We start from the raw sequence: 144,179 nt of genomic DNA, 5'->3' as shown, positions 1-144,179 counted from the left end.
GTTCTGAGTCACAGAGCTCCAAACAACCAGTTGGGCCTCGCTGCAGATGTGGACCACGAATGTGTTGAAAAGGGATTCGTACACTACTGCCACGGGGACCACTAGAATGGTGGGGAAGGGGTTACCAAGAAGCCACTCTGGAGTGTAAGGGCTGCAGAGGTGTTATCAAAATTAGGAGAAAGGCAGCCTCCATTCTCCTGACAGCTTTAGCTTTAAGTTCTGGCCTTGGTATCTAAGAAACTTGGAAATACAAATATCTTGTTAAAAGAGAAACTATGTCAAAGTGCCTGGTTACTAAAGCTGTTTGACAAATATATATTTTCCCACCAGTTTTTTGTTTTTGTCAGTTTTTCTACAGATGTTTTGGGGTTTTCATTCGAAAACATTTTTTCCAGTTTTTGGCCAAAAAAAAAAAAAAATGGCCTGTCTCTAATCTTACTGAAAGGTTTTTGCCCACCAGCTGAAATGTTTCAGGTTTTGGTGCCCCAAAATTGATTTTTTAAAAAAAATATTTGGTTTTTGATTCCTGGAAACCAAAAAAATGGTGAGCCTTTCTCTCTATATATATCTCTCTCTCTCTGTCTTTAAGTTTTCAATTGCCAAATCCTGATTTTCTAAAAACTGGGTTTTTTTTAATTTTAAAAATCTGAATTTTGGGATGTTTTTCTTTGCTGACAAAAATGGAGGCATGTTAATGAAAAACTTAAAAAATGTATTGCCCCCCCCCAAAAGCCATTTTTCTTCAAAAGGAATGTTTAGAGTTAAAAAAAAATCTATCTACGAACCATGTGCCATTAACCGGAAAAGCCAAGCATTTCAGACTACCATCTCTTCCTTCAGGTTGTAAAAAATCCCCTGGAAAGTGGAAAACTTCAGTACCATTAGAAATGCAGATTGTAAGTACTTTGGTATAGGGACAATTTTATTCCATTCCGTTTGTAAGTGCCTAGCATAATGTGGTCCTGATCTACGACTGGGGCTCCTAGGCACGAGCAATACAATTGCCAGACGATTGGAAAAAGGCAAATATAGTGCCCATCTTTTAAAAAGGACAGAAGGAGAATCCAGGGAACTACAGACCGGTCAGCCTCACCTCAGTCCCTGGAAAAATCATGGAGCAGGAGCTCAAGGAATCAATTCTGAAGCACTTGGAGGAGAGGAAGGTGATCAGGAACAGTCAACATGGATTCACCAAGGGCAAGTCATGCCTGACTAACCTGATTGCCTTCTATGATGAGATAATTGGCTCTGTGGGTATGGGGAAAGGGTGCATGTGATATACCTTGATTTTAGCAAAGCTTTTGATACAGTCTCCCACAGTATTCTTGCCAGCAAGTTAAAAAAGTATGGATTGGATGAATGGACTATAAGGTGGATAGAAAGCTGGCTAGATCGTCAGGCTCAACAGCCCAATGTCTAGTTGGCAGCTGGTATCAAGTGGAGTGCCCAGGGGTCGGTCCTGGGGCTGGTTTTGTTCAACATCTTCATTAATGAACTGGATGATGGGATGGATTGCATCCTCAGCACATTCGTGGTTGACACTAAGCTGGGGGGAGAGGTAGATACACTGGAGGGTATAGATATGGTCCAGAGTGACCTAGACAAATTGGAGGATCGGACTAAAAGAAATCTGATGAGGTTCAGCAAGGACAAGGGTAGAGTCCTGCACTTAGGATGGAAGAATCCCATGCACTGATATAGGCTGGGGACCGACTGTCTAAGCAGTAGTTCGGCAGAAAAGGACCTGGAGATTACAGTGGACGAGAAGCTGGATATGAGTCAACAGTGTGCCCTTGTTGCCAAGGCTAACGGCATAATGGGCTGCATTAGTAGGAGCATTGCCAGCAGATTGAGGGAAGTGATTATTCCCCTCTATTCGGCACTGGTCAGGCCAAATCTGGAGTATGGCATCCAGTTTGGGCCCCCCACTACAGAAAGGATGCGAACAAATTGGAGAGAGTCCAGCATAGGGCAATGAAAATGATTAGGGGACTGGAACACATGACTTATGAGGAGAGGCTGAGGGAACTGGGCTTATTTAGTCTGCAGAAAAGAAGAGTGAGGGAGGATTTGATAGCAGCCTTCAATCACCTGAAGGGGGGTTCCAAAGAGAATGGAGCTTGGCTGTTTTCAATGGTGGCAGATGACAGAACAAGGAGCAATGGTCTCATATTGCAGTGCGGGAGGTCTGGGTTGGATATTAGGAACAATTATTTCACTAGGAGGGTGGTGAAGTACTGGAATGGGTTACCTAGGGATGTGGTGGAATCTCCATCCTTAGAGGTTTTTTAAGGCCCATCTTGACAAAGCCCTGATTGGGATGATTTAGTTGAGGTTGGTCCTGCTTTGAGCAGGGGGTTGGACTAGATGACCTCCTGAGGTCTCTTCCAACCCTAATCTTCTATGATTCTATGAAATAATAATTGCTGACTGCTGATTTGTTTTGAACTTCAATGATGCTATTCCAGTGGTTGTTGTCAGTTAATTTCACTTTCATCTTTCTATACAAGGCCAACCTTTCTGGCTTTATTCATATCAGTAGTCCTTTTGTCTTCTATGTGACCTATAATCTTAACCAGTTCTGCTTTCTCCAGTTCCCTCTGAAAGGCTTCTCTTTGTCAGAAAATAACCTCAGTTTCATTTTTCTTTACTAGCATGATTCAGATTAGCATACAAGTACATCAAAATGGCAAAACCACTATTGTGTATGTAGCTTTATTCTCGTTTCTTTATTTCATTTGTCACACTCTTAACATTTGTCTATAGATCTGGAGTAAGTACCGAGGGCCAGATCCTTGGTTGGTGTAAATTGGCAAAGCTGTATTGGCTATCTGATGTATGCCAACTCAAGCACGTAGATGGCTTTCAGCATAGACACATTTGACAGGTTTATTGTTTTCTGCTATTCCTGAATGTTCATTCACAACATTCTATATATTTGTCTTCTCTAGTCTTAGTACACAACAGTGAAGGAGATAGCTCTCTCTTCCCTCTGTACTCCTCTGCCTATTTTAGATGCATTTTCTCCTTCTGTGCTAGCTTTGCTATAGACATACCCCAGAGAACTACCTGTCCTTTTTTGCTCATCCGCCAGCTGAAAATTCCCCAACAGCTATGTCTGCCATCTCAGCTACTACACGGGCACCCCTTCTTTCTCGGTGTAGCTCTTAAATACAAGATTCAGCTCTCTGCACCAACTCTTCACACGGGTATTCAGGTGCCTACTCCATACCTGTTTGCCAAGCATGGTGCCATTTATTTCAGATTGCTCCCCTATGTGGTCCTCTTTATGAAATTTTCACCTGAGAATATTCTTGCAGGGAACAGGGGCCTGACCCACATAATGGGTGCTGGGTTTGGCACCCATACCTATAGATCCAAAGAGATCGAGAAGGATCATGGTGAATATGCAGGAGGCAAGACCTATCTGTAAGCAGACTCTTTGCTTCTGCTCTCCCCTCTCTACTCCCAGCATTCTATTCTATTCCTTATACGGCCCTCTTCACCTAAGCCCCTTCCAGAAAAGCCTTAAGCAATATGACTATCATGTAATCCATTTGGTTCTTCTGGCTTTGGCAGAGCCCAAATGGGCATTCTACAGAATGGAAGAACTCAGGCTTTACCGCAGAGTATCTACTGGTGTCTAGGGCGAGGACAGCAAGAGAGAGAGATGTGAATAGTGCACCTGCCTCCCCCCCACCTAGCCTGCCCTCTTGTCTCTCTTCCCACATATGGATCCATGACAGGCTCTTCACTGGGTCAGGGAACAGTGGAGGATGGATCTGTGGAGACAACACTTCCCTACCCCCAAACAGGCAGTCAGGGGCAAATGACAGGTGGAGGAATGCCCTCCACACACCTAGGGGAATAATCTGCTGCCAGATTACATATTGTATTATTTAGCTAGCTCCCAGTTATTGAACCCATTCTCTAGGACCTCCATTCTAGTTTGCCACACAACACTAGCTTCAACTTGAGACAAAATATTTCCTACCCTGGTACTTAGAAGACAATTAGTTGTTCGGAATTATGGTCATCATGATTGTGGATGATGCTATTTGCATATTTACACATAAGTGAGCATGATGCTATTTACTAATTCTGAAAATGTGTTACTTTATCAGGTAATGAAACAAATCAGGGAGCATATCAGATACTGCTCAAGCTATCTGATTAGATGTCCTGCTATATTCTACATCTATCAGATCTTTCTCTCTTTAATTTTGCCACCTCAAAGTTCACTGCCAGCCAGAAATAGATCTAAAGTGCATCTTAGAAGTGCTCATTCATATTATTTCAAGTTCTGGTCTGCTTCCATTTCTCATGTACAATACTGTACCCAGTCTCCATTCATTTCACACAGTAATCTCTTCCCATTCACATTGCACTGCACCTAGTAGTAACTATTCATATGCTGTCTTAGCCGGTTCCCTAGTCATTGCCATATATCATAGCTCAACAAGTTCCCATTCAAATAATTAAGCAATTATTAAGCTGACATTTCACATCCTTTTTCATTTTTTCCTTTTGATTCATAATTGAATCAAATTTTAAACCCATCTAGGAAATTACCTCAATATTGAAGTAATGTCTTGTAGCAGCTTTGAATATTTAAATGTATGTGTGGGTTTTTTCTCCTCTCTTCTTCTACAGGGCTCTGGTAAACAGTCCCCCCCCACCACCATTTAAAAGTATTAGAGATGACATCACAGCTGACTAAAATGTTCATGTTGCTTTAACCTGCAATGCATTTTTAATGGCTGACTCAAATTTCACCCAAGCTGGCTCCTTTTCAGAGCCTGACACGATGGATCATGGAGCCAGATTTCATGTCTTGCGTTTACCAGGTGTAAAAGCCAAAGGAGTTAAGTGCACAATGCTATGATTTTTTTTAACTTGGGTAATGTTGTGCATTATCAGCCAGGCGCGCTGTCCATCTCTAGGAATTTATATGGGCACCATTACTGTGGCACCTCATACTCTTCACCTCATACTCTGACAACGCTAGTTGACCTGTAACACTCCTATGAGTGAGAGAAGTGCTCATCCCCATTTCACAGATGAGGGAACTGAGGCCCAGCGAGAGACTAAAACGGTGTCCACACTTATGGCAGCGGGTAGAATACAGGCACTACACACCACTATGAAAGGCAGGCTCTGGCCACACTTGTCACTGCTGCATGGCAAGGAAAGGCTCTGGCAGGGGGAGGCAGCAGGACATTACACTGCTAAAAACAGCATTGTAAACACAGGAGGCACTGCTTGGGCATGTAGGGAGCCTGGGTAGGATATATATACCCTGGAGGTTCAGGCATGAGCCCTGGAGGTTCACCTAAGCCATCCCCCACCATCTTCACTGCTGTGTATACCCAGGTCAGCTGGACATACTATGTCTGCACTCTACATGCCACCATGAGCGTCGACAGACCTTCAGTGTCTTGCCTGAGATCACCAAGAAAGTCTGTAGCAGAGCAAAGAACTGAACCCCAATCTCCCGAGTCCCCTAGCTCCCTAACCATGGAATCGTCCTTCCTCTGCTACAAAGTGATAACAGTCTAGGGCCCCAATCCTACAAAAAGCTCCATGCAGACCTCCAACAGTCAATAAGACTCCACTCAAGGTCAGGGCTCCACCTACACAGAAATCTTTGCAGGTTGGGGGTGTAGGTATTATATATCACTAGTATAAAGGCTTCCGATGTATCACCAAAGTAGAAATGGCTCTCTAAAAGACTTAGACCAGTTGCAAGCTGGAAATTATTTCACAAGCACCATGGTCCTTGCTAACAGAAGCTTCACGTTGTTGTTACTGGTGTTATATTTTGAGCACGAACAATATGCTCCCTGCTGTGTAAAACAAGGAAGAAAATGCAGCTGTGAAGGTATCTAAGGTGCTTCGTTAGAGGTAGGCAGGACAGCCTAAAGAGACCTGGGCATAAGTAAAATGTGCAAGAGACAAAGATTGTAAAGTCAAATCATCATATCACCAGTGATTTCTTTTAGTGTGGTTTCTAATATTCATTGCTGCAGAAGCTAAGGCTAATGAATATTGCATTTGGTGAAGTCCATCACTTTGCGGTGGAGGGCTTATGTTTCAGATGACAAGAGATGTGCCATTGTGGTGGTCTACAGCCTGATCCAACTCCCACTCTAGTCATATGAAAAATCTCCATTGACTTCAATGTGCTTTGAATCTAGTGAAAATTACTCCAGCTGGTTTTGGTTTTGTACAGTGATTTTAGTTCTTGTGAAAGGCAATAGAATAACAGTGCTTAAGAATGAAGGGCCAGATCCTCGGACCATGTAAATCAACATAGCTCCCTTGAAGTCAATGCTGATTTACAGTAGCTGGGGATCTGACCCTAGATCTGTGGAAACAAGATGAACTCCCCATGACTTTCATCTTATGGCACAGGCGTTTGCACCTTTGCCAAGTGGGTTTAAGACACTATTGTGCTGCTCTGGTACTCCCACTTTAGTCAGATGCAAATGGGACTATTGTGTGCCAGGCCATGGAGAATCAAACCCTCTGTCATAAGAACTTAAGGTGGGGAATGATACCAAAATGTATTAGAGTCGAGCCAGAGAAATTTAAATATGTGCAAACACTTTCTAGCTAATGCAAGGGTGGGTGGACAGGGTTGTTAAAGGCCCACAAATCAGATGGGAGCTTTACCTTTCTACCCATTATGAATAGCAGCAGGCTTTTCTAATTACCCTCTGAAATGCCCTCTTCATTCACATATACTTCTAGGAATAATGATGCATTTTCTAGGAGAGATTTCATCTAGCTATTTGGTTCCTTCTTCCCAGCCACCCCCATCCCACAGCTGAGATCATATTTTGAGGCCAGCAGTAGATAGGTACAGCTGAATCATACTTACCAGCTGGCGGTAGTGCTCTCTAGTCCAAAGAAGCTCTAAAGGTGGGGTTTGTTGTGATAATGTAGGTAGATTTACCACCTGTTCCTATTGTAGTTAAAGCCATCCCGGTGTTTCACTTCAAGTGAATATCACACAGCTATCGTGAGATGCTGTTTGAGAATGTCAAGCCATTGATCAGCTATGTTAGTTATAAATATGGGGACTGGGGGGAGGAGAAGAAGAGGGGAATTATATACTTTAAAATTAAAATAATGTGGAAAAGATGTGATGGTGTGGTGTTGGTGAAATCAGTTAGCTCAATTCCCCACCCCCACCCCGCGGCCAAGGCCTGGGTTGCGAGAAAGAGAAGTCGTCATTCTTGTGGCATATTCTTGACAATTCCTTTTAACCCAATCCCATTGAACTCCTTGTATCACTGAGAAAAGTAAAGCAAACACAAAGTCTACCAAATGAACTTTTAATTCGAGAAGGAGCTGAAAAAAGGCACAACTTAAAAAGAACAGCAGGCATCAAAAGCAAGGACTATGACATGTCTGAACATTAGAGCTTCCCCCTCCTATTCAACGCACCTCATCTTCTGAAATATGCTGTTGCTGTCATCCACAACAACAAAGACTTGGGAACTAATCAAATGTCCACAAAAGTCTGTGAGAGCCTTCCCATTGATTTCAATGCATACTGACTCAGGCTGACAGTGGTGGGGTGTTGGTTTGTTTGTTTGTTTGGGTTTTGCTTCTCAGGTAAAACTTTTTCCACTTCCCTGTTCAGGGAGAAGTAGTTGGAAGTTTTAGGGATCTTGACTTGTTTGCGTGAGTTGACAGCCCAAGAGTATTCACCAAAAGTTGGGAAAGTGCCAAGTTTTCATTAAACCTCTTGTAAACTCAAAACTGCAGTCCCACGAGGCTACATCTGGCAAGGAAGCCATCTGCGATTCGTATAGTCTTGCTCCAACAAAACGACAACAGTGTGAAAAACTCTTTTCTCTGGTCGGCAGTGAACTGTAAAAGTAACATTAGTAATAGCTTCTGCAGGCTCAGTAATGACATAATTGACATTGGCTTAAAACGCAACCCCCCAGCTGCGAACTCTTGCCAAAGATCTGGATTGATTCATATCATCCTTTAAAAATGTAGGTCATAGTCAATAGTCCTCTTAGACACTGGTCTCCAGTTTAGCTTTGGCACAGATCTGTTTCTGAAGGATTCTGTTGCAAAGTACCAAAATCTTCAAAAAAGCCTCATAACCTCACCTCCTAAAATGCAGCTGTGCCTGACTGAAGCCATTTGCATTATCCATAAACAGGATCTATATTTCCAGTTGTTTAAAAACCTGCAGTTTCATAGAGGGGTGCACACTGCACCTAGTAATCTGTTATAGCTGTAGCAACATGACCTGCTGCATTTTATTTAATGCAGAGCCCTAGCTAGGAGATTGGGCTATAAGCCATGTGCACATATGTTTCTTGGATATTTTCATCTTGCTTCAGATGATCTGAACTGTTGGGGGCTTCCATTTATAGCATCCGGGATTTTTTCCAGAATATGTTGTGATTACCCCCACCCCAACCCCCTTTACTCCCGCCCCATCAAAAAAAATACAGATCCCAGCAGATGTCCAATAAAAAAAAAAGGAGAGGCCAAGAAAACAGTGATCTGCTCAGATCTCATGAAAAAGGAAACCATTCCCTAGTTTCTTTGTGTTTAAAAGCTCGGGGCCCCTGTTTTACCGAAATCCTAGCAATGCTATTTAAAGATCTCTATGGGACCATACAGTATTAAGAGACTGCTTGCTTACTAATGGGGAATGTTTAGAAAAACAACACCTCAAGCCACCAAGACTTCCATTTTCACTTCTCCCGTTCTACACTTATTTTAGATAGCTCGAGCTGAAATGCAGGAGCATTTATTGTCTTATTTAGACAAGTAAGTGGCAAAATCTAATGGACCGAATCCTGAGTCCCTTACTCAGTCGTTTCAGGTGGCAGTGAGAATTTAATCCAAGGAAGGGAAGAGTAAAAAAAAAAAAAAGAATATGGGCCATAAGATCACTGGAACAACAGGCACTGGATTTGGGCCGTGTTTAGAAATGTGAAGGGATCAATACTTACAAAGCTCAGAGACTGCTCTTCACATAGAGTGACCGCTGTTCAGACAACAGAACCGGGGAATTGAGGGTGGATGGAGTGGGTGAGGGAAGCGGAATCATCTGCATACATTTTTTTAGAAATATTCCAGCTCTAGCGAAGAGTCAGTGGGCCAAATTCAGAGCTGTTGTAAGCAGGTGCAACTCTGTTGTATCCAATCAGCTGCTTACATCAGATCTGACTCAATAAAGGGCAAAAAATGTCAAAGGCCAAACAGTGAATAAACTGAAAGCTGATTGGTCAGATCCTTGGTCCTGCTAAGGAGCTGGAGTTGTACTGGGAGACAAGGCAGGGCTGGCTGGGCATGGGAGGAGGCATTCTGGGCGTAGGAGGAGAAGGGCCCAAAGTGTGTTTCATTTCTCTGATTGTTGAATGGTGGAACAATCCCTAGAACATTGTCCTAGCTCTCCACTGCTGTAATTTACCCTGGAGGCTGGTTTGGCCCCAGCTGGCCCAAAATCAGATTGGAATAAAGATGACTTAGAGCTACCTTTGGTTCCTCCCTTCGGCTGCACCATGCATGACCTCATCACAGCAGAGGACTGTGCCCGAGGCCCTAGTATTTATGTTGTGTACGTCGTTCTTTTACAAACACGTAAGCTGTGCTCTTACACCCGCTCCCCTCTTGTCGCCTCACTCACTGAGACTCAGCAGTCCAAGAGCCAGAGGCACAAGCCGCACAAGCTGCCAGAAAGACATGTCAGAAATAGTGAAAGGTGCCACAAGGACTCCTTGTTGGTGTTGCTGATACAGACTAACATGGCTACCACTCTGAAACATGTCGGAAATAAACATTCAAGACGAAAGTCACGATGCCAGGATCCTGCTCTAAACATTCCCATCCATTGGCTCCCATGCTTGGCACAGTTTGAATCTCCCACAAGCTCAGTTAACTAACTTGTGGTTTTTTGGTTTTTTTTCCCTTTTTTTCTTTTTTTCAGGCCTGCTCTTTGAGTCTATAGGGTGCATTCACAGACAGCTTATTGGGTGGGAGACAGACAGCTCATAAGCTTTAAGGGGCTTGATCACCAGAGCTCTCAACTCTGACCATTTGATGCAGCTCCACAAAGAAAGGGGTTTGTTCTCTATTCAGTGCACACTCTTCGCAGGAGTTAGGCAGGCACATCAGAAGGAGGAGAGTAGCCCCCAGCATGGGTAAGACAAAGTGCAGACAAGCATTTTCTAACATTGTTTAGACAAGCACTATAGAACTCTGAATGAACCCTTACAAACATCAGCTGGTCTTGCCTCACTGTTGTATGAAAGGTGCTAGTCCTTAAAAAAGTCAAAACCCATCTACCCGGCATTTATATCACACGTTGACTCCTGCAGCCCTTCCTGCCTCCAGACATAGGATTAGAACACGTAACAGAAAAGGCTGGTGATGACTATTGATTGACTTTAATACACTGTTTTTAAAAAAAGGAAAAATATTCCACATGTTGGATCATATTAAAGAAGTTCTGTATTAAAATCACAAATGAGTTTGATTCCCCATAGTTTAAATTCCAGGGTATTACTAATTAAGAGGTCTCTTGGTTTTTGGTACTGTTTCTCTCCCTCTCTGTGTGAAACTTGCAAGCTGCTAATTGCGTTAGTACATTCTAAGACAGACTCTGTTCTCAAAGCAATTCACACAGAGAGAGACTCAAAGCAATACTCTGTAACAACAGAAACAGCACCCAGAGACTCCCCACCCTTTTGTTGTATTCATCTCGCTTTGTTAACAATTGTGATTAAAATAGAGATAGAGGATGTATATGGATGGATGCTTGGTGTGGATAATAACTGAATGATCAGGGAGGTGCCAGCCTAAGAATCCAGTGTCCATCGGCTGAAGAAGGCGTCAAGTGGAAATAACCAGGGGACCCCCCCCCCCCCCCGGAGGGCAGACTGGAATCCACCCAACAGCCTGAAGAATGGAAGAATCAAAGAACAAGATAACAACTGGCAGCACGGAGCCATCAGGAATGTGCCATCTGCTGAGTGATTCAGCAACAGCATGATGAAGCAATTCCCATAGACTGGCATAGGAAGAAATTGCTATAAAAATGGACTCTAGAAAGTGAGAACTTTGGGATCTGATTCTGCAAACCAACTTCTAGGAGCATCAGATGAGCATCTGATAAGGCCCTGCTTCCTCCTCATGTCCTGGCCAGTGGCTTGGCATGAGCAACTCTAAGGCTGGTAACTATGATAACAACCTTGCAGAACCTGTGAGTGTGTGTGTGTGTGTGTGTATGAATGAAGGTGTGAATAAATATGAAATTGAATGGAATGTTATAGCTATAACTAACTGCTTACTATGATTCTTTCTACATTCACAATAAATGTGGTATTTTGCTTTTTCCCTTTAATAAGATCCTGCTGGTTTTTATTTTATTGGTATAACACACACCCAGGTAGGACTTCAGAGCAGTCACTATGCTACACACCAAGGCTAGGCAAAACGGCAGCTGAATTAACTCTGGTCCTCCTACAAAAGCATTAACCCCTACCACTTGAGCTAAATGTGACCCTCCTTTAAGTGTTAGTGGTAGAGGGTCTGTGACGTGGTTGTGCAGTTCTTATTTCACTCAACAGCATAGATACATATACTAGCTAGTTCGTCACAATACACAAAATAAGCTTTCTATTATTGATGACACCACAAAAAAAAAGAATGCCCTATAAACCTTAGGGCCAAATTATAGCTTGGGATACACAAAACCCAAGTCAGAATTTTTCCACATAGCCATAGTGTCAAACATTAATTATTTCCTAATGTTCCCTCTTTTAAATTCCATGTTTGAATTGTAGTTCATTATTCCTCTTTTTTTTTTTCTTTTTTTTTTTCTTTTTTTTTTTACAGATTGGAGTGACTAGTGGGCTATAAGATCAGACGTATGTTTCACTATTCATGGGTAAACAGGGCAAATGAAGATGATTGTAATAAAGAAAAATATATAATGTAGGCTTGGAGAGAAGTGGGAAAACAAGCAAAATGAGCAGAGGGTGGCCACTTTCTCCATTTGTAGATTAATACAGGAAGACCATTACTAAAATACTCAGTCACTGTCATTTACATCCAGCTAGACTACCAAAGGATTTATAGCACAACCCCCATACCAGGGTGTTGCGGAAATTGTGGTGCTATCAGATCCTTTCTGCATTTCAGGTTGAGTTTCCCAGGAATTTCTTTTATCCCGTTATCCTTAATAAGTGCCCAGTGACTTTGGGACTCGGTTTCATTGCTAGGCATGAAGAGGGAGGAAGTGTGCCATAAAAACAAATATCATTTTCCGGCTGCTGCATCAAGGCTCTTTAGGAAAGGGTTTGTCTTTTTATTATGTGTGGTCTGCATCTAGGATCATATTAGCAGCTAGCTGCTGAAAAACATGACACTTAGGGGCAAAGATCCCCTCTGTATTCAGCTGTAAGATTGTTAGAGTGCAAATGGCCAAGTGGTCAGGATTGGTTCCCCGCCATCCTGGAGGGTTAATGGAGGATGGCGGTCTGAAGGCTCCTGAATCCCCCATGATGCTGCCATGATACCATGGCTCCATCACTTACCCAACATTTAATTCATTGTTTGAGCCGTCAGAAGCCAGACACCAGAAGTGTACCTCGGACAATGTGATTCTGATCCCCTGTTGGGGCCTCTGGGTTTTCATCAATAAAAATGCTAGAAGACAATCAAATATAACAATATACAGTGTAACAGTGAAATAAATAAATAAATTAAATAACATTTGCAGAAGCCTGACTCCTCAAATGGGATTGAGTCTTTTAACCAAATATGGAGACATTTTATGGATGAAAAAACTAACCCATATAAGAAGCCACAAGAAGGAGAAGAATCTAGAATGCTGGATTCCTTTCTTTGGACTAAATTCTGAGGTTCTTAATTAAGTCTTTAGTCTCAATATTTAATGATTTAAAATTAATATGCTGGACTATTTTAGAAAAAATACTTTATTTTGGAGTGTAGGCTCAGATGGTTTGGTCATATAAAGCACTATGTGGGCATGTCGAACAGATCAAGACTGAAGTAAAAAGACAGAGAGGCTGACCCAAGAAGAAGTAGTGGGATGTCATAAGGAATGATCTGTTCACATGTGGTATGATCGAGGATATGGCACTGAACGGAGCACTTTGGAGGGAGAGGACTTACAGACCAGACCCCATTTGATGGTCTTAACACAAGGAAGAAGATGACTATCTTAGAAAATGGCAGACAATTAAGTTGTGGTTTACTCACACTGATAGTGCTGATCCAATCCAACTGGAGTTTACATTGAACTAAATATTGTGTCTCTCTACTCAATCCTCACAGCCTGAAATCAGTTTGTATGTGTTTTGGAACGATATGAAATCAGTAAGATCTCCTTGAAAAAGCGCAATGTTGCAATGCAAATGTTGAAAACCCATTCCCTTGTCCGATTTTTCAATAGGGTTTACAGATTTGCTAAACAGCTATAAATGAAAGCAGAAATATGTTAAACTGCAGACGAGTACATTATCTGTTTATGCACTCTCCTTCTGGTAGCTGTTGGGATCAGAATACCAAGTAACATATAGCCTCATGTTTTTGTTACTAACGTTGCATCTTGTTACTGATCTGACAACACTAGCAACAGGGCAGCTCATCAGCTTCCTATTTGAGTTGTGACATTTCCAGTAGAAGAGTAATGCGCTGCACAACAGCTAACCAGGTAGTAATGTCAAAGGTGGGGACATTTCACAGACGATTGATCAGTAATATATAAAAGCAATTGATAAAATGCCAGGTTATTGACATTTGATACTAATTAATAAGATGGCAGGTTGGTATGAAGCAATGCTATTTGTTCTATTTTGCTCGTACAAATCATTTGAGAAATCTACCTCTCCTCGTCTTTTGCATTACTGTGGACCAGATCCTGGTCCTTGCTTTGTGCCAATGCAGGTAAAGAGCCCCCCTATTTCCCTGAATTTCCTACCTGTACTGAGGCTAGCGGTGTGTGGAAAGAGCAGATGTTTCCAGGCCACTGCCCTTCCCAAGCAGGTGGGCAGGCAGGAATGGGAAGGGACGTGAGCTTTAGCTCCATCTCCCCGATGCTCCAGTCAGCAGAGCTGAGCCAATGTGGAAGCAAAGTGAGCTGTGCCAGGAAACATGCTGGTGCAGCTTTCTTTCACCATGAAGGAAGGAGGATTCAGGGATCAGATGGCAACTCTGTGAAAGGGAAGGTAGAGATGATCTACACTGCATAGCTACATGCTACCCCTACTTGGAGCAGATGGTGAAAGATTACAATCAAGCCCTCAACACTTATAAGATGAAGAGAGATGATAGGCTAACCTGGAATAAAAACTTACTGCTTAAATGCTCCCAGTCATGCTGGTGCAGAGTGCTGATCATTCTTGGTGCTACAAATGAGCCCAAACAAGAACTCTGAATCCACACATCCCTGGACTTTGGGCATTCTGGATCCAAACTTAGTTCCATGGACCAATCTCTAACTGGTCTGTCTTCATGTTCGGTTGGACTGTGTGATGCAGAAGTATTCTCTGGGTCCTTCTGTCTGCTGGCAAGCCTTGTTTGCCTGACTGTCAGACAGTGTGGAAAGAGAAGGACAATGGGAAAAGGGTCAGATAGTTGGAATCAAAACGGTGGAACAAAAATCAGACACAAATAAGAAGCATGTTGAGCTCACTCCATCCCTTGTGAGAGACACACTGCCATAGGATCTGGGGCTTTATTCTCACTTAGAGGAGTTAATTTCCCCTTTACAGCCTTTTTCCTTGCCACAAAGGGCCTTGGCTGAAATGTGAATCTTGTCTTTGGGCTCCTACTGCTACATTAAACCATAGCATGCAAAAGCAGAGACTTGGCTTTCTTAAAGCCATTTCCCCCATTTGCTGGTTTAGTGATGGCTACCCATTCATAGCTTTCCCAACCCCCCGTGAAGATCTTTCCTTCCAACATTTCTCATTCCACTCACAGGACATTTTGCCATTTCTGCACTTAATAAGGATTTAATCAGAAAACAGTGATGCAATGACTGGTCGCCAGCTGAGAATTTTATAGCCACAATGAGTCAGCGGCCAAATCGAAGTCCATCTCTGCCAGAGCTTTCTCGTTCTGATAATGTTACAATCTAGCCAGATTTTTAGTTTGGGGAGTCATTACCAACCACCTCCTAGGCATTGCTTGTGTACTCTGCCAACTGATTGCTTGAACTAGTGAATTAAAACTGCTGCAAGACTCATTCTCTCATCTGTACTGTTTGCTGCCCGCTTTCAGTGTTGTGCTACAAAATTCTTAACCACCTTAAAGCCATAGCTGTGGCAGATGTTTTAGTTTAAGAAACAAAAATTCAATTACAAGGCATGACTAATAAAAGGTAGAGGCAGGAAAAAAACAAAATGGCACCATCTGCTTTTACTCCTCCAGCAGCCAGCAGAATAATTAACCACAGCACATGTTCCGTAAGAACTTCACAAATCTTTGTCGATTTGTAACTGCTGCTATCCTGGCTGTTGAGCAATGAGTGGGAGATATTCACCAAGAAAGGCTGCTTATTAGAGCTCGACAATGCAGTTCAGGTACAATAAAAGCCTCTTTCAACCTTTTGTCCAAAAATGTGAATCATCATGAACAAATCCCGAACCAATTTTGAACATCAAAAATGTTAGCCCATTCTACATTATTTTTGTGAGTGGGTCCAAGCCACCAAGTTTGGTTCTTCTGGACTTTGCTTCAAACTCCCCTAAAGTCTGGGGGTCGTTCAGATTGTGAAATTTTGGTTTGACACCACCTTTATAAATTCTCTCTAGTGCCATTTCTTTGGACTTCCAATGGCCTTAAGCATTTGCATTCTTAATGGTGGCATTTCTTCTGAAAACTGTTACCGTTACAGTAGTCCTTTTTGTTTGCATTACAGAGACTTGATCTACAGTACCAACTTCTGTTGGTATAACTATGTCATTCATTGGTGTGGGAAATCCAGACTTAAACCAACCTAACCCCTCCGTGTAGACAGTGCTATGTTGATGGGAAGGTTTCTCCTGTCAACATAGCTAGTGCCTCTTGGGGAGGTAGAGCACAATACCGATGGGAGAAACTCTCCCACCAGCGTAGGTAGCTGCACTCATGTAGCTGTGGCCACCGCAGACCTAAGTGTAGGCAAACCTTTATAACCAACATCTGAAGTCATCTTCTTAGTGTGCAGCGGGCCCAGATCTAATGTGCTAATACCATGTGCCCTAACTGTCTAGGAAGGACTTTTTGTTTGCTAGACTGCCACAGACAGAGACTGTGAGGTAATACAACAAAGTCACAATGTAAGCATGAAAATATCACAGTAAAACTTCAGAAGACCACGAGGAATTTCAGATTCGTAGCCCTGCAGCAGTGAGAGATCACACAGGGCTGTTCCCTTCCATTACATGTTGGTGTCATTTTAGAAAGTCTTTCTTCCACTACCAACTCAACCCCTTTCCCCCACCTCACCCTGTACACACACATGCACACACCTCCTCCCAAGGCAGTTTTTTTCTCTCCTATGGTACTATCACAAGCCAACAGCAGCAACAAAAGAACACACAAATGTCCACAGTTAAATCCCCCCAGATTAAAAAAAAATGCCTTTATGTTGTGGGATACCAAACTTGCTGTGGCGTATTAGGAATGAAGTCATCTATTGAATCCTGTAAGAAACACAGTAATCAACTGTACGAGTGACCAGAGTGCAAATGAAATCCCCAAGGGAGTTCTGACTTTCAGGCTTTCATTTTGGATCAATGTGCTGGTTATTTATTTGTTTGTTTGTTTGTTGGAAAATAAGGATGTTGCTTATGTTCAAAAGCAGAAGAAGCTACTTTATGTGAAGAAAACCCAGCCGCTTTCCATTTTTAGTGCATTCTACATTCTTCAGAAAGTATATGAACAATTGTTGAACAAAATAAAGGTGGTTTTGTTTTCACTTGATTTGAAAAATGAAATGCAGGATTTGTGACGATTTTGTAGACAAAGCAGTGTGACAAGAATAAGTTTCATTAATAGCTACAGCTTTCATGTAAGTGTTTTAGTGGGCAAAACTAGTGGGCTCTAAAGAAACCTGTAGCTGACTTGATGAGCTTGTATCCAAGTATTTGTACACTGTCAAATCTGATGAACGCAAACTGGCCAAATATCTGGTGATGAAGGATGGAGAAGAGCTAACCTATAAAGTGTCCTGTATTCTAACAGCCTGTTTCTCCATTAAGCTTTTTTTTTAAAGACACCAACAGAACATATAGTACTGTATTGTATGTTACATGTCTGTGTGCTGTAAAAAACATTAGCTTTGTCAACGGAATGCTTAACTCCTGAAGGTATTTGCAACAGCTGGTGCTGAGTTGAAGATATTGCACCCTCTTTATTTTTGATTGAAAAGTTACATTTGGTTTTATGTGGTCACATGATCACCAGGTTTCACCCAAAATACAATTGAAATTTAATTATTATCACTACTGTATTTGTGGTGTGGAAACACCTAAGATGCTGGCCCAGACCACCAGTGTTCTTGGCTCTGTACACACAGATGGTCCTTGTCCCAAAGAGCTTCCAATCTTAAATCCAGTTGGACAAATTCTACAGGGTGGTTGCTCCAGGATAATGGAGGCAAAATACATTTTTAGATCATTATCATTATGTGTACTTACACAGCCACTTTCACCTGGAAACCCAAAGCATTATGGGCTTAATTCTGAAACAAAGGGGAGGAATAAAAGGTCAGTTTTCAAAAGAGAGAGAGGTAAATAGTGGTGTCCCCCAGGGGTCTGTCAGAAATGCCGAAATGTCGCCGATGACCCGGAGCGAGAGAAGGCCTGTGCCGCCGAAGACCCGGAGCGCTGCCGGGTGAGTAAAAATTTTAAAAGGCGCCTATAAATTAAAAAGGCACCACTTGTGCTCAGAGCAGGAGCGGCCGCTCCTCCCCGGCTATGCTACTGGTCTGTCTTGGAACTAGTACTGTTCAACATATTCATAAATGATCTGGAACAGGGGGTAAACAGTGAGGTGGCAAAATTTGCAGACACAAAACTACTCAAGATAGTTAAGTCCAAAGCTGACTGCGAAGAGTTACAAAGGGATCGCACAAAACTGGGTGACTGGGCAACAAAATGGCAGATGAAATTCAATGTTGATAAATGCCAAGTGATGCACATTGGAAAACATAATCCCAACTATACATATAAAATGATGGGATCAAATTAGCTGTCACCACTCAAGAAAGAGATCTTGGAGTCATTGTGGATAGTTCTCTGAAAATGTCCAGCGGCAGTCAAAAAAGCGAACAGAATGTTGGAAATCATTAAGAAAGGGATAGATAATAGGACAGAAAATATCATATAGCCTCTATATAAACCCATGGTATGCCCACACCTTGAATACTGCATGCAGATGTCGTTACCCCATCTCAAAAAAGATATATCGGAAATGGAAAAAGGTACAGAAAAGGGCAATAAAATTATTAGGGGCATTGAGCAGCTTCCATATGAGGAGAGAGTAATAAGACGGCGACTTTTCAGCTTGGAAAAGAGACAACTAATGTATACACGTATAAAATCACAATAGAAATGTATAAAATCATGTCTGGTGTTTGGCCATTCTTACGTTCTTATGACTTCAGCAGCCAGAGGCTTACTCGTGAGTGGGTCTGTAGTTAATCAAGGGTAGCTGAAGATTCTCATGAGCAACACTCAGAAGTGGGAATTACTATATCTTTAAAAATATGTGTTGCCCACTTTGCCCATTGCTGGCATTTGTACAAGGCCCATGACCTTCACCCTCGCTAGGATTTCATATCACTCCCACCACCGCTATATTCTGTGTACTTGTGTACTTCATGTTGGATCCATGCAACAACCTTCATGCCCTCTTTGAACTAGAACACACTGATGGCTATGCAAGTCTGGTCAGCCCCCACCACACAATGCACTCAGCTTTCTGGTTGCCTCCTGCAGGTGTGAACTGGAGTTAGCCACAACTCAGTCCTAACTATGTAAGCTTCACAGTACTTATGCTTTGTTACACCTATTGTTAAACTGAGGATTGTTGAGGTTAAGTGACCTGAACAAGATCTTATGGTAAATCACTGGGAAGACGGAATAGAACGCAGGAGTCCTGGCTCCCTGCCTCTTGCTTTAACTACTAGATCAATTACTTATCTACAAAACTATTGTATTCCACCCTTGAATTATCATTAAAGGCCCTTTCCAAATATGCCAGCAATGCTAATACGTATTTAATCTTTTAACCATTATATATGCAGCAAGAGCCCTGGGATCCAATGCATTTCATACCTGGAAATAACATAAATGGCTCCATCACAGATATTAGGCAAATGATACAACTCAGAAAACAGGTAATCATAGCTAGAGCACAGTGCTGCAAATGTTGGCATTTTAGCATTGAGGGGTTTAACATTTGGTAACAAGAGTTCCTAGTGCCATTACAGTCATCAGTGTTACATCTCCCATCCCCATTATTATCAGTGTACTTTGTTTAGAATCTTGGAGAGCTCTCCGTTTGTCTGGGAAGCATTTCAACATAACGTTTAATGGGTCATCCTCTATATTTGTACTGTATATGGGAGTTCACATCCTCTGCCTCTTCCGCCTCACCAATGGCTCCCTGGAAGAGAAAAAGCACACGCAAGGAACAGCACAACAAATAGTTCAAAGGGATGGGGGAGAGGGGGAAGAGAGAACAAAGAATCTTCAACCTTGTAAAAAGTTTATAGTGGAAAAAGCAGTAAAGCCCAGGTCAATACCGGTAAGAGTATTTAAAAAGTATCAGGAAAGTAGAACAAAAGCAAAGATAATTAGGCTTAGATGTACTTCTTCTTGTGCATTTCTTAGACATCGTCTGTACATGATTTTCCATATATATTTCCAGATGGGAAATATGAACCCTATTTATGAAAATTACACCCTTTCTTGGGTATTTAACCTCTAGCCTTTAAACAGTGTCTTAAGTCAGAGAATAGTTTTGAATGGACAAGATGTTCTTGTGATCCAGTATGGATCCGTAGGTAGTATACCACTCAGAATCTACTCTTCCCTACCCTCCCTGACACCCATCTTTGTCCTCACGTGTCCATTGAAAACAATGTTGTTATGATCATCTTTTGGGCCTGTTGTTCTGACGGTTTCACACACAGACTCCACCCCACACGTTTTGGGTCCATCCACAGTCTCCTCTTTCCCTACCATATACAATGACATGTTCTTTACCTCACGTTTATGAGTTTTGTTTCTTCATATTTATCTGCTTTTGTAGCTTATTGCAGCCTCTAGTCCCCTCTACTCCATCACTGAGGCCAATCTGCATTATCCATTTGACCATTTCTTCTACAAACACCTGTGTGCTTTCTTCCATACAACCCCTTCAGTGTAAAATTCCCTCACTGAGCTAGTCCATAAAGCCCCTACCAGTCCTCTTTCTAGTCACTCCCCAAGACTAACATGGAACCTATGATAAATGACCATCTGATAATAGCTAAACAGGTAGAGATAGTGACATCTACTGTATTTCATTTTCCTTGAATATTTCTTATAATGTAAAACAAACAAATGTTTAATTAGTGGAGACCATCTAATTGTTTGTTTTAACCTCTTTTTGTTGTAACCCACTGGTCAGTGTATGTTACATGTCCCCTTCTGAGCACAGTCCACATAGGATGTGAGTCCAGTACAGCTCTCAGCTAAACAGGCTGGCTTTTCAGCTCAAGCTGTGAAGGCTCATGCTCTGAGCCGCAGAGAGCTGTAGTTCAATCTCTGAAGTTGGTTAAAATGGCAGCTATCACATTGTGTCCTGTCTTTATGACCCTGAAAATAAACACAGAAGAAGCTTTACTTACAGGAATGCTCTCATTGAAATAAAGGGGACCGTTCGTGTGAGTAAAGTTACTCCTTTGTGTTACTCCTTTACTAGACTGAGCTCATGGACTGGTTCCAGCTGGGCAAATAGTAAGAAAAGTGGTCTGTGACCATTTCAGCAATTTCTAAAGAAAATCTTGCTTCAGTTCCGTTTGCACCCCTTCTTATTCACACGGGGTTCTGTACAGATGTTCATGCAAAGTTTTGTTTTTCTGCATAATCACAGAATCTTCAAGTCACGGACTGTTTCTCACGACTGTATATGTTTGTACAATGCTTAACAAGATGGAGCGCTAGCCCTACCTGAGGCCTCTGGGTCTTACTGTAATAATACAGGTTTCAGAGTAGCAGCTGTGTTAGTCTGTATTCGCAAAAAGAAAAGGAGAACTTGTGGCGCCTTAGAGACTAACCAATTTATTTGAGCATAAGCTTTCATGAGCTACAGCTCACTTCCACTTCACTTTCCACTGAATGCATCCGATGAAGTGAGCTGTAGCTCACGAAAGCTTATGCTCAAATAAATTGGTTAGTCTCTAAGGTGCCACAAGTACTCCTTTTCTTTTTGTAATAATACAGTGAATGACAAAATGACCATTGATTTACATTGGACCAGGATTTGGAGTTTTATAAATAAAAAGGAACGCAGAGGAATTCCATTTCGAAACAGTTGTATTTAACGCTCTATGGAGTTCTGAATTTTAAAGTAGCCCTGTGACTCAGAGTAAGCCTGTCTCAGTTGAGCAAGCAGGGACTGGAAGCTCTAATCTTAGGCTGTAAGTGCAAATTGCACTTTATCAGCTTAGTGATCATACACAACATCAGATGACAGAAAAGTGAAGACATGTAAATGGTTGGAGACATCAACAAAAGGTATTTAAAATATCTAATGAAGGATTTAAAAAGCTCTGGTTTTCCTAAATTCTAGCTGCAAGTGCTATTGCCAATTTCATGCCAGGAATAATCAGTCTAGGAAACACTTGGGAGTTCATCAATGTAAGTGCTTTGCCTGGTTCTGCTGGCCTTAACCATACAGAGCACCCATCAAAGTCAGTGGGAGTTCTATGTGGAGGACGACCATGGGATCAGACCCATGGAAGTTTCTGCTTCATATCTTGGTTTGTCTTCTGGTTTTACTACGGACTGCTGGGCAGTCCCATGGGCAGACTGGTTCCAGCTGGGCAAATAGTAAGAAAAGTGGTCTGTGACCATTTCAGCAATTTCTAAAGAAAATCTTGCTTCAGTTCCGTTTGCACCCCTTCTTATTCACACGGGGTTCTGTACAGATGTTCATGCAAAGTTTTGTTTTTCTGCATAATCACAGAAGATGAATTTCAGTCCTGGAGCTGATTCAGTAAACAAGACAATGAAAAAATTGTTTGGGGCAGGAACTCTAAATATGCCATGGAGGATGTGAGACCTTTCAAACAAACACTCGGAGAGTCTCAGTCCTGCAGTCCATGCCCACCCAAATTTCCACTGGTTTCACAGAGACTTTGGGGTCCATGTGTAGTGTAGTTACAGAACCTGGGACTGTGTAATTATGGAAATAGATGCAACTCATGCATTCACCTGAAGGTGTGATCCAACTTTTCTATTGTTTTCAGTTTCATTTAAAGAAAATCTTCCTCCTCATCCTAAAGAGATTACATGCAAAAATCTGTTATTCATGAACTTATTGTAAAGATTGAGCTTTTAAACACATAAGAGTATGGAATTGTAAAGTTATCATTCCCATTAAATCTGCCTCATTGTACATCCTAAGGCAAAATAAACTAACACCATAAACAATGACTCAGTCAATCCCTGGACATAGAAGCTTGTTGTTTTGGTAACTATGGGGCTGGATCATTATAAACAAGGGGCAAAAATCCACTAAAATAAATGGAATTACACTGCGGTAAACTGGCTTAAATGAGACCACACTCAGGCCCCAATAGCATTGATTTTTGCAGTCCTTACTCAGACAAAACACTCATTGATATCAATTGGAGGTTTGTCTGTGCAGAGATTGCGAGATCACAGCCCTAAGGCTTTTAAAACTAAATTAGATGATTGCATGAACTCAGATTTTTTTTTTGCATTGAATCTTTTGTTTCAGCTTAAGCGATTTACTGAATTGTTCCACTGAAACTTGTAAATAACATTATTTCTCAATTATTACCCTAATAATTCTCTTGAGATTAAAAAACGTGTTTATTTTGACTCAGACTGCAAAACCACAGAAATAAAACAAGTGTAGGCTGCCAATGCTTTATTTAATTTCTCCTCCTATCGCTGAAGCTCTGAGAATAGCTGCTGTTTCCTGCTGAAGAAGGAAACAGTGTTTTCCTTGACTTATATAAATATTACTTCCTCACTTGTACATTTTCCCAGTGTTGGAATCATATAGGATTCTTCCCAGACATGAATATTGCAGCCCTTTTTAAAAAATTGACCTACACCCAGTTTACCTTGGACTGACTTGGAATGTTTACAATTTCCCTTAAGGAAGTGGTGTGGCTGCATTAATCCTTATGTTCATGGTTAGGGTCACTTGGAGCAAAGAGAAGGTGCACCTCAGCACTGTGCCTGCCAGCTCTCTTGGAAACAGTCTGACTCCTGATCAGAGAGTGCTGACTACATTTTGACCTCAACGGAATGCTTCTCTGTGTTCATTTTTCTGTGATTTAAGTCTATAGGCTGTAACATATAATCAAGACTTCCCTTACTAAAAGAAACTCAAGCTAGAACCAAGAGAGTAAAATATAGGCTAGACAAATAATGCAAGCATGTGAATGTGGATGGGAAATGCAAAAGAGAGGATCTGAAGGAAGACCTCCAGTAGAAAAGTAACACTGACATCGAGAATTATTTATATGGCATGTATGTAATCATATGCTACTATACTACTGGGAAGATGCGGTGGTGAACGTCAAACAAAGGATACAACAGATGCCCAGAATTCCTCTGGATATTTATTACAGCAACATAATAGCATAGCAAAACAAAACAAAGACAAAGGCCTACATTTAGAGTGAAAGTAGAGTGGGCTTATTACCACTGTGTATAGCATTAGTGAGAACATGACTGTTAACCTTACATGCAAGAAATATCACTGCAAGCCCTATTGCTAGAGTTGTCCCTATCCAAGTTTTCCTCGGATAATCCCTTTTGGAGGTAGCTGTCCTGGGAAATCAGTAAGGGTGTTCCAAACACACTGCCAGCTGTCCAGTTTTATGGGCTCAGCATCATCCCAGGTCTCCTGGTTTTTTTGCACCCAAAGGTGGCAACTCTACATACAGTACATACGTTCCTGTCAGGGTTTATGATCTGACCGGGAAAAACTACACTGCTGCTGGTAACCAGACAAATGTGGTGTTGAGGTCATCTGCTTGACTAACTAAAACAATGTTTGCTACAATAAGAGAGTCGGGCAAAGAGGGTGATATAGGGACCAGTGACCTTCCCAAGGGAACTGGTTAGGAAATAACGTGCTCAGTCATGTAGCTAGGTTCTTTCTTATATTGTCTTGGCTGTATAAAAATGGGTGCTTCCCAGAAGCTCAGAAAGCATCTCTATTAAATAGTGCAGGATCCTGCTTGGTTTGCTCATTTAGAGACCAAGCCTGACTCACGCCAAACACACTCAGGTTTTACTCAGGATAATGGGATCAATGCCCCTCATTTCTAATTATTCTACCCTGTATTGTAAAGTTCTGTCTAAACCTGGGGTATAGAGCTAACATCCCTTTCTCCTTCTCTCTCACATCTGTCCACATACTCACCCCTCTACTTCTTTCTGCTATTGTCTTTATTATTTCTCACATTTCCTTTTTGTATTGAGACTTAGTAAGCTAGAACCCTAACAGTGGCTGAGATATATTACCACAACTGTGCTGAGTGGAAGGGGACACTTTATGACACCTTTTGTTCCACCCCCTCCTCCAAATCCTGTGGTTGGCTAGGCCCTGGTATAAGTTAGAGCAGCCTTAGGGCTGCTCTTAATTACATATCCATTCTCCCAAGAAGTGTGTTCAGGCATTTGAAGGTCATTGAGTCATAGGGATTCCCTGGCCATTCTCTTTCTCCTGGGAAATTCCCAGAGGCTAGGAGGAAGGGTGGCATAGAGCAACTACATTGGCTCTACATCCCCTGGGATTCCCTCACTGAAAGAAAATCCATCAGGAGCCTGTTAAGATGGATACAGCTGCTTTGTACTGCTGGAGCAAAACTGAGAATTGGGTGCAGTAACCACTGTGTTGTGAACGGCCATATAGCGTCTCCTTGGTATACAGCCCACAGTTTCAAATAGCTAAATCCAGGAATACAAACAACTTAGAATAGTTATCTCTGTCCTGATTTTTTTTCCTCTGGATGATAAATCACCAATTAAAAGAAAATGACCATCTTCCTGAAATTTCTGCATCTTCTGCCATCTCCACCTCTGCCCTTATCTCTTTCCTGGAAGTGTGTTGGGAATCTGGTTGCTGAAGGTCATGTCCCCATTATTCTGCTTTTGTCATCTTCTAATCTACAGTTTCTCTCACTCCTTTTTCCCCCTTCCTTCCTTTATTGTCATTATGGCCAAATGTTACCATCCACCTGCGCCCTTCCAAAAAAAAAAAAGGATTTTCTCATAACCTTTATATGCAAGATCCTTCACTTTTGAAACACACAAAAACACCCAAGTTGTCATCTCTCGTGTAACTTTCCAAGTCCCCTCTATCGGTACTTTCCGTGGAGAAGGGGGTCCCAGTTCAGTGCTGACTGAGTTCTCCAGCTCTTAGAAGATTCCAAGCAAATAAGTGACACATGTTTCACATTACATGCAAAATTCTTTGCAGAACACCAGTGACAGTACATTTTACAAAACAGTGTCTTATAGAAAGAGGCCAACCTAGGGGGTCTCCATCCTCAAAGGTGAAGACTCACAAAAGATTGCATCCTTGTTAGAATTGGCCCCTAATAAGTGGAGAAAGAGGGAAATTGATAGAAAAGTGAGAGCTTTAAAACACTCTTGAAACTAGCTTCCAACCTTTGTGCTAGTGGCCAAAAAAAAAAAACAAAAACAAAAACAAAAAAGAGAAAGTTTCCCCAACCAGGACAGGCTTAGGGACGTAATGTCCACAGTATTTATTCTGATCCATGTTATATCATTCTAGGTTGCTCCAAGGAAAGGTCTTGTTTACATTACCTCACTTAACTGAAGAATTCTTTTCAGTGCCGCTCTCACACTCTGACAGGCTATTCCCTCACTACACTTGGAAGTTTTCCCTTACTTCCAGCCTCGTGTTGTAATCCCATTTGTTTTTCACTGTAAAACCAAACCAGCCTACTACGTGGCTTTTCCCTGCTCTGCTGTTTCTGTGTGCAATTTTGTGCTTGCTTATTATACGCAATGATCAAAACAATATAAATATAAGTATAACTCTCATGGCCAAGCTGTACCGCTGCTAAACATATTTGTACTTTTGATGGTAGAGCAATCTAAAATGTCCTAATGCTGTCCAGGTTATTCATAACCTCATCTTACTAGTTTTTATTTGAATAAGCTCCCATATGAATGGCATGTTTATCAGATATTCCATTACAGTCACAGAGAGTTATAGTGAGTATTTACTATATGGGAAGAACATGGATTCAGCCATTAAATTCTATGAGCAGCGGTTAAATGCCAGACTAAGCTGACTGGGTTTGCCCAGACCATTTTGTAAAAGCTTCATCAAGTGTCTTCAGTCACCAGATAAAAACAACGAGGAGTCCTTGTGGCACCTTAGAGACTTATATCCCATGAAAGCTTATGCCCAAATAAATGCGTTAGTCTCTAAAGTGCCACAAGGACTCCTCGTTGTTTTTACTGATACAGACCAACACGGCTACCCCTCTGAAACCAGTCACCAGTTAGCCTCTGAAGGGTTTAACCGAAAATATTAACATTAAAAAACATTCACAGGCTCAAATTTTGTGGCCAGGCAGAGGGAATTTTGATAATTTAACCCTCGAGGCAAATGGGTAGATTATTCAAGAGTAATAAAACATGTTTACTCATTAGATGCAATTTTATATCTAGAAAGTCTTAAAATGGATAAGGTTTTCAGAGCTGCTTTATCTCCTTGGAATTTGAGGAGTGTTTATGGTGCCACTCGACTGACAGGACTGTATCTGTGGATGTTATCAGCTAAGTCTTGAGTCACTCACCTTTTCAATGCAGCTCAGGCTGTTGATAATAACCTTTTCCCTAGCTTGGAATGTTGCTTGTTTTTGTATGGACCTGACATTCTACCAGTATTCTAGAAGGGTGTTAGCTAAGCTGCTTTTACTTTATCTCTCACAAGCCTTTAGGAATCTCATTCCTTTTCCATTTTATATCTCTATGTGAAACTCTAAAGTATCTGCTAATCTTATTTGATGTCCACAACTTGGTCCTACACATTCCTTGCACTGGAGCTGGGAGGGAATTAGGTGCTCAGTTCCCGATGAAACTCCCTTATGCAACTTTGAATATCCCAGTCTGAGTCTTCCCCCTTACCCCTCAATTGATTATTCAGGAGGTTAACTTAATTTCCAAAATTAACTTGAGAACTGTCTTCTCTGCCAGCTTTACTATAGCTCAAACATTTGCTGTGGTGAAATGTTGACAGTTACACCCTCTTAAACCTATTGCATAATCAGAAAAGTGGCACTTACCATTCTCCCATCACTGATCCATTTATCATGATCGTTAGCACCTAAATACCTGATCTGTGCATTCAGGGCAATGGGTATCACCTGATGTCTGATTCAGTTTCCTTTTAGTCCATGTGATCTGTGTAAAGCAGGAGGCCACACAAAACTTTGTAGATTTCAGGTTCAAAATGAGCAGTGAAACCCAGTGAGTTTCATGCAAACTTTAGTTGAACACATAAACCTTTCATTGAAACGTAGGTCAAATTCAACTAGTTACTGGTGTAAAGAGTGACATCAGGACTTATTTTTGCCCCTAAAAGTAAAAAAGGGGTTTTGACACTGAGTTTCCTGGTTTCGTTTTGATTTTGTGACACTACTGCCAACTGTTTGTTACACAGTAAGGCTATGTCTACACTAGCACTTTTGTGGGTATAATTTTTTGTCGGTATAATTTATGTCACTCAAGGGTATAAAAAAAAAAACCCCTTTGAGCAACATAAGTTACACCAACAGAAGCGCCGGTGTGGACAGCGCTGTGTTGGTGGGAGACACATTCCTGCCGACACAGCTACCGCTGCTCATTGGGGGTGGTTTGATTATGTGCACAGGAGAGCTCTCTCCTGTTGGCACAGAGTGGCTAAAAGAGCAATCTTACAGGAGCACAGCTGCACCAGTACAGCTGTGTGCTCACTCGTGCAGACATGGCCTAAGTCTTCTCTGTTGAACAAACCATTTTTTCCTGAATTCTTATAAAACCTTGTTAAGCACAGAGCTTAATGAAACTCACTAGTAATTCTCCCTTCACTATGTTGGGATCAAAGAAACCTGAAACAATCCCGGAGGAGTAAAACTGAATTGTCTGAAACTGAGTTAACAGATGGTTTGAACAAAAACTGGCAAAATTTACGCTGTCCTACTCCTGAGGACTTTAGAATGCAAATATATTATACTTGCTCTTAATCCTCAAGCTATTTATTTGTAGGAAATGTACCTGTTCCACCTGTGTACATGTGTGGGGAGTGGGGACAAAAGGTCTAGATAATATCTACGTAAAAGTTCCTGTAGTTGATTTATATAATTAATAAAGCATATGCAGACTGCCAAAATTGTGGGACATGACTTTTTCCATCTTTTCGATATCAAATACCCTCTGGCACCAAAATGTGAATCACAAAACCCAAGTGACCCTTGCAAGTTGGTTTGTTTCTGCACAAAAGATTATCCAGTCACAGGCAAGAACCCAACACATTGCAAAACCCAAAGTACAAATGACTTCACACATTATAAACCATCCCTGCTCAAATATTAGGAGAACCGTTCAAAAATTTGTTTTCTTTTAACTGCACTAAGGGTTGTTATTCCCCCTCAAGATGCAGTGTTTCTTGTCAAAAAACTAGTTGATGTTTTTCCTGGAGCTGACTCTTGGAATGGAGTTGAACTCTGATTAATTATGAAGCAGTTTGAAATGAAGGTCTTTAGCAGGATAATGTAATATTTACTTCTTTCTTAAGAGGACACAGCCAAGTATATGTGTGTGTTTGTGTGTGAGTGTGAGAGAGAGAGAGGGAGCTTTTTTTTACTCTTTTGTTTGTAACCCGCATTTAGCAGCTGAAAATCAACTTTTCCTTACCTATATTTGTCCTTTTCTTTTTATTAGAAATGAGAAATACTAGAAAGGGACCTGGAGAGAGTTAAATTGTGGGCAGAAAAACTCCCAGGTGAGAGTGTGGCTAACCCTATGCCAGGGGTTCTCAAACAGGGGGTAGCGAGGTTATTTCATGGGGCTGGGGTTGCGAGCTGTCAGCCTCCACCCCAAACCCCGCTTTGCATCCAGCATTTATAATGGGGTTAAATATATAAAAAAGTGTTTTTAATGTATAAGGGGGGGTTGCACTCAGAGGCTTGCTGTGTGAAAGGGATCACCAGTACAGAAGTTTGAGAACTACTGCTCTATGCGATCTATTTAGAAGCAGCAGTGTGGTCCAGTTGATGTGGCACAGGACTTGAAATCAGGAAAACTAGGTTTGCTTCCTAGCCCTGCTGCGTGACCTTAGACACACAAGTTGGGTTACCATATTTCAGGTTCCCCAAAAGAGAACATTGCTGGGGCACTGGAGGGGGCTGGAGGATTGGGAGGCTGGGGGGTTTAGTTGGGGGTGCTGGAAGAGGTACCTGCAGCGGGGGTACTCACTGGACGGGGGGGGCAATGTCACTCCCTGTTACAGCGGCAGGGCAGCTGGTGCACGTCCAGGACGCAGCAACAGCCAACAGTCAGCGCCTTTCTGTGGGACTCCCTCCCAGCAGTGGCAGATTAGCCACTGGACCAATGGGGACCATGCCCAGGGGCCCTGGCCAACTGGGGGGCCCCGGGAAAAATGGGCACCCCCATGCCCTGACCTGCCCATCCAGCACTCCTGCCCCCAGCAGAAGCATCAGGTGGGCAAAGCGTGGCAAGCCCTCATGCCCCGACCCAGCCGGGGGGATGGGGGATGGAACTGCAAGCAGAACTTGCTCTGGCCCAGGGCCCCACAGACCCCTAATCCACCGCTGCCTCCCAGAGCGGAGAGCTGGGGCTTGCGTGAGTGGGATCCAGCAGCTGTGCTTTCAGGGGAATGAACCAATCAGCTGCAGATGCAGGGGAGGGACCAATCAAGAAGCAGTTTGAGGCTCTTTCTGGGGCTTTTTGGGGCACTTAATTGGGGCTCTTTCTGACCTGCAGCTTTTCTGCGCTACAAAAACCAGGGTCATTGCCTATTACTTTTAAAATCCTCCCCGGACAGAAAAAGGACACTCAAAAAAGAGGCTTTGTCCAGACATTGAGTAACCCTGCACTCAAGTAATTTAACTTCCCTGATCCTTATTTTCCCCAGCTGTGAAATGGAAATAATGATACTTACCCACTTGTGTGAAGTGTTCTTCAATCTAGGGATGAAAAGTCAAGTATAATTACAATTATTATCTAATACAAAACAAAGAGTCTGGTGACCTCAGAAGTTAGTCTTTGGATTTCTGATTGTTTTAGATCTAAATGGAGATGAAGTAGCATTTAAACATTCAAATAAATTCTTAAACAATCCAGTACTGGGGGACATTAAACTTTCTAACTGTTGTTAATCCATGTTTCAGCACACTACAACATTTTACTCTTTGATACTATTTTGAACTCCAGTATTTTGACATCCTGCTGATGGTTTAATTTGGGAGGCAGAGCAAACTTGTTGTAGTTAAATTCCGGTTTGAGCAATGGGACTAATTAATACCTCTTCTTAACCCAAAAATACCATCAGTCTCATAGTGTGGCACAGATGGTTAGATGTTCAGTCTTACATCACATCTGTCAGCACATTGTTTCCTTGCAGAATCCTGGGACATGAATCTACAGTATCTATAGGCCTCCAATTATTGTGGTGTCTAGGCATAATTGTGCCTGGACCCAGAGGGAGTCATGCTTTACTTTTCATGAATTTGAAGGATTTTATTTATTAAATTTATCTGTTTTAAAAATAAAAACATTAGAAGGGCTATAAAGCCTCATGCTTCAGAGCAGAAACCAAACCCCAACCAATAGGGAAGATAACTTGCCCATAGGGGAGACATTCCATAACTGACCACTTCAGGGCTCCTTGCACCTTTCCCTGAAGCATATAATACTGACCCCTGTCAGAGACAGGCTACTGGATTAGATGGACCCACTGGTCTGATCGAGTATGGGAGTTAGGGCAGGTCTACATTACAGTGGGGATCAATGCTCTGAGATCAATCCACCGGTGGTCGATTTAGCAGGTCTAGTAAAGGCTTGCCAAATCAACTGCAGATCGCTCTCCAGTCGACCCCTTTTCTCTACCCCTGACAAGAAGAGTAAGATAAGTCAACGGGAGATTTTCTCCCGTCGACCCCCCGCAGTGTAGACCCCGCAGTAAGTCAACCTAAGGTATGTCGACTCCAGCTATGTTATTCACGTAGCTGGAGTTGCGTAGCGTAGGTTGACTTACCGCAGTAGTGTAGACTTAGCCTTAGTATGGTCTTATTTCCTACTGGTGAGCAATTTCATCTATTATCAGTGTTCTCAGCAGCTTCCCACATCTGAGATCAAAGATCTATACTTATTTGTAGATGCCCATAATTTCCTACCTTACCTTTATCAGGTCTTAAATACAGGACTGGGAGCCACTATGCATAACCATCCTCTTATGCCTGACATTTCCTCTGCACTTAACACACTGTCAGAATAGACATGCTTCTTGCCCTCATTTACTTTGTTCAGATTTCTGGCATGTAATTCATTGGAGCATGTTTCCTTGTAACCTCTGAATACTCATGTTTGTTACCTATCTTGCTTGGACAGAAGCTATTAAAAGCTTTTTAACATTTCTTCCCCTCCCAGGAAAACGTCTCCAATCTCTAGGATGTGATGTTCAACTTTTTTTGTGAATGTGGCAGTAAATAATCCATTCATCTTCCTAGTAATATCAGCATCATCTGTCATTAAGTTCCAGCCCATGTCTCCTAGTCGCCTTACTGACTCCTTGCTGGTTTCCTCCTAAGATATTTAAAGACCATCTTAGCATTTCTCTTTATTTCCTTTGCTATTTGTGTTCCATATCCTTGGCCTTTCTTATCGTCCTTTTCATTCCTTTGGCTGTATTTAATCAAGAAGTTCACATTCAAGGTTACAGATAAAAAAAGGAAACCCATAGAACAGGTCCATGATGGCAGGTCTTGAAGAGTCAGCTCTTAAATACAGATTACAAGGCCTGATACAAATAACTTATATAGGATTCAGGTTTCCTATTAGTTTAGTCCACAACCTTTTCCGGTGCACCAACCTTTTCTTGGTGAAGCATAAGTTCTATGATGTAAACTATTGTTCCAGTGAGAACTAAGCTCAGACCAAGTTTCTTTTCCTTTAGGGCCACAGGCTATTCTTGCCTTGAGTTACAAGGGGACAGACCTGATGATTTATCCACTAAGTCATACAGGCCCCTCAAACAGTTTCTTAATATAAAACATATGTCACCAGGCCCAGGCAGTTAGTTCTCACTTTGACTTAGACAGGGTTTGTTCAAACATTGAACATCACTAGACAACAGATATTTTCAGTAAGGAAAGCAACATTTCTGTATTTGTCCTTAAATGAAGTTTCCAATCAGTCTGCTGGCAATTATTTTGACTTGGATTTAGTTATTTACATAATGCAACAAAGGATGATTCATTTGCCTGCCCTCTAATTATGATTTGCTTTTGCAGCTCTAAGTATTGTGTGTTATGGTGTGTAGGACATGCACAGTATATCAGTGTGAGTGCAGTGGGCCCCATTTATTGCCAGGACTTACGCTCTTGTGAACAACGTGTAAGTGGGTTGTTGCAATATGTGAAAATGTGCATATCGCCTTTATGGAGGTTTCTGAGTTTATGAGGGAGGTATCAAGGCTAACTTACACTGAGAATCAATTGGTGATTATCCAAGAATGGCTATACGACGTGTGGGAATGAAAGAAAAGAACCAAGTAAACGCTATGTACAATGAACCCTGAGAGGCATGGCATATGGACCCGTTCTTATTGAAGTTAGTAGCAAAACTCCAGTCAACATCCATTTCTGAACGCCCATTCTGAGTAAATATATTGGACCACTTCCTCAGCTGATGAAAATGTACATAGCCCTATAGGTTTAGTCTACACTGCAATTAAACACCCACAGCTAACCCATGTCAGCTGACTCATGCTCATGAGGCTTGGGCTAGGGGGCTGTTTAACTGAGGTATGGATGTTTGGGCTCGTACTGGAGCCTGGTCCACTCCCCTCTCATAAAGTCCCAGAGCCTGGGCTCCAGCCCAAGCCCGAACTTCAACACCACAGTTAAACAGCCCCTTAGTCCAAATCCCACAAGCCCCAATCAGCCGCAGCTGTTGATTGCAGTGTACATATACCCATAGACTTCCATGGAGTAATGTCCATTTACACCAGCTGAAGATTTGGCCATCGATGAGTCTTGCCACTTAGCATAGCTAAGAAATCCCTTCTATTGTTTTGGAGTGTATTGAGGTACTTGCTAGAGTAAATAAAACAACATCAAATAGAAACAACCACCAGATGATAAATTTATCAGAGCAAGGACAGCCTTTCTGTTATGTGTATGCTGCCTAATACTGAGGGGCTCTGAACTATAACTGGGGTCCAGAGGCACAGCTGCAATACCAATAATAACAACACAGAGAGCTGGTAAGGAATTTTCTGTCAATAGTTCTTTGATGGAAAACTCCTTTCTGCAAAATCTTTCCCTGGCCTCTACCACCCTCACAGGGAAAGTATGATTCTTCTGTGGAACCAGTGTGCTGCATCATGGGAGTTTAATAGCCAAAGTGCATCATGGGAGAGGTAGTCTGGCCCAGCCACCCAGCCCATAGGGGAAAAAATGGGGCATGAGGCACCCAAAGGCACTGCAGCAACTCAGATAGATGCAGTTCAGTGTCAGACTGACTCCAAATAACACATTTTGATTCAGGAATGTCAAAGCATTTCATTTTGATCAAAAACACCTACACAAAACATTTTGATATTTCCAAAGGGAAATTTTTCAGAACTTTCCATTCAATGAAAAATGTTGGTATTTAGATTTTTTTATCCTGATTCAGAATGAAAAAAAACAAACATCAAAATATCAGAATTTCTCATGGGTTGGAAATTCCAATGTTTGACCAGCTCTAGTAATTACAGAAATGTGTAGGAGAAACTCTAAACATATTTGGCCTAAGTAAATACATACATCTAGCATATCTGCTGCTTTCAAATAACTCCAATACATTACACAAGACTACACAATTACTTTGGAATTATAGTGTATTATGGTTGACCAAAAATGATATCTGGAATCAGATTGTCACTCATTCTTAAAGGAAATAAATGAATGTCTTATTCTCTCATTCATCATTATGAGACTCAATTCAAGGTTTTTGCATAATTCATAGATTCCAATGCCAGAAGGGACCATTGTGATTATCTAGTCTGGCCTCCTGTCTAAAACATGCCACAGAACTTCCCCAAAATAATTCCTAAAGCCGATCTTTTAGAAAAAAACATCCAATCTTGATTTTAAAATGGTCAGTGATGGAGAATCCACCACAACGCTTGGTGAATTGCTAAATGGCTAAATACTCTTAACGTTGAACATTACCCCTTATTACCAAAAAATCATACATAAAGATAAGATAACATAGTAATATAGTTTAAAATAAGCAGATTTTGTGAAAGCATCCTATAAAAGAGAAATGTATCCAGGAATCCATTTACAAGATTCCTCCACTTCCCAAGAGAGGAAGAAGGAGGGTCTTGTGGTGAAGGCACTGGACTGTAACCCTGGTTTGGGTTGAACTCTTGGCACTGTCACAGACTTTGTGTGATCTTAGGGAAATCACTGTATCTGTCTATACCCCAGTTTTCCATTGTAAATTAATAATAATGCTTCCTTTTTCCAGCCCCTTTTCAGACTATAAATAGATTATGAGCTCTTCAGAGAAAGGAATGTCTTACTATGTGTTTGTACAGCACTTAACACAATGGGATCCTGATGTCGGTTGGGACTTCTAAATGCTATTGTAACATAAATAATAAAGCTCCAGAAGACAAGGACAGAGACATGGCTTCTGTGCTCCACAACACCTGTTGGAAGAAAGACCTTCAGTAGAATGACGGACAGGCCAGAATTGAGGCCAGTCTTCCTTTTATAAGACTGAGATTTGCAGGAGCAGGGTCAGTATGTGTGGTTCGTGGGCTCACTGCAGATCAAAGGTCCACCTGTAGCACTAGTTTGGCGGTCCTACCATGCTGTGCTGCTTTTGGCTAGTCTCCACCCCTACCAGCCAGGCGCTGCTGCACACCTCTTGGGCTCTTCAAAGTAGACTGAATTCCATTACGAGTTACTCTTGTCTTGAGGGAAGTGCCGCATAGAAGTCCCTTGAGGACACTTCTCTTCTGGCGACTTACAACTGCCCTGAATTCTTGCATAGCCCCCAAAGCAAAGTATGAATGGCTTTCCACTGGCTGGGAAGGGGAAAGAATGCAGTGTAGTAATACTAACCTTCATGTGGAGCCTTTGCCCCATTTCCAATCATATTTGCTTCCCCTTCATGCTGTTTATTAAATCTCTTGTCTGTATAACTTGATTCCACCCCACACACACAAGCATGGCAGCCAATATATGAACATGGGCCTGTTTCTTCCTTATCCTGTGTTGATCCCTATGTGCTGGGGAGGCCTGGGGGCAAAGGGACAGTGTAGAGGCTGGCAGAGAAAAAGATGGAAGTGGGTTGGGGAAATCTATTCAGTTTTTCCCACCAGGTAACCAAAAATGGTTTCTTAACCAAGTATTACTGGGCAAGCAAACTCAAAGTATAGTAAGTGTCTTGCACTGGAAATATTTATATTTGGTTCTAATAAAGTATACAGGGTAAGCTGATAGCTTAGTTATGCACAATACTCAATATATTATATGTCACTGTTGTAGTTTATGCATGTTTGACCCTCCAGCCTGATTAGAGATGCTAAATTGTCCAAGTGTCACACCAATACGTACAAACAGTTGTTCCCTGATAAATCAGAAAAGGACTATATTTTGATGGGTCAATTTGCTCCCTGGGTATTCCTTTTTCTAATTATTGTCCCTAGAGACATGTGCGCCTTACAATACCATTATTTGTATGGGGAGCTGCTCTGCAGGATACTGCTTTGCACAAGCATTTCCTTGGAAGAGTTAATCCGCATGTTAAATTTATAGCCAGGCCCATTCGCCACCTGCTTTTGGGAGCTACTGTATGTATTGAATGACAGTGCATGCATGGATTAACACCCTGCGTGACTTTGCCTTCCATATCCAAATCCCAATGCAGGAGCCTGAAAATACAATTACATACCTATTGCAAATGCTGTTTTCAGGGGAGCAGAAGGCATTCAAGATCTTTTAATATCTTGTCCTTAACAAATACAACTGAAAAAGCAACCTTCCACTGACTCGCTCCCTGTAGATTAGTAGGTCAGGGAGCAGCCACTGGGGGAGAAAAGCCTGATGAATTATTTTAAGATTCCATGAGCCAGCGTCTATGCAGTTATCCATTATTGACGCAATGTACAGTTGTTTGTTCGGATCAAGGCCAAGGCTACATTTGCCTGTTGTGTCTTTGCAGGCAAACAGTTGCATTTCAAGAACTTGTGTGGATTTCCTACCATTTCTTTGTAACAATGTGTCTGCATTGCCCTAGAAAGCTGAAATTTTTACACACAGTTAATACTTCTACTGCATGAATATTTAAGGTGCTCATCAGCAGCGGACAAAGTCTGCTCCCAATGAGCTTAACTCTCCTACTTCACCTCCTCACTTCCCCTGAGAGGAATTAGGCTCCAAAGACCTAAATCTAGTGTTGTACTGGTTTTCCACCTTGGTCACTCAATTGACTTGATAGGAATCACCCTTTATGTATACCAGTGTAAGTTAGAGGATAATCAGACCTGAGGTAGAGTTTGGAGGGTGCGGCCCATCTGCCACAGGACACTCCCTCAGCTACCCAGTGTGCCACACTGCCTAGCCCGTTTGGGTGGTCTCTTATTCACAACACACACACACAGCCTATTTCTTTTCCCCACGTGTACCTTTAATCTTTAGATACCAAGCACTGCAGAACATAACACAGCCATGTGTCAGGAGGAGTCTTCCACCCAGCTTTCTCCACACACCCTGCTCACTCTCTGAGCTCTCCCTTTACTTACTTTTCCTGCCAATTATACCTCTTCCCCTTATTGAGCTAATTACCTCATTAATCTAACCATTGCACCCAAGTGTCAACAATTCCCACCATAACAGGTTAATTGATTCCAATTAAGCCTGTAATCTTCTCTGTTATGCAATTACCTAAGTAACCAGGGTGCTACAGATAGCACTCTGTCACATACCTTTCCCCTTCTTATGTCATTTGAGACCTTTTATTGCCTCCTGGAAGGGAGGAGGCTCTTCCTCCCCATTGGAGCCCTACTCACTCTGCAGGGCTGGGGTTCTACCAGATCATCATGTGCCCTTTTACACTAGCTGTCCATGGGGCACCCGTGGAAGACAAGGAACCCCTACCCACAGAAAGTAAACTCAGAGACGAGAGGTTTGTTCCATATTGCCACCTTGACCTATCAGTTACCACACCACTCGTGTCCCGTTGACGTTTCCTCCAGCTTTCTTTGCCCCTGGGTTGTATCTATATAGAGATTTCTCTCTTCCCTCAACTTGCCGTGCCCCAGGCTATCTGCCTAAGATCCCCCTCTTCTCCCCCCAGAGCCTCATTATTAGGGACCTTCTCTCCCTCATTAGTATATTTTCCATCTCGGGCTTTGCCTATGACTTGCTCCGCCTGGGAGCTGGCTGAGACTCTGCCCTGCTTGTCCACCAGATCCATCACTCCCAGATATAGTGCCCCCTGCCAGTACTTCTCTCCCTCCCTCCCCCCTCAAGTCCATGAGCATTTGGATTCTCTCTGAGCTTGTTGGCCTGTGTCTAGCATTATTTAACACTAGTCCTGAAGGGTTGCCTGGAGGGTGTATGACAGAGAGTTCTTTACACAAGCCCCACCACAGAGGTTGCCTCCTCCGTCCTCCTGCTTTTTTTTCTACCAGAAATGGAGACCAGTCTATTCCAATCATTCCTGCATAGGGCAACGACTTCAGAACTCCCACTCTCTGCCACTGAAACTTCCCTTCTACCTCTATTGGAAAAACAGCCACTGGCTAAGTGTTCCTTTCCCTGTGGGCACAATTCGTTGTAATCAGCACCCCTTTCTGTCACCACTGCAGCCTGGCCAAGGTGCTCCGCACCAGGGAACATGCAGCTGCAGAATCCATAATTGTGGTTGTCCAGTTCACTTTGACTGGAATTGTCCTTATGCCCAGACTGGCCTTTACCTCCACCCGCCGCAGAACTCAGAATCCCATGATCTACGCATGGCAGTCTTTCTTTATCTGTCCTTTGACCCCCTCGCTGATAACACACTACTGGGTGGGCACTAGAAGCACCTTTCTTCACCTCTGACATCATCCCCTTTCCAGGCTTTGGTGACAGCGGCTCCTCAAACTTTTTCTCCCACTACCTAACCTTTCAGAATCTCATGGAAGCTCTGTGTGAACCGTTCTAGGGTAATTGAGTCCAGTACGTTCCCTGTGTCCTGTCTTTCTGGCCTCAGCCACCAATTGGCCCTGTCCAATAGCTTTTGTATGAATGCCTGGGGATGTACCCCATCATTCCATCCTGCTGCCCTAAATTTTTGGGGGTATTTCTCCACTGACATGCCCACCCTATCCAAAATAGCAGCCTTCAATGTGTCATAGTCCTTGGCTTGATGCTCCGTTAGCGCTATTTCAGCCACCTCGTCCGCACCGATGAGTTAAGGGTCAAGCTGCAGCCCCATGCCCCTTTGTCCCATCTGGCACTCATAGCCAAATGCTCAAACATTATCAAAAAGGCATCAGGGTCATCCTTCAAAGCCATCTTACATAGTCCCAGGACTACTGTCCAATGTCCTGTTCCCGCATTGGCATTCACCAGCCTCTGCAGGAGATGCTGCTATACCTGGGATTGTTTCTTGATGAACTCCTGTAAGGCCTGTTGCTGTTTCATCTGCCAACCCAGGAATGCTTGTCTCTCTCCTTGCTGGGTCCTTCTGCATCTCTTTTTGTTGTTCAGTTAGCCAGTACAGCATCTCATCCATCCACTGCATCCAGATCCTTTGCCCTAGCACAGCCAAGATCCCCTGTACTGAGCTAATTACCTCATTAGCCCAACCATTGTCCCCAAATGGCAACACTCCCCACCCTAATAGGTTAATTGATTCCAATTAAGCCTGTTACCTTTTTGGTTATGCAATCACCTAAGTGACCAGGGTGCTACAGATAGCACTCTGTCACACCATCCATTAGGTCTTCATGAAGAGATGGGTCTTGTACCATGCCACAGAAGTGGCAAGTCTTGGTGGAGTATAATCTCTGTTGGAAGCCAGTTCTAAAGTGATGAACCAACCAACCATCCACTTGAAAAGTTGTTGTCCCCTCTGATATGCACTCTGGGCTCCATTAGATGGAGATGTGGGGTTAAATATAGCACCAGTAGAGTGGGAAAAGGTTACAAAATTGTCATTCTCCAGGGGACTGGAAGGTTCAGGGCCTTAAAATGGAACACAAAGACTTTTTTTTTTAATGGGACACTCGGAGAAATCTGATTTCTGACTAAAAGTTACTCTTGTCTTGTGGCTGTTTGGTGGCTTATATGATATGAGTTGATGGTCACAGTGTGGTGCTAAGTGGCCTTATCACCACCGAAACATTCGACAACACTGATGTGACCATGTCACAGAGGACAAAAGACAGACTGAGTGTAGAACACAACCATCTTAATTTTAGAAGAATTAGTGATGAGCAACCACAGCATGGATGCTTATCTGAGAGGCTGGGTCTAAAAAATTGGGGCAAAGATCTAATATGAGCAAACAATTTTGAAATTTTCCCAACACTCCCACTTCCAATTTTATTTGTAGCACAGAAGCAAACAGACAGCTGGAAATGAAAAATAAGGAAAGAATTAGCAGTGCATTTTTAACAGTGAGTGTCATTGATCATTGGAACAGATTGCCAAGGGATGTGATAAATTCTCCATCACTTGGAATCTTTAAATCAAGATTAGATGCCTTTCTAAAAGATATGCTTTATCTCTGCAGCAACTTGTTAAGCTAGATGAAGAATCAGTAGGTGAAATCTAGCCTGTGTTATGCATGAGGTCAGACAACATGATCATAATGGATCCCTTTGGCTAATTTGGACAAAGTTGTTGCATGAATCTCAAATATGGTTCTAGTTGGTCTTGATTCAGTTTTGGGGTGACATTCAGGAGTGGGGAGCTGTTGTGTTAACCACATGGATTAGCAATGCCTTACAGGTCTTACTAATGCCCCTGCTGTACCTGTTCTGTGGAAAGGAGGATGACTTAGGCCTTGTACGCAAAAAGAAAGTTGCACAGGTTTAACTTAAATCAGTATTTAAAATCTATTTAGTTAAACCAGTGCAAACCTCTGTGTGCTCATAACAGCAAGTTGGAAAATTAGCTTTATTTATTTAGCAGAAAATCCAACTTTTCAGTGAAAAATCAAACACCAAAATATTTTGGCTGAAAACCAAAATAGTTTGATTAGGAAATGCTGTCTTGTGGGAGTTGCAGCTTTCTTTTAAAGACAGATTGGACTACATCTCCCATGATGAACCATGGTCTCCTCTCATGGAGAGGGGAGGTGGTTGCACCATGGGAGACCCTGGCCATGGTGCAGAGTGGAAGCTGTAGTGAGGTTGGGAAGCCTGGCCCAGAAAGGAGAATGGGGACATGAGGTAACCAAACTACAACTCACAGGAGGAACAAACATGGGACATCTGAATCACAATATTTTGGGGTTTGGCTCAAATATTTCAGTTTTTGGGTATGTCATTTTTTTTCCAACAAAAACTGAAATTTTCCAGAGGGGGAAAAAGTCACTTAATTAAAACCCAGTTTCCTGTATTTTTTTTTAAACAGTTTCAATGGAAAACTTCCCACCAGTTCCTATTTTGTTTTCAGCTGTATTATTTCTGTTTAACTCAATCCTGTTCCTAAACAACTTAAACTAAACAGCAAAAAGTTTGGTGAAAAATGACAGAAAAGCATCCACACTGTCTTTGGCATTGGCTTAACTAAATTGGTTTAAATTCACATCTTAAGTCAAACTGGTGCAACTTTATTGTATACACAAGCCCTTTAAACTCTGGAAATGTTATTCGTGTACCTTCCACCAGTATTCAAATTTTCCTGAAAGAAGAAGTGTTCATTCTCCAGCATAAATTGATGAGAACACAATATTTGTCCATTAGTTTGCATTACCACAGGGAGCCAGAGCCTTCCAAAGTCAATGGGGCTAACCTGGCCCTCACTTTATCTTGAGAAGAGTTTATTTCTGAGACCTTAATTAAAACAGCATAGTTACTTTTGGTGTCTCTTTTGGGAAAAAGTTAGCATAGTGTAATGTGTGTGCTATCTTGTTTAATTTATACCTCAGCATGAGCTCACCCAACACTACAGAACTGAAACCACACACACACAAATAAATATAGAAAAATCTTGGATGGAAAAGCCAAGCTATTTGTACCAGTTCCTGTAGAAACGAAGTGAATGTTTGTTAGTTTGGGGTAGAGAGAGAAATTACACCTTTAATATTTTGAACTTTTGCCCAATTTGAATTACTTCAAAGATTCCCATCAGAAGTGGTCTGAATTCATTTCTGCACAAGAGGTCATAGTGACAGAGTTGGGATAAGAATATATATATTTAAACATTTCTGCTGACGTGGCAACGCTAAAAGGTGTTTTTTAAAATAACAGCTCGTTGTTCCCTCTGGTTATGAACTTTTAATATAAAGTGAGATCAAAAACTGTAAACTTCAGGCCATTACAGGTTGCATATGCTGATATTTTAGCTACTACCAGTGAGTTCACTAACAGACTTGTATTGTGAGGTGTCCCAAAACATGACATTGAAAGTTATCTGGTTACAGAGAGATCAAGTTTATTTCTAGATTAAATAAAAAGATACATTATTACTTGAGGCAGCTCCAATACCGTGATCACAAGGAAGGTACACAACTACTTAGTGCCTTGCTGACATTAGTAGTAGTGGTATTACCATAACACCTCAACGTGTATTCTATTGTTTAGTCCACAAGTAGAGAATAAGCTTTGTAGACATAGACTTTTCTAAGAAAAACAAATGATATGTGTGGATAAGAGAATTGATCTCTCTTGTGACTTCCCTGCAAGTGTTGGGTGAACAAGAAATTCAGGATCATTTCCCTTATCAGCTATGGATAGGATGAAAACAAGGGATTGGGCAATTAGTCATTGCTGACAGTTTGATCAGTACTATACCAACACATGAGGAGACAGTCTGTGCCCTGAGGAATTTACAATCTAGACATAACACAGTTCAGACACACATAATGCATCTGGAACCAATATGAGCTTGGGGGGTAGAGTGCAAAGATCACTGCTGAAAGACTTTTCGGGAGATGTGTGTCTTAGAAGGTGATGTTTAGCTGATCCTACCTGTTACCCCCAAACTTTCCCTAATTTCTGCTTAATTCAATAGAGATGTCAACCTCCATTCACAAGTATCCATTAAACACTGGAGATATTTGGCAGGATGTATAAACAAGTCTATAAAAGGTGGTGATAAGGGGAAGATCAATCAGTTCATTGGGAATGGGGAATAAGGAGAAGAGTGTGTCAAGGGGAAGAGGTGGTCACAGGTATGGTGGCGAGAGAGAGATCATGGAGTCAGAGGCGGGAGCTAATGGCTTTGGAAGTTCTCAAATTTTTCTTGGATCCAGGTTACATATAGTCTTAGAGTTGGGTCTGGCCCAAAACCCCAGCTCCCAATGTTAGGAGTGATTGTTAATTGAATCTGGATCCAAATTTTGTTCTTGGTTTTATCTTTATAAAGAGAAAAGAAAAACCCTATATCCAAACATTGGAATATTAAAAATCTAAAGTAAAGATCTTTAGTATTAAATTGCCTCTGCTTGTGGAACATGCTCTAACCTTCCTCCTAGTATGGAAAACTACACACATCAAAATGACTGAACAGTACCAGAATACCTTTACGGTTTGAAAATTGGTTAGACCTCTTTCTGGGGATGGCAATTTACTGTCACAGAAAGTTTCAAATCTTACCTTGGAGCCAAAGTCTCTACTCCATGAACTTCAGGTGCTTGCATGCAGCCCCAGGTACAAATATGTTAAAAATGTTTTCAGGCAAAACTATAGGGTTTTTGGTAGGTATTCCCCCACAGCTCTGAAACTTTTACAGAAAGGCCAAAAGATCAACGGCTGAAAGCGATTTTTCATGCTCTCTAGGGGCTGGCCAAGAATGGCATCCAATTTTTATTTTTGGCAGTACTAAGAGCCATATCAGAAATTTACCTGGGGATTGAGCAATGTTCCTAATTTGCAGAGAGATGTGCTTAATTTTTTAATCCAACCATCCAGGGACTCATAGCTTTCCCAGTGTAACTGAAATTGCTGGTTGACTGAGTTCAACAATAAAATTCCATATCTGCTCTACTTCACCTAGTGAAGGAAGTAGCCATGGGGACAAGATCTACCTCCTACAGATGAAAGCAGGCTGCATTAGGCCGTCCTTTAGACAGCTCCAATTTACAGCTGTAAATTGAAGACCATCTGCTGCAGAGAGATTCTAACCATTGGCCACTTCTAAAAGGCTTGACTTACCTCACTGGACTTCAGTCTGCTGCCTTGGTTTCCTTGTCTGGTTCTCCATTTCATTGGCTTCTCATTCACTTCCCTCCTGCCAGCTACACATTGATCATGACCTATCTGTTTTTCTCCAGATGAATCTTTTATTGTCTGCAGTGTCTGCTGCCCTTTCTGGAATCTAGACCTTTTTAGTTAAGCCTACTCCACTCACTGCCTGCACAAACAAGGTATTCTAGAACCATGCTGACCTCTACTCACACTATTCAGTCTTCCCTCTTTTTCTCCTACCTGACAGGTGCTGCTACTTTGGACCCAATCAACTCCGACCTTTACTAGGCCCTCTGCAGTTAACCCTGTTCCTATAACCTGCCATCTGGTCTTTAGCTTGCATCCCCTGAGATTCTCCTGTTCTCTTTTCTGACTCCATTCTTCATCTATCCTGTTCTCTGTTTTGTTTTTGTTCTGCTCAAGCAAATGTTACTTCCTTGGCTTGCCTGTCAGCATCTCTTGTCTGTCTTCTCTGGTGTGATTAGTTTTTTTTAAAAACTTTTGTTTAATTTTCATTATCTCTTCCCCACTATTTTAATCCAGCTATGCTGTATCACCAACACATATATGATGTTTAATAGAATTTTTTAATGCTTGCTAGTGGTACAATGGTTGCAAGCTAAATTACACACCTCTGCGGATACTGAAGACCTCTGATCTTCTTCATTCTGCAACCTCATTTCTCTGTAAAAGTCAGGAAACTACTCAAGTGGTGCCAGAAACTGCCACAAACCTCCATGGCTCCTTTCCATAATACACTTTAAATCCCATGATTTGTTAATTTTCTTCAATTTATTCTCCTCTTATATGCCTGTCTTCCATAAACCTACTCTCTACTAGCTTTAATAGGCTCTTCACTAATGCACCCTACCCATATCCTAGCCATCTATATCTTTCCTCCCCATTTGCTAAATCTTCCTCTATTAAAGTTAGGGTGACCAGAAAGCAAGAGTGAAAAATCGGGACAGGGGTTGGGGGGTAATAGGAGCCCATATTAAAAAAAGCCCCAAATATCGTGACTGTCCTTATAAACAAAAGACATTTCAAAAGACAATGAGACAAAAGAGATTTCTTTGAAAATGCTGAAAGAGAGGCGGAGTGTGGAAAGTGGAAGGGCTGCAGACTGTGGGTCTTTGTCCTGTACACAACAGACAGCGCGAAGCTGTTGTGCTCCAGTGCAAACGTGAGCAGACGTAACACATGGACACATGTACGGTTAAATGCCTGGCAGTCCTTGACGTTAATTGGAAGCACTGTGGTCTAGCGGATAGGGCGCAGGATTGGAAAGCTGGTTCTCGCCCTGCCACTGATCTTCTGCATGACAGTGGACAAGTCACTTGTCTTCTAGGCTTCTATTTCCCTGTTCAGTGTTCTCTATTTAGACTATAAGCCCTCCAGAGCAAGGACTGTGTCTCCCATTTGCATCGTGCCCAGCAGAGAGGGGCCTACCTTAACATAAATAAGTAGAAGTAAATTTCAAGCTCCTTGAGCACCACTCCTTCATACACAAGAGCACTGGGTAAGAAAGAGGTGTGGCCAGAGGAGAGCTCATCCTTACTATGTAAATAAGGCGTTTAGCTATGGGCTTCCATCTCAGTTACTTCTGCCTTGTGACAGAAATAAGCCAAAGTCCTGGTCTACACTTAAAATTTAGACAGGCATAGCTGCATCGCTCAGGGGTATGAAAAATTCACGCCTTGAGTGCCGCAGTCAAACTGACCTAAACCCTGGGGCAGACGCAGCTAGGCCAACAGAAGAATTCTTGCATCGCCCTAGCTACTGCCACTCGGAGACATGGATTATCTACATCGACCAAAAAAACCTTTCCGTCGATGTAGGAAGCATCTACACTACGGCCTTGCAGTGGTGCTTCTGTAATGCCCACAGTGTGGGCATGTCCTTGGTGACCCCCACATCAGAGCTCTCATTTAAAATGGGATCAGGTTCAGGGCTTTTTTGAGCCTGGAACAGATATATGCAACATTTACCCAGTGCAGTGTAAAGCCTCACATATACCACCCGAGTGCATTTTATTCAGATTAATCTAAGAACAACACAAATGCAGAACATGGTTAAAATAGGATATTTAGTTATGTTATGAGCTTTTATTTAAAAAGCACATTTATACAGCAATAATTTCGCAGATACAAACTTCAATTTTGTATTCTACAAAAGTCTTTGAATATTCTTCTCTTTACAAAATGAAACATTACAAAAATACAGACAATTTAATATGATTTTTTTATACAATTGTCTCTAGTTGTAGTTATTTTCATTAAAATATTACTACCACAGACCTACAATATTTTAGTTGACTACAAAAAAAAATTAATTCAATGCTTTTTTAAGCAGCAAAATGTAAATAACACAGGTCAAGACACAGTTTATAATCATAGTGGATATATCTAAAAAATTGTTTCAGAAATAATATTTTACATAGTTAATTTTTAATGTTTTATACATTATTTATATAATATTTATATATAAAAAATCATAGCTTGCTATAGCTGAAATGATAGGACGGATTGTGTAATATAGATGTGCAAATGGCCATTCCACGTGGTTTGCATGATCCCTTTTCCATTTAGCGTTTTTTCAAAGTTTTGAGATAGATCTTCAATATTTGTCTTTAACTTCCAACAGAAAGCCAAAAAGCTAGGAGAAGTAGGCAAGATTCTGCTCTCTTTTACACACTCTTGATGCACTTCCGATGTAACGGAGATCAGAATTTGGCCTAATGTCTATTGAATGGCTTATAACAAGACCCTAAACAGAGAAGATGAGGGAATGCTCAAAACTGTTTGAAATCCAGGCTAGGACGTTCCACCCAGCAGCCCGTCCTAAAACTGCAGAATCAATGTTCCCTGGGACTCAATCCCAAATTCATAGTGCTAACATATCTTCAACAAGATCAACCACTAACAACTGACATGACGTGAACTCCCAAAGGTGGCAGCAATAACACAGAAAATCCTTCTGCAATTTATCAGGGCCAGAAGTAGTGAAGGGAGCCTTTTTAAAAATTAGGCCATTTGTCAATTTTGTGTAGGCTTGATGCCTCGTACAGTACTAATGTCACCAGGTACGTAGTGTAAATGAAAAGATTTGGCTTCTAAGTGGATAACAGATTCACTCATGCTCAGTTTGTTGTGGAAACACCTTAGATTGTTGGGGGGGGGGGGTTAAGTTTGTGTAATATGACCAGGCACCCTTCTGACATTTCTGACTGGGCAAGCTTCTTCTGAACCAACATCACAGTATGGAACGGAGTGAAACAAAGCAATATTACAAAGAGGAGGGGAGGAGAAAAGAGCAGTGACACTTAGAAACCAGTCCCAAATCTTGAATCAGTGCTGTTTCTTGTATACAGTGCTATATAATTTAGTTTTGAGTTTTTCTTACCGGCATTGGAAATCTTCATAGTAAAAGCTAAGATGGCCGGCTTTACATAATCGTTTAGTGTTCATTATGCTATGAACAATTTGGGTTCACTACAACATGAACACTCAACCAATTGCACATCCAGAATTCCGGCATCGCTGTTTGTTTGTTTTTCTCATTGTTGCTTTTGACTTAGTTGAACAACACCCATTTCATGCAAATGTTGCAAGTGAAAAGGCCAGAGAGTAAGACCTTATTAGTCGGGCAAGAAAGTCTCTCCCTACATTCTACTGTCTGATGAGATTTGAGAGCAGCAGGTAGTTGCTGTCAGCAGTCATTTTTGCAAAAAAAAAAAAAAAAAGGGGAGGGGGGAAGGATTGTGGAGGGAGGAGGGTTGCAAAGGTCTACACCATATTGTGGTGATTATTCCGTTCAATGATGTCCACAGGTGAAAGGATATCTTTCCGGATTGGAGGAGGAGGCAGGGAGGTCTTCATCTTGGGTTTGAAGAGGTCTGACACATAAAACACCTGTAAACATAATTTAGAAATCAATGTCGCGACATTTACTCACACACTATTTGATAGGTTATCAGTGAGAGAGTATTCATGTTCTATTTTACTGCAATCAAATTCTTTGTGTTAGCAAATGACTGACCACAGGACTGGGACCTAGGAATTCCCAGCTTTGACACCACCTCACCGTGTGTCTTTAGACGCAGGGTCTGGTCTCAGAAGGTACTGAGCATCCTCAGCTCCCACTGGGGCAATAGGAGTACTTAGCACTTTGTAAGATTGGGCCCTTAGCCTACGTAGGGCTGTTTTCCTAGCTGTGGCATAGGCATGTACAATTCTTGACTACAAGCCACATAGGGTGTTGGGAGGTTAACGGATAATGGCTCAATATGAACTGTTGTGGGCATTAATAAATGATTGCATTTATACGCTATAAATAGATTGATAAACACACAACTCCACAGCTTAGGCTTGAAAGCTCAGAAATAAAGAGAGTTCCTTGGGGCAGGGACCATCTTTTTGTTCTGTGTTTGTACAGCACCTAGCACAACAGGGTCCTGGTCCAGACATAGGCCTCCTAGGCATTACAGTAATACAAATAAATAATAATAATAATGATAAATATTCTAGACTCAAAGAACCCCCCCTCCCAAAGTTTAAATCCTGCTTGCCTGACTCACACAAATAGCCCCACTGACTTAAAACGGTCTCTGATGGGCAATTAAAAGCCCTAAAGTTAAAACTACTCTACAAATGATGCTATCTGTAATGAATCGGGGCTGCTTGATATTCTCTGCTTTCCCCTTTTCTCATGACACATGAGCTACAAAATTAACGTTTAGTCCGGATGACTGTCTAGCAGTCAGAGTCCAACGGAAGGAGGAGATATTCCTGAATACCCAATGAAGTAACCACGCTGCCGGATGTGAAAAGGCCAGTGTTTGACAATTTAGGGAGGCAGAAACACAATAAGAAACAAAGTACTGGGAGGAAACCTTCATTTCCTCCTTGGCAGCCATGGCCTAACCCTTATCAGTCCAGCGTGACTGCTGCACTTTCTCCCTTACTAAACTTAAACCTGAAGCCAGAAGGGGAAACAGTCAGACCGTGTAACTCTCTGTAAACAGCAAAATACAGAGAGGACTCATCTTTGTTATTTACACCAGAAGTTTGATAACAAAACAAAAAAACAAAAACAAACATCAGTGACTGGTGAACACACATGCCAACAAGCACCCAGGCTACTTCACTGCCCCACTTTTGATAAGTCTGTGAGTCAGAATTTACCAGCTGAGCTGAAACTTATTTTGACACTGAAATTTGACAGCTGTCCATAGATAACGCATGGCGTTTTACTATAGCCAAAGTGATAGGGCAAATGATACTTGGTATTTTAATGTTTGCAGAATCATAGCAATGCAGGGCTGGAAAGGACCTCAAGAGGTCATCAAGTCCAGCCCCCTATGCTGAGGCAGAACCAAGTATGCCTAGACCATCCCTGAGAGGTGTTTGTTCAACTTGTTCTTAAAAACCTCCAGTGATGGGGATTCCACAAGCTTCCATAGAAGCTTATTAGTTCCAAGCATAAACCAAACATTGGCTGTGTGGGGTTAAGCTTCCCTTAAGGAAAGGTTATCCTTTTTTAATGGTCCATTATGGGGTTTCTAAAGCATTTGGTGCAGACAGGATACTGGATTGGATGGACTAGTGAGCTGATCTGGTATAGCAAGTCCTACATTCCTAAATTCCAATCAAGCTGATAGGATGGCAGCCTTCAAATTATAAATGTGTTTGTATCTCTTCCTACTGCAGTGTTTGATTTAACACACTCAAATGGAAAAGGGATAAAATGCTTACATGAATGAGACTAGACTACACAATGATATTAGCTAGTCCAAGTACAAGGGTTATTGAGCCGCATGTTTCAGGGTGGTTTATTGGTGAAGACAGGAAGGCATTTTCCTTTCACTCCCTTCCCCATCATACAGCTGTCCAGATGCACTATTCAGCAGGAATATTCCTTTTCCACCTCCACCTCTTTTCTAAGCTACTATTGGAGACAGGAAACCAGGTTATATGAACAACTGGCATGATCTGAAATGACAATTTATTGCTACATCTAAAACTGAGAATCTGGGGGTCTGAATCCTTCACTTTTCAAGTTTTATGACTTATCCATAAATATTTGTCTTCAGCAGAAAAGCATAAGAGGCCCAACATTTAAAAAAAGTATTTTTTCCTTGAGTGAAAATGCTGACATTCAGATGTCTAGCTAACTACCTGTGCCCACATATCTGCCGATTAGACAAATAAATGCTAGCATTTGTGCTACAGTAAACTGAGGGGGTAAAATTGCACCCACAAAAACAGAGATTTGGATGAGTCCTTTCTAAAACAAACAAAAACCACGCTCAGAATATCCCGATGAGAGAATGCATTGCTGTAAAATATTTTTCTTTTTTTGGTTGTTAGTACTCAAAAAATAAAATAAAATAAAATAAAATAAACCAGCTGTTTTGGAGTAATTTTGTTGCCATTTCTTTCACATGCCTGCCACCTATCATTGGATTCAATCAGAAAAGTGTCCAACTTCTACATCAAGAAATTCATGACAAATCAATTTGTGGGAGGAGGTAGGTGGCGTGCAAGAGGTAGATGGGGATTATATTGAATGTGGCTTTATTTTATAAATGTCAGTTATGGATAGAGTATTATCCTATGGTTGGTTGTTTTTTAGCCTTTACTCTGCAGTTTGTTGCTTTTGAGGGTTTAATTCAAATACTTGGTAGTATCTTTAATTCCCCTTTAAACTGTATTTCTCTCTAGCATGGCTTGAGGCTATGTACACACTTATAGGAATCCTGAAACATGATCTTTTAGGGTCAAAACAGTGTGCTAAATCCTCCTAATGCGTGAACTGTTTAACACTAAAAAAGGCTAATAAATGTGCAAAGTTTTTACTTGGATTTGTTCCATTTCCTGTAGAAGGTGCTTTCCACCCATAAAAAAAAAAATTGACAGCAGAGAACTGGGATTGTACTATACAAACTAAGTCAGTATCTTATATTTCCACTTAATAATCCCATTTCTTTTCATCATATTAAAGAAATCCATACTCAGATACACAATAGTAAAACAAACTAATATGACTTTTATGAGTTGACACCAAAAGGTATCTTGTCTGTTTAAATGTTTCCACTCATGTAAACTATGTGATACGTATTAATCTGCTTATAGTGCTATTTTGATTTTCGGAAATTCTCATCATATTTCACTTTGGAACCAAGTAAAAATGTTTCACCAGCTGGAAGTGCTTGACACGAACGTCTTGCGTTTGTTATTTCAGGCCAGGAAGGACAAATGTGTCTGCTACAACTTTTAGCTTTGGTAACTCTTGGAGATGAAACACACAACTGGCTTCCACGGAGAATTACGGCATGATTACTACTGCACTTAACGGCCTTTTAATATCAACAGCCTGCGACACAGTTCTTGAGTCACAGCGGAAGGCTGTTCTTCAGGCTGAGTGCCCTAAGAAATGATTTTGAGTCACCCCTCTCTGACTCAATGTAGTGTAGTAAGGAGTGATAAACCTGTAGCTAAGCAAGGAGGCCTTGAATGCCCTGGGAATCAAAGGTCAAGCCTGGCTTTATTATCTTAACCAGCTAGTAATGTAACAGAGAGAAAGCCCCAGTCAAGTGAAGGGGAAATTACTCAGTGTGCATCTCCAAAAAGGGTTCCATGACAAGCAGGAGTTTATTGTTCTGTGGGCTGATTAGCTCAATAAGGGCAAGACAAAGGGCAAGACAAAGAACTGTAACTTGTAATGGCTGATATTAACTAGCAACTCATTTCAAGGCAAATCTTGCCCCTGCCTCACTGGTTCCAGTGAGTTTCCAGCTTTCAGAACTGGCCTGAAATCTGTTTTACAAAGGTATAGCAGAATCCTGGGGGCGGGAGGGGTCATTAGGTTGATGTGGAAGTGAGAGGGGGGCTCGGATCTGGCGGGGAGCATAAGGAAGTGAGTTGGGAGCTCCCAGGCCTAGGTCCTCTTTCATAGGAGGGGATGTGATGCATTAGGACTGTGGAGACCTCAAGGTTTCAGCTGTGGCTTATGACAGAGTACTTACTCCTCGCCCCACTCTGTGGAGCAGAGCTGTTAATAGCAAGATGCTGCTGCACAGCATCCAGCCCAGAGAGCGAACCTAACAAACAACAAATTCTACACTTGATGCAATGATCAGGAGCTTTTCTTGTCCCACCTTAGTATAGACAAGGCCATAGTGGTAAGGGGTGGGGAGACAACCTTTGAAGAGTGGCTGACTGCTAGCCTACAAGCAGTTAGCAGCTGGGCAGGAGAGGGAGGAAGAGAAAGTGGAGAGCTTGGCGTGGGAGTGCAGGGAAGTTGTGCAGCCAGCCAATGAGAGCTGACCCTGAAGCTGCAGGGTGGTAGGAGAGATGCAACCCTGTGATCTCTGAGCTGTTCTGGGACATAGTGGTAGACGTAATAGATGTGGTAGCAAATTTCTAGGATCTAGGGCTATTAATTCGGGGTGAGTCTGACCCTAGGCATAGGATGGAACGGGAAGCTAGTGAATTCTATTATGAAAACAAAAGCCTACTGCTTACAAGAGAAGGTCTAAGGTAGGATTTAGAGAAAGCCTGATCCTGGGTCCTTTACTCATGTGAGCCGTTCCTCTGACATTCTGACACTTTAATTTGGCAGGAGGTGGGAAGGTTGCTTATTCCTACACCACTGCCTGATTCCAGCTGCAGGGAGCCCTGGAGTGACTTCACAGTGGCAACAGCCTAGCAGCTTGTTAGGGCCCTTGGCTCTTACGGCTAAGGGGGCCCCCAACCATCTCCCCCAAAAGAAGGGAAGAAATGTAGGCCCATAGTGGGCAAATATTAACCCTGGCCCTCATTTTTTAAACAAGTGAGTTCAGGGTTCCAAGAATATTTTAGCTGTTATTTGCACCTGGACAAACATGTGACAGGGGGTTGGGTTTGAATCCCATTGGAAACCCCTTGTATCATTTCCAGGCAGTAGGAACAGGGCAATGAATGATCAGTGCCCCCTCCACATCCGGGCAAGGAATGGAGGCATACAAAAGAGCGGTGAGTAGAATGGGTGTTCCCTGAGCTCGAAGGGAAAGACCAGGCCTGTTTGTGAAATAATGAGGCAGCTGCTTCCTATGTTGATTTACTTCGTCACAGGAAAATCAGCCTATGGGAGCAACATTCTCACCCTCCTCCTGGCCCAGTACAATTTGCCATCTGTTAAAGGGTCAGGGAGGAGACCACCAGATTTGCAACTTGTCACTAGACAGGAAATGTACGAATGTCTGTCCCTAGCATCTGGACCTCTATTGTCTTTCAGAACCCACTACTTAGATCAATATCGTGTTTCATCCTTTTATCATGTTGTTGTGCATATTCTTTTCCCCCTCTACTTGTGACAAAGCTTTAAAAAAGTGTCAAGAAGAAGAATATGTGGCTTAGGAAATACACGCATAAAAAACCAGTCTGACTACATACACGGTTAGTATCTAGACATTAAGCCACATGATGTCATATGAAGCACCTGAACTGAGAAAACCTGCTTCACTGTTCCAAAGGTTGCCCAAGACCTTTTTGCTCCCAGAGCTTTCAACAATGAGGTGTTGTTTCTTTAATTGGCTGCTAAGGGTATTAAAAGGTTTCCAAGGCTTTGAGGAATACCGTGAGATTTGAACAAAAGATAGATATGAACCATAATGATTTTGCTCCTGCTATGCATAAAAGAGGCAAATTTAAGAAGGAAAGTCACACACAGTAGTGGTCTATGTGGAAGACTTTCATCAGTTAACCCTTTGGCACTGGCGTTTAGGATTTGCTGACACTAAGCCATAATGGTGCATTGGCACTTGGCAATGGCAAAACCCAACTCCCACAGCCAAACAGGTTAATCATTTTTTAAACAATTAGATTACAGCGTTTGTTTGGGTTTTTGCTCAGGTTTAGCATTTTATCACTAAGTGGAAAATGCACAAGCAACCTATTTTCCACTCCTGAAAATCTCGAGTGAACTTTATTTCTTGCCTCAAGGTTTACTTTACTTCCAGATCAAGCAAAATAAAAAGTGTGTAACCTTTTGAAAACTTGGTTTTAGGAGTTTCTAAAGCCACATAATTACTTTAGTCCCCAGTCCCTTTGTTTCTAAACAAGATAACTACACTGAAAACAATCACGTCATTACACGGAGCCAGCGCCTGCCATTCTGCCTACATTAAACGTTTACATGTGTCACTTTGAGTTAAAGGACTGTGCAATCAGGTCACTCTTTGGAAAGTAAATTGCATGAGAACAAGCCAGGCAGTGGCAGACAAGCAATCATGGCTTTTGTAAACCATTTTCTCACAAACCTTTTTGCCACATAAAAAAACAAAACAAAAAACAACTACAATCAAAAGAACAAACCCAAGATCCACATTCCCAGGCAGGGAATTTTTTTGGTTTAACTCTGAAGGGAACATATATGTTCCCCACCTCCAAGACAGTCTTCTGGGATCTTTGATTCTGTATAGATCCTCTGCAGAGCTTTGAAAAGCAACACAGTTTGCATCAACAAAGGAGTGTTTAACCTTTAAGGAAAAACTACCACCACTGTTTGCATGTTAGCCTCCCTAAGCTGCACTCATAATGTGCTTGGATTGGAGAGGGCCACTGATAATTGAATCCTTGCTAATCAGCGAACACACTGACGCTAATGCTGACAGGGCAGACCAGAACTCAGCTGCTTCACTTAAGATGCTGTGTGGGTTTTACAAAACTAGGGTTTCAGATGAGATTCTCTACGTTTTACATATGAGACTCATTTACAGATGAGACTCTCTACATATGGACTTTGATCCTGCAAATCCTTGGCTGGTGCATTTGTCAGTGTCATTACTCAGTAGTGCCAAGTAGGGGGATGCACTATGTGTAGCTGTCCTCATTGCAAAGCATTGCCAAGTGCCCACATGCCTGCTCCCTTATTTGCAAGGGCTCAGGGGTGGAGAATGTGCACAGCTGAGGACACAGGAGCTTAACCCATACTCCTGCTAATGAGGCTCTCTGCTCTTAAACCTCAGAGCAGCTGCTGCACAGGAGTAACCAGGTGGCATTGCAGCAGTTCTCTGATGCAGGATTGAGTCCTCTTTGTCTCACGTCTCACAGCACTCCCTACCTGCTCTGGGCAACATCCATGCCCCCAACGAAGACAGATTTTTAGAGAGTCATTTGGTTTACGCTGCATCTTCTACCCTGCAACCCACTTGAGAGAGCCATCCACCATGTAAATGTTAACTCTCAACAGCCCCAGCTGCCCTAAAGTGGCTGGATTCCCTAACATGGTCAATAGCCTCTCTCACAGGTTATGCCCCACCAGCATCTCCAGAGTTACCAGGATTGCCCTGTCATTAGTGCAATAGTAAGAGATGGCACTCACTATGCAGTAAGCCACCAGGGCTCCTTGTGCAAATCCTGCCAGCACATCTGTAGGGTGATGCTTGTGGTCAGATACACGGGACAATCCTGTGTAAAATGCCATCATGATCAGGGTAAACTGCAGCAGGGGACGTAGCAGACGGGCTCCTCTCCATGTGAATCTGGCCTGCAGATATAACTAAGGATTGAAAAGAAAAACAAAGGGGAGCATTAATTTTACACCTCGGTCACAGTGTGTGCAGCAACGTAGAACAAATGCACCAGCTAGCTGTGGAAATGGAGCGGAGGAATGTCATTCTGCCCTCGGATGCATGCAGCTGGCTGCCACTGGATACAGCAGGAATTTCATGCATGTATCCAAGGGAAGAACTTGGTCCGTAGTGTGTTATGGTGGAAGGGGCGGGGTGTGTGTGTGTGTTAAAGGAGATGAATTACTTCGGATAACAAAAGCTGCCTAGAGAGGGGTGCCTGAGGTAGTCGTCATGGCAGCAGAACGGGTGGGATTCTAATCCAGTGGTGAGCGGCAAGGGGAGCTGGATTTCTGGGGGCTCAGGCTGGAGCTTGGACTGTGAGCCAACCCCCACCCCTAGGCTTCAGAGCCTGAGCTCCAGCCCAAGCTGCAATGTCTACCTAGCTATGGAGTGTGGACAGGGCCTGTGGCAGAGTCAGGGGTTGAGCAGTGAGCACCCCCTGGCCCTTTGGAAAGTTGGCGCCTGTAGCTCCAGACCCGGAGTGGGTGCCTATACCAGGAGCCGCATATTAACTTCTGAAGAGACACATCTGGCTCTGGAGCCACAGGTTGGCCACCCCTGATGTAGACGGACCCTCCGAGAAAGCGGTCCACACCACTGAGCGTTTCCAATTCCAGTTCATTGTGCATTGACAAGCCTGCTGAAGGTAACAGAGAATTGTTGTTTTTATCCAACGTTTGCCAAGCAGAGCAATGAGAGTTCACATTAACACTATTGCTTCTATTTAGCCAGACCCAAAATTAGGCTTGGCAGAATTCAATTTTTATTTTATTTTTATAATTTCAGCAGATCATATCGATGTTTATTTTTAAGCATTTTTTCCAATTTTATCTATTTAAATGTTCAGTTATGCAAAATTATGGGATTTAAGCATCTTTTTCTGTGATCAATTTATATTTTCACAACTGTGGGAAATTTGGCATGGGGGTGTCAGACAATAATTACTTAATGGCAGTGTAGAGATTCAAAAAATTAAAGCTTTACAGCCATTAAAACATAAAGAGCCAACAGCACGTGTTTAAATATACAAAGCAAATATCCTTATGTCAAACGCTGATAAATTCTCACTTTCTTTCTTTGCCTATCTGTCAATTTCAATGATCATCAATGGAAATATTTTTTGTCAGTTTGTGTGAATAACCCTGAACTTGACATTTACCAACATTTACCAATAAAAAGCTAATCTGAGAGGGAGGCAAGCTGTTTATCTAAATGCAGGAACTCTTCCACAAGAAAAAGCTGGTGGTAACTATGCACATATCCATCTCCTTCAATCTGTGCAAACAGGATAATTATTAATGGACAAACAAAGAGCCAGCCCTGCTCCAGAATAACTGACGTGTTACAGTGGGGTGCACTCACTACTCACACAAGCAGACCTTATGTTGTGGCTATTCATATCAGGAAAGACCCTCTCTTTGCCAGATTGAGCCCTGATCCTTCAACATACAGAATTCTACAGTGCCTTTGTGTCACTCAAAATATAGAGAGGGGTGTGTGTGGTGGGGGGTGGGGGGCAATGTTACTTTTACTTACAAGGGGAAACAAAAGGACTTGACCTGAAGTGAAGAAGTTGAAGTGACGTCAAATGGGTATTGTCCCCCCTACAGTTATCTTGAGCTTTTTTCCGTTGCAAACGGTGGGCACAACCTACTTCCCAGGTTCCTGTGGGAACTGGGGAAACCAAACGGGAAGAGACGACAGGAAAACTGGAACCTTCTGTCTACAAATCAAAGTTGCCTGAGGCTGATCACCCCACAAGGCAGAGCCAAGAGGAGCAGTGCCCTCCCAGAAAGTGCTCCCTTCCTGTGCATGAGTGAGGAAGTGGAGACGGGTGGGGTGGAGTGGGGAGGGCTGGATGGGGGAGATGTGGGAAGGATGTAGGTCAGGAAGTCATAGCACTGTCGGGGGTATGTGGGTGCTTGGGGAGGGGACAGGAGCAGCAGCTTCTTCATTAACACTTGCAAGACAGAATACAAAACCCCCCTAATGTCTAGAATTGTAGCCCAGCTAAACATCCTACACAGCTCTGCACTCCTTACCAATGAAATAGAAAATATAGCCAGTAGCCACATGGAAAAAAAATGGTGATTGAGTAAGGTTTTTAGGTCAGCTGCTCTGCTGGCAGAATGGTGTAAAGTGGCCTTTGTGTAAATGAGAATCAAGCCCATGGATATTTCCATAGCATCCCAAAAAACACAGCAACACTGTGCAAAGGCAAACCTGGAAAGCCGTACTAAATGGTTTAATATATTGTGTCTGTTTCACAAACCTTTTATTTGCCCCATTTGGAAAAAGTATGCAGAATAACGTTAAAATGATCTGAAGAAGCATTTGCATGAATCTAGCAGATGCTTCATATTATCCAAATTGATAGCCAATTAGGATTGAACAGAGCAGTACCAAAGCAGCTCAGTGTTGGCCAAAGCACATTACAGAGTCTATGGAATACAGCAACATATATGCTAGTAAATTCACTCCCACACATTTGTACTTCAGTTTTTAATAATAATTTATATGCTACGGAAAGAATTAGTTAATCATAAAAATGCTTTATAAACACACTGCATCTCTCATCCAGAAGGATTTAAAAGCACTGCTCAAAGTACACGCACTTCAGATACTGCTAAAATGCAGTCATCACGGAAGTGGAAGACTTAAGCTGTTTAATAGCACAGTGCAACACTACATAGCAATTTAAAACTATGTAACGGTGGGCACTTCTTTATTCACAGAACCAGTACCTTCCACGTGTTTCATTAACAGTGAACTGGCTTCTGACTGTTTTTCAAATGTCTGTGTGCTCAATCTGGGCCAAATTCTGATACCCTTGGTCATACTGAGTAGTCCTTTACTCCTTAAGAAATCAGTCAATGAGAACTAATTGTAGAGATAAGATACTGTAGAACAGGATTTAAGGGGCTCACAATCTGCTCCTTTATCATTCAAATGCACTTTCTTGAAGTTTTTATACAGTGTTGTCCCTTTAAAAGTCTACATTTTGGGATCAAGGGTGGTGGTTTTTAAAGCAGCTGAGGGATGTCAACTAAATTTTCATTGCCACTGATGTTCAGATGCAAGATTGCAGCCTCTGCCTCATTCTGATACAAGCATGGACCCTGTATACAGCATTACACTTTACACACAGTGCTGCTCAGCTTTGCTAGAAGAACTCAAGAGCTAATTTCATGCATAAAGCTTTATGCAGTGTTCATTCCAATTCCTTAAGAAAGAGGTTTCAAATGTTTGATATGCATCAATAATTTATCTATCCCCTTCTGTATACCGTTTTGAATTACTTCTCTGTCCTCTCCTCATTGCAGCCCAAAGGCTTTGACTAAAGAGTTCAGAGTAGAGAAAGCAAGAATTTAATTTTAAAATAACCAATTAAAAACGAGCATTGATTTAAATAGAACATAAGCTCAACAGTGACAAACTCAAGACATTTGGGGGTAAAACAAGAAAAAATGGCTTCAAAATGTACAAGTGCAACTGTTTGTGTGCCCACCTTTCCAAAAACAAATGTCCTAATTGTGCCACACATCAGGTATTGCATGCACACAGTTCAGACTTGCACATGTCCTTCTGTAAATATGAGACAAGAGCAATGCATGCCTTTATTAGGTAATTAAGACTTCTAGGTGCCCAAGTTGCATGCACTTCAACACACAGTCAAACTGTGGAACTCCTTGCTAGGTGATGTTGTGAAGGCCAAAAATAAAACAGGGTTCAGAAAAGAACTAGATAACTTCATGTACGATAGGTCCATCAATGGCTATTAGCCAGGATGATCAATGATGCAATCCCATGCTCTGAGTGTCCCTAGCCTCTGTTTGCCAAAAACTGGGAGTGGATGACAGGGGATGGATCACTTGGTGATTGCCTGTTCTATTCATTCCCTGTGAGGCACTTGGCATTGGCCATCGTCAGAAGACAGGCTACTGGGCTAGACTGGACCAGTATGGCCAGTCTTATGTTCTTATGCACATACATCTGATTTTGGATATTCAAAAAACATGCAAGTACAATAGGGAGGACAGTCCAAAAATCAGAGCACTAGCCTGGGACTTGGGGGACCGCGATTCAATTCTTTGCTCTGCCACAGACATCCTGTGTGACCAGGGGCAAGTCACTTAGCCTCTCTGTGCCTCAGTTCCACCTCTGTGAAATGGGGATAATTGCACTTTCTTACCTCAAAGGGGGTTGTGAGGATAAATACACAGAAGACTGTACCTAAAACATAACATTTCTAGGCATGAATTTAGGAGGCTGGACTGAGACTATATTGAAACTGTAGCCCTTGGTGTGTGTGTGAAATACATATCATATGGGAAGAAAAGCAAAGCAAATCGGAGAGCTAAAGGGAAAACAGAAAGCATCAGAATCTCCTGGCACAGAAAAATCAGTGGTATAACGTAAGGCAGGAAACCCCCAGCAGCTTCTCTACTAATCTTTTTCAGAGCAGACTGTAAGCAATTTGCAAGTGGCTTCTGCTAAATGTGTAAATGCTGCCATGCAGGAGAAGTCTAGCTGGGGGTAAGATAATAATGTAAAATATGTTACTCCCACTGCAGCCCACTGTGTAGCATTAAAAGAAAGTAACATACAATGATTAAAAGGAGCAGGCCTGACAAAAGGCAAGAGGGAAGGGAGGATGAAGTGACCTGCAATAATATGTAGTAGTAGCTATTTAGAGAGCTGAGAAGTTACCACAGAACCAAGATGGCTTTAGGAGCAATACATAGCTTTTCTCCTGCCAGGGAACTTCCACTGATGTCAGGGAGAACAGAGTGTGGTCAGCAAGTGAGCCTAAGCAAACAAACAGTTTATGTCCATCTGTAGGATTACAAGTCAGGAGCAGGCAGGGAGAGAAGAATATATACACTTTATCTTTATGCTTTGGAGGCGTTTACTGAGGAAGGTGCTGAGTAAGTAACTTGGCTGTCAAACAGAACTCCCATCTCACTGCATCCATATCACATGGCTGCATTCAGCCAGATCTAGGAAATTTGTCATTTTCTTTCCTAAGATTTCGCTCTGAGCATTGGCAGGGCCTTATCGTATTTCCCTGACTGGACTCTTTACGCTTGACCTGAAGTTATCTTCCATGTAAACCTCTCTCCATCCCCCCCTCCCCCCCCCCCCGCCCTTTGAAGAGGGCACAAATCCTGGAATGCTTATTTGGGCAAAACTCTCTAAGCTAAATTCATCCCTGGCGAAGTCCACTAGACTGACGGGATGCAGTTAGCTGACTGATTGTGAACTGCAGGATTAGAAGCACAAAAGACCTCATAGGAGCAAAAGCACGTTTGCATTTTCTTCCTTTTGTCGACTGTATAATCTGAAATTTAATTGCAGATGGTTATCTAGGGGTCACATTTTGGCCCTGATCCCATCGAAACCCCAAAATTATCAGCTAAGTAGAACTTGAACCCAGCACTTGTTTTTCTTAAATGACTCCAGAATGCCCCCTGAGTTTGCATCTGCATGCCACTAAACTCACACGATTCTTGGACCAGAGACAGTATTCCATGACCCAGCTCTCCCCACTAAGCCACAAGCAAAGAACAATGCTAAAGGACTGCAATCAGTCAGTTAATCTAAGGTGACATAATAACAGCAAACCTAAGTGATAACCGCTGGCATCTCAGTTCTCATGAGGGAATGAGGATCACTGGAATACAAATAACTCTGATAGTTGTGAGGTTATTAGGAAGATTCTGTTACCATGCGGCATTGAATTGCAAGTTGATAACTAATGTTTCTCCTTAATTATGCTCATTGACAGATGGGAAAAAATTCGCTGCTATTCTTGCTTTCAAAGAACAGAGAAAAGAACTCTGAGTAAAAGTTTGGTTCCCAGCACAAAGCTGAAGCTTTATGCAGGGCTTGAGGAATAGAATTCTCCCTTCAGCCCAGAGCCAGGGCATTAGGGCGTCAACATAGCTAGTCCAAAGATGTTACTTCAGGTTAATGATCGCCCTAGAATCCACCAGCTTCCTCCTTCCTCCCCACTGCGCTTAGCTCTATGATCCACGTGGGCTGAAAAGTCCTATTGTACAGGCCATCTGCATCCTTGTAGTTCAACATCCTTATGGGCCTTATCTGACCTTCCGCCTTGTCTTCACTCGGGGGAGAAAAAAAGGTGTGTTCTTAACTCAAGTTAACTACCAGGAAGTAAAATCCTATTGCAGATCAGGCAGTTTGTAGTTTTCACATTAGCAGGTTGAGATAAACGCCAGGTTTCCCTATAGTCTTTAACTTGACCTGCTAAGTCCTGTGAAAACTACAAACCTCCTTGTCTTCAGTAGGGTTTTACCTTGAGTGAAGAACACATCCTATCCTCCTCCCCCCCCCCCCCAACATCCTACTAACAGGATTACCAGAGAGTCATTTCCCTTTGTAAATTGTTATACAAAGCCCGTGACGTTAATTGCATTGATTAATTGAGGACCAGAAAATGATACAAAATGTAGCCCTGAATCTGTGTTTCAAATTGAGCCTCAAGCACTTTCTGTGTGTATTAAATGTCTTCCTGGAGTCACTTCCATAAGGATTTGGAATATAGAATCCCCTCTGGTATTTAGTATTTATTCTTGTTTCACTAATGGGGGCAAATAGTAACAAAACTCTTGGCCCCATTTGGATATTTTATCGGTCCAGTTCCTAGTGGATAAATGTTCTCACTGGGAGGTGGGGAGCCACTACAATTTACACTAGTTGACAGCATCACCAGGGAAACCGAGGACTGTCCCATCTTCTCATCCCCAGGGCTACACTCTCCAGGTCAAAGTTGGAGCACTTGGGTTGGGCACTGTGGGGGAATCTTGCAATACTATTTCTACTCTGGATCATTTCTGTGGATAAATGACAGGCTGGGGCTATCAGTCAGGCACCCTTCAGGAATGCTAAATCCACCCCATATTTGGACACCACAAAATCTGGACATTTTCTAAAAGTGTCTGACAGTTTTTGGTAGTGTTTCCGCACACAAGTACATATTTCCCAGTGAGTTTGAATTCTCCATCTAGGCTCTCATGGCCAGAGATCTGGCCAATGAATGGCACAGACCTGTTGAAAAGAAAGGTTTGCATGAACAATTTATATCTTTATTGAGGATTTTGCACATCAGTGAATTATTTTAGATACCCACACACTCACAAACACAACATCTCAATGGTTTCCTGGGGCTGATCATTTAAGAATGAGATACTTGCTGAAGGTGAGATTCTGCATTGTTCACTAAGCCCCCATTAATTTGTCCAAGCATGTCTTTAAAAAAAGGACCTGGTGACTAATGACCCCCAATCTGCAGGAGATGCCTGAAAAAATTCAGCCAGTTCCCTGGTCCACAGGCCCCTGCCAAGCCCCCCATCACATGAGCCCTCAGCAGTGCAGCAGCCAAACTTTTGCTAAGCAGCTTCTCAGGAATTGGAGAGCAAATGATTTGTTTACATCAAGATAATGGGGTCCATCAAACTTACTGACACCGAGACATATTAGAAGCATGCAGAAATAGTGCTTGGAAGTGATTTATCTGTGTTTCAAACCAGTCTTACAAAGCTCCTCTCACCCAAACAACTGGGAAGGAGAGAAGGTTTTTTAACACCCACTAATACAATATCATTAGTTTTTTCTATCATTATCAGCTTTTCACTACAATGGATTTTGTGCTGGGGTGGTATATTTTCATTATGCTTTTGGTAGCAGAAAATACAAAGGAGAAGACTCTTGCACGGAGTGGCAGGAAGGTGTGGAATGACAAAGAGAAAGCCACTACTGGACAAGGAGAGGGACTGGCTTCCTGACATCAGACACTCACTATACACAGCTATGTCTCCGTTTGTTTCTTTTTCCCGCCCCCCCTTCAATTTCCATCAAATCCATTAGCATAATTTTTGCCCCAGCTCTATGAGCACAATTGAACAGATAGCCTGACAGTGCCTGCTACCAATCCTAGCTCAGTATTTCAAGCCTTAAAAACCTCTGGGAATTCTGGGCCAGTAATCCTCTATCCAGAGGAATAAATGGAACCAATCCAATGTCACAGGTCAGATTGTTATATCCCAGCCAAGGAGCAGAGGTCGGTGCCTTCCAGACTGCAGTCTTGGAGGACATAGGCTCTACTGGTCAAAAGCCAGCTTCCACACTGTTTTGTTTTCAGTCTCTAGTGGGTTGGGGGAGAGAGGCAGACACTGCAGAGTGCTGACAGCCGAAGTACTTCCATATGAGGACGATGGGAAGGGCAAGGGCAGGGACGAGAAATCAGAGCTTGATTACTGTTGGAGTGCCATGGCCGCAATCTCACTCTCTCTCTGATATATCACTGCTAGCAGCTGCAACCGGGGCCCTGTCCCACAATGTACTTCCCAGTAGATTCAGATGAGCATGCTGCCCTTCTGGAGGAGTCTAGCACAAGACTCATGGGCTGCGACTATTCAGTTGTGCGCTACCCCAAATACAGGGCAGTCATTAAAAGCCTTCTGTGGAGCTCGGAGAAAAATATATGGCAGGCACTGGGGCAAAGTGGTGAAAAATGGCAGGACCAAAAAAGCATTGTTCCTAACGTCCTGTGGGAGCATCTCCTGCAAGATGCCATCTCCAGGCCTGGCTCTGGCCTCTGCAGGGAACCCAGTGCATGGAGCATTTATATGGTCAGGCCCATCCTGCATACCTGAACGGTCAGTGTTCCCTTTTGTTTCTAACTTGCTGTGTAATTGCTGGCCTCGCAGAAAAAAACCTGGCAAAGTTTGTGAGAATAAAACAAACCGTGCAGTGCTTTTAACATAGGAGAGAGAAACTTGGAGGTCTTTCGTCAACTTCCATTGAAGCCAGTTGGGCAAAAATCCCGAGAGGTGCTGACCGGCATCTCTTGTTGTCGTTGAAGACACCCGGCACATCTTGGGAAAGGGGGGATTTGCCTGAGTCAGCACTTCAAGATTTGTCCCCATGTATTTTAATAAAGAAAGCAGCAGAACAGAGTCCTTATGGTTTAAGAGTGTGAGTTACTCCTTTGTGGTATCAGGATCAGCAGAGGCCTTGAAAAGGTAGTGGCAGAATCTAGCAAACAATAGGATCAAACACAGAAAGACAGCACCAGTCTCGCTTATTGTTCTGACAGAACCAGCCACCTGTTTAATTAAAGCTGCCAGTCCTCAATTTCCTGAAGCCAAGCCTGGAAGCCTATTAGAGATGACCTACTTGACTGCCTGCAGAACCTTATTTAATACTCATGTCAAGCAATGGCTCCAAGCACAGTTTGGAAAGTTTTGCAAATCAGCCATTAAGGGCTTAGATTTCTGTGAAACGTCACTGCGTGGGCTTTGGCACTATGAATGATTCCCCTCCTCTCCTGACACGGCAAAGGAACTTTTAACCTGTTAACTTTAATTAAAACCGCTGCACTTTAGGGTATATAAATACAAATCACTCGTGATGGCGTGCTGGGGTCGGGGGGAGTTACTGTTTCATGGAAAACTGAAGTAGTGATTTTTGTTGATGGGTAAAACAAAACAGTCATTCAGAAACAGTGCAGAACTGTTGCCACAACCCTGGGTCTCTCTTTCTCTTACACACACAAACACAACATTAAACCCTATTTTGTTTGCGGATGGGGTGGGGTGGGAAATGTCCAATTCCTTTCACATCACATCTCCCCAGCCATTCACTGACAACGTTGTTTTAACGTCGCTGAGAGGAAATGGCGTGAATGTTTACAGAATAAAATTGAAATGTTTCAAGGAAAGAAAAAAGAAAATGAGGAAATAAATTAATGGAACCCCCCCGAACTGTCTAAAAAACCCAGTAATTAAATTACAGAAACTGCTTCCAGCCCGGGGGCGGGGGGTAAAAAAAAAATCCATGATTAAAAACCAGGAGAGAGCCATGGTAATTTATCTTTTCAGATGGCAAAGTAAAGGAGGGGTGGGGAAGTGCAGCTCGTGGATAAATAAAAGTTCATGTTTAATGTTTTCATAAGTACAGGGCTGTTTCTTTGGTTTCCAATCTAAGGTTACAGGAGATATGGGGGCCGCAAATCTTTGAAAGTATCCAAAAACCTTTTTCCTAATTACTTTTTACACAAATCACTGTCCAAATCTCCTTTCCCAAAAAGTTTACCATAGTTCCACCCATAATTGACCTGTGCTGGGTTGTTTCATGAGTGCTATCAAGCATGCCTCCAGCAGCTAAAGGCAGGAAGCACCTTGGCACACTGCTCTATTCAAGGGCAGAGTAGAGGAAGGGCAGAACCATTTTTCATTGACAGAGAAAAACAGACCAGCCCACAGTGTTAGATCAGACTGTGTGGGGAGGCCAGTTCACCTGCTTTGCTTTCAGATTTGGCCGCAAATGTAACATGGAAACCAGACTTTAACCTATAGGGGCAGCAGGTTAGGCTTATATATTCATCAAGTGCAGAGACCAGAGCAAGCTGCCTAATATAACTGTAAATAGAGCCCCTGTGCATTGATCTTAGGAGATGCAGCTTCCTTGTTTGGCTCACCCCAAACTCTTGTTGACTTCAGTGGGAATTTGAGCAAGGAATGCAGGACTGATCTGGAGACTTGGTAACAGTCTTGGTGCAGCCAAGGTCTGTGTAACCGGACAGAAATTTCAGGAGTCACAAGACCAAACAATGCTAAAAAGTTCAAGTATTTTTGAGTTTTTAATGGCAGTTTTTTATTCAGTCCCTGCAGTCTTCTGACGTAGTCAGAGCAACGTAATCAGCTGCCAAATTGCTACAAGTGGGGGTGAGCGTCCCATGTGGGGATGCTGAGGTGTGCAAACAGGTTTGACTCTCAAAAAATGGAGGGTACTCACCACCAAATAAAGCATGGTATAGAGCGAGAAGGAGGCGTGACCAGAGAAGAAGGATTTCCTGTAAGACAGAGAACACATATGAACCAGCCATTGTAATATTAGATTGAACCTGCCTATGAATAATCAAGAGGCAAGACTGTGACCTGCCTCTTACAACAGGGGAATTAGGAGATGTAAGGTACACCCTTATTTTTTCAGTATGGGCTACCTGGCATTGTGGGTGGGGAAGCAACTTATCTGGGGCTGCTGCTCCCTCCACACCCAGTATGGTGGAGAGTGAGTGGATGAGGAGGGTATGTATCAAGCATTGGCTCCACCCCCATCCTGACACTCCAGCCAATGCAGCTGAGCATGGCAACATGATTAAGTAGACCAGTAGCAAATTATTTCCTCTACGGACCAAGAGGTGGAGAATCATGGGATTGCAGTTCCCTTCCTCGTCTGCTTTTGGGGCAGCTATGAACTGTTATATACTCAGCAGACTGGTAACTTACAAACCAGCCCAAGATATCTGGGAATTTAGGCAAACACCAATCAGGGTGCATTAAGTATAACTTGTAAAGTTCACCCAAAAAAATATCAAAATTAAATATCCAATGAACACGACATAAAGACTTTGAAAAAGACTTCCTGACGCTGTTTGTTGTCTTTACATAAAGGAAGGGCTGTTTTGCTGTGTAGATCCAAACCACTCACCTGTGATGTCAGCTCTTATGGTAAATTCCCACATTGAGCAAGCATTCATGAAACAATGTTGTGGGAGTTAATAGAAGGAAGGAGAAGTATTATTCAGCAGAGTTCAGTAACTCCTTAGGGAAATTGCCAGTCAATAGTGGTAGCTCAGTGGCAGTCTTCCCAGAGAAGGAAGTTTCCAAATGATCCACTGCTGGCAGAAGGGACCTGAGTTGTATTTTGTGGGACACCATTTTGGCAGAAACAACCGTTTTTCCCCCTATGTTGTCAAGGAAATGCCTCTCACCTGGCTTCCTGGACTCTGCTGTCATTTCCCCTACAGGTGTAGTTTTGAATGTAGCCTTTAGAGCAGTCGATTACTGAAAAGTCTGGATTACAAACTTCCAGGAAATGAGGTCGCAAGCGTCCGACAGACACTTTGGCAATGTCTGTGAAGGACTGGCTGATGGCACAGCCAAAGGCGAAACAGCCCACTTGTTTGTAGAGAGCCGCCACATATGGGTTCTGGATGAAGGACCGAGACTTCTCCTTTAAGTAGTGAATCCGGTAGAACTCCCCTGTTATGATCTGAGGGAGGAATTTTAAAAAATATATATAAATAAAAAACACATTTTGCATTAAGAGGTCACATCAGGTAAATGTGCAACCATACAGGATAATAAGATCTCAGAATAAAAGAGCATTTGTTAAGAAATAAACTACAGGGTCCTGCATTCAAGTCTTTCAGAATCCCATTAATTACTGTAGGCTTAAGGCCAGATGCATATTAACACTTCTTAGTGAGAGAATTTTTGTTTCAGACAGAAGGCGAGCATGTTTCTGAACGATACATATTTATCCGCAAATCCTGTCTTAGAAGCAGACTCAAGTTAAATAAATATTGATGGAATTCCAAGAACAACTTGCCCACCTGAAACCTATTAGATTCCATTATATCTCAGAATGCAACACGGGGTTAAAAAAAATGCTTTTCTTTATTGCCAGGAGCATTGTAAAATGGCACTTACCAGTCTCTCTCTTTCTCTCCTCTGTCAGCCTGCAGGTAACAGTGACATGCCCAGAGACATGAAGAAACTGGTTTAACCTCTTTTGTTTGTAGATTCTAGCTATCCCATATTACCGTGTCAACAAAAGCCGTCAGTCAGACCTAAAAAGGTCATATTGGCGATTGGACACTTGCTTCATGAACGTAGCAAGATACACAGTGCAGTTGTGGCCCAAATCAACAGCAAATGATTCCAAACGGTGAATACTTCCTAAGAAGTGCTCACTTGGCCTGAGTCAGCCACCTGAGCAAGAGAGAGAGAGAGAGCCCTAGGAATGCCACGGTTCTTACTATAACAAAACCACAGTGCATTTTCACCTTTTTTTTTCCCGGGGGGCAGGGAAGGGGTGAGAGAGACATTCCCCACTCCTTTCACTATGTTCTTGATGCATAAAGCAAGCAGTCCATCCACAACAGGAAAGTAAATAACAGACCAGTATGTCAGTACAGTACACTCCGTTTCAGAAATCTCCAGCCATTTTGTTTTCTTCACACATGGATAAAGCTGAACTTGATCAAACCAGAGATCCCTTAAGTTCCAGAGAAACCTTTGTAACTGGATGATGTTCATGGAATCATAGATATCAGAGACAAAAAACACCTGCTAGGTGTTAATGCTAGTGCAAATTGTTTCCTCATTATATTTTGTATAATTTACAATGGTTTGCTTTGTTCTGAATATCTCAAGTAATGGGGCTTCCACCATGTCAAGTGGGAGAGCATTCTGCCACCTGCAGGAGCTCACCGTTTGGAATTCTCTTCTCCGACACATCCTAAATTCTCCATTTATACTTTCCAGAAATCAAGACCAACTTTTTTTTTTAAAAACGTAAGGAAAAATTCTAAGGCCAAGCTAAAGTTATTGGATCAAATTCTGCTCTCGGGTACGTTGGTGTAAAGCCGCAATAACTGCATTGACTTCAAATGCTCCAGCTCCCCCAGATTTATACCAGTGTAACTGAGATCAGAATTCAATTACAACCTAATAACAGAGACAAAAGAATCAAGGTTCTTTGAGGTGCAAAGTTACTATATTAAATTCCATATAGAAAAAAAAAGTTTAACATTTCAGAGGTGGGGTTTTTTTTTAGTTATTTTTCATAGCTTTAAAAAAAAATGAACACAAAGAATCAGATTCTGAGATACTCAAAGTATTTAGAATCTGGCCCAAAATTTGCAGTGGCCAGACTCAATTTAAATCATATAAACTTCCATAAACACAGGACTTTCCTGGGCATTCCAATGGTCCTTGTAGTTATTAAGCAGCAAATTATGTATTTCTTGTGCCACGTGGGGGGGAGTGTTGTGGATTTGACAATGTTGTCATAAATCATAGTTATGAACCTGAGGACCTGAGTACCTGGCTTCTTGTAATCCTAACTCTTAAAAGGCAATTTAATGAAAATCAGGCCATGAAATGAAGTCCAAATGTCTCACCTCTCCAAAAGAGGCAAAGGCTTAAATTGTTCTGTCACGTTACACCCTAGTTTTTGAGCTCCAGATTTATAGCTTTAGGATTTTATTCATTACTTTCAATGTTTTTATACCTGAGTAATAAAATGAGGTGGGTTTTTTTTCTCCTTCACTCCCCTTTCTGTTCCAGTCAGCAGCATTGTGATATGTAAATTTAGCTGTCAGGAAAAATGCCTTCTTGCTAATCCCTTTCTGAAACAGCTAGCAATATTCTTCACAGCATGGCAGCCTGCCAACTCCATGCAGAAGAGAATTCTTCCCTACCTACCTTTTTAAAAACTTGGCACAACATTTGGAAACTAATAAACTGGAAAAGTATTGCAATTAGACTAAGAGGAGATGAAACTGTATCATGGTTTGAACTCTTGAGTACCAGGGCTTGAAAAACAAAGGTTGACCTAAAGTAACTGAAATAAGAGCTATGCAGGCTTTATCAAAGAGAAGTAAAAAAAAACCCCAAATGCTGCAAGCAGGCACTTATACTTCCATACTTCTTGGAGAAAGACATCGGGGTCATTGACCTGCCACGAAGGGTTTACAAACCACAGTCACATTTTACAAAAGACTATTAGTATCGAGCTCCCTATGGGCTTGACTGAGGTTGTCTAGGGTCTTGCAGCTGACCTGTTCCAGAGTCATTTGTAATCCCTTAAGAATCCAAGTGCTCTGCAGATGATGGTGTATCTAGATTTTGGACTATCTTCAAATGCAGGCTGCGAGCCAGGAAGTATATCTGCATGAAGACCAAAAAAGAATGTCTGAACATTTCTGCTGTGGCAGAACACAGTTCATTTGTGTCATGGAAAGGACATTCACGCTTTCTAATTGTCATTTGGAGGCAGCTCTTCTCCCTGCCACTGTCGTTTCAATTTCTCTCGGTGTTTGCACATTTATCTGTGAATGGGTGGTTTAGGAATCCCCTGTGGGTTTTGTGGGCACCCAGGAATCTACTTCCACTACACACAAAGCCCTGGTCTACGCGTCAAATTTAGATTGACCTAGCTGTAGTTAAGCCAACCTAACCACTGGGTAGCTACCGCCGCTTAGGGAGCTGGGTTACCTACAATGACGGAAAAACCTCTTCCGTCAATTTAGGAAGTGTCGATATTACGGCACTACAGTTGGCATAGCTGCAGCTGTGCCACTCATAGTGTCGACATACCCAAAGAAATGGCCTGTGGATTTTGCCACTCTCAAAGTGAGGGCGTCCAGTCTGCAACTGCACCGCAGAAGGATACCTCATCCCAACTGCATACTGCAACTTTCTTTGATGGCTGGGTGCATCTAGTCATGCAGGGAAGAGGGGCCTGCATCTTATAAGGCTTAGAACTGCAGAGGGAAAATAAATTGAATTAAGGATGATATTTGACACCACAGGATGTACCATTATTCTCAGAGTTCACAAACAGATCTCCTTAAAGCTTAGACATGTGACCCATTTTAAACAGGGACCAACAAAGTCTAGGGATTAATATTTTTTCTCACTGCTGGTGGTCTTGGTAATTGCACAGATGTAGCAGATTGTAAATTGGAGACTTTAGTCTCCCGCTAACACACTGCTGGGTAGTCATGACCCCTCCCCACTTTAGTTAAAATCATGGCTGAACGTTAATGAAAAGCTAAAATAGGGCAAAGTTGTTTTTTGGCAATGCTCTCCCTGATAAAGAGCGACTTAGAAAACTAATTCAGCACAGATGTGCACAAACTGAAACTTCATCCTGAACAAACAACTCTTAAAGGTACTAATCTCCTTTTCTGACTTGTGTCTCCAGCAAATAATTTGCATGTGGTATATAGAGAATTTCCCAGTGTGAAATGCTGGAAACATTTAACATAGTCACTACAAAGAAACAAATATCAAATTTTTCTCTCTAGTCTCTTCTACAATCTTTCTGATCAAGTGTAAGTTTTATATGCAATTATCATCAATTATCGGTTGCCCCAGTAATTACACTTTCAGGGTCTTTCTAATCAGTTTTGTCTCCAATGTATTGTTTTTCTGTGTCTTGCCAAATGGGAGCACTTAACATTGAAATATAAAGTATCTGACTATCCACATTTGTATTCTTATAAATTAGCTGATCTAGAAAACTTGTTGGTTTTTTTCGAAAGCTCTCAAGATCCGACAGTACATGGAGTTGGATACGAACAACAGTATTATCCATAAGGGGGCTCAGGAAATGGAGTAAAGAACCTTTTACCTCCAGGGTATGGCTTCAAATCCAAGCGTAGCTGGAAGTGATTGCCAGTTGTTACCACCTGTTCAGTGGCCTATGTGAAATGGGTTTGTGGCCTCACTCAAGATCAGCAGGTGCAATTCATCCCTGTGCAGAAAACCACCACAAAGCTTGTGCACCACAGACGGCCCTCTTTGAGGACATCAGTGATGCATAAGCCTTGTGCTGTCCTCCGCACAGGTTGAATTTCAGTCCTAGTGAGCAATGCCCCTCCCTTGTTAGCATTCGGAACAGAGAGACCAAGAACTGAATGGACATGATCATTCTCTCCCTTATACAGGGAATCCCTCCACAACTGGCTTTTAATGGTTACTGGCTGGTCAGTGTGGAGAATCTTGTATTATCACAGCTTATGCAAAGCCTCGTCTATGGCTAAAAAGAGGCCTTTAGTCTCCATGAGGGTCAAATATTTTCCACAAGTGAAAGCACAGAGGTTAGGGATCTATTACAGGAGTGGGTGGATGAGGTTCAGTGGCCTGCAATGTGCAGGAGGTCAGACTAGATCAGCGGTTCTCAAACTTCATTGCACCGTGACCCCCTTCTGACAACAAAAAATTACTACACGACCCCAGGAGGGGGGAACCGAAGACCGAGCCCACCCAAGCTCCATCGCCCCAGGCGGGGGAGGGGAGGGCCAAAGCTGAAGCCCAAGGGTTTCTGCCCTGGGTGGGGGCATGTAACCTTAGCCCTGGTTGGTGGGGCTTGGGCTTGAGCCCTGGGTGGTGGGGCTTGGGCTTCAGACTTGTGGGGGCCCAGGGCCAATACCAGCCTTGGCGACCCCATTAAAATGGGGTTGCGACCCACAGTTTGAGAATCCCTGGACTAAATGATCATGATGGTCCCTTCTGACCTTGAAGTCTGTGAGTCTATGAACATTTAGTAGAGGTCTGAGAGCAAAAATCTTAGGGGCAATTAGTATCTCAAGGGTCTTATGCATGTGTAACGCCAAAGGCAGTCTTTGCCTCCAAATCCGTAAATATGTAGGCACTGAACACAAATGCATATCCTCCTATGTCCTGACAGAAGCATAAGTCTTCACTTCTAAAGTTTACTTAGCAAGAACTCTGGCAGTCTTCAAGACACATAAAACACAACCTGGACCTTTTGCTCTGGCCTGAAGATTCTGCCGGTGCCAGTATTTAAAGCTGGGAGTTGGGAACATGAAATTTTTTTGTTTTATTTATTGTCCTAAATTGCTCTTATCTACAGTCATGTCTTTGAAAAGCAAACATTTCAAATGAAAGAAGAGATATTGGTGCTTTGTGGATTTGCAAGGAATTCATATTATACTACAAAAATTCTGGTATCTGGGTTACATCTGAAAAAGAGGTCAGCATGACTTGAATTTTCCATATATTCTGCCATAGCAAGAAATCTGTTTCTTAAATCACTTGTTAGCCATTTGTATCACTCAGCAACAAATAACTGAGCTTTTGTATTTTCCTTACCAATTTACTTTTGTCATGAGTGAAGTGAAACCTATGTAGAAAACATCCATTTCTTTCAGGGAAACTTTTTTTCTTTTTAATTGACCTGCCATTTCATGTTAGGAACTTGATGGATTAAATAGCCAGCTGATTATGTTTCCAATTTCAGTTCCAACTCTTGCATTTGCCACTGGCTCACTACTGATCAGAAGCAGATTCTGCATGGAGCCGACATGACGGTATGTCAGGCAGTAATGTGAAAATGAGGTTTTTTTCATTTTATTTTATGGCTTTTCCATACTTGGGGGTATGGAATTTTACCTGCAGGGTAAAAATTTCTTCTTGTTTATAGATTTTTTTTTCACTTTCACTTTTAGAATGAGAGACAGAGAATTATTGGGACTGTTTGCCCATGGCTCTATGAATAAACTGACTGGCAAACGATGTTGCGATCAATGAAACCTGAAACCTGGCTTCATTTCAATTCTGCTTGGGGGAGAGGAGAAACTAACAGATAATTATCTTGAAAATGGAATAACCCAAGCCAAAGGATGACTTTGAAAAGAAATCAGCCATCTGTTTGGTAGACACAACACAATGAGTCATATGCTATCCTCAACCCTATACATACATGACTCCCATTGACAGGAGAGAGAGTTCCATTGGGGATCGCTTCCTATCTTTGCACTGACTATAATGTAGCTTTAATCACTGCTGAAAGGATCAGACAGTAACACTGAAATACGTTTGAAATATTTCCCCGAGGGAAAAATTTATAGGATGAAATTCACCCCAGTGCACAGATTCTGCACAGGACCCCTCTGTACAGCTTAAGCCTTGAGTTGGTACTCTGTGCAAGCTAAGCTCTCTCCCTATGGCCCTGCAAAGACTAGTGGGGGTAAGGCAGTGATTGGGCCAAATCAGAGGGAGGGATCCACATTCATCTGAAAGTGGCATAAAGAGGCTGTGACTGCTATTGTATCCCACAGGCTTGCATAGCAGCTACAGAGAGCCTTTCAGAGTAGCAGCCGTGTTAGTCTGTATTCGCAAAAAGAAAAGGAGAACTAGTGGCACCTTAGAGACTAACCAATTTATTTGAGCATAAGCCTGCTTGAGAGAACCTGCGCATCAGTTCCTCATGCTGCTCCCGTTGGGAAGTGGATTTCACATATACAACTCTCTCCCTGCCAATTCTTCCCCACAGCCCCCAACAACGCCCCCTACACACACCACGTGCACTTCATCCATGCAATAACAAACACCTCTGGCTTTATTCATGTGAAGTGAATGCTACCCAGAATGCATGAACCTTCTAATTAAACAGACAATATCACGATTCTGATTAATTTACCGCTATAGCTTCTGATGAAGTAAAAGGAAAGGAAAACTCATGTGCACAATTTACTATTTGAACCACCAGTGTAAGTATGAACGAACAGTATAAAGCTTAGATGTGCTAAAGATATGGGGCGTTACAGTGCTTGTAGGACAAAGAATGAAAGCTAGGGGGAAATAGGAGCTTAAAGTCATTTCTTTCTGTCCCTTAACCCAATGGTTCTCAACCAGGTGTCCGAGGTCTCCTCGGGGGGCCGCAAGCAGGTTTCAGGGGGGCCGCCAAGCAGGCCGGCATTAGACTTGCTGGGGCCCAGGATAGAAAGCCATAGCCCAACCGCATGAGGCTGAAGCCCAGGGCCGTAAGCCCCGCCACCGGGGGCTGAAGCTAAAGCCTGAGCAATGTAGCTACGCAACAGCCCCTGTGGTGTGGGGCCCCAGGCCATTGCCCTGCTTGCTACGACGCCAGCCCTGGCTTTTATAGGCTGAAAACCAGTTGTTGTGGCACAGGTGGGCTGTGAAGCTTTTACAGCGGGCGGGGGGGCGGCTCAGAAAGGAAAAGGTTGAGAATCCCTGCCTTAACCTGCCTACCCACAATACAGTTCCTTTAGCTGACAGAACTAAGAAAAGGACTGTTATGAAAGTGATCCTTAAGGAAAAAACTAAATTATGCTAAAAGAAAAGGAGTACTTGTGGCACCTTAGAGACTAACCAATTTATTTGCTCCAATAAATTGGTTAGTCTCTAAGGTGCCACAAGTACTCCTTTTCTTTTTGCGAATACAGACTAACACGGCTGTTACTCTGAAACCTAAATTATGCTAGAAACTTAGGTTCTTCTCATACAGAAATGCTGGGGGCGGGAGGGCATGGCAATGGTATCTTGATATAAATGCTTAAACAAAAATGAAGGGGTCAGAACCTTGCATGTGAACGAGCGACGGGCGGTGCTAGACCTGTGGGGAGGGGGAGGAAGGTGGTTTAAAACCACCTTTGCACTCTCCCAGTCGTGGGAGCTTGGGTCTGGCACCCATCATACGTTAGAGCAGACTGCAGGCTGCTTTCACTTATTGTGGCCACTAACACCTGTCTGGGGCCATTATGCAGCTGGGGAATGTCAGAGTGCAAATTCTGTCCACACCCCTCTCCATCAGGCTGGGATGGGGTGGAGCAGGTGGTGCAGAGCCGGGGGTGTGTCACCAATGGATGCCCCCGCATCAAAGGAATCCCCAGATATTCTTTTGCACCGCAGGAGTGGAGCCAAGGGACTGGAACAGGGGCAAGGATCTGCCACCTCCAAAGGTGTTATTTTGTTTTTAAATAACAAACTGCACTTCATTTCAGCTTTTCATGATGGCACTACAGATACCTGTCAAATTTTAGTAGAGCACTGTGACTTGAGTGTAATGAGGCCTCCTGTTACATGGTTAGCCCAAAGTGTTTTTAGTAAATAGCTGACAAATGTACTGGTGTAAGGCACCTCAACTCACCCGACTCTTCCAGGGCTGGATTTGCTGAAACTTAAAGCAAATATGTTCACACACAACATAATCCCTCCACACAGTAGTGGGAAATTTGATAGGAAAAAAAAATATCAAAAGTAATTAGAAAGGCGACACAAGTAAGATCACAGCTGCCCTTTAATATATGTCTAGTTTATTATTTATTAAAGCCTAATACTGCCTCCAAAACTTTTCCATGCAGCAGTTGGCTGAAAAGGCACCACCTCTTTTTAAAAACTGCATGAAATGCGGAATATGTAAATACCACAGCAATCACTCAAATGTGGACACAACATGCCAAATCCTTATTGGCACCAAATCCTTTAGCTCGTAAGGAACATGCTCCCTGAAACGTGAACTCTATCTTATATTGCAAAGTTTGCAGGACGTGCCCAAATAGTTTGACTTGTTTACTTGCTTCAGAAATAATCTTACTCTTCCTGCTGTAAATTTTCATTTGCACATCGCTGCAGATTGTTGTGCGTGTTGTGGAAGATGATTGAAATTTATGCCTCATATTCACAGTAAAGGCACACCAGTAGGATGATGCTTCCCTATGCTGATAATCTGATATGGAAAGGGCTTCTTCCATTGGGACAGTAGGCCAGTCTCATCAGTCCCCATCCATTTCCATTTAAAAGTCAACAGAAAAGCTCCCTGGTTTCAATAGGTGCTGGAGCAGACCATAGGCCTTTTCGTTTATCTACTTCAACTGTCAGCATACAGGTCTGTGCTCATTACTATAGCTGTATTTGAAATGGGGAGCTCTTCTGCCACAAACTAAGCAAATCAACCCCCAGCTACCCACCAAATTATTAACTGGCTAATTTCACCACGGACACGAGACTGTCTTTGGATGGTAATGAGTTTCAGTCACTAACCTGGACTGATTTTGAACAACTGACCCCAGACGTGAAAGGCTTCATAGCCTATTACCAACACCATCTTGTCTTTGTTGCTGTTGCAGTAGATTTTTTAACTTGTTCCAGGCACAGTCCTAACTCCCAATCCCTATAAATTAATTGCTGAGCAGAGATTTTCTAATAGTCTTTTTGCGTTGATTGACACGCTGTCTGGGAGTGTCAATAGGGCCCTGTCAGCATTACCTGCTTAGGGGACAACACAAACATACCGTCCTGTCAGAGAGGGGCAGAAGAGCGTGACCGATTTTACTTACAGCAAGGATGGCAATGAGAATCCCTGCAGCACACAGCACAGCGTCGTTAATCGTCTCGCCCGTTTTCAAAGGGTACTTGATACTCTCGTCGTTGCAGTAAAACCCCCTTTGGTACGGCTGGATTGTGCTAGTTTCAATGATCAGAAAGGGCAGACCGGCTGGGGGAGAGAAAAGACAAACAATAGAGAACAACACAAAAGAAAAACATCAGTAACTTGGACAAATACGAACAAAAAGCAACAAAGAGCCCTCCCCAATTCACCACCCCTTTGATGAGGCTTTTCTTTTTTTCCTAATAAGTTTCCAAAGTGCACAGTGTTGGGAACTGTTTTATTAAGTTTCTCCTGGGGGAAAGTACCTATTCTGCTGTGGTTATCAGATGTAAATGCTGCACGCTCCTAGTGAAGCCTTGCACACTGCAAATATTAACTTACAGAAATGAATGCCAACAGCATCCCCGCTGCAAGAAATCATGGAAAAAAATATGACAGTATTCCGCACAGAGCGCCTGGAACTCCTTGCCAGAGGGTGTTGTAAAGGCCAATACTATAACGGAGTTCAAAAGGGAGCTAGATAGATTCATGGAAGATAGGTCCATCAATGGCTATTAGGCAGGATGGGCAGGAATGGTGTCCCTAGCCTCTGTTTGCCAGAAGCTGGGATTGGGTGACAGGGCATGGATCACTTGATGATAACCTGTCTGTTCATTCCCTTTGGGGCACCTGCCATTGGCCACTGTCAGAGGACAGGATACCGGGCTTGATGGACCTTTGGTCTGACCCAGTATGGCCGTTCTTATGTTACTATGTACTGTGACCAGAGCACCAAAATGTCTCTCTGAAATGACGTGATGGAAGCTGAATTCAGCAGGACTGTAGGAGGAGTTACTGAATAAACCAACAGCAAACTATCAACTATCAGGTCATGCTTTTCCTGCCATATTGAACCAGGCCAAGCCCCATCTACACAGGCTTCGATACAGTGTTTAAAAACAAAACAAAACTGCATTTCCATGGTTAATATACCTCTGTGTCTTAAAGGGGTTCCACCACAGTTTGCCTCACCAATGTGGACAAAGGATATAAACATCGTGAGAGCAACCTTTCTTTGAACACTTTTTGCATGCTGTTCAAACACAGCATCTATCCAACCATCCACAATAGCTGGTGAGACCACATCGGATCCTATTGTGCGCGACCATGAGAAATATGTTTTAAAAACAGTTTTAAAGACCTTAATTTCCACACTGTAGCTGGAACTTCAAACCAGACGTACAATATATGGTCACAGACCAATATAAACTGGTTATGGTACAAGATAATAAAACTTAGATTTGTTGCACTGGTATAATTCAATAATAAGCAATAATAATGCTATTTCAGAGGAATGTAGCTTTGTCTAGAAGTTAGAGTAGAGGATTGGGAATCTTTCCCAGTTCTGTTGCTGATCCTGGATGAGTATGGGCAGGCCACTTAAGTCGTCTATGTGCCTTGGTTTCACCAAGTGTTTTGCTGTTGACTTCAATAACAGGAGGATCAGTACATTTGATCCAAAAGCTCTTTGTAACCCTTTCAAAGTGATTTACAACTACACATATAGGAAAATCTTCTTCCGTCTCTGAAATGATACCCCACTGAGGTGAAGCAAAAAACAATTTAAGAATGCAGCAACACTACTCAACAGTTTGGGACATGATGCAAAGAGCAACAAAAAACAATGTTTGACTGAAACTACAGAGGATAGCATTTAGGTAATGTAGTTATCCAAGTTGGCATTTGGCTAAAACACCAAGACTGTGCGCCCTACTGTTGCAAAAAGTGTCATGGAATATTTATTGACCACTAACTGGGTTAAATGTCTGAGTTCTTATTTACACTCCTACAACTTTAAAATTATCAGATTTTTTCTCTTAAATTAAGAAATGTTGCTTCTTGGTTTTCACATGATTTGCCTAGAGCAGTTTTACTGCTGTCATAGACAGCTATCCTGTAATTAGTGAAGGATTTTGTCCAGAAAGGTAAAATCAAAGGCTCATTTTAAAAATGTTTTCAATTTGTGTGTAAACAAGTTAAGCTGCTTACATTTTTGTAATCCGTTTTGGAGTTCCTTCATTCTGTTTTAACAGCTTTTTCTAATCCACAAATTATTACTTTTTGCTGATTGCCTTAAATAAATGATTCACAATGTGAAATGTATAACTGTACTCTGAAAAAGATCACACACACACACACACAGAGCTGAATTCTGTTCTCAGTTTCTCAAATATAGCCGAGACCACAATTTGGCACAATGTTCTGGGTTATTGTGTGTGTGATTTTCTATAAGAATATAAGGAGCTGGTAATATTAAACACACAGACTGCCTGCACTGGGCTGTCTGTTTTCGAAGACACTAATGAAATAGTGAATAAATGTCTCAGAACTATTCCTCTTGTCAACTCATCTCAGGCTTTGCAAATAAAATTGGACATCTCATGTGGATCCAGCTCATCTTCATTCCACTCTCCAAGAGTTTTGAAACCTAGCCAGTTTGGCTCTGAAAGGTATCTCTTAAGCCGGCAATATGATATTAATAACCTTCTTTAAAGATCCAGAGTATCCTGATGAAAAACTGCACCCAAAAAGCTAACGCTGTTTGGTGTGATCCAGTTTCACCACCACTTGAAACAGCAGCATAACAGTTGAACTTGGGGAGTAGACATACCACAGTTACATGGCTTATTGTTATTTCTCCAGTTCTTCTTTTTAATAGCTTTCACATGACAGGTCTGTAAAACACATGTTCCCACAGACAATGAAACACATCTGAAAGCTAAGAAAGAAAGAAAGAAAGAAAGAAAGAAAGAAACAATAGTGTTTCTGTGTACTATATGAACCCAGGAATAATAAAGATTTGTTTTCCCTTCATTCATTGAACAGCATGAGGCTGTAGTATTTCTGTGTGTTCAATCATATGTTTGACTGCCACAGCTATAATAAGAGCATAAGTGGCATACATTGTGTATATTTTCTTAAAATGCGCATAGACATAGTTTAGAAAAATCCAATGGTTTTGTTTTCTCTCCTACAAACTTGTGGTTTAGTGGGATATTGCCAATAGAGTCTTGACATTTTTCCAGCAAACAGTAACCTCAGATTCCCTTCTTTTCTTTTTTCTTTTTTTTCTCTTTTTTTACAAGAGAAGCATAAACATACCCTCAATAGCTGAACGGATATTGCTTAGAAGACATAATATACCCTAGACTGTGGGCTAGAGGCTGTTCTTTCAAAGGTTATTATCCAAGTGACAGAAGGCATCACTCTTGTAATAAAGAATGTGCTGCCAGATACCCGGCTAAAGATGGCCCTTCTTTGAAAAGATTATCTCTCTGAGCACAGATTGTCTAAGTGACTGTCACCACTCACACTTTCAGGCACTCTCACGCTTTCTGGCAATGATTAGCACTGAGACTGCAACATGGGGAAGCCTGTACTAGTACCAGAAGCTATTTGGAGAAAGGATTTTGCAGAAGATGCTATGAATGAAAAAGAACTCAGTAAAGGAACAAAAGGAAAGGTCCCTTCAGGGTTCCTTACAGAGATGTTCCTGATTCCGCTTTCATTTACACTGGAATATTCACCAGAGAGTTAAAGACTTCCAGATTAGAGAGGCTGCAATTGTCTATCAGAAAGACAAGGTAAGAGTCATGGACGGTGACAAACAATGGAGTTAAATCAATGAAGTTACAGCAGGAGAGAAAAGTTTGGCCCCATCACTTTTCCTGTACTAGTGCCATAAGGAGAATAAAAAGGCAAGTCCAATTTTCATCTGTGGCATCTTAATAAGACATTTTGCCTTTTGGATGCTCATATTGACACTTTCCCATAAACGTACATACTGTGCCCTTACCAACTGATTTGTGTGTCCAAATTCAAGATTTGGACAACATTTTAAGGCACCCAACTTTTAAAAGCTACCATCCCCCATGATCCCTTAACATCACTAGAAGACAATGGCAGGAGCCCTCAGAATGTTTAAAAAGTAATGGCAGTCAAAGAGGCAGCCCCTAGAAAGCAGGGACAGGTGGTAAGTCCATACCAAGGTGATCGGTTGATCCATGTAGTAGGCAATAGATTGTACCAATGGAATGGTCACTCCATCCTAAAATGATCTCTGGTAGCAATTTATCCTGGTGCTTCTGTCCATGGCTCATGTTCATCTATGCCAGAGATCCCCAAAGTGAGGGGCGTCCCTCTCGGGACGGGGGGGCATGGCATGGCCAGGGCATGGCAGGGCCAAGCAGGCCCCCAAAATGGCAGGGAGGGAACGCCATCCAGCCCCTCTCCACTCCAGTCCCACTCCCAGCCAAGTAACTGACTCCTGGCCCTGCGCCTGGCCCTGGCCCCAGCTTTGGCATGGCTCAGCTCAGCTCCTGGCACCACACCAGCCCCCAGCCTCTCACGCTGGCCGCGGTATGTTCCCGGGCCAGGGCCAAGGCTGGGGGCAAAGCCGGGAGCGGAGCTGCACGTGGCCACTGGCCCGGCTGCCAGCCCCAACCACAGCCCAGCTCCTGTCCCCACCTCCAGCCTCGGCCCCTGGCTGCGGCACTGCTCCTGGCCCCAGACCCACCCCGAGCTGCGGCCCCAGCCTCGGCCCCCTTACCCCTGGCCATGGGGGTGGGGGGCAGAGAGGAATAAGGAGGGGGTGAGACCTGTGCTTTCAGTTCTATGGGAAAGGTTGACATGAATAGACCTGTCCTCTAGTACCCCTACAGCGCAAAGGGATCACATCCTCTTTAGTACTGACAGTTCCCTTCTGGACACCTAGATAATGGCAGGCAGACTTTACTGTAATGCTTCAAGAACATACCATTTCCCTACTACTTGAGGGCAGTTCTACACTACTGGTTAAGTCGATCTGACTTATGTCGCTCAAGGGTATGAAAAAGCCTCCCACCACGCCCCCAGCGATGCAAGTTGGAGATGGAGTAATTATACCGACGGGAGAGCAGCCTCCCCTCGGCATAGAGCATCTTCACTAGACGCGCTACAGCGACGCTGTGTAGACGTAGCACTATAGGGTAGACCGTCCCTGAGGCATTCACATACAGATTTACCCTCACCAGACCCCTGTGAGGTAGGGAAGTGCTATTATCCCCATTTTACCTATAGGGAAACAGAGGCATAGAGCAATTAAGGAATTTGCCCAAGGTTACACAGGGAGTTTTGGCAGAGCTGGGAAATAAATGCCTTTTTTTTTTTTTTTTTGGATTCCTAGTCCAGTCTCTTAACTGCAGGATGATCTTTCTACCCTGTGGTCATATAAAGAGTTTCTGGTGTAATAACATAACAATGAAATTCCAACCGCACACCCTGAACTAGATATGCTCTGCTCCCCAACAGGGCTCTGCTCCAAACCATGAACATAATAGAATCTCTTGAGGCCTGATCCCGGACCATTAAAACCAATGGGAGTTTAGTCGTTGACTTCATTTGAAGCTGGATCGAGCCTCTGCTAAATGCAGCGTGAAGCAGGTGTGGATATTAATGAATTCAGTTAGGCACTGCAGGACTCCGTGGTGCTGTGCAGTGAAAAATTATGTTGCTTTTGTTGGGAGGAAGTCAAAGCAACTTTCTAACCCCTCGCGGCTGGTGTCCTACACTAAGATATTTCAGTAAAGGATTTAAATGTATTTGCCTTTATATTTAATAAATTATCTTGGAGGCCACTCAGGTTTTGAAATCTAGTATCGAGGAGAGATATCTCTTCCCCTGTTTATTAATGCCTTTCCCCAACACTCAATTCATTTTCAATACCTCCTGGGAATGCTAACAACGTACAGAAAAAAAAAAAAAAAAAAAAAAAACCATGTGCTCACTGACCAGCTTCCAACATGCATAAAATCAAAGGCTGAAGAAAGGATTCTGTGTTGAGATGCTTTGAAACGTGGAGTCTTTGAAAAGCTAGCACTTGTGCAGATTTTTTTTAAAAAAAAACAGGATAAGCTTTCATTGGCCACCCATTGATAAACTCATGTGGGAGGTGTTACTGGGGTGACCCAGCCATGAAGCTCTGATCTTCCCAGCCAAAGCTTCACCTTTGCACTAAATGAAACACAGTCTCTTTTTTGAAGGTTTTTTTTTTTTTAAAATCCTTGGAAGAATCTTTACTCTTTGCTCTCCCTAGACATCACAGGTCATCAAGAATTATATTTCCCATCATAGGCATCTCAGCTAAATGTCAGGAATCGCTACTTGAGCCTTTGCTACAAGTATTCTGCACTGTATTTGCTTTAGAGTCTATGATGCTCAGACCCCATGGAGGTTTTTAAAGTTTCACTGCATTAGGGTTCTAGCCTAATAGTTGAAAAAGATCTTTGAATAATACGGTGGGGCTGTGTGGTGTATCTGATTCCTCACTCAGGACATAGAGTATAAATATTTGGGTTACATGTAAGTGACAGGGGTTCCTTTTAGAGTAATTAATGGCTGGGCTTGGGAATGTATAAAACTTATTTGGTTTACAATTTTTCTTCAGATTTTGAAGGCTGGATAAAATCCAGCTTAGACTAAGATGGGCCCCTATTGAGACTTTCCCCAGCTCTTAAAGAAGAATTGCCATTTCAGACAAGGAAAGCACTAGCCCTGGCTGCTGCTGCTAATGTGAAATATTCTGAGTATGGCTCATTTAAAAAACAAATATTTATAAGAAGACTTGAGGTGCCTCCCCCATGTCAAGCACAGGGAACCCTACCATGCCAGCCTTCCCAAAGGGCTTCAACAGCAATGAAACCAGTGGGATTTTTATCAACAGTTAAAAAAAAAAAAAAGAGGGAGCCTGAGCCAATGCCTACTGAAGTCAATGGAAAGACTCCTGTTGACTTCAGTGGGTGTTGGATTGGGCCCTAAGGCTGGGATTTCGGAAGCAGTCTGAGGCAGTTATAGGCCCAACGCCCAATGAATTTGAGTGCCTACCTCCTTTAGACTCCTATGGAAACCTCAGCCTAAATTACTAATATTTGTGTCTTATTGAAAGTAAATGAAATCACTTTAGCTCCCTATTGTAATGGACTGCTTCTTTTAATTGTTATTCCTTTGGTTTCAGCAGTCCCATACACCTCTCTCTGTCCTTGTCTACATGGAAATTGATCTGATTTCTTTAACAAGTGGCCAAATTTTACCATCCACATTTTAAATAGAACTCCCCATTCAAATCAATTAGCAGTTCCACTTCCCTTAGGGAAAAGTCCTACAGAAATGAATAGGGATAAAAATGACTCTAAAACCCCACTCAATTTAATGTGGGTCATAAACCTGCTTTAGAATCCTACAAATCCTATAGAAAGTCATCACTCGCTATTCAATTTGATTGTTTAACTCTATGGAAAAAGTCATATGATTTTATTAAGATAATGTTGAAATAAGGAACGGTACAGAGTTCAAGCATAGAAGTTTCTGGTTGTCAGGGGATAAGGTACAGATTATCCAGGGGTGCAAAATTCGATTTAGGAGCTGGTGGAGCAAGGATCACATAATAATCTGCAATCTCCCCGACTGGGGGAAAAGTTTAACCGGTCAGAGTACAGACATCGAGATATGGGGTAAGTTATCCACACAACGGCTATGTTCAGTATGCTGGGTATAGTGAGTGAATACGGGGGTGGGGATGGGTCTACCCTCATTTGGTGGGGTTTAATGTTCAGTGGGTTTACGGTTCCAGTTCATACGGTCCCATGGGGAAGGTCTCTCAGTCTCTTTCCCACAGTGTGTGCACAATGTCGTACCGGCTCACTCCTCCTGGTACTGTCGGTGGCCGGTGATGTGCTTGTTGATTTTAACCAAAATATACAGGCTTTAGTTTATTTTCTACTCACAACAGGTTTTGCTACAGAACTCACTAACCTTTGTTTCTGTCTGTGTTAGTCTGGTCTGGGGCCCCTCCTGCTTACAAAAGGGGTGGCATTTCATTTCACCTTTTTTTTCTACGATAACTAATCGCATTTAAGCCAATAGGCAGAGACATAACTTAACTTAAGCATGGACAGACTGCCAAGTCCATCGTCTGCTACAGAGCCTGGAGGTGTGGCAATGAGAAAGCAGAGCACACTGTGATCAAGATGTGACTCTTGCTGTCTAATGATTTGCGACGAGCTCGTTATTCATGGTTTCTGAGCAACGTTAATCTCTCTGTTTCCCCACATGATACTTGCAGTGTGCTTCAAATAACCTGGAAGGAAAGAATATTTAATTCCTGCATGTACATCCCTGTAATGTTTATGGCCCCATTGAGATGTGCTACTAATGACCCTTCTGCACATGTGTATTCCTTCTGAAGTGAATGAGACTGTGATTTGGAGTAGAGCAGTGATTTTCAGCCTATGAACCACGGACCCCTGGCGGTCTAAGATTTCCAAAGGGATCTGCACCTCCATTCGAAATATTTTAGGGGCCCACACATGAATAAAGGTTGAAAACCATGGGTGTAGAGAATCCCACTGGAATGCCGAGGCCTAAGGCAGGAATTTACTAGTGGTGCTTGAGCTTGATGTTCCATCCATTCACTTCACAACAATTTTTTTTAAGAAGGTGACACATGAACCAATAATTTGGGAACTGCTGGCCCAAGGTAAACTATGTCTCCACCTACTGGTCAAATGCATTTATCAGGAAAGCAGCAATGAACAATTTCAGGATTTTGAGGTACATCTGTAAGCATAACGCTGCTAAAAGGTCAGATCCTGACAGTGATTATCTGTGTGGGCTTTCCGGGCTGGTTATATAGAAAAGATCTTGGCAGCAAACACATTTAAAACAAAATGGCAAATCATCCTCACACACGGAAGGGTTTGATAGATCACCATCAAACTCTTTCTGATTCAAAGTCTAAGCAGTCTACTCTTGGGATCTTAGGGTGCCAGGTCCGGTTCCAAATTACATGAATGGGAGTTTTCCTTTGATTTTGGTGGGAGCAAGACTAGGCTTCTAAAAGTGTCTGTTACCTATTTACTGAGGTAAACAACACATACAAAGAAAGAAAGAAAATGACACAAGAAGAAAATATCAAGCAGTAAACTCAGGTGTTCCTCTTGGGCATTCTACCTGCAGTTCTATATTTAAAAAGGCTTATATTAAGTGCACTTTTTTTTAAATGGCTAAAAATGCACTAATAAGAATTAAAAGTCCTTGTCCAAGACACACTTCCCAGGTGTATATAAAATTCTGTGTTTATGTGGTAGAACAAAGGCCAGACTGGCAGGACAGCCAGTGTCAGACAGGGTGAATACAAAAGCTATTATAAATACTAAACCAGGGCCAGCTGCAGCCCAACATGAACGGGAACAAAGACATCATTTCAGATGGTCTAAAGCAAGAAATAAAATGTGATATGCAGTAAAAATCCAAAGTGTCAAGATCTTACAAGATGCCTCTATAAATCTGAACATTTGGAAGAAATAGGCAGATATGACACAGCTGACCTTGGATGTCCCAGCTAGAATGGGAAATGGTTTTAAAATGGGTTTGCAACGTCTCCAATACTCATGGCAAATACACCATGTGAAAAATATATTGAGGAGATTATTATGTTTTCAGTTATAAATGCAGTGAATGTAGCTTACTATATTGGTCAATGGAATTTTGGAATGAGTTTTGCTTCATCATGACTTCATGTTTGTGTATAAATTGCTCTACTATGACTTGTCATGCCAATGGAAGGGTCTGAGACCACATAAGACCTCTGGATTTGAATCCCATGATTAAGTTCATAATTGGGGAGGGCAAAGGCGGTAAGGGTGGGAAAGAAGGAATTCCACAAAGCCCAAATTATATTCTTTCAAGGAAACCTGGGAGCTCTTCTTTAAACTGGTTTAAGAGTAAATGGATCCGTTCTCTCCTTGAGACACACTACTCCCATTGACACAAATAGGAATCATGAACAAACCCAAGTATTCAGAGACTTTTTATTGTAATTATGGACCAGATCCTGCTATTGAGGTCAATGTGAGTTGGGTGCAAGGAGAGGGGGCAGGATTAGCTCTATTCCATCAGTTGTGACATATGCTGAAATTTAATGGGATTGTTCCTGTGAATAGGGACTGATGGAGCTTGCCCTTAATATATATGCAAACAACACACAGTGGCCTCAATTTCTCAGCACACTGTCCTCAAACAGCATAAGCTATAACCCCTGGCTACTTTTCATACAACATTCATTATAACATCCCTGCAATTTCATAGGTCCACATTTTGACGTTCACAAAACTTCATATACATTGGGGGGGAAAATGAAAGGATGAATGCAGAAGTTTTTTTGAAATGAAAGTGAAGCCAGTTCACCTTGTCCATATGTGGCCATTTTAAAATTAAATTTTCGTTTCATCTGTTTTACTCCCAAGCTTTGTTTGCTCCCCCCCCCCTGAGATTCCTGTCCAACCATTTCAGCTGTAATTAAGCATGTTTTTGGAGCAACTTTCCCTTTCCAGCCTGCTCAGGATAAGACAAGCCCCATGCTTGTAGCACTGAAGATTGCAACGAGGAGCTTTCTGATGCAGGTCTGTCAATGTACCCTATTGTAAAGGCAGAAACCTTCTTCAGATTTGAAGCAGCGGCCACCTGCATAAATAACGGAGGGATATAACTCTGTAACTGAATACAAGTACTGAAAGCTTAAAAAGTTTGTAGTCCAAAAAAATCCTTTTGACCTTCTATTTAAAAGTTCGCTAATCACTTTTTATTTATAATTTATTTCCTCTTGATATATTTGGCATAAATAATACTTTTTTTTTTTGGAAGTTCCCCAGGAATAAATAGTACAGTATTATGCAACTCCCAGGATTAAGTGGAAGTGAAGCTCTTCCCCCCCTAGATAATCAAGGGTTGGTACATTTTCCACAGACCTGTCCAAGAAGCAATATGCAGCACACAACAAAGAGAAAAGGGCAGGTGTTTAAGGGACCAGTCAAAAGCCCATTGACATCAACAGGAGTTTGACCTTAATGAACTTTTGATCAGACCCTACGCACTGAAGATGTACCAGTTTAACGTTGCTGTTACAGCAGTACACACAAACACACACAGTGTGGATGCAGTTACACTTGCATTATATCAGCACAGCTTATTACCATTCAGGAAAGGGAATAAGCTACATTGTCATAAGACAACTTTATACCACAATAACAGTATCTACACTAGAGGTCGCATTGATCAGTTAAAAAAAATCACACCTGTAACTGAAATAGCTATTGTGTGTACAGACCAGGCCTAAATAAACACTTTCTTATCCAAAGGCCAGCAGTGAGGTCCTTACTCAGTCCTTTTTGAGGTCCATGGGAGCTTTCCTGAGTAAGGACTGATGAACCAAGTTGCCCACAGAGATTATGGGCCCTGTTCTGAATACCCCACCCCCAATCCTTGCCCATTCTCTTCTCATACCAACCCATGTTCTCCTTCAGGTGAGGATCTTGCCTGGATGCTGTAAACCAGATCCCCATAGCAACCATAGTGCCTTGAGGATATGGACTACTGTGAAATGGATAACAGGGAGAGTAGAACTAAATCAGACGTCCCCTTAGAGCCATTTTAACCAGGAATGAAATTTAAACCTTTGAAAATCCTGTTTCGGTCTCCTCAATCTCCTGGTTTCACTGGGAATACAGAAGTGCTAAGTCTCCTGGATTTGTCATGTGGCACACAGGTTCATACACAACCACAGCACAGTGAACTGATAGACCTTTCATGGTTTCAATTACACTGGTGTGAAGTAGCTGGAAAACCTACAGTGAAAGGGAAAGCCACTGTCTACAGGGTTGAAAAATCCCCCAAAAGCCATTACCAGAGGAGGATGAATCGCCACCCTGACGTTCCTCCCCCTCTGTGGAAAGGTTCTGAGGCAACTAATTTGCCTGGCACATGATTTATATTCCCAACATTCTTTGGGTTGAGATTTTCAAAAGCGACCATGGATTTTGAGTGCTTCCATTTTTGGGTGCCCAAATTGCAGGGACCTTAGATGGGTTTGGTTTTTTAGAAATTGCTGAGCACCTACATTCTGAAAATCAGGCCCCTAGTAGGCGTATCAAGTTGGGCACTTAAAAATATCCTAGCCGCTTTCAAAAATGCAGGCCCTGTCTTCCATGTAAGCAAGGAGCAGCATTAGACCGTTACTATGTCATCTTAGCTTACACTTTGGCACAATTTCCCACCATTATCAAATTAGCTCCTACCATAATGCAGCTGAAGTCAACACTGTAATGGCAATAGCAATGCATTTGAAGGGCTGATACTTTGCCCAGTTGCTTTTTGCAAGCAGGCAGGTAATGTGCTGGTTTATGCACATGTTTTCGTCGATTACAGTTTAAATCAGGCCCAAGTTTGTTCCTAATTCTAATGGTGCAGGCAGCAGCTAGCCTGCTATTCACTTGTACTCCAGGGACACAATGTGTGTAGTGTTCTTTTAAACACAAAAATGGATAATTCCCAACTTCCCTTTTCAGATCTCTTGTAACAATGCAGTGCCCTGCTGTCAAGCAATGTGTGAATAAATTGGGGAAAAAAGGTTAAAGAAGCCCAAGGGAATGGCAGTCCCTTTTTCTTTATTGAGGTAAATTTCGACAAAGCCTTCACTGTTCTCTCCATTTTTTCTGAAGGGCTTAGTGCCAAGTAACATTATTCCTCTTCACCATGGTACTGCCATGAAATCAGCCTGGTATGTTTGCCTGAAAATCGTAGGTTTTCATGGAAATTGTTTTTCCTCCACAACAACTCCCTTTGTAAAATTAGACATGAAAAGAGGAGGAGAAGCGCTCAGGCTGAAATCTAATCACAGGAACAAAGCACTGAGCAAATGCCACAGCAACTACGAGAAAAGCACAAATAACATCTGAATTCAGCACTGCACAATACGGCTCCCGGAGTTCATTAAAATGTATACTCCCTTCCCAGACGGTAACACTCTCAAACTCCTTTACCACCTACCTTATAACACTGAGCCTAGTATAGATACAGAGAATGCATTTTAAATATCTTTTCACAGCCAAGTATTTTAAGCATTCTAATTACATGAAAGCATTTTTTTCCACACCATTAAAACTATTTAATGATTTCTAATAAAAATAGTTTATTTTCTTAAAAAGGAATATTTCTGGCTGCTGTTAAAAGACAGGATCTCAGAATTCTTAGGAATGCCTTCTATTTCCAATCACTGCCGCATTTAAAAATAAGCAAATAGATGCTTTAGTCCTCAGACTGGGACTTGGAGGGTCTTAGTTATTCAACAAACTAACCTTTATTAAATCCTGTCAAAAGGAAAGATTTGACGCTTTTCAATATGCTTACTATATAAACTGCTGAAAGACCAGCAAACTTCAAAAGCTTCACAAACTGAGCTCGGGTTTGGCAAGAGTTCATTAGCTGCCTATGTCTTTTCTGTGTGGCTTGTAATTACAGGCAGACTTGATGCCAGATCTTAATCTATTAAGGGGTACCAATTAACATGCTGCTGGATGATTCACAGGTAGTTAGTGTCAAGACTTACGCACCCCACACACCAAACTTCATATGCTGATTTTAGCTGACTTTTTTTAAAGTAGTGAACTTTCGTGGTGCTCGGGAAAGGAGATATTATTACCATGACAGATGGTAGGAGAGTACTGAACAAGCTTCCTCATGCTTTCTGCTAATAGGACACAAACCAATAAACTTGATCTCGCAATTTTTTCCCAGGCTAAGCCTCCCACAGAATTCATGTTTTTCCCAGTCGCTGGGTGTTTTGCCTGAATGAGAACTGAAGGATAGGGCCCTAAATCTGATACAAGCCAGGTCATTTCACTCTCATTGCTTTCATTGCTCTCTTTCATGAGCACAGTTGTGCCATACTTTGAAGAGGTTTTAATTTCTGTAGGCCAACACTCCCTTGGGAACTAGGTTGTGACAATGCAACTCATTTCCTTTATGACTTGATTAGAATTTCAGTGTAGATCTTCAGAGGCAAATAGGCTACTGTATATATCAAACCCACTTATTATTTCCCCTGTCAACACCTTCCTAAAAGCAACCTAAAATCCTAGCACAGGATCAACCAGTTGCCCTCAACACTATGGGAAATGGTGTCATTTTTCACTCACTATCACACTAGTTTGGAAAAAATCTCCCCCTCCCCTCGGCCTCCGCAATCATATGCACCAAATTGCTTTCTTCCTGCACTTTCCAATGCTGAAGTGCCACCTCCCCTACCAAGAATGCACGTTACTCCTATTACTAACAAAGAAGCATTCTCCACCTAACATTCAGTGAAGCATGATGCATGGAGGCAGTTGTTTCGCAACTATGTAGGAATTAATTAATGATTATGAAATAATTATGAGTTTCCATCACTGGAAGGCACAATGCTACAATCCAATTTAACTGAGCAAAATTAATATTAATCTTTAATCTTGATGATTGGAATTAAACTGCTCATTATCCACCCACTAGGCTATGTCTCTTTGCTTCCCCACACCACCAGACAGGCGCGTACAAACTGAGTCATGACTGAGAGTGTTCAGGGAGTGAATCTATTTTATAAACACTACAATCTTTAACCAAAGGATCCTCCTTCTTCCTGAGCATTAACAGCCTTCAAAGCTGGTTGGTTAGTGTCACTGCTGTTCCCTTTGTGGTGAGCTCTGAGCCCCCCAAACTCCAAGTTTTGAAACTCAGATCTAATCGAGTTCTAAACTAATTTTCAATTCTCCCTCATTTGGTTCTCAGCTTTGTTCAATCCACAAAAGGAAACATCATTGCAAGACAGGGATGGATTGCTGAAGTCAAGTAGAAGATACTAGTAATGTAACAACCCATGTTACCAATACTCCATGGGTCATCATTTTCGCTTTTGTAAAGCCTATCATCTTGAATGTCACTGGCAATTGAACCCAGGACCTCCACAACTAAAGCATGAGCTTCTGTAGCCAGAGATAAAAGACTAATTCTTCCAGCTGGCAGCTATAACAGATTCATATTATTTGTGGATCAAGCCTAAAGGACTGTGTATACAACAGTGGGCTGCACTGACATCTTTGACTTTCATGTGATTGTATATGATGTGAATATATGCAGAATTTGACCCTTCCAATCATAGCCCAGAAAAAATTAAAGAGCAAAAGTGCAGCGATTCAAGAGATCTTATTAAAAGGGTATTCTTCACTCATAGGCTAAGTGGCAATTTTGGGGGGGGGGGGGGAAAGTGACGTGCATAAATATAAAAATTCCTCTACATTATACATTTTTTAGGAAACTTAGAACTGCAATTCTGTGCAAAAAAGCTATATTTAAGGATTGTTCACTCTCTCGACCCACAGTCATCGGAACGGGGTAAAAATAATAACAGAGATTTTCAAATACCCCAATTTATCACAATGATTGGTTTGCCAGGTAAAAATTATTCTACTTGACACTCTCTAATGATTTGTCTCCAGTCCCTTGATTGAATGCATTCTTCTGATAGCCAGTCTTCATCTGCATCCTGCATTAGCCAACAACTTGCACAGGCACCATAAAACTAATGACTCATCTTGTTTGCAAGCTCTTAGTCCTGAGAACAATGTGCTGATAGATTGTGCCATTATTATCCTTCCAGGCTGTTCCGCGAACCATAAGCCATGAAAAAGCATAAGGACTTTCACGCCTATCTTGGATTTGGTTCCAATCTCATAGCTAAGAGGCAGCCTGTACTGGAAGCCTATAGTGGGAATCCACTGGAAGATAGGAAACAAAAGAATGGGAAAATGATAACACATATCTAACAACTGATTAGTGTTGCTATGGATATTCCTTCGGACACCCAGTGAGCTTAATGTTTCAGATGCCATTCAGCAGATCAATCAGAGCTCTGCAGAGGTACATTTGTTATTCTATTAAGCCTAATATTAAACATACATGTTAAATAGTCTGTCAAACATTCCATAATGATGCACTACGGCAGGAAGGTAATATAATGGCATGCTGCACTGCTCCAATTCATTTGATTTTGAAGGGATAGGGGAAGGTTTAATCTAGTTCACTTCAAAAACAATACAGGGAAATGATTTAAAAGTAATTTCAGGTTTCCCACTGAGACCCCCTGCTAATTTTTGTGGGTTTACAATCACATTTTGTTCTATGTTAATAAAAATATTTTTCTTCCCTATTGTAGTGTGAAAGTGTCTCATAAACAAGAGGAGAAATTGACTAATGCTCCCAATCCAGTAATGCATTGCAGGAGTGGCACACAGGGGGTCTACTCATATGAAGCAAGATCGCAGGACTGCACAGGGAAAATAGTGAAACTGACTACATGCAGAAATCCTGGATCCACTGAAGTCAGTGTCAAGACTCCCTGTGCAGTTGGATACACAGTGTAAACAAACTGGGAGGGTGGGGGTGGGGAAGAAAAGAAAAATATTTTTCTACACTAATCTTTTTCAGTTGCACTCATTTTAGGTGTTATTTGTAACACCTAAATAGTAAGGGGGGAAAAAACCCACCTGACATAAATGGGATAGTTGGCACTGTCCCTTTTAATCCTTTTGTTCCAGATAGCTGTTATTAGGACATGCAGGTTTATATCTGTTGTGTTTTTTGTACCATGCATGTTCATATTGCGAACCAAATGCAGTTATCACTTTACAACCCAGAGTTTGATCTACTAAGGAACTGAAAATATGGACCTGACATTTTATTGCTTCCTTGTGCTTGACATGTAGATACTTAAGTTTTCTTCATTTGTACTTATGCTAATCTGCTTAACTGGGATTGTTTTAAAGCTTTGCGTCTTTATGCCAGTTATCTCTACCTGGATAATTTATGGGAAAATCAAGTTGGGGAAAAACTTAATACCATCATAGGAGAGAGAGAGAGAGAGAGCGCATCAAAATAGTGAGTTCTGTTATTCACTGGCAGGTTATGGGGCATGGTTTTATCCTGGCCACAAATACAAGAACAACAAACAATATGTGAGAAAGGTCATAAACCCTTCAGCTCTCCTCTATTACAACCAAATATCCAGTTGGCTGGACGGGGACATTATAGGCAGCTCTCTCCTTTTATATGAGTATTATTTGTTTGTATTGTGGTGGCACTCAAAGGCTCCTGTTGGGGGCTGGGGCTATTTTGTACAAGGTGCAGTACACATACAATGAAAAGACAGTCCCTGCTCCAAAGAGCTCACAACTCTCCACCTTCAGCTGTTGCCCTATGAACATGGACAAACGTGGACGCAGACCCTTGCCCCTCCATCTCTCGTCCTCCGCTCTTTACTCTCTCCTGCAGCCCAAGTAAGAGTTCATTACAGGAGGCAGAGTACAGTGCTTTCTCTTCCATCTCCATTTTTTTTCTCCGACCACTCTGCCCCTTTATCTGATCTGGCTACTGATTTATATCATGCCTTATACCACAATATCTCTGGTAGCTACCTCCTCAGCTCTCCCCTGTGTCTGTCTCCTTAGCCAACCAGCGACGGGATTGTGATTTCAGAAGTAAATAGCCCTTCCTGACCAGCTCATTGTGGAGTGCTGGGATTGTGGCGGCATTGAGGGGCAGTCAGACAGAGATACAAGCAGGACTCCTGGAGCCAGAAATGCTAGGGAGAGAAATCCACCTATCTTTGTGGGAAGAGAATCTTTCCCTGCTCCATTACAAAAATGCAAAACTATATTCACACCCCTTTGGCGATTCCCCCGCTGGTAGGGAAAAGAGACAAGCACCTACAGCTTATTCCCTCCCCTGGAAAACAAAACCATGCTGTGTTGGGAAGTCTTATACTTTCCTGCATCCACCTCATACCGTTCTAGTCCTGCGGATGCTTCACCAATCCTAAACTGCTCTAATTTAGAAGCCAACCCTCAGCCTCTCCACTGAACAGCCTCTTTGTTTGTATTCTCTTTCCAAATCAGCATATCCTCAGATTGAACCCCCAATGCTTTTTTTTAATGCTCGGATGCCCTGGCAGCAGAAAGAGCCTCCAGCAGGTTTGTGGTCCCGTAATAGCTTTCAAAACCTCACTGCTGGGGCACGTACATTGCTAAGGAACTGGTTTCAAGTTAAAAGAGAGAAAAAAGAAAGTATTGCAAAATTACTTCCAACAACTCTTTAATCATTAATTGCTACCAGAAGAGCTAAATTCCTTCCCTCACCTCTCCCACAGTCTAAATGATAGCTTTAATCAACTTTAAATGATATAGGGTAAGACACACCAGAAAGCTTGAAATGCAGTGTGTCCTCCAAAGCCTGGATATTTTAAAGGGAAAAGAAAAAAAAAGTGTATTTTCCTCATCTGAAAGCACAATCACAGGCTCCACATTTCATGAGAGGAAGCATGGACTTATGGGACTGGGACTAGGGAGGTTTTAGATTCAATTCCCAGACCTGCCACAGACTTCCTGTACCACCTGAGGGAAATCACTAAAACCCTCTATGCCCCATCTGAAAAAATGAGGATAACAAGCCTGCCTTTCTCACCTGTGTCTTTGGGGCAGGGACTGTCTCTTGCTATCTGTTTGTATTGCACAGCGCACGAGGGGTACTCGCACTAGTAGAATACAAATCAATAATAACACTGCAGCGTAATGTACTTGTGAGGCTTGGAGTTAACAGGATGCTGAGCTCAATGTTTCAGACCCAAATGTTTAAATCTGATCTACCTAAAAAACAACCCCAATATATCTTGGTTTCCGTCCTGTGCTGACTTCTGAATCCAGCCTCTTTCTACTAGTACCAGTGATGCAGTTTAGACTCCCACTTACTGATACATCACACAAATGCCTTTAAGTGTCTAACCTGAACATCGCAGCATGAATGAACGTTGTGACTCTCTACATAGCGCCTAGATTTTACAACACCCCTACAACAGAACCCAGCCAGTTGTTCGAGGACCCCCCTCCCCCTCCCCCCCGACCCTTGATACAGGTCTGGTCCAAAGCCCATTCAAGCCAATGCGGGAGGGTTCTTTCTCTTGACTTCAGTAGGCTTTGGATAAAGTCTTACCTGAGCAGACCAAAGTGAGATAAGGATCTGAAAGCCTGATTTCCCCTGCCTCGCCCTTGTGAAAGCATTTATCTCTGAGCAGAATGAGGGCAGAAATGTTACCATTCTGGTCTGCCGGCAGACTGCACCCAGTTGCACAGATTAAATGACTCTAAAAAGCAGAGTAGAACCAGAGTACCCAAGTCAGTGGGATTCTTGCCATTGACTGCAATGGGAACAGGACTGGGTTCCAAACCCTAACTTAGAATATCCCTGGCCTTTATGGATTTAGCTCATGCCCTTAATCAAAAATCATAGGTTAGTCTAAACGTACTTCTGATGTACTTTGATGGCAATAGAAGGCCACAGTATCATAGTATGGAATAATGGGGTAGGAAATGCTTTTAAATGACAGTAATAGAGTCAATATTCAAAAATATTCAAAACAGGTTTTTACTTTTCATTTATTGTACTCGACTGTAAATTCAACCCACTAGACTATTTTACAATATACACTGCAGGGGAAAAATGCCCCTGATTATATGTCATCTACCCTTCAGCCCAGCAGAGTTTCAAAGGCATGTTATAATTCCCTTAAAACAATGGGCTATAATGGGAACACTTTCAAACCACTTGACTGAGAACTGGCCCTTATGAGGGACTGGCGCAGCTCCACTGATATGCGTGGTTTGACTCTGATTTCATTCATAGACTTACGTCCTCAAGTCTGACCCCCGTATAACACACAAGCCACAGAATTTCATCCAGATACCCCTATATTGAGCTGATAGCTTGTATATGAAAAAAGCATATGGTCCAGTAAGGCATCCTGTCTTGATTTGAAGATTTCACATAACTGTCAAATGAGAGGTTTCAGAGTAGCAGCCGTTTTAGTCTGTATTCGCAAAAAGAAAAGGAGGACTTGTGGCACCTTAGAGAGTAACAAATTTATCTGAGCATAAGCTTTTGTGAGCTACAGCTCACTTCATCGGATGCATAAACCAAAGAACTTATGCCTGTCTGAAATCAGACTCAGGCCCTGCAACTTTAATCAACCTCTCTGTCAGCAGACAGTTTGCTCTCAATGGCATTTGATTCCCATCAACCTCAGATTTTTTGTACTGCCAATGATAGAGAATCAGCAGTTTTGCAAGTGACTTCAACGCAAGCATTATCAGGGTCTCTAAAGGCATAATTATATCCATGCAGGGACTCCACTGGGACCTATGGTCAACAGTAGCATATCCTATTTGTAGCCATCTACTAATTAAAAAAAAACTTTGTGCCCAGAATACATTCTGTAACAGCCCTTAAAGCCCAGTCTTTAGAAAGCTTCTTTGTAACCTTGAATGTGCAGATTTTATCAAAATGGGCCTTCTCCAAAACCCCATCTGACTTTCTCATGGTTTTGTATTTGTCAAAGATTCATGCCAACTCAGTCAGAAAAATAAATGCCACAAAACTTGTCATTTAAGAAAAAACGTACAGACCAGCGCTTTAGAAACTTGCCCATATGCTAATCACTCTACTATTCAGCTTCAGAGTGAATAGGACTCCAACAATGGCACAGAAATACACTGAACCTATTCCACATTTCATGCCCCTTCACTCAAAATGTTGCTGTTACCTTGGTTTTTAACTGCTTTGTGGAAACTGCACCAGAATGACAGCTGTGTGCTAAAGCTGCACTCCTTCTGTGGGCATATGAAAGCGACAAAGATTTCTTGACTAAGAAAAACCCACTTTATTATCCTACTTAACATATTTGAATGGAATATAGGGCCTGATCCTGCAAACACTCGTATAAGTAAGGATTAGGCCTTAAAATAAAAGCATAGCCTTTTGTGGCTAGTCAAATCGGGAAGATTTTTGTTAGTTTGACAATTACAAGTAGGATAACACTTTGGTAAATCATTACGCTTTAGGATTAACCATTTGTACTATGTGTCATTGTTTAACAGATGTCTCATGTATATTTTTATCAAGGGACACCACAACTCTTCTGTTCCAGGTTTGGACGAGCCAGTTCCAAATGCAAAAGGTAGCCAGATGGCACGACACTCATTTCCCCTTATTTGAGAAGTACACATGACACTGTGGTCACTTAAACTTTAATAGGTTCGGTTAATCAAACATTAATTTTCAAAGTCCTAGCAGTCTAGTGTCTTACTGATAGATGCACAGAACTCCCATTAATATTAACATGAGTTATATGCATTCCTCCTTTGAGACGAAGTTTAAGGCAATGGACTGGGACTTGGGAGATCAGGGTTTAATTCCGTCTTCTGCCACAAGACTTCCTGTGTGACTTTGGGCAAAGTATTAGGGACCCAGTAGGATTTTCAAAAGCACCTAGGCACCTAGTTCCCATGTGAGTTAGGTGCCTAGACACTTTTGAAAATCCCAGTAGGTGCCTCTCTGTATCTTGAGGTACCTAAATACCTTTAAAAATGTGACCCTCCCTAAAAAAAAATCTCTGTAACTCAGTTTCCCACCTGAAAACTGGGGATAAAAATCCTTCCTTTTCCCCCCATCCTTGGTCTGTCTTGTCTGTTTAAACTGTAAACTCCTTGGGACAGGGGCTGTCTCTTATTATGCCTCTGTACAGCACCTAGCACAATGGGGCTCTGATTTCAATTGCAGACTCTATGTGCTTCTGTGATCCAAAAACAATAATAAATAATGCATCACAAGGAAGAAAAAAAACCCTGACGGTTTAAGTAATCATAGGATCAACTTGTTGTTTAACACACAGTGCACGACCCTCAGCTGGTGTCAACTGTCCTATTTCTATTGACTTCCACGGAGTGACACTGATTTACAGCAGCTGAGAATCTGCCCCAAACTATTAGACCAGCTGCAGAAAACAAATGCACAGGGAAATCCACTAAAAGGAACTCAACAGGGGATCAGTAAAGACAATGTCGTAATAAAATATTTTTAACTAGGGTTTCCCTTATGAAAATATCAGTTTAAAAACAAGGAGCGGGGCAATATATTTTTGCTAGGGCTTTAAAAAAAGCCACAGATTTTCGATTGCTGCTGCTAAGAAGTGTTTGGGGTTCTTGGACAGTTGCTATGGACACTGCACTTGTACACTGACTATAGTGAAAACTTTCCTGTAAACATCAGTGGGAAAGATAACTGGAGCCGTCTTCTGTATGAGTTCCGTACAGCATGAACTGACCTCAGCAAGAAGGTTTAAGGAAAGTGGCGTAACATCCAAAATGCCGAGTTGTAATTACTTTGAAAATATCAGAAAGACTGAAGAAGAAGAAAATGCTTCCACCACATTCACTGTTTGGTTTTTCTCTTTATAATTAAATGTTTGGGCAAATACATTGCAAGTCATGCAATTATGTCTAAACTCTGAATAAGTGTATCATGCAATGGATGATGGAATTCATATGCATTCTGTGGTCCCAGCTTCAGCACAGGTATGATCAGACCCTAGGGCAATGCTGTAAAAACTTTCCAAAACAGCTGTAACTTTGACAGGTTTACAATAAAACCATTTTGTGGTTAGTTACATATAGGTGTGATACCATTTTGTCACTTCCTTTTTGTGGTGGCAAGCATCCACAACTACCACCCTTCGAAGGAGCAAGCTGTCAGAAAACCTGTCATTTACTGCATGAAAGAGAGGAACGCCCAAGGCTGCTAACCAGCGAATCTCTGCCTTCCCGTTTGATCTAGGGAAAGGAAGAACAGGCCTTCTTTTCGGTTGGTGTTACTGATGAAACAAAAGTGACTCCTGATCCTGCAGTCTTTACTGCCCTGACCCTGCAAACACTTACATATGCATTTAACCCTAAGCACAGTTCCATTAAATTTCAGTGGACCTACTCATGTTTACCCATAAGAATTAATTAGTGTTTGCCGGATCATGGCCTCAGTAAGGGCAAGGCTTCACTGCAGAGTGAACTTGGACGATCAGCACTCAGGTTAGCCCAGCACTGGTGTGAATAGCCACAGTGCAACGCCCAACTCGCGTTATTGTGCCCTCAGGGCTGGATGCACTCACCTCCATGTGTGTTGCTAGGGCTTCCACGGACAGATCCCATGGTTCTCTGAGCTACAGTAAGCTGAGCCACTGTATGATTCTTTCCCAGTGAATTGTGGGATGGCATTAGAGGACAATCAGCACTCAAGGGAGTTAGCCTGCATCTTTGCTGCAAAGTGGGTGGTTTAGGGTTACCAGCCTGCCTGACAGCCTCACTTGGGCTTTATGACAGCCTCAGACAGCCCGGCCATCTCAGGCTGAACACGCCACTAAACCCAGGTGAGCGGGTTTTGTGCATGGGCAGGAGGGGAATTAGGGACAACACCTGAGTAACAGCCCACGTTACTCGGCAGTCAAGATGTACTTTGCATGGCTGAAATCAATGAGAGCTTAGCCAGAGTGTGGCCTGCAAAATTGGATCCTCGGTTATTTGAGCTATATTTCCTTCCTAGTTTATTAACCACTTTCTCACACACACACACACACACACACACATTATTTAGATCAATTTTAACACAGTGATACAAATACAAAAGGCATAAATATTATAACCATCTTGAGAACCAAACTCATCACAGGACCTGGAGTTCAATACATTAAATATGCCAAAACCATGTTGTTTAATAGTTAATATTGATTTGGGGAGACAAATAATTGCCCTCTCTCCCACTAGTCTGGTTAGAACTAACATCCAAAATACCCAACAAAATAAAGAATAAGACATTGTTGTCAGTGAAATAAAGGACAAAATTTGACAGAGTTGGAGTTTGTGGAAATCACTGATACACCTAATTTCTTTGGGATGAACGCAATTTCCATACTTTTAAAATATACTCTTTTGGGAACTATCTTACTCTTATTGCAAGTCTGATCCTTCCATCAAAAGCTATTTAAAGATGCTTCAACTCTTCTTTTCAGCAGCTGTCTACCTATTCAGCATGAAGGAAGTTTCACAGGAGTTCAGAAGCTCCTTCTATTGATTAAACCACACAGCTGTAATTAGGTCATCACATACAATGAAATGTGGAAAATGACACTTAAGTGCTCTAGCATGCTAGAAGGTGCAGGAGAGACAGGAGATAAAAAGAGAATGGAATTAAAGAAATATAAGGCATGTTTAAAAGTGATGGACATGAGTCTTCCTGATAGGTTAGAGCTCCTATAGGAAAAAGCTATCATTATTATTATTATTTGTATTTCCTGTGTCCAAGCTGTGAAGATGTCCCACAAATGGGATTCCCACTGACTTCAATGGCAATTCCATTCCTGGGCCACTTACAGGTTCAGACCCCAAATCTTCAAGCAGGCAGGTTTCAGGTACACAAGGAAGAGATGAAAGATGTGGTTACTGCAGCCTCCAAATGGGTGAGACATAGAGGACTCAATGAGCCCCGCACTGACTCTGGGTATTATGGTCTTGCCAACCCCACGCATTCAAAATTCATGAGTCAGGCTCCAAAAATCATGAGATTGGCTTAGAAATCATGAGATTTATAATACATGAATAGATGTTGGACTCTTTTAATTTACCATCCATTTTCTGAGCCTTTAGCTTTCACCCACGTCATGTTTTCAAGCTTCACCACACAACCACAAGGGCTAGAAATCTACTTTTTTTAGAAAACAAAAGCTGACATTCTCCCACAGTAACATAAATGCGCGAAGTGGAGCTTTAAGAAAAGTCATCAGACACAAAATAAAATCATGACATTTGGCAACATTGCGCCAATATCCTTCTGCGTGTGGGCAGAAAGCTCTATTTGGGGATGGGAGATTCCCTGTTCCCCGCCTTTCCCCTTTCTCTTATCACTAGACCATGCAGCTATGTATTTATGTACACAATATTTACTTAACCCTAATGGTAGTTGCACAGCATGCTGCAGTCAGACTGAAAACAGTCTACAGTTCTCTGCTATGGATGTACAGTACACTCCCCGTTATCCAAATGCCTGGGGGACATCCGAAACTTTCAGATAACCAGACGTTCAGATAACCGGAAGTGCTATTAACTAATGTAGGGCTACCTGGGGGACACACTGGGGATTTGGATAAGTAGGATTTTCAGATACAGGGAATTCAGGTAACTGGAATTATACTGTACTTACATAAAGATAGTCTACCCAAAGGATGGGAAGGCTGTTGCTTTTGACTCCACAGGTGTATCGTGTGAGTGAAGTATGGAGGATTGAGCTTGCCAAGTGCAGTGCCATAGTCCCTAATTTTTTAAAGGAACCTTAACTCAACTCTCCTTTTTGCAGCCACAAATAATCACCCACAATTCATTTCAGGCACAGATGGGGGCATGTAGGTGTCTAACTACCTATCTTGCACACACTAAATGGAATACCAAGGTTATGAACAGCATGCCCATAGTGTTTTGGATAACATCTTACTGCAACAACCTCACAGCAAGCCTCTGCCATACCTCTCAGCAACCTTCACACTGAAACATGCCTAGGTCATGTTCATTCAAACAAATGAAATGATCAGCTTCTCAGATATAGTGAGGCTGGCATCCACTAAGACAATGGCATACATCAAGGCAACCCAAATCAAATCTGAATTGCCTACAGTCATGTGTGATAAAACGAGATTTTAAAAGTCCCAAATTAATCAGTTTAATCTTGATGCTTTACTGGAAGGCAACAGAATTTTGTACACACATTTTTCCCCATAGAGAAAGTTACTAGATTACTCGTTCCCAAATTTCTAGATTACATACTTTGCTCATGTATGCATTTGAAATTTTTGCCAATATAATATTTAAGTTTATTTTTTAAAGTGAGATTTAGGATCAAACCAGGTCTAAAACTATATGTATATATAAAAGAGAGACATGGAGTCCTTTGAGCAAAGTGAAGAGATTTTTAAATGCTCAGTGGGGCTGCCTCTCAGTTGCTTCCAGATTTCCCAGCTGCAGCGGTTGTCTGCTGTAATGATTGCCCTGGACTGATGACAGTAAAGGAGAAAATTAAAGCTATGTTCAGACAGAGGAATGAGAAGTGTAGTGAGTTGAGAGTATAAGAGAAAACAGTCTAAAGCTTACAGCTGTCCAGTGTAAAAAATAATCTACCTAAGCCTCAAGACTCAAGAGAGTCTATCATTTGACTTCCAGGATTCCAACAACCACGTAGGCTAAATGAAATCTGCCTGTCATGTGGCACCATTAGGACTTTTGGAAAGTCACTACACCTATGTGAGCTATAGAAAAGTTCCTGAAGATCCAAATCTGCCCTATCGTCCTTGCTGGCAGAGTCCTCCCTGCTTCCATAGAAATGATGCTTGACTGAGTGCCGGCTGACAAAGTTCAGCTGGCTAGAGCTTTCCTGACGTAGGTCCCCTGCCAAGCAAAAAAGGCTGTTTTGTGCAGAGTACCCTATATTCATCAATTGTCTGGGCATCTTCCAATGCAGCCCAACTATAGGATATAGGGGAAGGGGCCCTTGCTGTGCAGGAGGCAAAGTGTGAAGGCAGATCTGTCTGGCCCATTACCCAACCACCTGCACCCAACCAATGCTCCAGGCAACTGGTCCAGTTTGTCCACAAGTCCGTAGATGGAGTAACAGGCTATCTACAAGCTTGCCTGGCCAAGGACATTCCCTCATGAAGGATCAGTTCAGTCTGTATAATAGCCGGACATGGATCCTCCTCCACTAGCTTGCCTCGATCTATATGTCCCACTCTCCAGGAAAACACTGCTGCTCAGTCGTACTGTCACGCTACTGTCAGTGGTACGGCTGCAGCGAGGCCTTCACTCTGAGGCCTGGTCTATATTACAGAGTTACATCAACGTAACTCTGAAAGCATCTACACTACAACGCTGCTCCCGCCAAATGTCATAACTTCACCACTGTGGTAGGCATGGTGCTTCGGTCAATGCAGTTAGGTCAAAGCAGTGTCGGTGCAGACACTGTGTTGACTGTTCTGGCTGTCAGACCATGGCCGCTGACAGCGTGGGGCATTGTGGGGTGCTGTCAGCCCGGAGCGGTCAGCTAAATCAGTGGATGCACTCCTGGTGAGGATGCACACCTCTGAAAGAAGGGTAGCGTGGACATGAAAAATTGATTTAATTACTGTGGTGGCTGTATGTCAACGTAACTTCAGTTGACTTAATTTTGTCGTGTAGACTTGCCCTCAGAGTCATAGTGCATATTAACATGAGGCGGAGAATATCCTGTGTTTGCTCTCCAGGGACGGCTGTGTGCGTCTTGGTTGCTTTTTCACCCTATCCTGAGTGCACATGCTCTAGTCTTCAGCTCTCCACGGTACTATGTTATTCTGTAATCCCTCCTGCCATAACTAATGGCAGTTTGCCAACACAGAATTTCTGGCTAGCTTCTGTGTCTGGGCTTCAGGTAGCAGACACTCTTTCCTTTTGCCGTGCATTACTGTTGCCAAATGCTGCTCTGTGCATGGAGGAGAAGTGTCAAAGACTGTCAGCAAAGATAAAGGAATATATGATTGTTGGGCAGAGCTTAATACACAGGTGGAGCTAGACACTCCCATCAAGAGCAGGGGCTTCTCCCTCCCTGGCTATAAATCTTTCCTACAGTGAGGTAGAGAGCTGCATGCTTGTCCTACACTTTACTCTTTGAATGTGAAGCAGTGCTTGCTCCTATTTCACTGTGTAGCTAGAGCACTGTAGAGATTTAACTCCTTCCTGGCAGACCTGTGAGTATATCATTTTCTGGTGAAACACAACAAACAACCAAGAGGATGCATGACTAGGGACTCTTAACTGGCTTGCTTGCTGTCCTAGCAATTTCAAGAAGTATACTCTTATTCTCTAAACAGAGTGATGAGGAAGGAGACAGAGAGGGGTTTTTGTTGTTGTTGTTGTTTTTCAGATTACCTATTTTAAAGTCCAGCTAAGTAAGGTGCTTATTTCTGTTAATGAATCAAGCTGACATAAAATCTGTGGACATTGCTCAAAGCCAAAAATAAAGGTTAAAATCATCCATGTTACTCATAGATTCATAGACTTTAAGGTCAGAAGGGACCATCATGATCAGCTAGTCTGGGTTCCTGCACATGGCCGGCCACAGAACCTCACTCACCCAGTCCTGTAATAGACCCCTAATCTCTGGCTGAGTTACTGAATACTGATGGAGGTGTTGTCTGTATAAGCTTTAATCAACTCAAATATATTTCACTCAGAGTCCCATGCTTAGAAAGTTTTAGAACTCTGATAACAAGGAACGAAAGGTAAATGTGTAAACAAGCAAGACACATGACCTGGTCTGTTTCAAAAGATCTTCATCCAGGTCTAATCCATTCAACCTGTAATTAATTGACAGCCAGTAAAATGAACCCTTTCCTGCTAGCTTTTCAGTTAGTTTATTCCCAGTGATCCCTCTGTAATAAAGATGTGACTCCTTCTTTTAAGTGGCAAAGAGTCCTGTGGCACCTTATAGACTAACAGACATATTGGAGCATAAGCTTTCGCAGGTGAATACCCACTTCTTCAGATGCACATAGTGGAAATTTTCAGAGGCAGGTATAAGTGTTTTAAGTCTTTTAAGTGTTTACCACTCTCCGCACATCAAGATAAACATTTTACTTAGTGATGAGTGGAAAGGTGGGCTAGGTTCCCATAACTATTCACATTTAGATTAAAGTTAAAGGAAGCACCTGAGACAGGCTACTGTACTTATTTCCATCTGGCTGTCTCAGAATAAATGTTTCACATCTAGGGGGAAAAAAAAAGTCTAGATAATCTCCTTCTCATTGGTAATTTTGCTCTCAGAAGGGAGTCTATACAGAACTAACTCCTGGAAAGTTAATAGTGGAGAAAGCATGTTTTTAATGGAAATTTTTAAGAATATTTTATATTTCCCTCCTCCCCCAATATTTATTCATATCCCTGGTAGAAGTAAATATGGCATCATAGAATAGTGCAAATGAAAAGGAAACTTTTACTATTTTTATGAATTACCTCCAAATCAGAAGAGCCTAAGGACTTGTCTCCTTGTCATTCTGTATGTTATGGGCCAGGTTCTCAGCTGGTATAAATCAGCACAGGTCCATTGAATTCAACAGGCCTTTGACGGTTTGCACCAGCTGAGAATCTGGCTCAGTGTCTTTACTACTGCCTCCCACCACCATAAAATAGATCACTTTTTTCATTATAGTTCTGAACAGGAGTCACTACTCTTCATTTTACTAAACAACTGAACACTCATCTTCTTAAATTTTTCCCATCTTTGCCAATAGATCACATTTCCTTTCACTGAAATACCATCTTTGCATCACAAACCAAGTGAACACGAGACAAACTGAACTAAAACAGGCCTTTTTCTAAAGAGCTCAAAGGTATAAATGAAGATTAGATGGGAATCAAGAGCTCATGAACACTGCAAAATTTTACTGGGTTCTCTTCCACAGATGAGATTATATTAAGATGGTAATGACTCTTCTTCTGTCAGCTGGTCAGCAGAAAAGTTCCTTCCCTTGAAGTTAATAACTTCTGATCTTTGTTACTGTATTTGCACATGGTAGTTGTGTCACAGAATAATCCCCCAACAATCCTGAAATCATTATTAATTTGAGTATATTTGTAAAGACCTTCCACACAAGTGCATCATGGTTACAGGTTATATAATTGTCTTACTATGTTTTACCAACTCTCTGCATCTGCACATGATTAAGCGAGACTCAGACTCCTTCCTTCAGCTGTTCAAATTATGCTCTCACTTTCAAATGTTACTCAGATATACTAGAATATTCACCATTCCCTTTCTGCTCTCACCTGAAATAATCAGCATAAAACAACATAAAGGGGCAGTTACACTGCATACATTATCCATTTCTAACATCAGTTGTAAATTGGTGCTTTGGTAACATATGTCAGATAATTCTTGTAGGGTTTAGGAATCCAGCCTGCAAAACTTTACTCATTCAAGTAGTACTTGCTCATGCAAGGAGTCAACAGAACTCACGTGAGTAAAGGGTTGGAGGATTTGACCTGTAGGAATCATTTCACCAGGAATTTAACCTTCTGTTTAGAAGAATGAGGTAAGTCAAGCTAGTTTATATGTTTCTACTTTTATCAGTTTTATATAGAGCATATCAAATGTTTTATTTTTTCCAGATACAAGAAGATTAAGCTTTCTGCACTAGTCTGTATTCCTGTGGGAATATAAAGAGAAAACCATGTCTCTCTTCTTAATATATTAGTGCCTAGTAATAGAGAACAGATGATCAATAAACTACGCAAAAATTAAATCAAACTGACAGTCTTCAGAAAAATGTGCTCTAAGCAGAAACAATTGTTTTAAAGACTGTGGTGTCTAGAATATTAAAATCCCATGCTTCTGTTATTAATTTATTTGTTGGAAGCCAGTCGACTTTTCCTGCATGCATGTGTCAATTAGATAGTCAACCTTATACATAACTATTTTCAAATGCTAGATGTTTCAGCATGCAAGGTATTTGGAAAGAAACTGTTGACAATACTATACTTTCCTTTAAATGCAAAAGCAGAGTTTCTCTAGCAAAGCAAATCAACAGATTTCTAGATATGTTACTACAAGATGTCTTAAATCACTTTCTTCGGTGCACACACAATACTTCAAGGAAATAGTTATTTTTTATTCTGTAAATACATATAATGAGATGTCTGTACCTTTGAGGGGGAAGGGGAAGGCTGGACTAGAGCAAATGATGTATCCCAACAACCAAAAGTAACCTACAATGCCCACCGTTTCCTTCTCAGCTGTTTCTAAACTTCATGAAATGTGCTTAGTCATTTGTTATGTGTTTAGTTGTTTGTTACACAGCAGCCATCTCCATCTGTAGCTGCCTTTGAAGCTTACAAAAGGGGAGTAAGTATGGTTATTCAGATGCCATAACTGAAGCGCAGAAAGTTGAATTCCCCAAGGATACACAGCAAGTCTGCACTGGAAACAGGATTGGAACCCAGGTCTGGGATTTCTAGCCATATGATTGATACACTAGACCACAGTGCCCCCTGGACACTGTTTAGAGCCATATCCTTTTTCTTTTGTTGCCAGCACAGTGTGTTGTGATACATCATTTTGAGGGGCGGTGGCGGCGGGGGGGGGGGGGGGGGGAAGAAGAAGCTGCAATAAACCCCAAGTGCTTTCTCCAGTCTCTACGCTATGTTTGGCACATGGATTTTATACATTTCTATGCACATTTTTTCCCTATGTGGGAAGAAGGGAATTGCTGCTTGCAAAAATCAGCCTAAAAGCCTACCCCATTGGTTCTTTTTCCTGTCCATTACAGCTGTCAGAAAAGTTAGTGGTGCTACTTTCCAGCATTACGAACTTGTGTCTAAGAGAGTATGAAGAGAAGCAGGGAGCCTGATCCTACTCCACTGAAGCAAAACTCTCCCCAGGAGCACTGTAGGATCTGGTCTCTATTTGGTTAAGAAAAAAAAAACACCTTCGCCAGCCCCTCACAGCCACCGAAACACACGTGCCATGCTTTTCTTGAGTTTGCCTTATGAGTCAGGGATGGGTTACTGCAAATAGTTAACACATTCTTATCTGTGTCCACACAGTCCGTAAGGGAAAATGAGCATTTGACAAAGTCTTTCTGAGATTAAGAGGATTGTTCTGATCCTCTGAGTTTAAGTGTTAATCATCATATGACACATAATAGAGTAATGAGAGAGGGCTTTCACCTCCTGAAATAATGTCTCCGAGTCCAGCAGCTTGACACAGCATCTCAGTCAGCATTTACAAACTATACAGCGCCTGAGGGGAACGGGACGAGTTTGTTTTCACAAGCGTGACTTATTATGTCTTGTCCTTGCATTAATTTACACTGGGGAGGTATTATTATGATTGTGAGAGTGCTTTTAACACGTTATATACATGCAGCAGGTCATGGCATTGGGTAATATCAACACAGATTACTCAGCACATGGTCAGATCCTCATCTGGTGTAAACTGGTGAACCTCCAATGCAGTCAGTAGAATGGGGCCAGTTTACACCAGCCTGGGGGTCTTTTAATTGCACAACCTGGCCTGATTCAAGAGGAAGCAGGGCCTGGCTTCTTTATCATTGTAATCTCTCTATGAAACCTCTATCATCATATCAAAACAAGGCCTGGTAGCTAAATTTATTACAAGTAAAAACTGTGAATTCATCAGTCTCCTGACTTAATCTGACCTAGCCAGATCTCTTTCAGAGAGTTTTCTGAACTTGAAGCATGCCTGTTTCTTGATTAATGAGGTCCATCGCTACTGTGGGAGATGAGTGGTTGTCAGCCCTGTGGCATATCAACTGCTGTATCTCACTCTTTTCAACCTCTTACACTGACCTGTGTAGAACCAAGTCCACCCATAAGACCAATATGTTTCTCCTCTTTTTGCTTAGTTGCAGAGATATACTTGCACTGTAGTCTGAAAAAAACTAAAACCCTGAAGCCATCAACAACCTGGTAGGACAAACCACACATTATCTCCAATCTGTAACCACTGCCTCCCCTCCCCCCTGCAGTTGTTGTATTTTGCAGAGGGACAGACTACATGCTCCCAACAGACGAAATCTGCGATGGCACCTTTCAAACTATTGTTTAGACTCAAGCAAAATGAAAACCATGCCTGTTCCCCTCTCTGCTCCTAAAGCTAGCAAGGGTGGGAGATGCTGTGTTTACATACTGAGGACAGACAGAAGCTCTGCTCGCTGCTGGGACATCCATTTTATTTGGATTGACACCAGGACTACTTTGTGTTTTCAATACATCGCTGTGGCTTTCACAGGGGGGAAAGGAGGGGGCTTTCGAAAGCCAAACCAAGCCGCGTTCATTGCCCCAGTGGCCTTTAGCAACCTCTTCACAACTTTGTCCCTACTTTTGTAACAAACTTCCCGGGATGGGGCTTTGGTTTGCACACCGCCAGTGTAAACTGCCACTCTAGCAAATCTTTGCAGTGCTTTTTTTTTTTTTGGGGGGGCATAATTTTTCAAACAGGGCGAGCAGACTGGGACTATACAGCTGACTGCACGCGAGCAAAAGAGAGAAGGTAAGGGGGACAAAAAGACCTCTTGCAAAAGAGACCGCCAGCAGCTGCAAAACTCTGAAAAATGCAAGGGGGGGGGGAGAAGTTAGCAAGTCAGATGCATTTGCAAAAGGCAAAAAAAAAAAAAACAAACGCCAAAGCTCTTCCTTTTCAGTTTCAGCAGAGAGCGAGCGGCAAGGGGGGGGGGGGCCCGGGGGACAGCCGAGAAAGAGCCGCGAGGGCTGCCCCAAGAAAGTGCATGAGCCACAGGAGAGAGAGAGGAAAGTTGCGGGCCGGCGACGCTCACCCATGAGAAGGCAGAGGAGGTCCAGGCAGATGAGCAGCCCTTTCTTGCTGCTGCTCTTGGCCGGGTTGTTGTTCAGGGCAGGGCTGCCCCCGTTCTTGCTCTCCGGGGCGATCGCTTTGTCGTACTTGTAACTCTGCATGATCTGGGGGGGAGCAGACGCGGTCCCCGAGCGGCGATCCAGGCGCTGGAGCGGCAGGGGCGCGCTGCCCGGGCTGGGCTCGCGGGAGGCGGTCGCTGGCGGACAGGCTTTGTTTAGGCGGTGGTGTGGCTGCAGTATAAACTTCTTCCCGGCGGGGGAAAGCAGGGGAGGGACAGAGGGAGGCGAGAGGACGTTTGTGATCGTCTGAAATCGTTCAGTGTCCTCGCGGGGAGAGAAAAATAAAGGCGAGGGAGGGGGGGGAAAAGGAAAATGCGATCGAGAAAAAGGTTGCCAAGTTTGGAAATCACCAAGTCCGGGGGGATGGTAGTAGCGGCCCCGCAGCCCCCTTTGGATGCTGGCTCAATGAATGGAAGTTGGGATCTTGCAAAGCAACTTCCCCAGCCGGTTTAACACAAAGCTCTGGTTCGGATTGGGGACTGCTGCTTCTGCCGCTGGCAGGGGCTGGTGTCTGTACTTTTATTTCACAAGGTCCTTTCCACCCCTTTAACAACACACACACACACACACACACACACACAGAGAAAAGAAACCCGAAGTCACTCTGGCTCTGATGGGATATCCAAGTACAGCCCCCTTCCTGAAGCTGACATATACATATGATAATTAACTCCACATTGTTTTATTTTTTTATTTTTTTGCAGAGGGAAGAAAAGCGAAAAAAGAAGTCAGGAAAAGCTTCTCTCCAAGCAGAAGGGAGCCCCTAGTGTCCACGATCCAAGTGTAAAAAGAAGAAGAAGAAGAAAAAAAAGAAAACGTTTTCAGGCTGGAGAGGATTTCCACATTTCGGGGGAGGGAGACGTGGTGGCAAATGCCTCTTTAAATCTCTCCACTGGGTTTTTCTTCTGATCGGCTCGACAGGTGAGGTGTGCTGAGATCAACCCCCTCGGAGGGAGCTCAGCTGCGCTCTGTTGTGCCTTGTGACCCAGTATTTTGAAACCTCTTTGCAAGCACCCTACTATGCCAGACCACAAACAGGGCTACAGAAGCAGGTTTGGGTCTCAGCTGCTCTTGGGGGCCTGGACACAACCAGGGCACAGTATGTAGGGAATAGGTTGACCACAAACATCCCTCCTGGCTGCTTAATCCAATGGCATAATCCCTCCACAAAATTGGCTGCTTTGCCGGGCTGCAGAAGGAATGTTGTGTTAATGAAGCTAGAATAACTAAAGCATTTAGATTTTTGGCTTGAACAGTCCCAGAGTTATAAGGCTGCACACACACTATTTACCCAGGATTATTACCTCTGTTGATCTCCCCTTTGATCTGATTAAAAATTGCCTAGGAAGTAATGGAAATTCTGCCTTGGAATCCTGACTGGCAGGGTTGTAATTTTAACAACCCTGAGTTGAAGGCAGGGAGACCAAGGTATGGAGATGCTGGAAATTGAATTAAAGGGACACTGTTAAGGACATGTATGCAGTGTCCTTGTAGCCAGTCAGTCCCAGGATATTAGAGAGACAAGAAGGGTGAAGTGATATCTTTGATTGGACCAATTTCTGTTGATGAGAGACAGAAGCTTTTGAGCTTACACAGAGCTTTTATGCTTAAGGATGCCACCTGCCCAGGGGTGGTGGGTTTGTAGAAATTTTGGTGGTGCCCAGAACCTGCCCCCACCCAAACTCTGCCCCCCCATCTGCCCAAGGCTCTGGGAGGGAGTTTGGGTGGGGGAGGAGGTCTGGGGTGCAGGCCCTAGGCTGGGGCAGGGGATTGGGGTGCAGGCTCTGGGAGGGAGTTTGGGGGTGGGAGGGGGTGCAGAGGGAGGGGGTGCAGGTTCTGGGAGGGAGTTTGGGGATGGGAGGGGGTGCAGGGGTGAGGGCTGTGGGGTGTGGCTGCAGATGAGGGGTTTGGGGTATGGGAGGGGCTCAGGGCAAGAGTAGGGGTGTAGGGGTGAGGGCTCTGTCTGGGGCTGGAGATGAAGGGTTTGGGGTGTTGGAGGTGCTCTGGCTTGGGCAGAGGGTTAGGGTGCGGGGGGATGAGAGCTCTGGCTGGGACTGGAGATGAGGGGTTCGTGGTGTTGTAGGGGGCTCAGGGCTGGGGTAGAGGGTTGGGGTGCAGGAGGGTTGAGGGCTCTGGCTGGGGGTATGGGCTCTGGGGTGGGGCAGGGCTGGGGATGAGTTTGGGGTGCGGGCAGGCTGCTTCAGGACAGGGGCCAGAGAGGAGGACTCCCCCCAGCCCTTTCCCTGCTGGTAGCAGCGAGCTCATGGGAATGAGCCCCCCTTTCCCGCCCCCCCAGCAGCACACTCACCCCCACCACTGTCACCACATGTGCTCCTGGGGCCCCTCTCGGGTCCAGGAATCTCCCTCGCCTCCCCCGTGGTCGGTGCCGGGGGTGCTTCATGCACCTCCTCCCCTGCTGTTGCCCCTGACTGTAGCCTCACTAGGGGTGAGGAATGGGGCTGCCCCCTTGCCCAGCATGGGGCAGGAGCGGTGACTGCGGGAGGGTGGGCCCCCTGTGCTGGTGGAGGGTCCTTCTGGAAAAGGGAAGGGTCTGAGGTGGAAGGGCAGGCTCAGTCAGTCTGCCCTGGCAGTGGAGTTGTGGGGCACTAGGACCCTGCGGCAGCAGTTGCTGCAGGGAGGCAGCATGGAGCTGCATGGCAGAGACAAGAGGCAGGGACGTTCTGCTCCAGGGCCCAGGGAGGCATCCGGGGACAGACTCAGGGGAGGCGTGGGGGGCAGCAGGTGGGCCTGCGGGGGTACACCCGGCCCCAAATATTAGTGGAGCTGGGCCCCTGGGCTCTGAATATTGCTGGTGCCAAGGCACCACGTGGAGATATAACTCGCTGCCCCTGTTCCTGCCTACACCTTACGCTGGAGTGGTCCCTTCAGTCATTGCCCAAGGAAAGCACCCACTGGACCAAACCCTGTGTTGAATGACAGCCTGTGCAATCACAGTGCTTCCAGTGTGCACTGAGGGGGACTGGTCTTGTTCTAGTTAATAAGAAGCAACTCTGAAAAGAGCAACCCTACAATAACAAGCTTATGTATATTCTGGGTAGGAGGGTAGTAAGTTTCCAGTGAGGAAACACGTCTAGGTCAAGCATCCAAGTGTGGCATTTCCAGTAACATTCTAAGAAACACTCACATGAAGGTCAGGGGGATTATCGTATGTGAGCGACTACAGGATAGCACCTCCAAAGTTTCCTGTGAACCTGTTTAGACAAAGCCCAAATGAGCCTGAAACTCCACGTGTATCCATTTCCTGTGGCATTGCAGATAATGGTAAACCTGCATCCAAACACCTCTAGCGAAATCCTACTTGCCTTACTCACATATGCATTCTCACAGGATTTTTTCTCTCGTGTCTGATATGAGTATTAAATTTACTCTCATTTTTTACATGAATTCATTATCAGTTGTGATTTGGCAGGAACCCCTCTTATGCTCCAATACAGCCTACCTCAGTGGCTCTCAACCTCTCCAGACGATTGTACCCCTTTCAGGAGTCTGATTTGTCTTGCATACCCCCAAGTTTCACCTCACTTAAGAACTACTTGTTTACAAAATCAGACATAAGAATACAAAAGTATCCCAGCACACTATTACTGAAAAACTGCTGACTTTCTCATTTTTACCATAGAATTATAAAATAAATCAATTGGAATAATAATATTATACTTACATTTCAATGTATAGTAAGTAGAGCAGCATAAACAAGTCATTGTCTGTATGAAATTTCAGTTTGTACTGACTTCGCTAGTGCTTTTTATGTCGCCCATTGTAAAACTAGGCAAATATCTAGAGGAGTTGACGTACCCCCTGGAAGACCTCTGTGTACCCTCAGGGGTACACATACCCCTTGTTGAGAACCACTGGCTTACGTGGACCTTAGATCTGCATGCGTCTTCGCTTTATTCTCCACTTGAGCAGAAGCCATGTCTCTGCCACTGTGCCGCCTACAATGCACTCATCTGAGCTGGTGTGTTGGGGGGGGGGGGGTCATAATTTGCTGCTGGCCTATAACACAAGCTAATTAGTTGCTCTGGAGCAAAAGGAAATTGTGGGGTACAGTGTCTTCAGGGGCTCCTTCAGGGTTCCTTGTTCAGGGCTGTTTTTAAAGGCCCCATCTAGTCCTAAGAAATTTGCAACTGGTTCACAATAACAGTCAACAGTATCCAGAGAGTTTCTTGCATCAGTGTTAGACGCTTAGAAAAAACAGCAAGAGACTACTACTGACTGTAGTCAAATGTGACTTTTCTGTTTGGTAGCTCATGGCCTATGAGATGAGTTCATTCGTTGAAGAACGCTTCGTTTCAGCCTGCATTAGGTTGTTTCAAAATATGTTGACTGTAGATTATCCCAGTGTAGAATTCTCTAGATTAAATTCAAGTACCTTTTTAAAGTGAGAGGGGGGAAAACTGTTATTGTAACGGCAAATGAAAAAAAAAGAGGCTTTTCTTGTACTTCAAGGGAAAGTGAGGGGGTGTTTAAATTAAAGTTCTTCATTTCCATTTACAAGACCCTTCAGGCTATTAATGTTTACGTTTTCATAACAAAATGATTGTACTGTTAATTGATTCATGCAATTGCACACAATTTAGTCCAAATTTTGGATTTTTTTTCTTAAGGGAAAAGAACACTACAATTCTCCATTGCAAAGCGTGAGCTGATCAAACCGTTAGCACTGAAGAGCAGCTTTAAGACTTTAGTTAATAAAATGCCAGAGAGATTCATAATAATTTGGTATGTTGTTTATTCATAAATTCAATTATTTAATAAATTATGCATTAGCTATCATTTTAGGGCCCAATCTTTCATTTCTCCCATACTCAACTTTCCAAATGGGGGCCAGATTTACTTCACTAAGTCACTTGATTTACACCAGCAGAGAATTTGACCCTGGCTGTTTTGGGACCTAGTCCTAATCCCACTGAAGTCAATGACAAAACTCATCAGCTTCAGCAGAGGCAGGATTGGGCACTGGGTGTAAAAGGAGTGCCAGATCAGGCTTCATCATGATAAACTATGTTCATAGCAAAGGTCGTTACTGATCAGAATTGTATCTAATTGTTTAATGGGAATATTTTAAACACATATATTAAAATGATAATTACATTTCATTTATTTAATCTTGATATTTTAATGAATAACTGAGTTTAATAAGCAATCTCACTAAAAACTTCCCATTCAGTTATATTCACTTTAAAATTGAGAGAAGCATGAGTAGTCATTACATTTCAGCCCGGTGGTTTCATTCAATCTCAAATTGACTCCAATTTGTACTTTTTAACATGAATTTCTTTCTAAATTCCGTTGAGATCCTTCAGAAAGAAAGACACTAGATAAATGCAGGATATTAGCTATCTATCATTTCTTTTACTCTTCCGTTCTCCTATCTCACTTCTCCCATCTTTCTCCTTGTGTCTCTTTATCTCCCAATCTCAATTTCTAAAAAATTGTTTGAAGTTTCAGATGGAGAAAAGTAGAAAGGCAAATCAAGGTGACTCAGACCTGTGGAACTCATTTCCCTTGCAAGTCACTCAGGACAAGAATTTAGCAAGTTTCAAAAAGGGATTGGACATTTATATGGATAAGAAGAATATCCATAATTATCATAATTAATTATAACAATTTTTGAAGGGATATTAAACCTCATGCTTCAAGGCTTAAACCAAACCTAAAGTGGGGGAGGGAGGCTGATTATCCCACATTTGCCTATTGTGGAGTTCTTACACCATTCTCTGAAATATCTGGTCTTGGTTACTTTCAGGGACATGATACTGGACTGGACTGATGTCAGGTTTGGTTTAGTCTGGCAATTCCTATATTCCCAAACTTCCTTTCGGTGCTATGGGCGGATCATTTATTTTATTTTACTGGTAGCTACTTTCTGTAAGTAACTATTACCATGGCAGGTGGGCTTTTCCACAGCAACAGCCTCTTCTAAATATGCTTCCATTTAACAAGCTGAACTGCTCCTTATCTGAGATGGTGCACTGTTAGGCTAAATTTCTGCTCTCAGATCGGGCACAGTGGCTCTCCACTTTAACTTTCCTGTCTGCTTAGACTATCTTTAATGTTATTGGGAATTTCTCCCATGTAAGCAGAGCCAAATATCGAAGATGATATCCACCATCCCAAGTCTGAGAGAAGAATTAGCTCTACTTAGAGATGCAACAGGTGCAAGGCTGAGAAGACACTCCTCAGAAGAACATCCTTCCTGAAAGCACCTTCTTCTTGGGGCTGACAGGATGGAAGAGTAGAGCTGCTTTAAATGGCAATGCAGAACTGATCGGTCCCCATGATTCAAGTTAGACCTCTCCGGTCAGTTTTCTTGTTCATCTACGAGGTTCATCTTTCTATTGCCAACACTCCACACCATAAAAATTAATTCTGTTGCCTGTCTTTTTTGTTATTAAAGCATGCTCCTTTTATATTCATTTACCCCTGTGTAAAACACTACCAGATCAGAGTTCTCTCCTCAAACCAGTGCTAGTATTTTATACCCAGGTTACTCTTACTTTGGGCCTGCTAGCTACAAGATCCATTGAAGTCAGTGGAAAGACTCATTGACGTTTTCATGGGCTTTCAGATCCTTCCTGCGGGTGCAAATCCCTACATAAGATGCAAGGAAGTAGAGAATCAGACCCTGGGTCTTATTTTTAAGTCACTAACTACCAAGAATATAACAAAACCAAAATGAGAAAGAAAGGTTTGTTTCATTGGTTGTTGTCTACACAAGTTTCAAACTCAGATGGAGGAACAGAGCTGGGAGATACTGTGCATACCAAATAGGCCTGAATCAAAGCTCTAACCCAGAACAGCACCACAGTTGTGGAAAGCTCCGATCCGGATTGAAACTTTTCAGCTGGGGTCCATTTCTCACACCACAGGCTGTTGCATATCCTGAGGGAATACTATCTGAGAGGTTACCATCCAAGAGAGCACTCCTAAGGACTAACCCTATTCTGAGTCAGAGCTAGCATGGCGTTTAGTTACTGCTGTCACTTGGCTCCGAATGGTCCATGACGGGCCATGCCCTCTTTTAGATATCATCCGCCTTTCCGGATACCTACCCGCCACCTACCATTAGCCTGGCACCCTACTAAGAACTATTTGCCAGGTCTGAGGAAAGTCCAAGAGTCCCTAGCCACGAGATCAGTTCTGTTATAGAGATACATTTGCACAAATGCATAAACTGGAAGGGGGTGTTAATTCTCCACTCTGCTGCACCATAAGGACAGCAGGGTAAAACTGGTGTAACTGAGTGAAGAATCAGGCCACAAATATCTGACTCATTTAAAAGGCTACTTAGCCGATTAACACCCTGCTCATACAATCAGCTTTGTGCTTTTTAGTAAAGTCAAGTGTATTTTGAAGCATACATTTGCAGTGTTGTCAGCACTCCTGATTTTTATTGTGAGTCTTGTGATATTTAATGTTTGTCTTAAAGCCTCTGCTCCAGGGAAGAGCTGATTACAAGGGAATCTCAGCTTTCATTTAAAGAAATAAGCCAGTTGGTTTCTAGTTTCTTGGATATGGAGGAAAGCTGGAAAATGTGACCTAATAGTGTAACCTAAAGGTTCAAAATCCAGAAGGGGGGTGGGGTGGGGTGGGGTGGGGGGGACAAAATAAAAGCCACATTTTTTAGATTTTTTAAAAATCATTATTTTTAATCTAACTTCATGATTTTTAAAGCAATCTCATGATTGTAGGGGGGCTAACATTTTTGATCACTTGCGGCTAGCAATACTGTACTTGCAGCAGTAATCATGTCTGTGTATATTTAAAGCTTGAGCAACAGCCTGATTGCTCAAAAAGAGAATGATAGCACCATCTAGTGCCCTTCTTTATAATTTTATAAAATAATAAAAATTCAATGAAACTGATTTCAAAGGGTCATAATTAAACGCTTTCAGGATCTTATCATCATTGGATTTCTAAAATGCTATTCTGGTCAAATATAGTATTTACTGGGGAATTAGAATAAGTTTTTGCCTTTAAAATAAAGGCTGGATTCTTAGTTATGAAACATGGACATTGTTAGAAATCCCAGCATAAAATTGTAGTCATTTTATTGCTTTAGTGATTTTTTTTAAAAAGAGTTTATGTATAACAGTTTATATATTTCTATATTTTCCCCAAATACTTTCACGCATTTATTAGCAAACCTTAAAGGGTTGTACGTATACTGCACCCTGCACCACGTATACTGATGTGCAATTTATCCAGGACAAGTATTTTCACAGTCCATAGTTAATGAAAGAAGTGGTAAATCATCTAACAGTCTTTGTAAAGGCTGGTAAAATCTGAGTTTGTGCTTTTTGCTGGCTGGCTTCCAGAAGTTTTTTGTTTGAAAAATTCAAGTAATGTGGCATCTGTTAATTATGTACACAGGTCAGCATGCAAATGAAAAAAATCACTTTTTCAGATCTATACCAAACCATCTTCCCATTTTATAGGACACTAGATAGCTTTTGGTAAAGCCTTAAAAGATGAATAGGCACATTCATGACAATGAATGAGAAGATTCATATAGCTGTATTTTGTAAATTTGTGCTTCAATGAAGCACTTGACAAGGTAAATGAGAGCTGAAGAGTGGGTTTTGAAGATTGCGTGTGTAGGCTTGCGTCTTCTAAGCAGGAGACAAAACCCCTTGCAGGTTGACACTGATGGGGGCTGGATGAATTACTAGAAAAACAAGCATAAACTCTTAAAATGGATCTTAGAGAAGCATATGTATGGATAGTTGATAGACTGATCAAGAGATAAGGAGGAACAAGGTAAACAACACATCTAGTCCCTAGGTCTGCTCTGTTTCCAGTATTGGTCCAATTTTGAAGTCAACCTACGTGTTTCCTATTGGGGATGACTGAAATTAATGGGAGCTTTGCCTATGAAAGGACTTCAAGATCAGTCCTTTCAATGCCAATGGGATGTCTGCATATGAAATGTCTGCAGAGCTGAGTCATAGATGTGTATGCAGCTCTTGCCATGGGCTTGTCTACACTAGAGTTTTTACCATAGTTAACTCACTGTGGGTTATCTTCAGGTCACTTACACGTTTGACAAGACAAAGCTGAATTTAAACAATTTATTAACGCTAATTTTAAAATTATATAATCCATAGGTTAAGAAAAGAGTCTCTGTACATCTGGGTATAGTGCTTAAATTAGCCAAAAGTACAAACACTGGTTTAAAAGTAATACAATACATATAGTACACAATCAGCAATAACCTAAATATGATTAATAAATTTAATGATACAATTTAGATATTAGCATCCAAATATTCAGGTACATCACTCAAAAAGTTATATTTGCTTTCCACAACCAACTCTCTGTAAACCAACGAGTGAAGATTGTCCCTTAGTAATTGAGAATTTAGGATAGGTTGACCTGTTAGAAAATCCATCAGGGAAGTGTTTCAGTTACTTTCCCGACTGTGCTTACTACTCAAATATTTGTTCCAAGATAAAAAATGTCTGTGGTTGACACTAGCCAAAGCACATAGGGTGAGCTCCTGACCTCACTCCGCCTGCTTCAGCCCCTTTTTGCCACACAGAAGAGCCAGAGTGGTGTCAAAGGGCCATAAAAGCCCCCTTTCTGCTTGGTGAAGGCACCCTGCTCTGGATGACAGCTGCAATAAGGCTGCCTTCTGAGACAGTCTCAAGCCCTGGCAGATGGGTCAAGCAGCTCAGGCTGGATGAAGGAAGGGCTCATCAAGGACAAGACCACAGCACTGCAGAGATTCTGGGCAGCACGGCAGCCGATAAGGCTGCCCAAGGAGGCTGCCACAACTTAAACAGCTGTCTGCAGTATGCCAGGGGCCTCTCCAGGATCAGCAGAGTACAAAGCTGGCTTAAAGGCACCTTAGCCCTCCTGCCCCCTCTCTCTGCCCCCCCGCCCTTCCCGCCCCGGGCTGCCATTCCTCTGGGCTATAAGTTCTGTGCTGTGTCTTTTACAGGCTCAGCACAGAATCTCACCCAGAATCTTCAAAGCCTGCTCTTCAGCTCTTATTTAACTTATCAAGTGCTTCACTGAAGTACAGATTTACTTAAAACACCCCTACTGTTATTAATGTTTCATTCCTGTTTGGGATCTTGACACATTCTTTTTTCAAGGCCTTACCAAAAGCTGCCAAGCTTCCTACAAAAGGAAAAGATGGTTTGGTGTAAATCTGGGAAAAGGATTTTCATTCTCCACTTGAATACTTTCGTCTAAGGTATTTAGATAACTATGATCAGAGATGAGTCCAAGCCACCAAATTTAGGAGTATTTGGATCCAGGTTTTTGGCTCAATCCACGATAAAGTTAGAAGACACTTACAAAATTCACATTCAGATCTGGGTATGGATTTCAAATACCCCAAAAGGGTGCGGGCCTGGCTTTTTGGTTCAGGCCTCCTTCCATATGATGCCTCATGAGGAAGACTTCTCTCACCATCTTCTTTTTGCAGCCAGAATGAATTCCCCACCAATGCTGGTTTTGTTCCATGCGCCTGTGTCCAAAACTTGTTTTAAACTGCATTTCCGAGAGTCAATTCAACATCACAGGAGAACACCCAATTTTAAAAGGCTACAGAAATGCCATGAAAACACCCTTTGAGACAAATGATGCTAAAGAACTCATATTGACCTTAGACAACTGGGCTGACTTCATGATAAAATTTATGTTGCCACTAGTGTGAAATACAGAACCACTCGATGGATGCTCCTGATGTTGCTTTCTCTGCAAATCATCAAAACTTTTTGATATCTTCTACTTCAACAAGGGCCGTAGGCATACTTTATCTTAATAGGTATGCCTTCTCATACTCGAACTTCTAGTAGTTGGAAAAGCCAGACAAATTCCAATTAGAAATAAGGCACACATTTTTAACAGCTGATTATCCACTGCAACAAAATACCAGAGGAAGGGGTAGATTCTCCACAGTGCTTAATTTGTAATGAAAAAGCTGCCAGGGCTCGAGCAACTAGGTGCTGGGGCTCAAGCAATTTTTTTACTTTCATAAGTAATATGGCAAGCCCAGCGGTGTCAGGCCTATGAACTGCCAAATTTAGAGGTGCCGGGGCTCTAGGGTGACCAGACATCCCGATAAAATCAGGACTGTCCCGATTTTTAGGTCTTTGTCCCACGTCCCGACCAATTTTATATTTGCTTCAGCAACTCTGGACGCTTTTCTTTCTTTTTTTTTTTTTTGCTTCCCCCATGTGTCCCGATATTTTCTTCATTTCATCTGGTCACCCTACGGGGCTCAGCCCTGGCAAACCCTGGCACAAATTAAGCACTGATTCTCCAGCTCCTGAAGTCTTTGTATCCAGACTAGATGCTTTGCAGGAAGATATGTTTTAGCCAAACACATGTTATTGGGCTCAATAGAGGGGTATCTGGATGAAATTCTATACGGCCTGTGGGTCAGAATAGAGGATCCCTTCTGGCCTTAAATCTTTGAATGCTCTCTGACTCTGGAACAATTGAAATAGCTGATAGGGCAATGCCAGTAAACACATTTGAAACATATGGAAGCACAGACTCATCAACAGCCACTGCACAACAGTCCCCAAATTGCTTGTATAACACCACATCCCTCATTCTCTGGACTGGCTTATCCAGTATTGCCAACTCCAAATGTTAAAAATCATGAATCAGTCCCTCATCTTCCTTCTCCCCCACCCCAAATCACCAGAGTTTTAAAAAAAATAATCAATGTTGAGTTGTTTTTATTTGCCCTTTGGGCTTTGAGCCTTCAGAGTGCACCTGGGTCACATGTTCAAGCTTCTGCACAATCATGAGGGCAAGAAACATCCTCTTTTTAAAAATGAAAGCTGGGATTCTCACCCCAGTGAAACGGCCTCTAAGAGCTGGAGCTTTAAGTCAAACATCCTGAAACTCATTGGCAGTGTGGCTTGCCTGATGCCAAAACTACAAGTCATGGCATGGTTGACTCATGGAATCTCTTTACATTCACTTTAGTTTTCACCTTCCCCTCAGTTGTTGCCAGAGCCTTTATCAAGGTGGATCCTGTGGATGGCTTTCTGTGTCTGATGATTAGCCTGGAGAAATGCTGGTATGTTGCCAATGAATACTAATGAACCCAAACACTGATTTTATCTATTGCCGCTGGACTTCACTGAAAAGATTGCATGTGTCCATACTTAAAGTTCTTGTGGAGAAATCAGCATATTTTCCATGTCTGCTCTTAATCCACTTAATCTAGCTATTTTAGGGTTTTCTACCATGCCTGTCACTGTAATGTCTTAATATCAGACACTGTTATTCCATAAATTATGCATGCTAGTTGGGATTGAGATGGCTCTGGTGGAACAGAGTAAACCGGTGAAATAAAATGTCAACAAATGCAATACCCTTTGTTAAATTCAGATGAGAAGAAATTAATTCTATAAAAGGGGACTCTTAAAATAGCTTGGCACCAAGCTGTAACAAGAGACAGCCCTTCACTGGTGGAGAAGGATGACAGAATGACAGTCTGCCCTTATGGAACTCAGCCTGGAAAAAGTGAGGGCTTTTCCACCATGACGGTCATTTTAATATCATTTATTTAAAAAAAAAAAAAAAAAAGCAATAAACAGGGACCTTGCTTCAAAAGTTCCAGGGTCTTCAGTAATAAAACCAAGCCAATTCACGATCAGCCAAAAAGATTATTTTATTCCTATTTGTGCAGATATGATCTGTAGAAAAACACACCTCTAGGACTAATAATAAATAATAACGCTATTCATACATTTGCACTGGTTACAAGATGTCAATTTCCCCATAATTGAAAGGAACAGAAAAGGGTATACAAATAGTAGCCTGTGGTGAATAAGTATTGCCCAGTGCTTTGGGTTGAAGAGATTTCTTATGGGCACATGTATGTTATGAAAGAAAAGTGTTTTAGCATCCAAAGGACCCTGGAATAATTCTCCTGAATCTTTGCACAGAGCCTTATTCAGAGTGGCTGAAAGTGCCTGTTATTTAAACACAAAGGTGTTTCAAATGGGAAATGATTTCCAGGAGACCAAGACACCTTAACCACCCATGTGACATGTCTTTAGGCAGACAAACAGGCAAGGAATCCAAGCAGATACTTCCATGGCTGTTATTCAGATCTCAGGGCTACAATTGAGGCCAGGTCTACACTACACACCTATAATCGGTATACTTACGAAAAATCCACACCTCTGAGAGACATAGTTATACTGACCTAACCCCCGCGTGCGCCCTGCCCCCGTGCAGACAGCGCGGTGTTGATGGGAGAGTTTCTCCCGTTTACATAGCTGCCGCCCCTTGGGGGTGTGGATTAACTACCTGACAGAAGAATTTCTCCTGTTGGTGTAGTAGTATCTTCACTAAAGCCCTACAACAGTGCAGCTGCATCAGTGCCACCCCAAGCAGCCGCCCCCGAATTGCCGCCGAGCCCAGAAGAGCGTCGGAGCTCCCACCCAAAAGCCGCCGCTGCGGGAAGAGCAGCGGACCGCCGAATTCCCGCCGCGGGACACGGACTGCTGCCCCATTCTCAATGCCGCCTCAATGCTTGGAAAGCTGGTGCCTGGAGCCGGCCCTGGCTGTAGCGCTGTATGTGAAGACAAGCCCTTAATTCGATCGGACTAGGAGGAAGAGAGACAGTGATCAGGTTCCCGATTGCGATCATGCGAGTTGTAGAATAAAGGTTCTGGACCCACCTTTGCTATTTCAGTCTATTTTTTACGATTGGGTATGGGCGGAAGCAGAAGAGGGGCGTTGTGCCTGAGGACACAAGAAACTGCATTTGAGTTCAGCTCTGTGGAGCTTGAAAGCGTCCACTAAAAGATATCACTTCCCCCTACCTTGTCTCTCTCATGTGTTTACAGTCACACATGTGCTTAAGTGTCTTCTTGATTCAGGGCCTTCATTAGCAAAGGTATTACTCAACTGTGCAAGAGTGGCCAGTTTAAGTAGCTCATTCATCACAGCAAGCATCTATTTTTGGAGTCAGGTACTGCAAATTATCCCCCCCCCCCCCCCCATGTCAGTCCCTGTAGTCTGTGATGAACAATGTTTATTCTATGCGTTGGGGAGGGGGGAAGCTCTGATAAATCTATTAAGTTGTTTTCCCATTGTAGCAAAAATAACAGCAGGAGACAAAATCACTGGGCAAATGAGCTCACCTCAAGCTACCCATAACTGTAATTGTTTATGCTTTGTTCCAGAGTATATCGATAGCATGGTTTCAACTTGCGTAATTTGGGATAAGAGCTGGGTGGGGTGACAGTTAAGACGTTTTAAGGAAGTCTGGGGAGAGAGTCTGCCTGAGGAGATGTTTTTCAAACAGAACAGCCTCTTTTCCAGTCAAAAGCAGTCACATTTCTGACTTCATACCTTAGTTTCTACTAGGAGGGGGGCAGTGAATGACTGTAAAACAGAGCTGAGGGTTTTTTTTAGTGAAGTAAAATATAGGGAGAGCATTATGGATAGTGGATGTACACAGCAAATGGCAAAATCACCATTTCTTTACTTTTCTCCTTTTTCTTTTCATAAGGCTGTAACGGTCACTTTCCAAGCTGAGGCTTGAATAGCATTGAAGAATTCAGGAATTCTAATTCTCTGGCACATGCGCCATCTAGTGTTCATTCACTGTGAAATGCAGACTTGTCAAGACCTAGAGAGCCAAATTCATCTTTGAGACAACTCCATTAAATGGAGTTACACCGTGCATGAAATTGTCCTCGGATATCAGACAACCTCCACCTCTATCAATACAGATGAACTAATATAGCAAATAAGGCGCCAGCTCGCTAGTTAGTTAGACGGGCAGTCGGAGCTCAAAGAAAAGGAGTACTTGTGGCACCTTAGAGACTAACCAGTATTTTCAGGCCTGAAGTCCTGTGCAAATACCCCAGTTTTAGCTACTCCTCTGAAACACTCTTATGGTCTGAGCACTTGTCTGGGTTAGACGCTGTTGTCTTCCTTGTTCACTGATTTTGCCATAGGCTGCCATTTCCTTTCTGTGTCACTGAACCAATTGATTTTTCAGTGAGTTTTGTTTGCCTTGTCTGACAGGACTTTCTTGTTGAATTTTTTCAGGACCTTGACAGAAATCATATCTGTTGTTGGGAGATAGGGCTTCTTCTGATTTCTTCTCTTTGTTTGTTAAATTACAACATTAAGGATAACACAAACAGGCAACCAGCAGGCTTTTGAGATCAATTCCACAAACATTCAGATAGCTTGCCAGAAGCCAACACAATATAATTCACACAATTTCTAAAAGACAGCCAGCGTGCTGAGTGAATTTAAGCCAATTGTTAATGGCTTAGCTGCCATTGTCTGTGTGGGGAGATTGTTCCTCACAGAGTAAGAGAGGAGAGGAGAGAATGGAAGAAAAATAGACAACAATTTGAGATACAGAAAAGAAATAAAAACAACCAAGGGAAGGCAGGAAATAAAGAAAGAACAGCTAATTAAATAGAATGGCAACACCTTCAAAAAGAAAGTATTAAGCCAACAAGTTGATATATAATAGCACTCAGCATTACTAGTGGAAATGGAAACATAACTAGGAAGCCATCCAATAGCAACTAATATGAACAGGGTCAGTCTTTTCTCCCTGTGTTGCTATATTTTTTTCTAACACTCATATGTTTTCCTCTGATGGACAAGGACATAGGAGAGAGAGTGTCCTCTTAATTGAGGATAATTTTTTTCTCATGTGCCTAACTGATTTAGGAGCCTAATTCCTATTTTTGAAAGTTAGGTTGGCATGCAGGAACCTAAAGGCTTGTGTACACAAACATTTAGTTAAGGGCCTATCAAAGAGACTGCATTTCAGATGTAAGGATAAGCAGAAAGTGAAGGACCAGTGAAAGGTTCACTGATGGCCGGCTCTTTACCCAGGCTGTGTGGCTGCACAAGGACTTATGGGGGAATTAAACCCAGTGCTCAAACACAGCCCTATATTCAGGTCCCCAAGATAAGTGGGTTTGCACTCCTGCTACTCACCCCTCTCCCTGTATAGGTAGGTGGGCGGGTTGGCCCCTCTGCCTTCATTTATCTTTCCATCTTTCCATCTAGTTAACCTCCTCCTGACAAATCATCGCTCTACTTCTGTGCTCTCTCTCTCTTTCCCCACCCTGTTTCTGTTTTGTTGTCAAAGGGTGCACCTGCCCTGTAGCACCCCCTTCTAGCCAGCATAGCTCTGCTGAAGCCTGCATCAGTTCCCCTTAAAAAGTCCACACAGTCCGTATATTCAAAGCATTCCCCTTCTGGGATCCAGTTTATTAAGTCCTGCACAAAGACTTTCCAGATAGAACTCATACCTACAAAGTCTTCATTCCTGTTTCAACGGGGCCCAGCCCCTCCTTTCTGAGGGTCTGTCTCTCCTTTTAAGTTTACTTCTTTCACCCCAGTCCCACAGCCCCTCCTCCCTAAAGGTCTATCTGCCCTTATCTTCTGTCAGCCTAGCTGCATCTACACTGGGGTTTTTGCCAGCATAATGATGTTCGCAGAATGTGTGGGTTTTGTCACACCCCTAAGCAACAAAGCTGTGCCAACAAAGCTTTGTAGTGTAGACCTGCCTTTGCAGCACACTGAGGAGCCATAACAAGGGTGTAAGAATGTGTAAGTTAGAACAGGGTGAGGGCTACTTTAACTGACACTTCCTTTACATTTTCATGCTAATTGCTTTTCTTGCAGCATTCCCCTCTTCTGACTCCTTGTGTGAGCAACAGCAGCTCAGATGCCCCAGGCTAGTCTACATTACACAGGCTTTGCCAATACAACAGAACCGATCTAGCCCGCTAGTGGAGATGCACCTTCTCCTGGCAAAAGGAGTTCCTTTGCCGGTAAAGTTAAACCACCTTCCCAAATTGGCAAAAAGACCCTGTTGCTGATAGAAAGAAAAGGAGTACTCGTGGCACCTGAGAGACTAAGGTGCCACGAGTACTCCTTTTCTTTTTGTGAATACAGACTAACACGGCTGCTACTCTGAAACCTTTTGCTGATGTAAGCTGGATCTACACAGCGGCTTTTGCACGGCTGCTACTCTGAAACCCGCATAGCTGTGTCAGTCAGAGATGTGGGGTTTTTCCATACTGGGGCCCGGACGAGCTTTGTAGTGCAGACCTAGCCACCCATATTCTTAGGTAAGGTGTAAGTTCCACATTAGTGATTAGATGTGACTATAACTATCGCCTCTGAATTTGGCTCACTAAGGGCAGAGGGAGTCTAAGGGCTTGTCTACATGGGGAAATTTATTGACAGAACTATATCAGTATAATTATACCACCATAACTATGCTGATATAACTCCTCATGTTGATATTCCATTTCTGGATTTAGAATGCCTTCTTTTTTTTTGGTTTCGTTTATGTCTCTTTGGAAGTGGTTTAAGCTAATCCCCCCAAAAAGGCACTCAAAATCCCCTAAGGGAGCATCTACATGGTGAGTTATACCAGCATAGCTATAGCAGTATAATTATACTGGTGTAGTTCTGCTGGTAAATTTTCCGAGACAGACAAGCCGAAACTGGTGGAGGAGGCTGGGTGGACATTCTTACATCAGTTTAAAACTGGTTTATAACAGTTTATCTTGAGTTGATTGGAAACTGGCTTTGCAGGGGAAAAAAGGCGAGCCTGGAGATTTAGCAGATGACATCAGTTTTATGAAGATATGCAGCAAAAGAGAGATAATCTTACAAATTCTGCAAGCAAATAGGTCTTATTATCAATAAATCAAAGAAGAAAGTTATGAAAATTAATTTACCTACCAATGATTTTATCTACGTGGACAGTGAAGCCTTGAAAACTGTTAATAAGTTACTTTTCTGGGTAGCATCATTGTTGGATGTAAAGGCCAGCATAGGTAAAGCAAGTGCTGTATTTTAAAAACAATATAGTATGGATGTCCAATGTGATAAGCAAAACCAGTAAGATCTTAAGATCTTTAGAAGCAACAACCTGAGCATCCTCCTCTGTAGAGCACAGTCCTGGAAAATTAATATGTCCATCCACCACAAATTGAACAGCTGTCAATGCAGGGGTCTGTGTAGAATATTCCAGGTAAATGGCCTGCTAGAATAAGTAATGAAGAGGGCTGTACATCTATTTACAAAGAAGTACAGAAGAAGTGAGGGGCATAACTGGGACATCTTTTAAGAATAATAGGCTGCCTGAATAAGCATTTATTTAGTGACCCCAGGGCAAGATATTGGAGAGGCCAACCTCCTTAGCACACTAGTGCATACGCCAAAGCACAATAATGGCTGAAGCAGAGTAATTACATCTGAATATAAAGGACTTGGAACAACAAGCCCAGGAGAGGGCTGATAGGTACCATTTGACTTCTGCCTGATGCATCTGATGACATGGGAAGAATGATGGTGGTGATGATGATTAGGAACTGGTTTAAGATAAACCATTTTAGCATAACCAGTACAAATCCCTGTGTAGGCATTCTGATTTTGGTTTAAGAGAGACTTCTTTTGGTTTAACTAAATCAGTTTTAAGCTCTGTCTACTTGAGAGAGTTATACCAGTTTAATTTAAGGTGTGATGTTAAACAGATTTAGATGAACTTGTGCAAAAGGTTGTGTGGACATTTATTTTGGTTTAAGGCCCGGTTGGCACTTTAAACATATATCAGCATAGCTATGACAGTCAGAGGTGTGAAACCCCTCATTCCCCCCCCCCCAAAGACAGAGCTATGCCAACCAAACCCTCAGCATAATAGATGCAACTGTGCCCACAGAAAACGGCTTCTGTCAGCACAGCTTCTGTTGGTCGGTGGGGTAGGGTGGGGTGTTCCTATGCTGGCAGAACTCTTTCTGTCAGCATACACTGCATCTATAGTGTAGACATAGCCTAAGTCAATTAGGAATTAGTTTAAACTAAACTCAAATAAGCCAAAATGAGTGTCTATGCCAGGATTGCAGCCATTTAATTAAATCTGTTTCAGAACCATATAGACAAGGCCTAATTAAGTTGCCGCAAACTTGTGGATAAGCAAAGCCTTGAAAATTAAGGGTAGAATTTTCTATGCCGTGGAATATGTACAGATGTTCACTCTGTTCCGTGGTAACATCCTGTTAAGTACAGAGATCTGATGATTATATTACTGTATAATGTTTCTCTAAACAAACAGTGTTGTAATGACTATAGTTGTGTTTTGTTTCTGATATTTACATGGCCAGGATTTGTAAACCTGATAAAACCTCCTAAATAAATGAACAGTTAGAGAAAAGAAGAGAGCGAGAAAGAAAAATAGACTTTTCAAAAGAGTTGTATGGCCAATTATTTCTAAAGGGTACTGGGTATCCATGTTCCTCAGGCAGCTTTGAAATTGCCACCTTTAGCCCTGGTCTACACTAGGACTTTAGGTCGAATTTAGCAGCGTTAAATCGATGTAAACCTGCACCCGTCCACACAATGAAGCCCTTTATTTCGACTTAAAGGGCTCTTAAAATCGATTTCCTTACTCCACCCCTGACAAGTGGATTAGCGCTTAAATCGACGTTGCCGGCTCGAATTTGGGGTACTGTGGACACAATTCAATGGTATTGGCCTCCGGGAGCTATCCCAGAGTGCTCCATTATGACCGCTATGGACAGCACTCTCAACTCAGATGCACTGGCCAGGTAGACAGGAAAAGAACCGCGAACTTTTGAATCTCATTTCCTGTTTGCCCAGCGTGGCAAGCTGCAGGTGACCATGCAGAGCTCATCAGCACAGGTGACCATGATGGAGTCCCAGAATCGCAAAAGAGCTCCAGCATGGACCGAACGGGAGGTACGGGATCTGATCGCTGTTTGGGGAGAGGAATCCGTGCTATCAGAACTCCGTTCCAGTTTTCGAAATGCCAAAACCTTTGTGAAAATCTCCCAGGGCATGAAGGACAGAGGCCATAACAGGGACCCGAAGCAGTGCCGCGTGAAACTGAAGGAGCTGAGGCAAGCCTACCAGAAAACCAGAGAGGCGAACAGCCGCTCTGGGTCAGAGCCCCAAACATGCCGCTTCTATGATGAGCTGCATGCCATTTTAGGGGGTTCAGCCACCACTACCCCAGCCGTGTTGTTTGACTCCTTCAATGGAGATGGAGGCAATACGGAAGCAGGTTTTGGGGATGAAGAAGATGAGGAGGAGGAGGAGGTTGTAGATAGCTCACAGCAAGCAAGCGGAGAAACCGGTTTTCCCGACAGCCAGGAACTGTTTCTCACCCTAGACCTGGAGCCAGTACCCCCCGAAGCCACCCAAGGCTGCCTCCTGGACCCAGCAGGCGGAGAAGGGACCTCTGGTGAGTGTACCTTTTAAAATACTATACATGGTTTAAAAGCAAGCATGTGAAAGGATTACTTTGCCCTGGCATTTGCGGTTCTCCTAGATGTAGTCCTAAAGCCTTTGCAAAAGGTTTCTGGGGAGGGCAGCCTTATTGCGTCCTTCATGGTAGGACACTTTACCACTCCAGGCCAGTGACACGTACTCGGGAATCATTGTAGAACAAAGCATTGCAGTGTATGTTTGCTGGCATTCAAACAACATCCGTTCTTTATCTCTCTGTGTTATCCTCAGGAGAGTGAGATATAATTCATGGTCACCTGGTTGAAATAGAGTGCTTTTCTTCAGGGGACACTCAGAGGAGCCCATTCCTGCTGGGCTGTTTGCCTGTGGCTAAACAGAAATGTTCCCCGCTGTTAGCCACAGGGAGGGGGGAAGGTTGAGGGGGTAGTCACGCGGTGGGAGGAGGCAAAATGCGACCTTGTAACGAAAGCACATGTGCTATGTATGTAATGTTAACAGCAAGGTTTACCCTGAAAGAGTGTAGCCACTGTTTTATAAAATGTGTCTTTTTAAATACCGCTGTCCCTTTTTTTTTCTCCACCAGCTGCATGTGTTTCAATGATCACAGGATCTTCTCCTTCCCAGAGGCTAGTGAAGCTTAGAAAGAAAAAAAAATGCACTCGCGATGAAATGTTCTCCAAGCTCATGCTGTCCTCCCACACTGACAGAGCACAGACGAATGTGTGGAGGCAAATAATGTCAGAGTGCAGGAAAGCACAAAATGACCGGGAGGAGAGGTGGCAGGCTGAAGAGAGTAAGTGGCGGGCTGAAGAGAGTAAGTGGTGGGCTGAAGACAGGGCTGCAGCTCAAATGTGGCGGCAGCGTGATGAGAGGAGGCAGGATTCAATGCTGAGGCTGCTGCAGGACCAAACCAGTATGCTCCAGTGTATGGTCGAGCTGCAGCAAAGGCAGCTGGAGCACAGACTGCCACTGCAGCCCCTCTGTAACCAACCGCCCTCCTCCCCAAGTTCCATAGCCTCCACACCCAGATGCCCAAGAACGCGGTGGGGGGGCCTCCGGCCAACCAGCCACTCCACCACAGAGGATTGCCCAAAAAAAAGAAGGCTGTCATTCAATAAATTTTAAAGTTGTAAACTTTTAAAGTGCTGTGCTTAAAGTGCTGTGTGGCATTTTCCTTCCCTCCTCCACCACCCCTCCTGGGATACCTTGGTAGTCATCCCCCTATTTGTGTGATGAATGAATAAAGAATGCATGAATGTGAAGCAACAATGACTTTATTGCCTCTGCAAGCGGTGATTGAAGGGAGGAGGGGCGGGTGGTTAGCTTACAGGGAAGTAGAGTGAACCAAGGGGCGGGGGGTTTCATCAAGGAGAAACAAACAGAACTTTCACACCGTAGCCTGGCCAGTCATGAAACTGGTTTTCAAAGCTTCTCTGATGCGTACCGCGCCCTCCTGTGCTCTTCTAACCGCCCTGGTGTCTGGCTGCGCGTAATCAGCAGCCAGGCGATTTGCCTCAACCTCCCACCCCACCATAAACGTCTCCCCCTTACTCTCACAGATATTGTGGAGCACACAGCAAGCAGTAATAACAGTGGGAATATTGGTTTCGCTGAGGTCTAAGCGAGTCAGTAAACTGCGCCAGCGCGCCTTTAAACGTCCAAATGCACATTCTACCACCATTCTGCACTTGCTCAGCCTGTAGTTGAACAGCTCCTGACTACTGTCCAGGCTGCCTGTGTACGGCTTCATGAGCCATGGCATTAAGGGGTAGGCTGGGTCCCCAAGGATACATATAGGCATTTCAACATCCCCAACAGTTATTTTCTGGTCTGGGAATAAAGTCCCTTCCTGCAGCTTTTGAAACAGACCAGAGTTCCTGAAGATGCGAGCATCATGCACCTTTCCCGGCCATCCCACGTTGATGTTGGTGAAACGTCCCTTGTGATACACCAGAGCTTGCAGCACTATCGAAAAGTACCCCTTGCGGTTTATGTACTCGGCGGCTTGGTGCTCCGGTGCCAAGATAGGGATATGGGTTCCGTCTATAGCCCCACCACAGTTAGGGAATCCCATTGCAGCAAAGCCATCCACTATGACCTGCACATTTCCCAGGGTCACTACCCTTGACATCAGCAGATCTTTGATTGCGTGGGCTACTTGCATCACAGCAGCCCCCACAGTAGATTTGCCCACTCCAAATTGATTCCCAACTGACCGGTAGCTGTCTGGTGTTGCAAGCTTCCACAGGGCTATCGCCACTCGCTTCTCAACTGTGAGGGCTGCTCTCATCTTGGTATTCATGCGCCTCAGGGCAGGGGAAAGCAAATCACAAAGTTCCATGAAAGTGCCCTTACGCATGCGAAAGTTTCGCAGCCACTGGGAATCGTCCCAGACCTGCAACACTATGCGGTCCCACCAGTCTGTGCTTGTTTCCCGAGCCCAGAATCGGCGTTCCACAGCATGAACCTGCCCCATTAGCACCATGATGCATGCATTGGCAGGGCCCATGCTTTCAGAGAAATCTGTGTCCATGTCCTGATCACTCACGTGACCGCGCTGACGTCGCCTCCTCGCCCGGTATCGCTTTGCCAGGTTCTGGTGCTGCATATACTGCTGGATAATGCGTGTGATGTTTAATGTGCTCCTAATTGCCAAAGTGAGTTGAGCGGCCTCCATGCTTGCCTTGGTATGGCGTCCGCACAGAAAAAAGGCATGGAACGATTGTCTGCCGTTGCTCTGACGGAGGGAGGGGCGACTGACGACACGGCTTACAGGGTTGGCTTCAGGGAGCTAAAATCAACAAAGGGGGTGTCTTTACATCAAGGAGTATTTCAGGCAGGACTTCACGGAGGGTTCCAATAAGAAATGGTGCACCTAAGTTATCGTTCTTATTGGAACAAGGAGGTTAGCCTGGCCTCTGATTGATACATGGCTAGATTTACCTCGTTGCACCTTCTCTGTGAGTGACTGCAGTGTGACCTAGAGGAATGAGTCCCCTAGACAGGGGAGGAGGCAAATGAGTACAAAACAAATCTGGTCTATTTCTTGTTTTGACCCACTCCATCTATCTTTTACATCTTTGGCTGGCAGCAGACGGTGCAGAAGGACTGCCACATCTCATGGCTGCTCGGCAGAAGATGGTACAGTACGACTGCTAGCCATCCTCATCTCTTGCCTGCCTGGCAGAAGATGGCACAGTACGACTGCTAGCAGTCCGTATCGCCTGCCCGCTCACCATAAGACGGTTCAATAGGACTGACTGCAGGACTAAAGAGAATGACCTGGTCAAGTCACTCCAAATTTAGTCCCTGCGCCCATGTCTGCCCAGGCGCTCCCAGCCGACGTGGCCAGAGCACCTCGGACATGACGATGACGGCTACCAGTCGTACTGTACCGTCTGCTGCCACAAGGCAAGGGGTTGCTGCTACTGTGTAGCAATGCCGTACCGCGTCTGCCAGCACCCAGGAGACATAGGGTGACGGTTACCTGAGCGGGCTCCATGCTTGCCGTGGTATGGCGTCTGCACAGGTAACTCAGGAAAAAAGGCGCGAAACGATTGTCTGCCCTTGCTTTCACGGAGGGAGGGAGGGAACGGGGGGCCTGACGATATGTACCCAGAACCACCCGTGACAATGTTTTAGCCCCATCAGGCATTGGGATCTCAACCCAGAATTCCAGTGGACAGCGGAGACTGCGGGAACTGTGGGATAGCTACCCACAGTGCAACGCTCCGGAAGGCGACTCTAGCCTTGGTACTGTGGAAGCACTCCGCCGAGTTAATGCACTTAATGCACTTAGAGCATTTTCTGTGGGGACACACACACTCGAATATATAAAACCGATTTCTAAAAAACCGACTTCTATAAATTCAACCTTATTCCATAGTGTAGACATACCCTTACTCTCCAGACTAGTGATAGTCCCCTTTGAATGTGGCCCTCAGCGCTCAAAATGAGTTCTACCTTAGTGTTGTGTGTTTGCTTTATGGCCTATCCTTTCTTATCAGTTCAACCCAGACCCTTAGATGCAAAAGGCAGCCAAACTCAGCAGGCGCACAGATTCTTCTCACTATCACATGAGGCTTTCTCTTTTAGATTGTAAGCTCTTGGGGGCAAGGACTGCCACTGAGTATACATTTGCACCATTCCTGGCATGGCACTACTGCGATGTAAATGTTAAACTATAATAATGACAGTTCTGTCAATAAATTGGCTATTCTGTCTGCAGTGTCATCACTCACTGTATTACAAGTGCAACTTAAAGGAACCTTCTGATGCCAGGTTCCAGGTTTGTTCCTTTATATATGACCCTCCTCAGTGATACTGCACTTTCACGAACTATTCGGCTCATCTGTTTTGCTGGAGCCAGACTGCATTTGTCTCTGCTGTGTGACAGTACGTGAATCACTTGCATGCTCAAGTCTGTGAATCAGGAGCAACACAGCTTCCCTTGAATTTGGAATAAGGCGACTCCTTTTCTCATACACATACTCCATCACCCCTTGTTTACAAAAAAAAGTCCTCACCCTCTTAGTCCGTTCATGTTGGCTAGCAAGCAGAAGAGTCTGCGAGATCAGAGTCTCTCTTTTCCTATTATGCCCAATAGGTACATCCACTGCATATACTGTCTTATGATTTGTGTGTTGCTGGGAAAACAGACATTACCAGATCAGTATAGCAGTACCTCTCAAGATCCTACTGAGCCAAGAATTCCTTGATATTGAATAGGATTCCTTATCAAAGCTTTCCATGGTTTTAAAACTTACATTCAAACAAGTTGGTAGGTAGATGCTTAGTTTAAAAAAAAAATGCACTAGAGAAACAAGTCAGTCATGAAGAATGAATACAGCATGTCAGAGACATATTTAAAACTAAAGTGACAAAGCAGTATATTGCGGGGAACAATCCTCTGTTATTTTCATGTTATTATTATTAATGTTGTGGTACTGTGTGGGAGCCCCAGTCGTGCAATGGGAGTCCATTGTGGTACATGCTGTACAATCATATAACAAAAGAGATGGCCCCTGCCCCAAAGACCTTATAATCTAAGTAAAGGATGATGAAGACAACCTACTAGGTCTTTTTCATCTCTAATTTCACCAAGCCAAGTCCTGAAGGCCTTAATACTGAATTTCTGAAATTGATGGGAATTTTGCCTGAGTAAAGACTTCAGTAAAGACTTTTTATTCTATGATCTACCCCCAGTAGCATTGTATAAAGGTAAAACCTCAGTAGTTGCTGCATCAGTACACTATATGGGGAAAATTAAGATAAGAAAACAGGAATCAAAGCAAAACTATTTCCCCCTGTTTATTTTCCCCCCTATTGTTACTCACACCTTCTTGTCAACTGTTGGAAATGGGCCATCCTGATTATCACTACAAAAGGTTTTTTCCTCCTGCTGATAATAGTTCATCTTAACTGATCACTCTCATTATAGTGGATACGGCAACACTCATTTTTCATGTTCTCTGTGTGTGTATATATATATATATATCTTCCTACTGTATTTTCCACTGCATGCATCTGATGAAGTGGGTTTTAGTCCATGAAAGCTTATGCTCAAATAAATTCGTTAGTCTCTAAGGTGCCACAAGTCCTCCTCGTTCTTTTTGCTGATAAAGACTAACATGGCTGTTACTCTGAAATCTGTTCTATTTAGGTTCTTATACTGCTCCCATCACCAATGTAGCTGAGTGCCTTCCAGTAGTGCCTTAAGTGATGTGTCTAACATCTGTCGTCTGTGGATCATTCTCTCTTGCATCCTCTTCAAGGAGATTTGTTTGTGCAGTGGAGAGTTTTGGTTTCGTAGGGTTTTGTCTGGGGATTAAAAAAAATTTACACGCGGCAGTGTGTTTATATTGGAAAAGGCAGGTTGAAAAACTGCACCTTGCGCTTGGCATAGAAAGTGGGGAGATTTGGGATGGGCCTTAGTTCCTGGGAAAGTTTGTTCAACAGCTTCATAGGGAATGTCTACGCTGCAAAAAAAAAAAAAAATCCAGCCGCAGCGAGTCTCAGAGCCAGCGTCTGCAGACCTGGCTTCACGCTAGGGTGTGTGGAGATGTTCCCGCGCGGGAAACCCATCCTCCCCTTCCCCAGTTTGAGCCTCTCCAAGTGGCACAGTCCATAGCGCAAGGCTGGTGCGCCCGAGTCGGAAGACTCTGAGACTTGCTGCCGCCGGGTCCTTTTTTGCAATGTAGACACACACATACTGCTCCCCACCCCCCCAACCCACACACTCTGTTTCCTCCACAGGTGAGCTTTACCCTGATGGTAAAATTAATGAAACTAGTACTGGCGTGGAACCACGGTAATGTAAGAATAAAGCCAGGCCTACAGTAGAAACTTTTGCCAGCATAGCAATCTTGTTAATGGTGTGATTTTTTTTTTTTTTAACATTTCTAGACAAGCATGAGCTCTAGTGTAGATACAATTATACTAGCATAAAAGGGCTTTTGCTGGTCGAGCTTTTTTCATGTGGGGAACAGGTATAAGCTATGCTGACAAAAGCACCGTTGGTGGCCACCGAGAGCAACAAACAGGAATGCAAAGCAGCGTCCTCCTTACGTGGACTTTCAGATGCATCGCGCCTGAACTAAAAAGAAAAGCTCCATGTACACAACTGACTGACAGCTATAGCGTCTCTCTGTATGTTGACTTCATGAAAGTGTTCGCTCAATGTATTCCAAGCAGTGGAATCAAGTTTGGATTCGCAGTTATTTGTGCACTAGAAACCAATGGTAATCTAATGTAAGTTTCAGTATAAAAGGTCTAGCTGGCAGCCTGGTGTCATTTGCTGTGGTTTGAGACTCCTAGGTCCTAACTGATGGGGCAGAGGAAAGGGAAAACGTGGTGGCATGTTGCAGGTAGAGCGATGGGCAGGAGGCCAGTGTTCCCTCTAATTTTTTACATCCATGTGTGGAATGAATTTTGTTATGTTAAGTTACAAAATTCATGTGGTGGGGGTGGGGCCGAGGGGTTTGGCGTGTGGGAGGGGGCCCAGGGCTGGGGCAGAGTATTGGGTGTGGGGGAAGGGGTGAGGGCTCTGGCTGGGAGGGTGCGGGCTCTGAGGTGGGGCTGGGAATGAGAGGTTCAAGATGCAGGAGGGGGCTCAGGACTGTGGCAGAGGGTTGGGTGCAGGGGGTGAGGGCTCCAGCTAGGGATGAAGGCTCTGGGGTGGGGCCGGGCACGAGGGGTTTGGGATGCGGGAGGGGGCTCAGGGCTGAGGCAGAGGGTTGGAGTACGGGGGGGTGCGGGCTCTGGGGAGGGGCCGGGGATGAGGGGTTCAAGATGCAGGAGGGGGCTCAGGCCTGGTGCAGAGGGTTGGGGTACAGGGGGGGTGCAGGCTCTGGGGTGGGGCCGGGGATGAGAGGTTCAAGGTGCAGGAGGGGGCTCAGGACTGTGGCAGAGGGTTGGGTGCAGGGGGTGAGGGCTCCAGCTAGGGATGAAGGCTCTGGGGTGGGGGCCGGGCATGAGGGGTTTGGGATACGGGAGGGGGCTCAGGGCTGAGGCAGAGGGTTGGAGTACGGGGGGGGGTGCGGGCTCTGGGGAGGGGCCGGGGATGAGGGGTTCAAGATGCAGGAGGGGGCTCAGGCCTGGTGCAGAGGGTTGGGGTACGGGGGGGTGCAGGCTCTGGGGTGGGGCCGGGGATGAGAGGTTTGGGGTGCAGGCTGCCCTGGATTTGTGGTGGGGAGAGAGGACTCCCCCCAGCACTCTCTCACCGCAGCAGCTTGGGGCCAGAGTAAAGGTGCCTCTCCTCAGCTGCGGGACTGGGATGGGCTGAGGGAGGGGCTCCTTTACCCGGCATCTCCTGTGGGCCTGGGCAGGGCCGGGCCAGGGGAGGGGCTTCTCTCCCTGGCCGTGGCAAGTCTGGGACGGGGACGGGGACGGGGGGTGCCTCTCCCCCCGCCGCGGCAAGTCTGTGCCAGGGCCGGCGGGAAGGGGCACCTCTCACCACTGCGGCAGGTCCATGCTGGGGGAGAGGCATCTCCCATGCACAGCCATGAGCCCCTGCACGGGGCTTTATAGGCCGTTGCGCAGCCGCGCAGCTTAGAGGGATCTTAGGGCAGGACCCCCTTTTTTTGTTCTGGGTTGTACAGTGCCCAGCACAACGTGGTCCTGGTCCATGACTAGGGCCCCTAGGCACTATGCTAATACAACTAATAAATAAATAACAATATTAATAGGAGCAATGCATTGCCTAAAGGGTTTCCCTATGAGCTGGAACACATAATAGTTCCTTCCCATAAAAATAAATGATCACCCTAGTATAACCTTCATACAGTTACTGCACTGGGTTACACGACATGCTGGAAATCATTCTGCAGATGAGCATTCCTTTGGATTTTTTGCCTACATTCTTTCTAATGACAGTTCTCCATTGAAGGCCAATATTTTATTATAAAGAGGGTTCAATTTATTAAAGAGGGTTAAATGTCTTTTCAACTAATCATTGGCCAAGTCTACTACCCACTTACCTAAAAAAATGAGGGCCAAATTCATTGGCCCGAAGCCTTTTGTTTTCACTATTGCTTGATTAGTCATTTCTGTCTGGAAAAATCATCCAAACGATCTTCCCCTTCGCCCACATACAGAAAGAAGTGAGCATATTATAATCTGCTTTGCATAACATGCATCTCTGAGACAATCTTAATAAGCAGACATTACACACACTGACTTAAAAGATGCAATATGGCATTTGTTGTTGCCTATTTACTGCAAGCGCCAATTCAGCCCTACTGATCAGCAGTCACCTCAGTGGAGGCCCAAACCTGGTCTCATTGAAGCCCATTTGCTGTGGACTTCACTGGGACCAAGATTTGACCTTGAATGATCTAAGCTTCCAGCTGTATGGTTGTGGGGCTGTGTTTGTTTCTACGGGGGGCGGGGGGGGGGGAAAGGGCTCACTACAAAAGTTCAAGGGAATTCAAATAAATCTGTGTATCCAAAACATTTTTCTCTTTTCTTCCTGATTCAGCAAACTCTGTGAAAACATTCTAGTTTCTATTTATGAACATATCTCCAGAGGCTATTGTTGCTGCTTCTTGGTTTCTTAAAATTACTCCTGAGAGCATTCTAAGGAGGGGAGGGCACTACAATCTTAACCGAGAGAGGAATTGTTTATAATATGCCAGATTTACAAACATGATGAAAACAGATTAGTCGATCTCCTAAGGACAGAGAAAAACGGTCTGAAAAATCAGCTCTGAAAAGATTTTTCATTTACATGACAAATATCCAGTTTTAGGGTGACCAGATGTCCCAGTGTTATAGGGACAGTCCTGATATTTGGGGCTTTTTCTTATATAAGCACCTATTACCCACCACCCCCATCCCGATTTTTCACACTTGCTATTTGGTCACCCTATCCAATATGCACTAGAATAAGCCAATCTCTCTGCTGAAGAAGGAAGGTTTCTATCCCATTGTTGGATCATATTAAAGAAGTTCTGTATTAAAATCACAAATGAGTTTGATTCCCCATCGTTTAAATTCCAGGGTATTACTAATTAAGAGGTCTCTTGGTTTTTGGTACTGTTTCTCTCCCTCTATGTGTGAAACTTGCAAGCTGCTAATTGTGTTAGTACATTCTAAGACAGAGTCTGTTCTCAAAGCAATTCTTTGTAACAACAACTACTCACACAGAGAGAGACTCAAAGCAATACTCTGTAACAACAGAAACAGCACCCAGAGACTCCCCGCCCTTTTGTTGTATTCATCTCGCTTTGTTAACAATTGTGATTAAAATAGAGACACAGGATGTATGTGGATGGATGCTTGGTGTGGATAATAACTGAATGATCAGGGAGGTGCCAGCCTAAGAATCCAGTGTCCATCGGCTGAAGAAGGCGTCAAGTGGAAATAACCAGAGGACCCCCGGAGGGCAGACTGGAATCCACCCAACAGCCTGAAGAATGGGAGAACCAAAGAACAAGATAACATCTGGCAGCAAGGAGCCATCAGGAATGTGCCATCTGCTGAGTTATTCAGCAACAGCATGATGAAGCAATTCCCATAGACTGGCACAGGAAGAAATTCCTATAAAAATGGACTCTGGAAAGTGAGAACTTTGGGGTCTGATTCTGCAAACCAACTTCCAGGAGCACCAGATGAGCATCTGACAAGGCCCTGCTTCCTCCTCATGTCCCGGCCAGTGGCTTGGCATGAGCAACTCTAAGGCTGGTAACTATGATAACAACCTTGCAGAACCTGTGAGTGTGTGTGTGTGTGTATGAATGAATGTGTGAATAAATATGAAATGGAATGGAATGTTATAGCTATAACTAACTGCTTACTATGATTCTTTCTATATTCACAATAAATGTGGCATTTTGCCTTTTCCCCTTTAATAAGATCCTGCTGGTTTTTATTTTATTGGTATAACACCATGAGTGTGAATTAGTATAGTTTAATAATCTTAAAAATGCCTATTTCCTGCATTATTCAGAAAGACCCTGATCCAACATACATTGAAGGCAGTGGAAAACCCATTGACTTCAAATGTGTATTGGCTGATATTGCAAAATTATGGTGATGCATAAACATACTAAAAAGCACATGTAAAATAATATCTCTAGTATAATATAGCAGTATCATTGCAATCATTGCACAGCCATTAAGGAGTCTGGAATTCCACAGCACTCATGCACACAGCTAAAATTATCACAAACAATTTTACCTACATACAAGAGAAAGAATTTTTAATATGCCTGACCTGATTTGGGTTTGCTTTTAAAATATGATGGTGAGTGGACAAAGGAAGCATGGTTGAGTGGGCAAATCAGAGGTCCAGAAGTGAGGAGGAATGCCCCAGATTGTATGTGATTTGCATCTTAGTTTTCTGTCAGTAAATGATAATACCTGCTTGACAGGTGTCTTTTGGAATTAAAATTTGCACAGTGCTTTGAGATGCATAGGTGGGAGAGGCCAGAGATGTACTAAGCATTAGAAGATAAGTTACTGACCCCCACTCCCCGGCAGAAGCGCTGAGCTGGTGGAACGGGGCAAGCCCACATGCCCCAACCCCACTCCCTAGCAGGAGTGCCAGGTGGGCAGAGCGGGCAAGCCCATGTACCCCAACCCCACTAAACCCCTGCCTCAACCAAGCTTCACAATCATCATTGGTGAGTACAGTATTACATTGTTTGTTTTAAATTATTTAAAATTTATATTGTATATGTATATAATGTCTTTTGTCTGGTGAAAAAAATTTCCCTGAAACCTAACCCCCCTATTTACATTAATTCTTATGGGGAAACTGGATTCACTTAACATTGTTTCGCTTAAAGTTGCATTTTTCAGGAACATAACTACAACGTTAAGTGAGGAGTTACTACACATTCATCTAGCCTCCCCAACTTAGATTGCTCTCTTCAGGGATCCCAGAACCGTAAGCCACTATATAACCTCTCAGCCTCAGCAAGAGAGTTCTGCTGGAGCTTAAACTGTGTGACAGCTCCCTGCCGTACCAATCTGTCTGCCTAACCAGCAAACTCCTCGATACTCTGCCAGTCTAAACCTTGCCTTGCAGGTAACATTCAGTGAACCCCAGTTCCTGAGTTCCCCAGACGCATCTACCTCTCTGCAGCATTCAGTCCCTCTCCCTGGACTCTCACAGCAATTAACCAAGTCTGTTGTCTCCAAAGAGACAGAAAACACACCAAGCAACAGGGCTGAGGATGCATATAACAGCACTGAGGTGGTTTACAGTAAAACTGAAAATAAGTCTATTAATAAAAAACACCGATTTAAATGATACTAAGCGGAAGAAAAACAGCCAGGTCTGGTTACAAATAAAACAAAAATAACATGCTTTCTAATGGCTAAATAACTTTAGCAAGCTACAATCTTGGCCTGATTAGCCTTCTCACTCCCACCAAATTTGCAGTGTCTCCAGCCTCTCAGACAGGAGGATCCACCCTTCATAGCCACAGAGGGCGCTTTCCCCTTGGTCCCTTAAGTGTTGGACAACTAAGGGGTTCTTTCCTCTTCTTTTCATAGTCCAGTAAACCAGCATTCTTTTGACGTGTACACCCCAGACCGAGTTCTTCTTCCCCATGGGTGTGCAGATGCCGTGCTGTCTTCCTCATCCACTGGTCAACTTGCTTTTTTCATTGTCTTAATGACTTTGTTCACATTATATGTAAATGTACTTTCATTGTTCTTTGCTTGTAATCCAGCCTTACAGCCAGACAAATCCATATTCTTGGACAGGGTTGTTTATCAACTGCCTCCAAAACATAGGTTAAGAACATATTTCCAGCCCATACATACATCACACAATGATATTCATGACCAGCGTGTCACCAGTTTTACATGATACCTTACAAGACACTGGCTAGATATTCTGACAATAGTGTGTTCGGTGTACCTTTTGCCAGCTGATATAAAGGAACTCTCAGGGTCACAGTGACCACCAAAATCATTTCATGCAAGTCAACAAACAGCCAACAGAGTATAACTTTTGGTTACTACCAGCCAGGTCTGGATTCGAACCAATGATGCAGAAGTGAAAATCTCTATTTTCCATTGCAAGTTACCCCAGAATGCAGTCCCCCAGTGTGGTACTTTAAGGGTCTCATTGACTCCCACTTGACTCCTGAAGTCAATAATAGGCCCTAAAGTAACCAAACATAGGAATAAGTCAATAGCCATTAACCTTATAAAGAGCCCTATATTTGCCTGAATAATAAAATAGTTTCCTCTTATTTACTAGACTGATTCACGCAAGATGAAACTATCCTCTTTAAGACAGTGAATGGGGCCCAATGAGAAAAGGGAGCTCCTATTCGCAGACATTTCTGCATGGGTTTTATCATTGGCCCACAGTGTGGAAACAGCTGGTATGTTTTGAATGTTTAATACCTACCACTGAAAACATTTTCAGTTTGGAAAAGAGAATTCAGCAGTCAAAATGCAACTCAGGGAAAGCGACAGTTGAAATTTACTACCCATGGTGCATGCCGCATCTACGTACTTAATAATAATAACAGCTGTAAGACAATCAACCAGGGATCTAAATGAATGCTTATCTTCTCAACCAAATGTAGGAACATGATTATTTTGAGTCAGTAGCAATACAGACTCTAGTGAGAAGAATATTTCAAATCATGTAATACATCTTCAGGGTTTGTTTGGTTTTTTTCCCCCCATGTAATAATATTTTAAAGAAGTCACTCAAACTAAGACTTCTGACACAAAACGCCAGATTAGAGCCCCAAAACAGCAAATCTCTGTGTGCTTAAACTGTTCGAGCAGTGCTTTAATTTTAATTCACATTTGAGAAAGGTTCCTAGCAGATGGAGAAAGTAAGTACCCTATTCATGAAACCTTTGGCGATTTGC

The 144,179-nt window shown here is 42.8% G+C and overlaps 1 protein-coding gene and 1 long non-coding RNA gene across 4 annotated transcripts; one reads left to right on the top strand and one right to left on the bottom strand.

Annotated features, from left to right (window-relative positions):
* Positions 1–45,989: 45,989 nt before the first annotated feature.
* PLPP3 (phospholipid phosphatase 3) lies at positions 45,990–111,126 on the bottom strand. Of its 2 annotated transcripts, XM_048861286.2 has the most exons (6): positions 110,469–111,122; positions 77,238–77,395; positions 67,332–67,612; positions 66,353–66,410; positions 55,282–55,458; positions 45,990–47,828 (listed from the first exon to the last, which is right to left on the bottom strand). In XM_048861286.2, exons 1-6 carry the CDS (start codon positions 110,605–110,607, stop codon positions 47,703–47,705), a joined length of 939 nt encoding a protein of 312 aa, XP_048717243.1. In that variant the 5' UTR covers positions 110,608–111,122; the 3' UTR covers positions 45,990–47,702. The 2 variants fall into 2 exon arrangements, with proteins under 2 accessions (XP_048717243.1, XP_048717244.1); XM_048861287.2 differs by lacking the exon at positions 55,282–55,458 and having other exon boundaries at positions 110,469–111,126.
* Positions 106,930–115,304, top strand: LOC125641404 (uncharacterized). 2 transcript variants are annotated; one of them, XR_007358041.2, is made up of 3 exons: positions 106,930–107,207; positions 111,270–111,486; positions 115,194–115,304. It is a non-coding gene; the product is annotated as an uncharacterized LOC125641404 (long non-coding RNA). The 2 variants fall into 2 exon arrangements; XR_007358040.2 differs by lacking the exon at positions 106,930–107,207 and adding an exon at positions 109,726–110,185.
* Positions 115,305–144,179: the final 28,875 nt, after the last annotated feature.

The sequence above is a fragment of the Caretta caretta genome, chromosome 8 (genome assembly GCF_965140235.1).
Source record: "Caretta caretta isolate rCarCar2 chromosome 8, rCarCar1.hap1, whole genome shotgun sequence".
Taxonomy (NCBI): Eukaryota; Metazoa; Chordata; order Testudines; family Cheloniidae; genus Caretta; species Caretta caretta.
Note: the sequence above shows the minus strand (reverse complement) of the source record. Positions and strands in the feature narration are given on the sequence as shown.

What these genes read in the sequence shown, in the direction of transcription:
- PLPP3 (XM_048861286.2), bottom strand. Translation starts at nt 110,607, where the DNA reads ATGCAGAGTTACAAGTACGACAAAGCGATCGCCCCGGAGAGCAAGAAC. An exon ending in CCTCCTCTGCCTTCTCATGG is followed by an intron (nt 77,396 to 110,468) that starts GTGAGCGTCGCC and finishes TCTCTCCCCCAG; the next exon opens with CCGGTCTGCCCTTTCTGATC. An exon ending in AGCAGAGTCCAGGAAGCCAG is followed by an intron (nt 66,411 to 67,331) that starts GTGAGAGGCATT and finishes TCTGTCTTACAG; the next exon opens with GAAATCCTTCTTCTCTGGTC.